Genomic DNA, 143,081 nt, shown 5'->3' with positions numbered 1-143,081 from the left:
TTTCTTTATTTTTAAAAAATGTTTATTGAAATGTAGGTGATTTAAAATGTTAGTTTCACTGTAAGTAAAACAAAATGACAACCTACAGAATGGGAGAAAATTTTTGCAAATGAAACCGACAAAGGCTTGATCTCCAGAATATATAAGCAGCTCATATGACTTAATAAGAAAAAAACAAACAACCCAATCCAAAAATGGGTAGAAGACCTAAACAAGCAATTCTCCAAGGAAGACACACAAATGATCGATAGGCACATGAAAAAATGCTCAATATCACTAATCATCAGAGAAATGCAAATCAAAACTACAATGAGGTATCACCTCACACCAGTCAGAATGGCCGTCATTCAAAAGTCCACAAATGATAAATGCTGGAGAGGCTGTGGAGAAAAGGGAACCCTCCTACACTGCTGGTGGGAATGCAGTTTGGTGCAGCCACTGTGGAAGACAGTATGGAGATTCTTCAAAAGACAAGGAGTAGACTTACCATATGACCCAGGATACCTGCTCCTGGGCATATTTCCAGAAGGAACCCTACTTCAAAATGACACCTGCACCCCGATGTTCATAGCAGCACTATTTACAATAGCCAAGACATGGAAACAGACTAAATATCCATCAACAGATGACTGGATAAAGAAGAGGTGGTATATTTATACAATGGAATACTATTCAGCCATAAAACACAGCAACATAATGCCATTTGTAGCAACATGGATGCTCCTGGAGAATATCATTCTAAGTGAAGTAAGCCAGAAAGAGAAAGAAAAATACCATATGAGGTTGCTCATATATAGAATCTTAAAAAAAAAAAAAAGAACATAAATACTAAACAGAAACAGACTCATAGATATAGAATACAAACTTGTGGTTGCCAAGGGGGAAGGGATGGGAAGGGACAGACTGGGATTTCAGAATTTGTAGATACTGACAGGCATATGCAGAATAGATAAAGAAGATTATACTGTATAGCACAAGGAAATATATACAAGATCTTGTGGTAGCTCACAGTGAAAAAAAATGTGACAATGAATACGTATGTTCATGTATAACTGAAAAGTTGTGCTCTACACTGGAATTTGACACAACATTGTAAAATGACTATAACTCAACAAAAAAATGTTAAAAATAAAAAATAAAAAAATGCTAGTTTCAGGTGTACAGCAAAATGATTCAGTTTTATATATATATATACACACACATATATATATATATATATATATACATATTTTTTCCTTTTCAGGTTCTTTTCCATTATATGTTATAACAAAAAAAAGTTGAATATGTTCCCTGTGCTGTACAGTAAGTCCTTGTTGTTGATCTGTTTTATATACAGTAATGTGTGTCTGTTAATCCCCAACCCCTAATTTATCCCTCCCAGCTCTCTCCCTTTTGGTAATCATAGTTTGTTTTCTATATCTGTTTATTTGATTTTAGTTTGTAAATATAATTTTTATCATTTTTTTAGATTCCACATATAAGTGATATCATATGATATTTGTCCTTCTCTGACTTATTTCACATAATATAACGATCTCCAGTTCTATCCATGTTGTTGCAAATGGCATTATTTCATTTTTTTATGGCATATATATATATATATATATATATATACCACATCTTCTTTATCAAGTCATTTGTCAATGGACATTTAGGTTGCTTCCATGTCTTGGCTATTGTAAACAGTGCTGCTGTGAACACTGAGGTACATGTGTCTTTTCAAATTATAGTCTTCTCTAGATAAATGCCCAGGAGTAGGATTGCTGGATCATATGGTAAATGTATTTTTAGATTTTTAAGGAACCTCCATACTGTCCTCCATAATGGAATCTTTCTCTTTCATACATCAATTTTGAAAGATAGATCTCTGTAACTGACATGATGAGGTGTGTTTTAGTTGACACTTGCGATTTAGACTGAAAGTAGGTCAATGAATTGGGTCACCTGCCACCCTAGCTTTATAAAACAAAACCAGACACTCCTCATACACTAATGAATGTTGTAACTATGCTTATAACCCAGTGTATGGCATTGACTTTTGGCCTTTGTTTTGAAGAAACTCCAAAAGTTAAAACTGTTTTTAGCAAAGTAAAGGATTTCTGCTGTGGATATGGTATTTTACAGGACTTGTAGGTTTGCTTCCTAAAGAAAGTGTCTTTTCCTGGAGAGCATGTAATTCGCTACAGATGCATCCATCTTTATTTGTTGCCTAGTTATGGCCAAAGGAAGTCACCCTATGATGAACCGAAAGTCTGTTTGTCATTACAGTTTCACACAAAATGCCTCGTAACAGCAATGTTTGGTGAAAGCATGAGAATGCTCACTTGATCCCCAACAGTTAACCTTGGGGAGGCCCTCCATTCTGAACCCCTGGCTTTCTCTGAAGTGCCTAGAACCACCAGCAAGATTTGGGTTGAGATTAGAAAGAGTCCAGTGGCTCCAATGAAGTCCTCTAGTTACCTGACATCACCTACTACAAATCTGGGTTTTTCTGAAACTCCAGGGAACTGATTATCCTGTATATTCCCTCAAAATGTCCTCACTGCTTCAGGGATCTGAACTCAATTATCCTTTAAGCTCTTTGACTCCCTTACTCTCCATGTAGCTATAACTAGTTTTCTAGGGCTACTGCAACAAGCACCACAAACTGGGTGGCTTAAAATAACAGAAATTTATTGTCACACAGTCCTGGAAGCTAGAAGTCAGAAATTGAAGTGTTGGCAGGGTTATGCTCCCTCCAAAACTTCTAAGGGATTCCTTCCTTGCCTCTTCCTAGCTTCTGGAGGGTAGCCAGCAATCTTTGACAATTCCTCAGATTGTAGATGCATCACTCCAAGCCTCTTTCTTCACATGGTGTTCTTCCTGTGTCTACATTCTGCCTTCCCTTCATACATGTCTGTCCTAGTGTCCAAATTTCCCCATTTTACAAGGACATAAAAGTCATATTGGATTAAAGCCCATACCAATGACCTCATTTTAACTGGATTACCCCTATAAAGATCTTATTTCCAGTGGGGGAGGGTATAGCTCAAGTGGTGGAGTGCATGCCTAACATGCCTGAAGCCCTGGGTTCAATCCCCAGTACCTCCATGGAAAAATCAAATAAATAAATATATAAACCTAATTACCTCTCCTCTGCAAAAAAATTTTTTAAACAGATCCGATTTCCAAATAAGATCACATTCTGAGGTACTGGAGATTAGGACTTCAGCGTATCTTTTTTTTGGAGGGGACACAATTCAACCCATAACATCCCTATTTGTTGTTGTTGTTTTGTGAAGTAAGCCAGAAGGAGAAAGAAAAATACCATATGAGATCGCTCATATGTGTTTTGGTTTGGTTTTTAATCTCACCAGATTTCAGTGCTCTGACCCTTCCATGTTCTCCTAATCAATTAACCTCTTTCTGTCTTCAATTCCTTCCCAGTCTAGAACAGACCCATCGTACATAATTCCATGAGCCCCTAATCCCTGATATTTCCACTCCACTTCCCCAGAAGAACTCCAGTCCTGGATCAATTCAACTGTACCTGCCTTCTTTCCTGTCTTCTTACCACAGAGATGCTGAGTGCTGCAGGAGGAAACCCTGCAACCATGTGGATGGGTACCAGCCACTGTAAACCCCTAGTCTCCATCCCCAGCTCAGTCCTTGATGTCATCCAGCCGTCTTTCTCTGTCTACCAAGCCAGCAGCCTCAGTCTCTGTCTGTATGAGTCAGTGTGCTCCAGAGAAACAAAACCAGTATTAAGATTTTAAAGAATTGGTTCACACGATTGTAGGAGCCTTGAAGCCTGGATTCTGCAGGGCAGCCTAACAAGCTGGGGACCCAGGGAAGAGTTGATGTTGCAGCTTGAGTCCAAAGGCTGGATTCCTCTGAGCTGCCAGCATTCCTTCTTCCTTGGGGGATCTCAGTCTTTTGCTCTTAAGGCCTTCAACTGATGAGGTCCACCCATATATGGAGGATAATCCGATTTACTCAGTCTACTGATTTAAATGTTAAAGGCATCTTTAAAAAAACCTTCACAGAAATATCTAGACTGTGTTTGACCACTTATATGGGTAGCATGGCCCAGCCAAGCTAACACATAACATTAACCATCACATTTTTTCATGTCCCACTTTCAACTCTCAGTTGTAGTGAAAGGACTTTGCTTCCTACTCCTCAGGGAAAATGGACATTTTTAAGCAGGAAGCCCCTCAGCTTTTTACCTTCAAGCCACTGAAAACCCACTCACTTCAGCAGTCATCCTTGCCTCCTCTCTTCTTGTCACAGAGGAAGAAGGGTGACTCCTTCTGAGCCCAGTCTCTCCATCTGTGCATTGGATTTTGATTACCACTGCATTTTCAGGACCTATATAGTGTGAGGGAAATGGTAGCACCTCACAATGAATCCTCTCCTGGCCCCTCCATTCCTTCCCTTTACCCTCTATTTTCAACCCCTTCTCCACTCTTTAATGTTTCTCGTCAGCATTTAAGCAAGTTCAAGCCTTTCCCTTTAAAATAACACCAACATAATCAGCACCCTTTACTTTGTCCATTTTTTAGCTAATGCCCTTTCATCTTCCTTCAAGGTCATGCTTCTCAAAAGAATGGTCTATGCTAGCTGCCTTCACATCTTACTCTCCTATTTCCTCATCAACTACTGTGATCTGGCTTCTACCCCCATCAGTCGATTGATATAGTCCTCACATCCAGAAACATCCAGCTTCCCTCTCCTCTAGGCTCTACAGCCTGGTTAAGACTGGGGCTACTCTCAAAGCTGGGACAGATCTTTTTCCCTGAGGACCCTTTCGGGGCGGGAGCTTGAAAACACCCTTCTGTCTTGTTATGTTTTCCTGCCTCCAGGTCGCCCCTCAGTGCTTCCATCCTCTGCCTGTATATAGTGTCAAAGAAACTACAGGTACAGAGATTACCCTAGACTCAGAGCTGTCTTTGAAGAATCGGGGTTGGGAGGAGTGGGGGTGAAGGAATGTCTTTCATCAGTCTGTTACTTCCAGGTCTCAATCCAGGAAACCCTTAGATCAGTGGATCTTATATTTCTTTTGGCCACAGGCCACCTTAAGAAACTGATGAAAGCAACAGACACTCTCTCAAGTTCACATCAGCACAAAATTATACCTACAATTTCAGGGCCACCAAAGACCACTTGAATCCCATCAACAGTCAACAGATAATTGTAGGAGATTCGATCACAGTGGTTACGTCCTGGTCTTAAGCAGAGATACTTTCTAATAATCATGGGGAGAATTTGAACCCTGGAGGCTAATTCCTTGTCTCAAACAAAACATGGATAATTGTTCTGTCTGGAGTGGAAGGTGGGGATTTTTTTCATGGCAGGTTTTTTTCCTAGGCTCATGCACACGGATAGCCTCTTAAAGAACTGTGGGGATGTTATCACAGTGGGCGGCTACCTAAAGCCTTCCTGCTAATGTGCCCTTTGGGCACAGGATGCCTTACTCTACACTGTCAAAACTAGTTTCAGACTCCAGGTCGGGCCTTTATTTTGGGAAGAAAAGGCTGCTTATGATTGCTTTTGGTTAGTTTTAAAGATTATAGCTGAGTTAACTCACCGTTATTTTTGCAAACAGTAGTCAAATAAGCTTGCCAGATAAAGCCCTATATCACAGTCTATCCCCGCTTGCTATGGTTACATCCCTGAAAACCATCATGGTAAGAGAATTTATAGTTGATGAACTTAGAACCTTACAGGTAAAGTAGAATCAGGAACCAAAGGTCAAATAAAAGCTCTTAGAAACATTTTTTTTTGGCTTTCACTAAAATGAATTGCTAAAGATGGCACATCAAATTAAAAGAATGCTGGTGTTTTATATAGGTTTTTCATTAGAAATAGTCATGAGTATTTCTGTACAATTCCCATCGACCACCCCTTAAATATTAAAACATTTTTAAGAACTCTCTCTTCCTCTGTTTTGTCTTTCTTACTGTTTTTAGTTTTAAAGTAACACTTTTGCATCAATTTAATTGTATAGAAGTGTTACAAAGTAAAAAGTAAAAGTCTCTCAAATCTCACTCCCCACTCATAGATAGTCACTATTAACAGAAGAACATTTGGGCTGTTTCCATTTGGGCTTTTTTTTTTTTTTTTTTTTTTTTTTTTTTTAGTTTAGTTTTCAGGTTGATGGATTTCATAGATACTGTGATTGCTAGGCTGCTGGATTTTAAGGCTCCCATGAAGTTAGGGAGAAGGGGATGGGAATAGTCCAAATTAAAATGCCATAAATCCAGCTGTTCCTACTGTTCTTAGGAGATTCAGCAGTTTTGCTTGAATTAAAGCATCTCCAGTTTTTGCAAGCCTTTGTTTAATTTCCAGAGTTCCGAACAAGTGGACTTTGACAATTTCTGCCAGCGTTTTGTTGCTTTCATGGAGAAGCAGATTTATGGAGGTCCTCACCCTGCCATTCTGGACTTCCCATCACCAACCAAGCCTTTTTTATTTCTCTCTTTTTAAGAAATTGGGAGGCTACTTGGCAAGGAACGGTGGGCAGCCTCTAGGAGCTGAGAGTGACCCCCACCTGCTGATAGCCAGTGAGAAAGTTGTAAAACCACAAGGAAAAGAATTCTGTTAACAACCAGAGATTTTGGAAGAGGACCCTGAGCCTCAGATGAAAACTGCAGCTTAGGTTAGACCCAGAGCAGAAGACCCAGCCAACCTGTGCCCAGAGTCCTGACCCTCGTCTTACTTATCCCTGGCCTGCCCCCTTCCCTGCCAGGGCCCCGGTTCCGAACTGACCCCCTTAATCCAGAACAATTAAGGGGCTTTTCACTAACGGAGTTAGTTTTCACCAATTATCTTCTAGGATTCATGGAAATCAGAAGTCATTTATTCTTGGTAGTTGTTGGAAAGTGGCTAGGTGGTGAGGAAAGAATTTACTTTGCAGAGTACTACTTATTGCCCGGTCCCCAGGTTACTAGTGGCCCCACATAAATTATAGAAGTGTGGATAACTTATTTGAGTTAAGGGAACACTGTTCCTCAGCTTCACTGAGGGGCTCAGAGATTTTGGCAGGCACTTCCATGTTATTCTACTAATCTGACACAGACATCAATGGACACAAAGAACTCTGAGCACTGCATGTCCCCAGTCACACTCTGCTTTGTGTGCCGAAATCCGGCAGGAATATCTGAGATACCTAGGATTTATCTCAAATTCTTAAAGCCTTGCTGGACAGATGAAGGCTTCTTCTGCAGCCATAGGTGGCAGTAACAACCCACCCCAGCTAATCTCACAAGCACAAAGACCACTGTCTTCTTTCTCAACAGAGTAACACATCTTGCATTCGTGGATACTATACGTGAGACAGCCTCATTCTGGCCAGGAACGGTATACCAAAAAAACAAAACAGAAATAAAAACACAAAAAATCCCATAGACATTCAAATTTTGTCAGCCTTCCTTCTTACTTCCACAATTGGACATGTTTCATGGACTTGAGCTTTGGAACTGTTCACAGCAGTTCTTTAACATAAATCAGTCATCTTCAGCAAGTCATGTCCAGAAAAGCTTTAAGTCATTTCAGAATGTTAGGGGCTCTTCCCCTGATCCAAACCCATATCCTATTCATGCTGAGAAAAATATACCCTAGTACTAGGCAGAAGGCTCCTCTCTGGCCTCTCCTACTTGGCAGGCAAAGGCATCATGACGCAGATGTTTAGACTTCATTGAATAAAGCCCAGGAGGAAGGAGGAAGGCCTGGGACTTGTTTTCTTCCCTCCTCACCTCCATCGGCTGGTAGACTGTTGCATTTCAAATGTGTCCGAAGAGTCCCATTAAATATATAGTGCTAGCCTACTCCTGGCCACAGGGTGCCAGGGCTTTGCGGAGGAAATCCATCACTGCAGTCCTGGGTCTGGACACATCACAGTCACATGAAACCCTACTCTTTGTTTTACCCAGACCAGTGTGGCCCAGGACGAGGGCTACATCAAGCTTTCCCAGCCTCAGTGGGAGTGGTTCTGGGATCAACAATCAAGAAACTAAGGCTTTCTATTTAAGTATTCTGGTGTATCCAGATGCAGAGAACAAATGAGTGGTTACCACTGGGGAGAAGGGAGGGGAGAGGGACAAGATAGGGGTATGGGATTAAGAGGTACAGACTTCTAGGTACAAAATAAATAAGCAACAAGGATATATTGTACAACACAAGGGACAGAACCAATATTTTATAGTAACTCCAAACAGAGTATAACCTATAAAATATTGAATCATTATGTTGTATATCTGAACCTAATATTGTAAATCAACAATACTTTAATTAAAAATTTAAAATAAATTTATTTTATTAGGTGTAATAAAAAGAGTATTTTGGTGTATCCATTATATTTCAAGACCTTTAGAAGGAACAGGGCTGCAGTGTTTACTGTATGTGGCAGCTGCCCTGCCTGACGGCAGAAGCAGAAGCAGTTGGTGATCACGTGTCTAAAGAAGTGGACAGCTGTCCCCACACTGTGCATCCCAGTCCTTGCCAGAAACTAGAATCCTAGCCTTGAACTCCCACCCGCTTAGGGACATCACAATGCCAAATGCCTGCCCTCCTAGACCTTTTCCCATTAGGCTGCCAGACTCAGCATTTTCCAGCAAGAAGTGGGGTGAGGACTGAGTCAGGAGAGGGGAATAGTGGGGACTAGGTTGACCCCCGTTCTAGAGCACCTTGGTGTTAGGTAAAGAAGCAAGTCATAGATTTAGATGCAAGGACATGAGACAGGGGCTTGGCTCTGGAAACAAAGCATGAGCCTGGCCTCTGGGACCAGAAGGGGATCGGCCGCAGGCTGCAACTGATAGGGATAGTGCAGAAATGCCTGAGTTGAAAGTCAGGCAACCTGGATATTAACCTTGGCTCTCCCACCCTTGTGTGGCTTTCTGCATAGCATCGCGAGCCTTCCTCAGTTCATTTGTAAAATACAGTTCACTTACGTCAACTTCTAGAGCCTCAAACTACCACGGGCTAGTGCTTCTCAAACTCTAACGTGTACTCAAGTCACCAGGCATATTCTTAAAATGCAAGTCCTGATTCAGTGGGTCTGGAGTGGAGACCTCAGAGTCACAAGCTTCCAGGTGACACTGGGGCTGCAGCTCCCTGGGTCACACTTTGAGCAGCAAGCGGGCACAGACTCCCGACGTGGCTCAAGGGCTCTCACTGCTGGTGTGTATTAAAACAGAGACTGTGAATAAAAATCAACAAATGTGAAGGCCCAGGAAAATATATCCATATTTCTGGTTTGGCTGGATTTTTGCATTTTTGTATAATAAAAACGATATTTTGAAGTAAAGATTATTCTGATTCAAATGGAATATAATGGCAAGTTAAACAAATGAATGATAATTCAGGATAGTTCTTTTTTTCAGGTTTGAAATCTGCTATAATTCAGATTTCTTGGTAAAATTGATTTTTCTCATATATGGGACAGTGTCCTTCAAAACTTTTAAGTACACTTTAACATTACTGTGTAATAAAAATGAGTTATGTCTTTGGTATTTTTTAATGCTTCTAATAAGTCAGATGTTTAAACTATTGAATGATATATATAGAATGTATCAGAGAGGACATTAAATATTTTATTGATTTAAGATTCTAAGAAGATGAGGCAAAATTCTGCAGAATAGTTATTTTCAAGCATTTACTGTGTCTGAGGCATTGGACATACACAGTTTTCACTGAATCCTCCCAACAGCCTTGTGAGATAGATTCTTATTGCCCTCTATTTCAAGTCCTGGAGCTGAGCTCTGAGTAGTTAAGTACTTGATCAGAGTCACTATTAGTATATGAGAGTTGAAATCCCAAACTAGGAGACCTAACCCCAGAGTTTATAGTGCTGGAACCCCTATGCTGTCTCTATGAAAACCCCCCAAAGCCTAAGAGTCAAGACATTTCCATTACATTATAACATAATTCTGCAGTCACTACTGAAATTTAAAATAATTTAGGTAACTGATTATTTGAGTAGAACCTCAGAAAATTCTATCCCAGGTTAAAAAAAAAAGAAGACAAAAGATGATAAGCAATACCATTGTATGTCTGAAGTCAGTTCAGGTAGTATAGACTTTAAGGAAGGATGGGAAAATGTAGAGACAAGGTTGCTAGGAGCTCATTTTAAATTCTCAAGGACAAGAAATTTTAGAAATAGGAGAGAACAATTTTATTTTTTCATTTTTTTTATTTTTTGGTGGAAGGAGGTAACTAGGTTTATTTATTAATTTTTTTAGAGGAGGTCCTGGGGATTGAACCTTGGTCCTTGTGTATGCTAAACATGTGCTCTACTGCTTGAGCTATACCCTCCCCCCTCCAAGGAGAGAACAATTTTAAAAAGAAAAAAATTCATTTAAAAAAGTTTCTCACCGTTGTTCAACACCTATTCTCTCTCCTAAAAGTGTTGGATTGGAATTTTTTTATCTGTTTAAATTCACTGCAGTTACATATCGTGTAATATTTGTGCTTTAGAGCTTGCAGTAGGCAGATCTCTGTGCACTTGCTATCACTTAAAAAATCTTTTTCTTCTTGGCTTCCTTTTCTCACAGACATAGAAAATAAACTTATGGTTACCAAAGGGGAGAGGGAGTCGGGGAGGGACAAATCAAGGGTATGAGGTTAACAGATACAAACTACTATACATAAAATAGATAAGCAACAAAAATTTACTGTACAGCACAGGGAACTATACTCAATATCTCGTAATAATCTATGATGGAGTATAATCTGCACACACACACACACACAAAAACCCGAGGCAGAAGCATTGGGGGAGCACCAGAGACCCACACGAGGATGGTATTTGCTGCGTAGTTTAAGTGTGGAGTCACAGGCAGGGAAGAAACACCATTTACGTTTTTAAAAACTCAACCTTGCTGCTGTGTATGGAATGGGGTGGGGGTGGGGCAACAGTAAAAGCAAGAAGGCTTCCAGGTGGGAGGCAGTTGCCATCATTCAGGCAAGACATGGGGACAATTTGGACTTCAGAAATGGGTGAGGAGATGGCTATAAAATGCCTCTCCCCGTCACACCTATTTCCTCCCCTGCAGCTATGGCATGTTACTAGCTTTCTGGCACAATTTTAACTCTGTTTATTCTATTGCTCTGCTTGAAGCCAGATTTTAAAGATTGGGGTAAGAAAAGCTTTCAAGATTAAAAACAACAACAAAAAAACCTGGGTGTATCGTGAGTGCCTTATGTTGATCTGACACGAGCTGCTGTTTCATCTGTACTGATGTAGAATTCAGTCCTGTAAAGCACCTAGGGCAGAACCTTGCTGCTCTTCAGTGTCCAATAAATATTATTAGTGATGCTGATGAAACCAAACTGTTTTGTTTGTTTGTTGCTTTTGTTTAAAGCAACAACAGAGAAACGTAAAGATTATCTTTGGTATCTCAAATGCTGGGATTCGAAATTCTTCCCACGATAAGCTCCAAGCCTCACCGGCTGGACTTGAAGGGACAAGAGGGGAATAAGTGGGCCAGGTATGGGGCGTTCTCAGGAAGCAGAGACAGGACACCGAGCAAAGCATTACAAGGCCTGGGTCTCCCCTGCAGGGGAAAAGTCCACGTCACAGGAAGGACGAAGTGGGAGTAGGAGTGTGGCCGGGCTCTTGTCCTTCAGTTGTCCTCCTGGACGCCCTGGAAAGGAGAGACAGCACCAAGAGGCTGCGGGAAGCCAAAGTTTCAGGCGTCCTAGGACTCTGGACGTTTCCAGGAAAGCTGGGAGCCAGCAGAGAAGGCTGTGAGCTTCAGGGAGGCTCACTGCGGATTTCAGCTGTAGTACTGCCATCAAAGTCATAGAGTGGCTTTGTCTTTTCCAAATCCAGGGAACTGCTGATGGACAGAATCCCCTCCGTCACATGTTTTCTTTTTTCTCCCTTTGGAGCTAGGCCACTCACTCTGGCCAGCTAAGGGCGAGCAGACAAGAACTGGGTGAACGAGGTGCAGACAAGGCAGAAGGAGTGCCTTGGTTTGGGGCGGGTGCGTCCCGGTGATGCCCCTGAGGCCGGGTTCCCACGGCAACCACCACCCATGCAGCAGGGCCCTTCCCCACGCTCGCTCCACTCGGGGCTGCATCTGACCCCGCGACAGGCCTCCAGGTGGGTGTTGCACACGGTAATTTGACCAGTCATGAAGCTGCAGCTCCAACAGGCCAAGTGGCATCCCACAGCCCCTGTTAAGTGGCAGAGCTTGCTGTATGGAATGACAGAGTTTGTGCCCTTGACCCTGATGCAGTGCTGCCTTCTGACGTCCCTGAGACTGAGCGGCTTGTCTGACCAGGTCTGAATAAGGCCGATCACTAACAAAGACACGAGCTTCCACGTGTCAGGCCTCGTGCTCAGTGGTCACTGACTGATACGCGTTATTTCACCAATTCCTCGCAGAACCTCAGGATTACTAATCATTTCGCAGACGAAGAAAGCGAAGCGCAGAGAACGTGAGGGACCTGGTCAAAGCCACGTGGCTCGTAACCTGAAGAGCCCGGGGTCGAACCCAGCTGGTTTCCCCCTCCCCAGCCCGCTCCAACCGCCTTGCGCCTGGTTTCAAGATGGGACTGACCATCTCCAGCACGGATGGTGCTCGGAAATGTCCCCGTGACTTACGGGGGTGCCCTGCTCCTCAGCTGTATCTGCAGCTCTTGCTGTAGCGTGCATAGAAATCGGAAGTTCGTCATCAGTTCATGAGTTCTTATTTGCGCGAGATCTTGCACCTCGTATAACTCGAAAACCTGTGTATCTCATCCTCGTGGCTTGTTCATTTGCAGAAAGCGAATTCGGCCAAAGCTGGCTGAATGCTCCACGCGCCAACGCGAGGCTGGCCGGTGCTGGTGGAGCACCGCCATCTCGTGGCGGCTTCCTTGAACTACATCAGAAAGCCCTGGTTGGGGTGTTGTGTTGCTGAGGCCTTCAGCGACAGGGACAGTCATCTGTGCACAGCCAGTTTTGATAAGGGGAAGAGAAGAGAGGTTTTGAGGCACGAGAAGGAAGTGAGAAGAGTAGGGGTCAATGTGAGGCTGTGGAGCTTCTGCTTTAGCCTTTTCTCTATGATTCCCAGGGTGATGGGGTCTGACTTTTTATTAAATTTGACCTTGGGGAAAGAACACCTAGCAGGGCATCGGTGAACTGCAGTAATTTCAGGTGGCATGTTTTATGGTTTTGTCTCTTATATGTATGTCATGATTTTGAGTTAATTTTTATATATAATGTGAGTTAAGTTTTGTTTTTAAAGATGTGCCTTTCTAATGTCTCCAGTACTATTTGTTGAAAATATTATATTTTGTCTCTTGTGTTGCTGTGATGCTTCCATCTAACTCACTTGTTTGTCCAAATAGTTGTGAGTATATTTTGAGCTCTCTGTTCTGTTCCATCGATCTCTAAATCTATCTTTATGCCTGTACCGCACGGCCTGGATTATTGTTGTGTTGTACTAACTCTTGAAATGAGGTGATATAAGTCCTGCAACTTTGTTCTTTTTCAAAATTTTTGGGCTGTCCTTAGCCTTTTGCATTTCTATAGAAATGTTGGAATGACTTTGTCAATTTCTTTAAAAAGTCCTGCTGTGACTTTGTTGGGAATGCACTGAATATATAGATCAGTTTGGTAGAGTTTCAATTTCTACAGGAAAGTCAGCTGAGATTTTGATATTGTGTTCAGTCTACAGACAAATTTGGGGAAGATTGCCATCTTGACAATATTGTATTCCAATGCATGAAATGTCTCTATTTTTTAGAGCTTCTTTAAGTAGTCTCAGAAATGTTTTATAATTTTTATATGCAGGTCTCATACATATTTTACCAGATCTATCTGTAAGTGTTTTATTCTTTTTAAGGATATTTTGAATCAAATTGTTTTCTTAATTTTATTTTTAGAATATTTGTTCCTAGTATATAGAAATCCAATTGATATTTTAAAATTGATCTTACACCAGAAATGGACACAACATTGTAAACTGACTATACTTCAATTAAAAAAAATTTGATCTTGTGTCCTGTGGCTTTGCTAAATTTGTTTATGCATCTAATAGCCTTTGTGTGTGTGTATGTGTATTTTTTGAGATTTTCTCCATATACGCTCATCTGTGAATAAAGAGAGTTTAATGTCTTCCCTTCCAATCAGGATGGTTTTATTTTGGTAGGGTGGGAGGCTTATTCCACTGGCTGGAACCTCCAGTCAAATGTTGACTAGAAATGGCAAAAGAAGACATCCTGCATTATTCCTAATGTTAGGGGAAAGTTCATTCCTTCACCATTAAGTATTATGCACACTGAGTTTTTGTAGACACTGTTTCTGTTTGAATAAGTTCCTATCTATTCCAAATTTGTTAAACGTTACTTTGATCATGAATGGGTGTTGGACTTTGTCAAATCCATTTTTTTTAATCTATTGCAATGATCAAATTTTATTTCTTTGTTCTACTAACATAAATTATAAGATTAAGTAGTTTTCAGCTGTTAAACCAAGTTTGCACTCCTCGGATAAATGCCACTTGGTCACAGTATATATCTCTAGGGTGTCCAGACCAGGGCTGGTCTCCCTACTTTCCATTCAGAGGATGTGGTCCATGAGGCAGAAAAAGAGAATTGTAGTGATGGGGGTGTGGAGCCTCCAGCTTCTTCTAGGGCTGCAGCCCTGATCAAAAAGCCACACCTTCCATGCCAGGCTGCCATCCTCTGGGGGTTCCCACAGAGGAGCCCCTCAATCCCCTGAAGCATACATAGTGCAGAGACCCGAGCCCATTTCCCTGTGGCCACCATATTGGCGCCCTCACCAATGATGGGAGGAGCCAGGACACCCTGGCCCACCTACTTTCAGTGGCCACAGGAGCCCACCTACTGCACACCCATTGGCTGGACAGCAGTGGGGCAGGCCTTGCACTTGGGGTCCACAGGGACTTGAACATGGGGCCCATGTCACCTCCTAAGGTGGCAGCAGGGTCGCATGGAGCCACAGAGGCTGAGGAATGACAGCAGGAAACCCAGACCCTGAGAGGTCGCTGTGACCAGAAGGCATCATGAGCAGCAGGTGCCCAGGCTGTGGTGACCACCCTCAGGCCTCTGACCAGGGCGGTGGCCGTCTTCAGGAGGAAGGTGAACCCCACGGAGGGGGAAGTATCTCAGGCAACCAGAGCTCCCTCCAGGTACCTTCTTGGTCGCCTTGTCCACCACACAGGACCCTCCCCAGGGGCACTCCCCCACCCCTGCTCTGGGCAGCAGAGGCAGCAACATCTTGTATGCATGGGGGGAGGTCCCCGAGTCACTGAGAGTGGGGCCTGCACTCACCCAAGACCCAACCTCTCCATTTGTCCCAAGTGGGGAAAGTGGTAGCAGAGAATTTTCATAGCAGTGGAGGCACCAGATTCCTTTCCATATTTCCATATTTCCTGCCCTAATTTGAGGGTGAATCTGATTTTGTTTCACAAACCTGCATGTATTTGAAGCCAAGTGAATGAATCCTATATCTGTCCCCAGTAGGAGGGCACGGGCCACGTTTAACTTGCCCACCTTTGTATCCTGAAAGCCTGCTCCAGAGTCTGGCACTGAGTGGATGACTCAGGGGACACTGAGAAGGCGTCATCTTGTTGGTGGGAATCCCCTAAACTGAGGTTTGCTCAGGAGAATGGCATCCTTGCTCTGACTGCATTCATTCTATCGTGTGCTGAGTACTAGTCTGTGCCCGTGGTGGGGAGTGGGGAGTGAGCACTGACTTCACCCCAGGCCACAGACAGGCTGGCCTCAGCACTGGGAGGACTCCCATGCCCCTGGGTCTAGATTCTAAAAGTAGAACCACCGTACAATCCAGCAATCCCACAACTGAGTGTATATTTAAATGAAATGAAATGAAATCAGGATATCGAAAAGATATCTGCACTCCCATGTTTATTGCAGCATTATTCACAAGAGCCAAGACATGGAAGCAACCTTATACCACTGGTACCCATCACTGGATGAATGGACAAAGACACACACACGCACGTGCACATGCACACAGACACACACAGAGGAATATTATTCAGCCATGAAAGAGAAGGAAACCCTTCCACTTGTGACAACATGGATGGACCTTGAGGGTGTTACGCTAAGTGAGATAAGAAAAACAGAGAAAGGCAAATACAGTGTGATCACACATAATGTGGAACCTAAAAAAGCCAAACTCATAAAAACAGACAGTAGAATGACAGTTAGCAGGGGCTGGGAGGTGGAGGAACTGGGGAGAGGTTATTGAAGGATATCAACTGGCAACCGGTAGACGAATAAGTTCCGGAGAGGCGTAATGCAGAGCACAGTGATGATAATCAACAATACTGCATTATAAACTTCCAAGCTGCTATGAGACTAGATCTTAATTGTTCTCACCACAAAAAGGAAATGATAATTATGCAATATGACAGAGGTGTTAGCTAACACTACGGTGGTAATCAAAGTGCAATACATAAATATATAAAACCAAGATATGTACACCTTAAACGTATACAATTTATATGTTAATTATACCTCAATATAAAATTATCCCCTGCAGTTGAAAAGAGAAGTACAAATAGCCAATGGACACATGGAACATTTTAATCTTGACGTGCATGCAAAATAAAATATCAAAATAAACTATTTGGCTTATCCAACTGAGAGATTTAAAACCTGTCATGAGATTCACTCTGGTAAAGGGGAGCAGCAAAAGAAAAGGAGCCAGGCCTGTCTTTCCCCAGGACACCTGGAGACTGGATTTACCTCTAGCCGTGAACTGGGGATGACGGGGAAGGAAGGGTTTTAGGGAGATGTTGGTTTAAATGAAAGATTACACTAATCTTGAGGGGAGAGACATGCACCCACCCTGAGGCAACGAAAAGCAGGAACAAATTTTAAAACATGTGTTGTGACCCAAAGTTGACACCCTTTTCTGAAAACACTCTCATCCTTGAGTGGAGTGAGTAGAGGATTTGGCACCAGCGTTCTGGAGGGTGTCAGACCCCTAAGGCCTGCACACACTTGGGTCCACCTGCAGGAGTACAGGGTAAGAAACCGATCGTGACTGCACCACAGCGTTTATCCATAATGACATCGGTCCCGCATCTTTGATAAAAACAAACAAACAAATTAAGGCAACAAAAGCAAACAGAACCCAACAACAGACCAAAACTCACCCCTTGAAGAAACAACAACAAAGGAAAACAACCAAAAGACACTGCGAAGTACATGATGAAACCTTCCTAAGAGCGATACCGTGCGGCTTTGGAAGCAGAAACTGACTTAACCACACAGTAAGCTAAGCAGGAAGAATTCAGGCCAGAGAGTGAAAAAAGTCATCTGCTCCTCTTTTCCCACATATAAAAGACACACAAAAGTGAAAGCTCACCCAAGCTCAGCGGTGCCCCTTGGGGTGGGTGGGCGGGGCTCATCGCGGCTTCTGTTTCTCGGGCTCTGACGCTATTGGCCCCAGCGCTCCTGGAACCGCCCTCCCGGCCGCTCTTCCGCCCTCCCCGCCAGGACTCCGCTGCCTGGAGCGCAGTCAGCCTGCAGCGGTGGGAGGTGATGGGTGGGGCCACCACGTTGAGGGCCCCCAGCTCTGCCTCCAAGCCCTCGGGTTCCTACCTGTCCCTGGCCCCTGCTCAGAAAGCCCAGGGTCATCTTCAGCCTCCGCCCTTCCATCACCCCTCCAGCCCCATTCCCCGCGTGGCAGGGGGCACAGGGGCCTCAGGAAAAGAGCTTCTGCTGGGGGTTCTAGTTCACACTGGGCTCCAAGCCTCAGTGTCTCCGAAAAATGGGGATAATGGTAGTGTTAGTTTGCAAACTGGCCCTTACACGGAGGGCAAGGGGAGACAACTCCAGACTGGGAGGCGGACCAGGTTAATAAGCAGGGAACTTACAGACAAGGCTTGTCTTGGGCGCACGAGACAAGTAGATCTCCTCACCCACCTGCCAGAGTCTCAAAAGTCTGCACAGAGACCTTCCCGGGATTCAGTCACATATTCAGGCCAGATCCTCTCTCATTCTCTCAAGGCTGCGTCTTTGAAACAGCTCCAGCTGTGGGAACAGTGGGTGGACCGTGTATCCCAAGAACAGGAGAGGGTGAGGACCCTCTGACTTCCCGGGGCCAGCTCGCGGGACAGCCTGTGGTGACATCCTCTCGGTGACCTCCTCCAACAGGTGGCCGTAGGTGGGGATTATGAAGTTAGGGAAGCAAAGCACCCAGCAGGTGCCACAGCTCCTAAGGCTTCATCACCTGTCACTTCCCTTCACGTGGTTTTCTTTCCTCATGGTGACAGGGCTGCTCCAGCTGCGACCTGAGACACGTGTGGAATAAACATCATCACTTAAGGCCCACACCACCCTGAAGGCTCCTTTCCGAGAACACACCAGTGCCCGTGGCTGGCCTGGGGCCCCACCATGGACAGCGGAGGAGCTGGGCTCAGGGCGCAGGTCTTTGGTCTCCCAGGCGCTGTTCTGGACCAGAGCGTGATGAGCCAGCCTGCCTTCCTCCCTAGTGAGGACGGGGTCCTCTCTCATCAGTCTCTCACCCTTGGGCGCTGTTTCATCCTTTCCCATCTGCTTGTTCCAGGCTACTGGTCTCTGAAGTGTGTATGGGACCAGCAGGGACTGTACAGAACCATCTGGACAATGGAGGTGGGAACTCAGGGCACTGGCTGGGACTGGGGTCCACCCCTCCTTCCTGTGGTGGCAGATGTGGAAGAGGCCCTCTTGTCAACGTGTTTTGACCCCTGGGGAGCTCTTGGTGACAGGTAAGGAGTGCCCCAGGGCCCTTTACCCTAGGCTGTACCCCAGGGTGACACCATACCCCGTGTCCTCAGGATGCCTCCTCTGTGTCCTCCCCGCCATCCTTCTGCTGCGGGGGCTGCATTCGCGTGCCGGCCCAGCTCCCCCCTGCACCCTCTCGGAGCCCTGGCCCGGCATCTGACTGGATAGCCTGGGCCTAAGGTCAGGGAAGGGAAGGCTCATCTCCAAAACTCAGCACCACCCGGTTGGCAGGGAGGGATGGGGACCTTGTCACCTGCTCCTGCAGACAGGCTTCTGGGTGACACAAAATGATCTGCAGACAGTCCATTCCACGTCACCTCCCCCAGCCCACCTCGGGGTTCAATTGAATTAAGCGCTCTCTAACACCAGGCTCTAAAATGAAGGAAAGACTTAGGTGTTAGGTGATTCAAATAAAAGCTGTGACTGGAACAAACTGGGACAACCTGCCACCTCTTGGGCCAGGCCTGTGCTGCCGACTTCTCCTGATGGGGGCAGAGGTCCAGGTCAAGCCCAGTCTCAGAGCCTCCTCTGACCAGGCCCCAGTCCCCTCTCACAGCCCTCAGGGTGCTCCCCTCCCCCAGCTCCTGGCCACCAGGGTGGGCCGCTCTCCCCACTGGCCCCTCTCTCCTCCAAGGCTGCGCCAAACTGGAAACAGGAGGCCTCCAGTGTTTATTTTATTGTATTGAACTCAAAGGACTCTTTTCTTAACTTAGACAGACAACAAGATTTGACAACACCTGAAACAAGAACATTTCTCTGCCCTGACTGTGCTGACCGGTGCCCAGTTAATCACAGAAAAGTGAAAGTCATCTTATTCAAGTCGGTGTCTCTGATTTTGTAGAAGCTTCACTGCCTGAAAAACAGACTACAAATAAATAAAGTGCATGGAGGGCCCATCAAGCAGCAAGGGCCCAGTGGGGGCACAAGGAAGAGGCGGGAAAGCAGAAGCAGCTAATGACTCAAGGCCAAACGGTAAGCAAAGCAGGGACAGGAACTCTCACCTTCCTGGGACAGTCCCTTGGAGCCCAGACAGCCCCAGCCAGGGCCCCCGCGGACCTCCCCTGCCCCTCCCACGGGGTGCAGCCGCTCTGCAGGGGTGGGGGCTCCGAGGCCAGGGGCCCCTGAGGCTCCAGCATGCTTTCTCTCTGTTGAGAAGTGGCCTCCTGGGCCCCAGGCAGCTCCGCAGGGAGGACAGGGCACTCAGCGCAGCTCACCCTGCTCAATGGCTCCATTCCCGCAGCAATGCCCAGCCACTAGTGGGTGCGCGGGCACACTCACACTCACACCCACTCTCTCACACACGGTCAGTGAAAAGCCTTTCTCATGCCATTCTCAGCCTCCTCCTCCCTGCCTGGCTGGCCCAGGAAGAGGCTGGAGCTGGGGATCGAGTCTCCCAGAGGGTGAGACCTGGGCTTAAAAGGGGCACATCTGTGTATCATTCCCAAGGTTTCTCATCCCCTGCCCCTCTCCTCCCACGTAGCCCCATGTCAGTCTCTCAGAGGCTGTCCGTGGAGATCCATGGATGGAGTCAGCTGGCTAGTGAGCTCCCAGAAGTGGTCCTGGGGGGACAGGGTTGGGGTGGAGGAGGGGACACCAGGACCAGGGGCTCCCAGGCCACTTGGCACAAGGAAGGAAGCCATCAGGACCCATCTGTGGAATCCGCAGGGGGCACGTGGTGGTCTCCAACCAGCCTCAGGCCCCAGGGAGGGGCAGGCAGAGATCTTCACCCAGGACCTGTGCTCCAGCTGGGCAGCTGAGGAGGGCAGATGGTGGGAGGATCGGCCACTCTGTCCCCAGGGCCCACCAGGCTGCCGTGATTCTCAGTCCCAGGAACACTAGGTACGTGGACCAGGAGCAAGCAGTTGCCAGAGCAGTTGTGGGACTGGGTAGGCACGAGTGAGCGTCTCTCCTGGCTCCCCTCTGCCCTGCTCCTAGTCCGCAGTCAGTCGCGCAGCCACGACCAATCCAAGCCCATCCAGAGGAGACTCTCTTGTGTGATCCTCAGCATGGGGGCTGCCCTGGGGATAGAAAGATGGGGTCACGCTTGGGTCTCAGCCCATCCCACCCAGGTTACCCTTCCTCTCCTGGTGACACCATGATCCCAGGAGCCACCCAACAGCCCCTCCCTCCCCACCCCACCACCCAAACTGAGAGGCCTGTGCCCCTCCTCACTGAGGAGCCCTTGGTCAAGCTTGGGGTGGGGTGTGGTGGGGAGGCCAGGCTCTGTGGGCGAGGACCCCAGCACCCGAAGGGGTCCTGGGACTCATCTCTCCCATGCCCACCTCAGCTCAGACTGTCCCCTGGCCTTCCCGGTGGCCTCCCGTACACCCTAATGAAAGCTAGTTCGCCACATTCTCTTCTGTGGGCCCCGCTCTCTCTGGGTCCCCTGGGATCCTTGCTCCCCTCCCCCACCCCACTTCCAGAAGACTGGTGTGTGTGGGGGGGTGCAGGCCTAGAGGCAGATGCAGCTCCCCCACTTCTTTCATGTGTCACAAGGGCAGAGCTCTTCCCTCCCAGAGCCCAGCTTCCCCAGTCAGTACGTGGGGAGAACAGAGCTGCCCAGAGTGTGTGTCACTAAGTCCCTCCTTCCTTCCCCATGCCAGGACTGGACCACTGGGCCACCCCACTCGGGGTCTCTGCCTGGAAGGCCTTTCCTCTTCTCCTGGGTCAGTCCCTTCTCTAGGCTGCTACCCAGGCAGCTCTAGGACCAGGGGTGCCCAGGGCAGGGATCTGACTCTCTTGACAAGACCAGAGAAGGGGTGGGTCACCTCCTACAAACACCAGTTCCTGAAAGAAAGAGATGGGGATTTGAGAGTTGCCTCCTCACCCAAAGAGGTCCCTGTCTCTCCAAGCGTCACCTCCTCTGCAAGCCCCTTCTCCACCTGCTCTCCCTCCGCAGACTGAGAGCTGCCCTCCACTCAGGGAGATCCCCATTTTCCCAGATCCTTGGGACAAGGGAGCTGCTGGAGGCTGTCAGGGCTGGAGGACCGCTTCTGTGGCACCCGGAGGGCACCGGCAGGAGCTGGAGGGAGCGTGGCTGAGATGGCAGAAGAGGAAGACGGTGGGAGGAACAGGGAGGAGCGTGTCTTTCCCACTCTTCCTTGTCCCTAGATGCAGAGCTTTGGAGGAAGCCCTCGGAGAGCGGGGAGGGGAGCAACAGGAACAGCAGAAGCAGAGACCCAGCAGGAGGCGGTTTTGAGAAGGGCTGAGGAGACAGACCTGGGGTTTGGCCCAGAACACAACCATCCTTCCAGGCTGCCTCCCAGGGGTGGAGGGGAAGGGTGGCAGCATCTTTTCTACTCTAGGGCCTTCCCCGGACCTAGTGTTCAAGTGACACCACTGGGGCCATGGGCAGGTGGGGACGCCAGGGCCTCCGCAGGTGAACTGCTGACCCTCCGAGATGCGGAGGCCACCGCCCCTCACCCCATCTTGGAAACCGGACAAGTGAGTCCAGAGACCTGCAGCTGCTCTGCCTCTCCAGCTCTCGGCTTGGAAGCTTTCTGGGTTGGCTTCCTCAGGTCCCTTCCACATCTCCCCCAAACCACCAAGGGGCCTGGACGTCTAGATGTCATGGCAACCACCTCCCTCCAGCCTGCAAGTCCAACCTTTGGCCTCCTACCTTTTCGGTCAGGGCCAGTCATTCACGTTCCTGCAGCAGAATTTCTTCCTTCTGCTCCCCGCCTTCGGCCAAGGTGAGGCAACAGGTCGGCTGCAATCAAATAATTTTCTGGAGCTCGACGAAACGGTCCCGTTCTTGCCAGTTTCTGTGCAGTCTGTCACCGGCCGCGACGTGGGTGACCGGAGCCGGGGCTCGGGGGCTCGAGTGCTCAGTGGCCCTGTCCTCCGCGGAGATCTTGGGCTCTGGGGCCCCGGCCGCTCCTCCTCCTTCCCGGCCGCGTCCCGCCGGCCCCGGGCCCCGCCGTTCTTCATGCCTGCAACCCTGTCGTCGCGGCCTGGAGGTGGCCGCGGGTGCTCACTCGATCCGCACCTGCAGGCGGACGTTGAGCATCACGGAGGCCACGACGTAGAAGTAGGGGAAGTTCATGCGCAGCCGCCAGGCCAAGTCGAAGAAGGTGAGCAGCGTGCGCGTGAGCCCCTTGCAGAAGGCGCCGTACGAGCCGCGGGCTGCAGCTGAGCGCGACAGCCGCACCGCCAGCCCGGACAGGGCCGCCGCCGCTGCAGCCGCAGACAGGGCCGCCGACGCCGCCATGGGCCCGGACCCGCGCAAGCCCCGCCGGCCGACCGCAGCGCAAGGGGCCGGTTAGGTGGATGCGAGGCCTCGAGCCGCCCACCCCGCCCTCGGTCTCTCCTCCGTGGCTGAGAGCTCCGCCCCCTCTCCCGCTCCCAGAGCAGCAGCCACCAGCGTAACCCCGCCCCTAGCCTGGCCACGCCCCCTTTCCGAGTGCCTCCGAGCTGCTGCCACTGGGCCAGCTCCATCCATTGGACCCAACCCGCTCGCAGGACCCACCTTCTCCCGCACTCCCTAGAAGAGAGCAAGAGGGCCACAGCGCACTGGAAGGAGGTGAGGGATCCTCTTGCAGAATGCCCTAGAGCAGGGGCGTGGAGGCCCGGAGGCTCTGGACCGCTATTTGGCCTCTGTACCGAAGGCCCACTCAGAATGCTCTGTCCCTTCGCCCACCGTCTCCACAGAAAACCGGGAGAGTCAACAATTGTACCTGTAATTTGAATTTCTCTGATAACTCTGCACTATGGAGTCTGATGAAACCCACAAGCTCATTTTTTTCCTTTCTGGTATTTTTGCTGGCCATGTGTATTTCTTTATTCGTGAATTCCTCTGTTGCCCCACTGTGTTTACTTTTCACCCCACAGTGATTTCTAAGCACTCCTCTTAGTCTATGTTTGCCGTAGATACTGCAAGTTCCTCTCAGGTATTCATTTGCCCTCATTGATGGTCTTTTTCTTGCTTTTGGGCTTAAAAGCCCTTTCGTGGTTTCATCTAATCTTTCTCTAAACCCAACCCAACCCAAATCCCATCATGTTTTCAAGACTATTGAAATGCACATGCTTCATTATGGTCATTGTTGCAGAAAAATGTGTTACAGCTCAGTTTTGACAGCAACCTGGATCCCCGCACTCGGAGAGTTGGAGAACTCAGGTTTATTACGCTACTGGGCCCAGAGGAGTTAACACTCCAAGCTCTGGACCCCATCTGTAGGTTTACACAGGCTTTTCTAGGCTGCCAGTTTACACTTTGCAACATCATATGCAAATAAGGTATAACAAAGGCTGACTGATTAGGAACAAGCTTTGTAGAAATGGACCAATCAGGAGTGAGAGAAATAACCAATCAGGAGTGAGGGAAAAGGACCAATCAGGAGTGAGAGAAGTAACCAATCAGGAGTGAGCTTCATGCAAATGAAGTACTACAAATGGACCAATGAGGAGTTAGATCAGGGAACCAATAGAATTTTAGCGGTAAGCCTAGAAGTAAGCTGTTTTAAAGGCAAAGAGTGAGATAGAGCCGCTGGGTCAGGGAACCTAATGGTGCTGGCAGGATAGTAGTGGCCCTGTCTGGGGGTCCTGCCGGTCTTTTTTATGGGGCTTCCCACCTCATCATGACTGTTTGAAAGCTGTCTGCAGGAAGTGAGTTCAGAAAACAAGTGGGTTCAGAAGAAAAGTGAGTTTCGGAGACACTAGATTATTGTGTTCATCATGATTTTATCAACGATATAACTACACATGGATATGAATGCATAAAAAACTCCATGGCACATATATATCGAACTACTGAACATTATTTACCTCTGGTTAAGGCAGTAGGAAGGTAGATATACTTTTTATTCTCTGTGTATATGTATGTATATCCATATGTATATCTTTAGTATTATTTGTTCAACACAATGAAAAAATTATTTGAAAAAGAAGAGGCCACAGAAATATAGACCTAAGCTACATATAAACCCTTTGTTCCAGACTGGATCCAGCCTCATTCATTTACTGTTCCCTCCAATCATTTCTGAAATCTCTCCTTGGCTTCATCTCATTTATTTTTACCATTTTGAAATAATTATAGACTCACGGGAAGTTGCAAAAATAGCACAAAAAATACCTTAAGCCTTTCACCCAGCCTCTGCAATGGAGACAATTTCTATAGATGCAGTATATCAAAACCAGGAAATTGACATTGGTATATTTCTCTTAACTAGACTATAGGCGCAATTCAGCTGTCACCATTTTTCTAACCTGCATTAATTTGTGTGTGTGCACATGTACAGCTCTAGCAATTTTATCTCATGTCAGGATTCATGTAACCACCACTAAAATCAAGATACAACATATTGCATCACCACAAAAGAACTCCTTTGGGCTACCTCCTTGTACTTACTCAGCAACCTTGTACATATTTTGTTAGAGTTACATCTATTTCATTTCCTTTGGAGTGGCTGTAAGTGGTACTGTGTGTTTAATTTTGGTTTCCAGATGTTCCTTATTAGTATATAGAACTGCAATTGAGTTTTAATTAAACTTTTATTTTGAGATAATTGTAGATTTACATACAGTTGCAAGACAAAATACAGAGTGATCCCATGTACATTTTACCCAATTTTCCACAGTGGTAGCATCTTTCAAAACTGCAGTACTATACAATATGAAAATCAGGATATTGACACAATCTATCCATTTTGTTCAGATTTTCATGTAGAGTGTCCACTCAACTCTTTCACTCCCTTTAAAAGATTAAGTTATTATTTATTATTGAGTTGTAAGAGATCTTTATATATTTTAGATACCAAGCCTTTTGTGGATATATATATTTTTGAAGTATAGTCGATTTACAATGTTGTGTTAATTTCTGGTGTACAGTGCACTGATTCAGATAGACAGATAGATAGATAGATAGATATATTCCTTTTCATATTTGGGGATATATGTTTTACAAGTATTCTCTCCCAGTCTGAGGCTTGCCTTTTAATTTTCACAAAGTATTTCAGAGATCAGAATTTTTAAACTTTGATGAAGTTTAATTTATCAATGTTTTCTTTATTGTTCATGGTTTTTGATCCTGTGTAAGAAATGTCACAAAGAAATGCCTGTCACAAAGTTGCCAAGACCTCCTAAGCTTTATTTCAGAGATTTTATAATTTTGGTTTTGCATTTTGATCTGTTACCCATTTCAAAGTAATTTTTGATTTTCCTCTGCCCAGCCAGAGTTGTGACTGAGCACTTCTGGCTCACAGTGCAAAAGACTGTCAAGAGAGTAGGAGGGTGGACCTGCTGGAATTGTCAGGGCACAGGAGAGAATTTGCCTGCTCAGGCCAAAAAAAAAATGTGTGTGTGTGCATGTGGCATGAGATAAGAGTCACTGTTCATTTTATTTTTTAGATACCTTTTATTGAAGTATATTTGACATACAATATATGGAGCATATTTAAAGGGTATAATTTAATATGTTTTGGCATAGGTATACACACTTGAAACCATCAGTGCAATCAGGTGAATACATCCACCCCCACCTTAAGGCCTCCTCATGCCCCTTTGTAATTTCTTCTTCCCATCCTTTCCTGCCTCCCCCACCTAAGCTACCACTGATCTACTTTCTATCATTATAGATTCATAGAGGAAGGGCCACTCACCAGGAGCTACAATTATGGAGGGACACAGCCACTGCCAGAGACACAATGCCAAGTCCAGGTTGTGGTAGGGGAGTAAGCACCTTGGCCTCTCTCCCCCTATCCTGGATCTCACGAAGTTGCTTACCATTGGTCAAACCCATCAGAGGGCAAGGGAGCTCAGGTAATACAGTCTATGAGATTCAGCCTTCTAGGACACATAGCATATAGAGATAGTCATATGTACATAGCATGGACAATAGTCACTTTTTCAGGACCTGTTGACGGAGAAAGTTCAATACTGGTCAGCCTATGGACTTGGGAAGAAAGTGGAACCAGAACTAATTGTCATGACCAACCAGATAAGTAGGGCATCTCTATGTAGTAGGCGGTGAGGGGTACTGGGCAGAGGGCAGCCCCTTTCTCCTGTCCCTTGTGCCATCATTAAAGATGGTGTTGAAACCCCTTCCCTGGGTCTCCAGAGACAGGAACTACCAGCAGTGTCAGGGTCACTCCTAGGTACTGCTGATTGCTCCATGGTTCAGAGCCAGTGTCTATAATCAATGTCTATAACTAGTCAGAGACATCTTTTTCCAGTCCTTATTTGTGTTCCTCTACCCACTGCGGGTGCCGCTGTAACAGACACATTGACTTTATTAGATGGTTCCCATTTGAAATAAACCTAATTTCAACCCTTTAAGCACCAAAAGTTTTGATTTTTATTTTTATCCTTTTTTTTTTAGAAAGCCTTGCCATAGCATGAAGAGGGACTGGGTGGAATTATAGGAGTGCTGCTCAGGTGCCTTTGTTTCAGGGGTGAGAATATGGATCTGAATGTTGTTTAAAGCCAGCTCTGTCCAGGAAGAAGGGGGAAGATGGGACCCGTGCACCTAGTGGGAAGTAGGCACTGGTGGTCTGAGAGTCTCTCCCTGCAGTGGTGCAGTAGGCATATGGTAGGGGTCCTGAAATCATAGCCCAACAATCAAAATAATATATACATCAGTATTACTCTACATCTTTACCTGTGAAACACTGTTGTCCATTCTTGCTTTACAGACATTGCTGAGACCATGGACTATGTCCATTCATGAGTCTCCATTATCTGAGTCAGAAAGACCTTTGGCTCATTCTCACTAAATCTCTTCAAGCCTGAGTTTCCTCGGCCATAAAATGGGAATCATACTTTGCTATCAGTGATGTTGTGAGGATCAAGTGTGATTATCTTTGTAAAGTGCCCAGCACAAAGGAGATACTGAAGGACCTAGTATCCCATATCCTTACACCATATTTTCGAGCAGAATATTTTGGTGCCTGGTTTAGCACTTCTTCCTTCCTGACTATCTTCCCATCTTTCATCCCCTCCCCTCCTCCATCCAAGCTTTTTAGACTTTGTCGTCATTTCCTTTCATTGTTTGTTTCCTTTCTAAGGGCAGCAAGTTTCCTCTGAGATTACATGGACTTCTCTTTGGAAACCATACTTATGTCATCTTACAGTGAAACAAAAGGCCACCCGGGACCCCAGGTTTTTCCTGCTCTGGTCAACTTGGACTCCTTACGTGGAGGCAGATGTGCCTCAGCACCTGCACCTGTGAGGACTTTCTGGCACATGAACCCTGTGCAGGCCAGAGGGTGCCTGTTAACTGGCAGCGCCAGAGAGCGTTCTGCTCTTTCACTTCCTGTATCAAGTCACTTCATTTCTGGGCAGTGATTAATGCCTTGAAGATCAGGTGAAGACTTTTGACAATTTGGAGCAAAGCCATTGACTTAAACTCTATGGTTCATCTATGTAGGAGGCCATTTTGCTAGTACTTGATGAAAAACCACAGCATACAAAAAAGGCTGGATGTGCTCAATTTTTATTCTTTTTGAAATGACTTTTTAAACTATAGATATAACATGTGCTTTTGTAGAAGGTCTATAGAGACTTCAGAAGTGTATAATGACATTTAAACTCACCCAAAATTCATCCACCTAGAATTACCCACACTGTTAGCATTTTAGTGTATTTCTTGTTATGTTTCCCTATCTCCCTGACTAGACTGGACAGAAGGTCTAGGTGTCTCTGCTGTACTGTTGCCTAAAGTGGCACATAATAGCCTAGTAACTGCTAGATTTCAAAGAGAAGAAATGTGAGCTTCTGCTAGAGCTCTTCTCCCAGAGTCAGACCTGCTTTGGATTCTTCTCTATCTGATGACTTGTTGACTGAGGTCTGGCCAAGGACTTCACTAGAGGAGGCAGGTAAGAGATGCCAGCTGGAAGCGTGATGGGCAAGGAGTGGAGAGAGAAGTAGGACCATTCCCAGTGCACAAACGAACCTGCGCAGCCTCCCACTCAGAGGGTAGCTTCGTTCCTTCTCTAAATGTACTATGGATGCAGCAGACCCAGTTCATTCTTTTCGCTGCTTCCACCTTGGCTGCTCAGTGCCTGTCAGAATCCTTGTAAAATGAGGATATGTGCAAGTAATAGAAGAGAAGCCTTATTTTGAAATTTTTATACAATTTTTAAAGGTTACACTCCATTTACAGTTATTACAAAATATGGGGTGTATTCCCCATGTGGTACAATTCATCCTTGTAGTTTATTTTATATGTAAGAGCTTGTATCTCTTAATCCCTTACCCCTGTATTCCCCCCCCTTCCCACTGGTAACTACTACTAGTTTGTTCTCTATATCTGTGAATCTGCTTCTTTTTAAATTATATTCACTAGTTGTATTTTTTAGAGTCCAGATATAAGTGATACCATACAGTATTTGTCTTTCTCTGACTTACTTCACTTAGCATAGTGCCCTCCAAGTCCATCCCTATTGCTGCAAATGGCAACATTTCGTTCTTTTTTATGGCCAAGTAGTATTCCTCTGTGTGTGTGTGTGTGTGTGTGTGTGTGTGTGTGTGTGTGTGTGTGTGTGTGTGTCACATGAGAAGCCCTAATTAAAAAAATTATGATAGGGAAAAGGTATCCTCCCTTCACCCCCTGTTGTTGAAAGCTTCAGGCCTGTCCTCCTCACCTTAAATGCCACCTTCAATCCTCCTAGTAGCTCTGTTGTTTTTCTAGAGCCTAGGTTCCAACTACAGATGGGAGACATCAGCCACTGAAGACAGTGTAGCTGTGTGTATTCTTTCCTGAGAGAAGAAGGGTTCCTCTCACACTCAGCCAGCAGAGGAACCCAGGCAGCAACAGTCATTTTGCAAGAAGCACTAACTTGCTGGAACTGACTATTATGATGGTGATGATGGCACTATTGGTGGTGATGGTCAGGGTGATGATCATAAGAAAACAGCCATAGCTACCCATGATTTAAAGCTCACTAGGACCAAGGACTGTCCTCAGCTCTTTTCATCTGTCGCTTAAACTTCTCAAAAATCCTGCAAGCACTACTTTTTATTTCCGTTTTACAGATGAAGTGATTATTCCAGCATTCATGATCATACTTGATGTTGCACCTTACTACCATCGTCATCTTCAGTTGTCATGCACTGACCCTTACCCTTCTCCAGTAGTCATCTTCTTGCTCATAGTCTCACACTGAGTCTGGAAATCGTCCCAGTAGCCATGTTCATATTTATTGAGTTCCACTGAGCCTTCACCTTATCCCAGCCTTCCTCACCAGGTTGGTTATTTGGCACTGAATCTTATCTCAGTAGTCATCAGCATGCTGGTTGTCTCACACTGATCATTATCCTTATTTAAGTGGTCAACATCATGCTTGCTGCCTCACATTGACCTGTGACCATATGCCAGGAGCCATGGTTCTTCTAGTAGTCTTCTTGTTAAGGACACTGAACTTACATGTTCTCCAGCTGTCCTCACCACACTGGTTGTCTCACACTGAAAACTTGACCTTATTGCCATGGGAATCTTCACTCTGGTCTCACGTTGCAGTGTACTCCTTTGAAGTTGTCATATTCGTGCCAGTTGCCTCACACTAAATAATTGCCTTCTGCACGCATTAATCACCAAGCCTGGGTTCATACACACACGGAAACTGAAACCTGTTCCAGTCATCATCCTCATGCTCATTATCTGACACTGAACATTAATCTTCCAGCCATCAGCATCATGCTGATTGAAACCTTATGCATCACCTGAATGTTGCTCTTATTCCAATAGGCATCTTCTTGGTAGTTGTGTCACAGTGAATCTTACCCTGTTCCATCAGTAATATTCTAGATTGCTGACACACTTCAAACCTTATGCATCTCACCTGAATGTTGCTCTTATTCCAATAGGCATCTTCTTGGTAGTTGTGTCACAGTGAATCTTACCCTGTTCCATCAGTAATATTCTAGATTGCTGACACACTTCAAATCTTAACCTGATTCCAGGGGCTATGCTAATGGTTATTGGGGCACACCGAACTTTACCCTTTTCCACCACTCACCTTGTTTGTGTTGGCTTGGTGAACCTTAACTTTCTTCCAGCAGTCAACTGAATGCTTGATAGCCCATGTAATCAAGATAGGAGTCCACTGGTCATCTTCATGCATTTTGTCTCATACTGAATCTTAACTTCATTCCAGCCATCATATCATGCTTGTGATCTCATGCTCAACCTTAACCTTATTCAAGCAATCATGTTTCTGACCATGCTTGACCCTTAACCTCATTATGCTTAACTTTAAGCTTATTCCAGTGGTCATCTTCAGGTTTGTTGACTCACACTGAACAAGAGACTAAAAGCAGCGGTCAGCTCCATGCCTGACGTTTCTCAATAAACCTTATCCATATTCCAGTGGTCTTCTTCATAATTAGTCCCACCCTGAACTGACCCTTGTTCCAGAGGTCATCTTCATTCTGTCTTCTGACACCGAACCCCACCTTCTTCCAGCACTCATCAACGTGCTTGTCAGGTCCCACTGAACCATACCTTTATTCCAGCAGTCAGCAACATGCTTGTTTTCTGCCGTTGATGATAAGTTTGTTCCAGCACTCAACTTGTAGCTTTTTGTCCCACCCTGAAGAATCACCTTCATCCAGTGGTTAGCTTTATGACTGCGTTTCACACTGGGCATTAACCTTCTCCCAGCAGTCATCTTCATGCTCTTGTCTCACTCTGATCCTTAACCATAGTTCATCCATCATTTTCTTGGTGGTTGTGTCACACTGAACATTATCCTATTGCTGCAGTGACCTTCTAGCTTGTTGTCCTGCTCTAAGCCTTTACTTGATTCCAGCAGTCATGTTCAGGGATGCTGTGGCACACAGAGTTTTAAACTTACTCCCCTAGTGATCTTCTTTCTTGTCACATGCCAGACCTACCTCATTTAGCAGTCGGCTGGATGCTTTCTGTCTCACACTGAAGAATAAATTCATGCTGGCATTCATTGTTATGCTTGTTGTGCTAAACTGAAACATGGTCTTATTTGAACAGCCATCTAATTGCTTGTGTTACCCAGTGAAACTTGACCCCAATCCAGCAGCCATCTTCAGAATTGTTTCCCACACTGAACCTTTTCCCAGTGACAATTTCCTGCTTTTGTCTCACAATGAACAAGTGGTCATCTTGGTGCTTGTGGTTTCAGCCTGAATCTTAACTTTATTCCAGTGGTCATCTTCATGTGCATTGTTTCAGGCTGAAGTATCAAAGATCTACATTCCTGTTCTCAAACACTAAGCCCTAACTTTATTCCAAGAGTCACTTATGCTTGTCTCACTCTGAACCTTAATATAATTCATGTAAGTCATTTTAAAAAGTAAACCTGACTGTAACTGTTTCGTGCTTAACATTTAATATAAAATGATCTGTCCAATTGCTATAGTTTAAAAAATAAATCAGGTTTCCATTCCCTCTTAGGAAAAAAAACTGCAGCACAAATTAACTCAGTAGAAAGTAGTGAAAACAGAATTACATTTAAAACATAATTTTGAAAAGAAGTGTACTTATTTTAGGTTAGGAAATATGATACATAATTGTTGGTACTAAAAGCCAACAAGAATGAAATACAGACATTTGTATCTTAGCATGTTTGCATGTATCATAAAGACAACATAAAGCATGTTTTGAACTTCTACAAGAGAGAGATATAAACATTAAAAAAACTGTCCCTAGGTTTTTTTTGAAGTCTAGTCAGTTTATAATGCTACATCAATTTCTGGTATACAGCATCATATTTCAGTCATACATATACATACATAGATTTGTTTTCATATTCTTTTTCATTATAGGTTACTGTAAGATATTGAATATAGTTCTCTATGCTATGCAGTATAAACTTATTGTTTATCTATTTTATATTTAGTAGTCAGTATCTGCAAATTTTGAACTCCTAATTGTCCCTAGTTTATTTTTACCCCAGACTTTGTTCTATATTCAATGATAAACTATTTTTACTTTTCAAAATATATGACAGCTATCAGTACAAAGTTTTCACCTTAACATTCACTTTTACTTTTATAATACACTGGTTAGGTATTAATGATGCCTAAGCTAACACTGTATCATACACACTGTATTGTCCTGGTCTAGTCTGATGCATGCTAGTCTGTACTGCCTTGGTAGTGAGGTTAGGGGGCATGCCTTGGTCCTCTGAATTTTATTCTTCAATTCTGGGAACACCAGACACATCAGAGAAAAGTTCACTCAGTATTTTTTTTATAAAGGGTCTTCATGAAATGATTTTGTTACTGAGTCCAAACCTGTTCTGCTTGCCGCACGACAGGCCAATACATTGGGAGACGAGGTGTTGGAGCAAGGAATAGTGACTTTATTCAGAAAGCCGGCAGACTGAGAGGATGGCAGACTAATGTCTTGGAGAACCATCCTGCTCCAGTCAGAATACAGGCTTCTTTTATACACAAAAAAACAAACAAACAAACAAAACAGGGAGGGGTGTGGTTGGTTGTTGCAAACTTCTTGGTGTAGGAATCCTTTGTTCCTGCAGCTGTCCATATAGGCCTGGTCATGATGCTCCTGCAAAACCTCCAACAAATGTTATTCTCTATTCTGAAACTTAACTTTATGTGAGTGCAGAGCTAGCAAGACTAAGCCTAGAAAACAGGGCACAGTGATTAAAGCTAAAGGAACAGATCTAATATAGAGTCAGATTTGTTCTTTTCTATTATAATTTCTCTACTTTATGAAATTTGATTACACCTTCTAATTCTGTTGCAGAAAAATGTGTTACAGCTCAGTGTTACAGCTCTGTTGTGACAACAACCTGGATCTGGGCGAGAGATCAAGCAGCACTCAGAAAGCTGGAGAACTCAGGTTTATTATGCCAGCAGGTCCAGAAGAGTTAACACTCCAAGGTCTGGACCCCGACTGTAGGTTTACACAGGCTTTTATAGGCTGCCAGTTTACACTTTGCAACATCATATGCAAATAAGGTATAACAAAAGTTGACTAATTAGGAACAAACTTTATAGAAATGGACCAATCAGGAGTGAGAGAAATAACCAATCAGGAGTGAGCTCCATGCAAATGAAGCACTACAAATGGACCAATCAGGAATGAGGGAAATGGACCAATCAGGAGTGAGCTCCATGCAAATGAAGTACTACAAATGGACCAATCAGGAATGAGGGAAATGGACCAATCAGGAGTGAGAGAAATAACCAATCAGGAGTGAGAGGAATAACCAATCAGGAGTGAGGGAAATGAACCAATCAGGAGTGAGAGAAATAACCAATTAGGAGTGAGCTCCATGCAAATAAAGTACTACAAATGGACCAATCAGGAGTTAGCTCAGGGAACCAGTAGAATTTTAGGGGTGAGTTTCACTTTCCTAGAAGTAAGCCGTTTTAAAGGCAAAGAGTGAGATAAAGCCGCTGGGCCAGGGAACTGGATGGTGCTGGCAGGAGAGTAGTGGCCTTGCCTGGGGGTCCTGCCGGTCTCTCTTTTTTTTTAAATGGGGCTTCCCACCTCAATTCTTCAGATTCATCTGTCTCTGAAATCACTGATTTGGGATTGTCTGAACAGCTGGGATTTGTAGCGACTGCATACTGATGGCTGTGGATGGTCTCAATTATTACTGCTTGGGCATATACAGTTTGGCAGGAAGGTAACTGCACTAGAGTGACAGCCAGGGAGCCTCTTCTGGTGCCTGATCCAGGTACAGAAACCTGAGCTCAAGCAGGGATTGAATTTTGACCAGTCTGAGACTGCATATGATCAGATTCACTCTCTGCTATAGTATCTGTTACACCTGTTACAGAATCTGTTACACAGAATCTGTTCCATCCTTGTGGGATTCAACTTTTTCCATGGTCATTTGACTTTTTTTTTTTTTTCTGCCACATTTGCTCATTACTAAGTTATTAGCAATCAATGTTTTGCTCCTTCCCCGGTTCCTTTTTCGTTCATCCTGCAGGGAAGTGATTTCTGCAGCAAACCTGGTCAGTGATTACAGACTGGAATGGGTGGATATGATGAGCCTGCTGCCCCTTGGGAGCTATGCCACTGCCCAGCAACTGGGCACAGGTGGCCCCTTGTCGCCTGTCCTCAGTTCTGCTGTGCAGCTGTGCCTTCTCACCAAGCCAGGACCTGCAGCAGTCATTTTTATGCTGTTGCCATGCACTAGACATCAACATTAACACCTTTGTCTTAATGTTTTTTGTCTCCTGACCAGTAATAGTTCCAGGTATCATCATCATTCTTGTCTCACAATAGACCTTAAACTTACTCCACTGAACACCCTTATACTTATTTCATTTTTAACTTAAACTTAATCTCAAAGTCAGCTTCATGCTGTCTTAAGGTGAACCTTACCCTTTTCCAGGCTGGTGAACTTTGAATCCTAATGCTGATCTACAGATGCTGGGCTTTCTCCCAGGTCAGGTCTCCAGACCAGCTGCTTAACCCTTACTGTTCCTCAATGCCTAAGAACACATAATACCTGCCGGCTGCCTCAAAGGCAGGAAAAGGTTAGGTTACAGAGATGGCACAGGCTTGCTATCAGGACAAGTACTAAATCCCTGAATCACATGATGCTCCATTCAAATATAATTGTCCCAGGAACCATTAGGCTGTGACCCAGAAGCAGACGACCCCTGTACAAGTTGATTTGATGTGGTTTCAAATCAAAAGTAAGACATTCAAATCCTACAAGTCCACTTTAAAGCGTGTATTGTCTACTCCTTGGGGGAGCAAGGTCATCACACCATAAGGTGCAGAGAAGAAGGGGAAACCTTGAATTAATTTTGTTAAGGGGAAGGCAGAGGACTGTCTGAGGCTTCCCAGATAAAGCTCTGGTAAGCCAAGCCCGTTGGAGGCAATGCAGGTACCCCTTCAAGGAGGCCAATATGACAAGTGGGTTCAGATGACCAACAGCCAAAGGCTTTTAGCAGGGACAAAAGGAGAGTGAGCCATTTTCTTGAGGGCAAATCAACTTCTCCATAGTATTGTTATTAGGCAGCTAAACCCAGCAGTGACATACACTTTTACTTTGAACAAATGACTTGTGCTAAAAGGCTTCCTGGCATCACACAGAAGAATTCAACTTTCAGTCCCACCTTTACCGATATGGGTGGCCCCTCCCCTTGTATATGGGTCTTGGGACAGCGATATTAATCCAAGAGCTGGTTGATGCTCTTCATTTCAGGGGCCTTTAGAGAGGTGAGCTGGAATGCAGTGGTGTGGCAAAGTTAAGATAATGCCCTCCAAGAGGAAAAATAGACTCCAGAGCTTGGAGATTCTATTGTTCAGAGCTCAGTGCGTGGAGAAGGAGGTCTGAATGGAACCCGAAGCTGGCCAAGGAAGAAGGACAGAGCAGCCTCAACACTCAGGGAAGGTGCTGCAGACAGAACACTGGGAGATGTATTTAACTCCTACAGGTCTTCAGCAGCAGAAGCCGTTGAAGGCTAAGCCTGGAGTTGCATGTAGAGGGGCGGTCTGGTATCTCTATTTCATGCCTTTAACTTCTCTAGATGCATGCAATCTGGGTCTGTTTATGTAGAGCTCAGAGCAGAGGCTTTGTTAAGACTGAGCAAAACGGTATTTTATTTTGAAAGGGAATATGAAGAAGCAGTAGTTGAAGGGATATAGAGTGTGGTGTGAAGTACAGAGTATTATTTGTCCTGGACGGTCTTACTTCTAGCACGAAAGCACTTCAAAATACAGGCTATGCTGAAAGGTGATGATGGCAGTAGGATATCCAGGAGACGGAAGACCGCGGATGGATGGACTCCACCACGGCCAAGTTGAAATTCTGAGCACGGCAGTAAGTGGTTGCATGCAATCAACGTGGATTACTGATATTGTTTATTTCTAATAAAAATATAGAGCGATTCTTCAGTGACTCAGTAGTTATGTATCTTTTGAATGTAAACTGGTTCTCTAATATATGAATCTGGTTTCCAGGTAATCCTTGCAGAGAAAATTGTGTTTTTGAAAATCAGTGTATCATCTGGAGAATGTGATGGCTTTCACTCACTCAGAGGAAAGATATATAATGCTTTAACACCTTCAGCTCCTTAAAAATTGTGAACTTAGGCCATGCCAGACCTCTGAGAAGTCCTGTCTGACAATGCAAGCTGGAAAAGGCTAGATAGAGACTAACTTATACATCGCTCTGGTGAGAAAAATCCCCAATCACTGTCGTTACAATTGCAGAATTGGGGGTGGGGGAGCGCTTGGGAAGCTGATTGTTAATGCTAAGGAAAGATTAAGAGATGAGCTGTCTTCCTGTCTGTTCCGTATCTGTCACAAAGGACTAGAAAAGAACAGGGGCTGCCCGAGGCGTAGTGTGAGTTTTGGTTCTTTGTAAGAATGTCCAGCCCATACACTGGGTGAGAAATGAGAGAGGGCTGCAGAAAGAAAGATCATACAGTTTCCTGGAGGTGTCCAAGACTGTTTCTCTTCAGAATGTCATGGTGACCACAGGTGCAAGAGGGCAAAGTGTCACATCTCTGCTCCCTGACCTGACAGTGAGCCACCTGGGCACTGATTCACCTGTGTGGTCCCCAGACAACCTAGTCAGCACACTAGGAAACCATCCCTGCTGATTCAGGAGGGCCACTGTTGCAAAAACCTCGAAGTGCCCATCGCGTTTTCTTGCTGCTTTCAGGACAGACCACTGTGGAATCCCAAGGGAGTGCTTTCTCAGCCTGGCTTGGAGAGGCTGGGTTTCTCGAGGTCCTTTAGTCTCCTGTTTTTACTGCCAGTCTTGATAGCTGAGCAGCTATTCACAATTGCTATATAGCATCCATAAAATGGGTCCAATAAAACTCTTACCAAGGGTATGGGGAGTACAAAATTACAGGGAGGCAGAATGGGGAACAAGGCAGTGTCTCCTCAGTTACTGCCCCTTCACAAACACCAAGGGCACTGCTAAAGATGGAAGTAACTGGGACTCGGACTGAATTATACCACCAGCTTTCCTGGTTCTCCAGTTTGCAGATGGCAGATTATGGGACATGTCAATCTTCGTAACTGTATGAGTGAATTCCTGTAATAAATCTAAATCTAATTAAATATATATATAATGTATATTTATATATATAATATATTATACATACATATAAAATATATATAATATATATATTAAATATATATTATATATTTTATATATATACACACACGCACACATCCTGTTTCTCTGGAGAATCCTGGCTAATAGAAGCATTACATATAAAAAGTATAGGGAGATGGGTATAGTCAGTGGTTGAGTGCGTGCTTAGCATGCACGAGGTCCTGGGTTCAATCCCCAGTACTTCCATTAAGAAAAAATTTTTAAAAATAGTTAATTTTTTTAAAAGTATGGAATGTGACTAGAGTAATATTTAGAGGAAAATCCATAGCCTTAAATGCTTTTATCATTAAACAATACTTAAAATACAATATGCTGGGTATTTACTGAAAGCTTACACTGTGTAGGACCTGAACAAAATATACTTCATTTCATCTTCATAGTACTTAAGAGGTGGGTACTCTTTTTTCCCCTTCATAATACTCAGGAGGTAGGTATTGTATTTTGCCCTTATCTTTTTGAAATGCTCAGAAGTATAATTAGGCACATCCACACAATGTTGTAACTATGCTATGTTTCCAAGAACTATTTCACATAATTCCTGATTCAACGTCACACATATTTATTAGTGCTTATTATATACAGGACACTATGACAAAGGAATGAATAATAGATATTCTCTACCCTGTAAAATCCAGTCACATGTGTTTATGATGTAGATGAGGGGGAGGATACAGCTCATACTATGATTGCAACTGACCCTACTAGCTCAAACTGACTGCATGAAATGCTAAAACGGATGCATAAACCGAGCACCATGGTTGCAGGGAGTCAAGCGATTCCAACTTAGATTGGGGGCAGGAGTCCACTGTGGTGCTTGTTGCCACTGCTCAGGTAAGCATCTCTAAGTTATTCCAACAATTAGTTCATGTGACTGAAGCAGGAAGAGCATAGACGTTTCCACTTTATTAAAGTATTGCATAGATACAGAGCAGTTGGGCACATCCATTCTAAGGCACTGTTCTGGTTTGAATGCAATTCCACAAGAGAGAAAAGAGAAGCCGTTACATTCGGTAGTTTTCATCTCTACATTCAGACTCTTCCCAAGTTCCATGTTTATTGCTACTGGGATCTCAGTTGTATCCCCCAACTTAAAGCAGCAGCAGACTGGGACCTGGATGACAAAAATTAAAGACACACCCTGGCTCTAGCACTTGATATGATTTGGCACTTAATTACAAACTCTCTTGCGTTGTTCTCCATTTGCTTCCCAACTCTTGTTTAACTAAGCATATGATAAACCCTTTATGAATTAATTTCTTTACTAGTTTCCATTAAGCCTTGAACAGGACTAGTTAGGCACATAGTAGATACCTCCAAAATACTCATCTTAAATATCATTTCCAAGAACTTCAATGGAATAGAAGAAAATATACTTTCCCTAACACTAGTTTAAGGAAAGGATGACTGGTATCTTCATAAAGAGAAAATACTTGAATGTCCTATTTCTTGTATTTTATAACAGGAACTAGGCTGAATGAATATTTTCATGTATTAACAGCTTTAACTGACAAAGAGAGTTCTTCCCTTGCTATAGGAACTTGAGTCATTACTGCTATTATATGAGAACATTTATATAAGTAGCAACGTTTGTGTGTGAGAGAGAGAGAGATTATAAGTAAAATTCAAAGAGGTTGAGAATCACTGAGCAACTTATAAATATCTGAATTAGTGACCCTCACCTCCTGAAATGATGTGTGTGTTAAAGAGTTTCTCATAACATCCTTGAAGCAACTGGAGATAACTAGGCTTGGGAACAACAAGACTATACGGATAGTTAGAGAAATATTTGTTAAAGGCAGTGTGGTCCAAAGAATATTTGCAGAATACTAGCTCTGTGGATTATTACTGGGTATACATGAAAAAGGGTTCTGGGGTCAAACAGGATTGTAAAACACTGAGCCAAAAGAGGTGCTTTTTCCACCTTTACCGGAGGACCTCTTGGAATTCTCATATGCTGATGAGCACTGTGAGTCTAGAAAGAGGAGACAGCCAGGAGGGACTCCCAAACTTATTGGCAGAACATCTTCTAGAACTAGATGTTCTATGACACACACTTAGGGAGACACTGAATTAAAGAATGAGTAAAATTTAAAAGCACTGAGAGACACACGGTTGAAATAGCAGTGGAGAGTAAAAGGCAATGGACGCTGGTTCCTCAGTCCATCTAAATTAAATGAGATTCTACTTGTATGACTTCAACTGTCAAATGGATTCTTCCACCAGAAGCTGACTCATTCTGGGGACAATATAAATCATCAAATACTCAGCTCTAAGTGGCATCATCCCAGACTGCCAACTGAGGAGACTAGCAAACTTTGCAAAGTTCAAGAGTAAAGATTAAAATTTACATTTCTTGAAAAATAAAATTTTCAAGGGAAAGAACCCAGTTCATACCAGGCAAATGACATCCTCTTCATCCACGTGTTCCTAACACATTTTTATTATTTGACAAAATACATTGTCTCCTTTCTTGCCACTTGGGGCACACATAAAGCTTTGGACTAATTTAATTACCTTTACTAATGACAGCAGAATTATGGTGCTGCTATAATAGATATGTCAGATAGATATGATTATCCATTATATTAATGCTACACTCCAAAGGATTGCCATCAGTTTTATGCTTCCATTTATGATATGGTTGGCTTGGTTCACAGAAATGTTCAATGTAATAAAAAAAAAGAGTTGTAGAGACAGGATAAATCAAATCTAGGAAAGTTGCAAGAGTAGATGGATAGTCTAGAACTCGTATGTCTTGGAAGATGGGTTTTTAAAGTAGGGAAAAAAAGCTGTTCTTATAAGCTCAAACAAAAAGATTCTCTGGGGATGGGTATAGCTCAGGGGTAGAGCACGTGGTTAGCATGTGCAAGGTCCTGAGTTCAATCCCCAGCACCTCCCTTAAAAAAAAAAAGGAAGAAAGATTCTTCCAAGACAAACAGGCTGCTGCAGGTTTAAGATTTTTTTTTTTGAGTTACTGTCAATTTCTGTAGGACTTGTTTACTTTAACAATTCTTAAAGAAGTCCTCTGAAGTGAGTGACTTGATGCATTATAAGACCTGCTCTCTGCCTGAAGCTTTTAGAACAATGACTACACTTGTACGGCTTCTCCCCTGTATGAATTCTTAAATGAATAACAAGACTTGGTCTCTGTCTAAAGCTTTTCCCACAATAATTACATTTAAAAGGTCTCTCTTCGGTGTGAGTTCTCTGGTGCAAAGTCAGAGCTGTCAGCCTACTGAAACTCTTCCCACAATTAGGACACCTATGAGGTTTTTCACCCGAATGAGTTTTCAGATGTCTTTTAAGACTTGATCCATGACAAAAGCTTTTCCCACACTCAAGGCATTTATATGTTTCTTCTTCAGAATGGGTTCTCTGGTGCCCTATGAGGTGTGACCGCCGAGTGAATCGCTTTTTACACACAGTGCATTCATAGGGTCTCTCCCCTGTATGGAGTCGCTGGTGTCTGTAAAGGTCTGAACTACGAAGGAATCTTTTCCCACATTCCGGGCACTTATGAGGTTCCTCTCCTGAATGAATTCTCTGGTGCCCTGTCAGCTGGGACTTCCGAGCAAAACATTTCCCACACTGGGAACATCGGTGAGGTTTGTCTCCTGGACTCTTTTTCTTCTGAGGCCTGGGGTTGAGAGGTTCTTCCAAGCTGGAGCTCTCAGGTTTCTCTTCTGCAGACGGGTTCTGCTGATCTACCAGCTTTGTTAAATCTGTCTGTAAATCCTCTGGGGGTGGTTCCCATTGATTTTCTAACTGTACATAGTCTTTTTGCAAAATAGGACCATGAAGAGCATTCCCCTCTAAAGTAACAATAAATGGATACATATCCTCCAGTTTTTTCTGTTTTTCTGAAGTATCTTCTTCATTTTCTATCCCGATCTCAAACCCTGAGAGGAGAAACAGAATACAGATGTCACTGTGTCCCGCAGAGAAAAGAACATGAGGGAAAATGAAAAGTTCTATTAAGCCACCAGCAGGAATATAGAAATTCCTAAGTTGAATTCAAAACTCTTTACCCTGATTAAGGTTGGTTTTTTGTTTTCTTTCTTCTCTGGGATCAATGAACAATTACTTACCTAACTTGGAATCGAGTAATTGTTTAATTTCTTTGGACTCTTGTAGTTCCTTCACCCAGGCCTCTTCTCTATGCTCCAATGGAAAGCTCACATCAAGTTTTGGTATCGGATATCCTGGCCATAAGAAAGATAAGAAGCATAATAGTCTGGGTCATAAAAGATGTTTCCAGAGTTCAGGCTGCTATCTTGGACATATGACCACTCAATATCTACTTCCTCCTCAATTACTATTATTTCACCTGGAATCTCTTACAAGAGTCCTTTTTTTTTTTTTGAAAGATAAGAACAAAACAAAAATGAGAGAACATCCTTTTGTGCTCAATTCAAGGCTATTCTCCTCTAATGAATGGAAGAGGAATGAATCAATTTTGTGCTGAAATCAATACACTAAATTGCTACTGTATCTATTTTGATAATAGATTTATCTAGGTTAGAGCCAAAATATGAAGTAAATCTTCATAAAGTTTTGGCATATTAAAACTGAGAAATGCTGCTATTGAGTACTATGTGAAGAGAGAAAGGTAAAGCTAGAAGTCATGAAAGTGCTTACTGGGATAATTTCCGTTGAGATTTTCAAATTATAATGGAAACTGACTAGGTTGGCAACCCACAAAAGCAGTCTTGGTTTGTTTCAGCCAAAGTCTAGAAGTGGATTCTCTTGAAATTAACCCAAATCACCATCAAAGAGTGTTTCTCACTGTCAAGCGAAGACCAAGCAGGAGAAGTGTCTACACTCGGTGTCCATCCCCCCGACCCCCGCACTCTCCTCACTGAGAGCTGCTCTGGCTCACACTCTCTTTCCACACCTCTTCCTTGTCTTCCTCCTCAGCTCTGGCCAAGTTAACCTGTTTGCAATAAAGTGTGGGTTGGAAGTGGCTCATTTGAGATTGAAATGCAGCATTAAGTTTAAATATTAGCATTATTAAAATGATGTTAGCAAGTTAATTTGATGAAAATTTAAAATTTAAAACATTCTAGGGGGGAGGGTACAGCTCAGTGGTAGAGTGCTTAGCATACACGAGGTCAACAGTTCAATCTCTAGTACCTCCATTAAATAAAAATAATAATAATAAATAAACCTAATTACTCCCCTCCCCAAAACAAACAACCGCCCCCCCAAAAAAAACAAATAAAACATTCTATCAAAACAGGGGAAGTGGACTAAAATACCTTACTTTATATTTTCACGGAAAAAAAAAGACCTTTTAAGATTAAGAAACAAAAAAGCATTTCGAGAACCTGAAAAATATATATTTATATGTATGTATATGTATAACTGAATTGCTTTGCTGTATACCTTAAATTAACATTGTAAATCGACTACACTTCAATAAAAAGCAGGAATTTTAAAAAGATGTATTTCAAATCACGTTCTGTTTAAATTCACTATTTTGCTTTTGTTTGGGTTTCAAAACTAAGAACAGGATGAGAGTGTAATGAGACCAAGGTCAAATAAAACTGGAGGTCATGGATCCAAGGAAAGCTGCCATTGAGTAAAAGTGGGAGCAAGCTGAAACTTGAAATAAGCAGAGAGCAGCAAAGGCCTAGGTGTGAAATACTGATTTATAATCTAAATGCAGGGAGGCAGACTTCTAGCACGATACCACGGGGACCTCTGCAGATCTATTTCCCAGTGAAACTGGTGAAAATTATTAAAAATAATAAAAGAAACATTTAAAGCCTCTCAAAATGGCCTTTAGGGCATACAGAAAATTAGGAAACGTCTTTTTTTTTTTTTTTTTTTTTGGTATCTTTTTCTTTTTGGAGGGGGAGGGAATTATTTATTTATTTTAAAAGAGGTGCTGGGGATTGAACCCAGGGCCTCATGCATGCTAGGCATGTGCTCTACCACTGAGCTACACCCTCCCCCAAGAAATATCTATTTTTTAAAATCTGTTAAAATTCACAGAGAACAGCGAGAGTCTTAAGTGTTTAAACCCAAACTGTTCTCTTTAGTCCCCCTCCCAGCTCCACTCGTGACTGCCAGAGTAAAGAGCCTCGGGCACTCCTTCCCGGGCCCCAGTTCAGAGGCCTATCTTCCTGGGAGGGGCAGGACCTCAGGATTTTTCCTCCTACCTTTAGCTATCTATTGTTGAGACAGAAAAGGAGGTGGGCGCTCCTTTTATTTCCCCACTCTCCACTGGTGGGATGGAGCTCTGCATTGGCTGTGGTATTGCTGAGAATACTGGGGCCCCGATTGTCCCTTTAAAGCAACTGTAGTTTTATAAGGTGACTGTGATTGTAAAGCAGTGGTTTCCAATCCTGCAGGGGCAAGCCAAGGAGGCCTGAGGCTCAGGTCTAGTGCTCAGCTCCTAAAGTGGCAATGCCACTCAGAGATAAGCACACCATCGTCCCCATCTCCATTTTCAGAGCAATGTATCAGTGATTTGGCCTGGGAGGAGAAGCAGGCCTTAAAAGAGGTAGCTCCAAGTTTTCTCAAAGAAACTGAGTTCATTTCCAATAGAGAGAGTTCAAGCCTAAGGGTACTCTCAAAAAGAGTGGGGGCTGTAATGAAAGGCAATTGGAAAGAGTGATGGATTTACTGAATATACACACTAAACTGTAGGCTGGCTAGTTTGCAGAAGAGAACTAGGAAAGAGACAGCTGGGAGGAGCCCTCCTGGGATCAGAACAAATCTGAAAAACTGACCTCAGGAACTAGCCTATCTAAGGGGACTGAATTAGACTGAATTAGTCTGCAGAGCAAATTCTGCTCCAGGGCATTGTTGAAAACAATAGAGCGATTAGCTGCAATTAATAGCCGGCTCTGATCAGGGAAAGTGGTAACCAAAGAAAGCCCTGAAAAAACTACTGTCATTCCGGGACGACTGTGTGCACAGCCAAGGCTGTGCTCCATAAGGGCAACGTCAAATGCTTAACACTGCAGGGTGGGCTAGAGTTCATTAAAATAATCCAGCCACTCACCAAACAAATCAGCAAATAACAATAACAAGCTCTGGGGAGGGGGGAGGAGGACACAGAGTTGCTACAATATATTATCTAAAATGTCCAGTTTCCAACAAAAAATGAGACATACATGTGGACAGGAAAGTATGACCCCTACACTGGAAAAAAAAAAAAAGGAGCAGGCAACAGAATCTGCCTATGAGAGTGACTAGATATCAAATTTAACAAAGACTTCAAAGTAACCATTATGAATATGTACCAAGGACTAAAGGAAATCATGATTCAAGAAGTAAATTATGATGACATCATATAACATCAAATAGAGAATATCAGTAAATAGAAATCATAAAAAAGAATTGAAACTGAGTCCCCTTAAAACTGAGTTTCTCTGCTGAATTTATGATTAACTTTTCTATTTAAAACTTTTTTCCCTTTCTTGTCCCACACCTGTTCCCTTCAGGATTGAGGAATACTAATGAAAAGGGGTGGTTGAAACTGAGCAGGACCCTCTCTGCCCTCTGTTTCTTGGTTGTAGAAAAAGGCTTTGGCCTCCTAGTCCTTCCTGGAGTTCCAAAGAGCAGATTCAAGCAGCTACTAGTTAGGGAAGTGAGGAAATGCAGAAACAAAGGAACAGCAGTCAAGAAATAATACTTCAGTGATAAGACAGTGCTCTCCTTCCTCCTCAGGGGATATACATAACAATCTGACATGCATCTGTGAGCTGTTCTGCAGGAACTAAGGCCCCCACCCAGGTGGAGGATGGTAACTACATGCTGAGACCCCCGACTGGTCAGAAGCAGAAAGTTGATGACTGAGATTCCTGAAACACCACCCAGTTACGTTACCACCAACCAATCAGAAGAAAGTCATACACTTTGCATCCCTCACTCCAAATGTTGCATTTAAAAACTCTTCCCTAAAAGCCATCAGAGAATTTGGGTCTTTTGAGCACGAGCTGCCCATTCTCCTTTCTTGTCCCTGCAATAAACCTTTGTCCACTTCGAACTCTGATGTTTCGGTTTGTTTCACCTTACTGTGCACGGGCCATACAAACTTAGGTTCATGAACAGAATCAAGTGGGAATTCTGGAATTGAAAAGCACAATGAGTGGGATGAAAAATTCACTAGAATGGCTCAAGAGTAGATCTGAACTGTTAGAAGAATTAGTGAACTTGAGGACAGATCAAGAGAGATTATGCTATCAAAAGAACAGTGAGGAAAAAAAGAATGAAGAAACAGAGAGTCTCAGAGAAAAGATATATCACGAGAAAACCAGGAGAGGAGTGAGAGAAAGGAGCAGAAAAAATATTTGAAAAAATAATGGTCCCAAAGTCCCCAAACATATTAAAAAATGTCAATATACACATCTAGGAAGCTCAGTGAACTTTGTGTACAATAAGTACAAAGAGATCTATAAATAGACATTATCAGAGTAAAAATCTTTAAAGCCAAATAAAAATAAGAAACCTCTTGAAAAACAGCAAGTGAAAAATGACTTGCCATCTACAAGAGAACCTTAACAAGATGAAAAGCTGAAAACAACAGAAGCCAGAAGACAGTGGGATAACATAGGCAAAGTGTTCAAAGAAAAATAAAAACTGTCAAGAATCTTATATCCAGAAATGCTATCTTTCAAAAATGACTATGAAATAACATTTCTGATAAACAGAAACTGAGAAAATTCACTGGTAGCAGACTTGCCTAACAAGAAATGCTAAAGGAAGTTCCTCAGTCTGAAAGCACATGATCTCAAACAGTACTTTGAATCCACATGGAAAAACAAAGGACACAAGTAAGGGTAATTATTTCATTATAAAAGACAGTATAAATACAAATTTCTTTTTCTTTTCTTAAAAGATTTTAAAAGCAATTATATAAAACAATATGTACATAGTACAGTGTTGGGTATGTAACATATAGAAATATAATATATTTGCCAGTAACAGCACAAATGAAGTGGGCAGGAGCACAGCTGTATTGGGCTAAAGAAATGACTGCAGTCAGTAATTTGAATCCTCAGGAAAAATGAAGAAAATAAGAAATAAGAAATAATATTAACATAACAAAAGCTATAACATATACTTATTTTCCTTCTCTCAGCTCCTTTAAAAGTCTTAAAATTATATAAAGCAATAGCCATAACAATGTATTGTTGAGCTTGTAACATTTTTGATATAATATGTATGATAGTAATACCCAAAAAGGGCAAAAAGGGAATAGAGTTATATAGGAGAAGTACTTCTATATCTCATTGACATTAAGTCAGTATAAATCTGACACTGATTATGATAAGATGTACATGCTAAACCTTTGAGTAACCACTAAGGAAATGACTTTAAAAATAGTGAAAATTCATTAAAGTAAGTAAAATGTTACATTCAAAATATTTACTTAGTGTAAAAGAAAGCAGTAAATGAGGGATAGAGGAACAAAAAAAGATATGAGACATATAAAAAACAAAAAGTAAAAGGGCAGATATAAATCCAACCATATCAAAAATAAGATTAAATGGTATGAATTAAACAACTCAATCAAAAGGCAGAGATTGTCAAACTGGATTTTAAAAAACCCAACTATATGCTGTCCATAGGAGACAGACTTCAGATTGAAAGACACAAATAGATTGAATATAAGGGAATGGAAAAATATGTATCATGCCAGTAGCAACCAGAAAACAGTCTGAGTAACTATATGAATATCAAACAAAGTAGACATTAAAACAAAAAAATTACTAGAGATAAAGAGAATCATTTCATAATGATAAAAGGATTGATCCATCAAGAAGATAACAACAATTATAACCATATATGCACTCTAATAATAGGGTACCAAAATACATGAAGGAAAAATTGACAGAAATAGTAAAAGAAATAGACAATTGAACAATAATAGTTGGAAACTTCAATACCTCCTGGCACTATTGGATAGGAAATTTAGGCAAAAGTTCAACAAGAGAAGACTTTAAAAATACCATAAACCAACTAAACATCACAGACATTTATAGAACACTCCACCCAAGAACAGCAGAGTATACATGCTTCTCAAATGCACAGAGAAAATTCTGCACGACAGTCGAGATGCTATACCATAAAACAAATGTTCAAAAATGTTAAAGGCTCACAATTACAAAGCATAGCCCCCTACCAAAATGGAATGAAATTAGAAATAAATAACAAAGAAAACTGGGAACTTCAGAAATATATAAAAATTGAACAACACACTCCTAAGCAATCAGTCAAAGAAGAAATCAAAAGGGAAATTAGAAATATTTTGAGATAAATGAAAATGAAAACTTAGGGATGTAAAACCTGTGCTTAGAGGGAAATTTATAGCTATGAATGCCTATATTAAAGAGGAAGAAAAATCTCAGTAACCTAACTTTGCCCCTTACACCACCCCTGGATACAGAGAACATGTGCTCAAACTTGAGCTTCTTCCTGGATGTTAACCTCATGCCCTTCTTAATTATCTACCAACCCCGCCTCCTACTCGCCTGGTCGTCCAGTGTAACATTCAGATCCTGGTGCCTCCAGTGCACTCAGCATCTACTTCCCAGACTCCCAGAGCCCTGCTCTGGACTCTCTCACCAGTTTGCATTCCCCAACCTATGCTCACAGTCCCATGTCAGCTGAGGCCACTAACCATTCCCCTTGACCCACCTCCCACCCTTTGGACCTCAGTCCCATCCTCTACTCTTATACATTCCATAGAATACCATGATGGATGCTGAATGAACTGGACACTGACTGAGAGGTTTTCACAGGTATCAGCCCTCTTTCTATTTGCTAATGTGGGGAAAACAGCCATGGCGCTCATCACAAGGCAAAGCTTAGACCATCTGAAGGCACCTGGGCTGAGTGAAGAGGAGCAGAAACCAGCACTCTCACACACTCTGGGGGGAGGGTACATTGGAACAATAATTTTAGAGGTCATTTGACCGTATCTATTAAAGTTTTAAATGCATATGCCCACTAACCAATAATTCCTATTCTGGACATTTGTTCCACCAACACATGCCCATAGAAGGATGCTCAGTGTGTGTTTTGTAGCTTGGCTCCAGGGCTTTGGGTCGTTGTTGAATGGCGATCAGAACTGCGGGCCTTAATGCCTACTTCTCCCAGGGGGCTCTTCTCTTGACCCTCAATGCAGACTAGTCTGTGTAGCTACTATTATCACTGGATGAGTGATTTTACAGCAACAGGGGAAACATCAATTGCTAGTCAGTTGGTATAAAAGGGAGGGTTCTACAAATAGAAACCGAAGCTTATTACCTTAAATTCAATCATGTCTTCTGCCTTTTAGGTTATAGTCTAAAACATTAGTTTCCAAGTGATGATAATGTGTTGTCCAGGATGGTAAATTCATCTTGTGGCTATAGCCAAGAGACTCATCATGGATATATTCTATTTGACCTAATTAACTGAAGAAATTTACTCAAGAAAAATTGACTAAAAAAGAGAAAAAAAAAAGATACAAGGATGTAATATTCAGCACAGGGAATATAGCCAATGTTTTATAATAACTTTAAATGGGTTGAATCACTATGTTGTACACCTGAAACTAATATAATATTGCAAATCAACTATACTTCAGTTTAAAAGATCAGTTTCTGACCTAAAAGACTGAAGTAAAAAGTAAAAGGCTAGTAGGGACAAGGAAGCATGGGTGCCAGTTGTTTTAAAATAGGGCCTCAAATTCTTTGATATTCTTCCCTTTAAGGGGTTTAATTTTCCTCCTCTTAAATGGGAGTTGGACTTAGTGACTCTCTTCCAATTAATAGGAAATGGTAGCAGCAAAAACATTGTAGCATCCCCCTTGCTTCGGCTTTATTCGTTTTCTCTGGGGGAAATCTGCTGCCCTGTTTTGAGGCTACTCAGGCAGCCTATGGAGAAGAGCCATTAGCAAGGAATTGAGGTCTCCTGCCAGCCCCTGCTGACATCTTGTCAGCAACTATATGAGAAGCTCTGAGCCAGAAACACTATGTCAACCACTCCCAAATTCCTGACTCTCAGAAACTGTGAAGCGGTAAATGCTTTTTCCTCTAAGCTGCTAAGCTACAGGGAGTAATTTGTTATTCAGCAATAGCTATCCAATACAAAGAGGGAAAAAGCAATTTGAGGTTAACAAAGAAGGTGCTTAATTGATGAATGTTCCCCCCACCACCCCAGGCTCAGGGAATGACTTCATTAAACCCCATTATCAAAGACTGTGTCATAAAGTCTCCACTGCACTAAGAAATATCATTACTCTGGTTAGGGCTAGATATTAGCTAATGATATTTTAGTATAATAGAATAATCTAAAGAAATTTAAGTTACAAGATTCTTTTGTTGCTTGACAGACAGCATTTTTTGCCCTACATTTTACTTTAAATTTTCATCTCTCATATCCTGCATCACCAAAATATGCGATCTTTGACATCCTGAATACAATTTCCTAGTGTAAGCTTATTAATTTAAATTAAAAACCTAAACTTTGGCAAATGAAAATTGTTCCAAATTTGGTGTACTAAGTTTGAACTCCACATTTTCAAAGATAAGCATAATATCCTTTATGTTTTTAGGATCATCACATCTGTTCTTTCTGATTGCAGACATTCTAATATATTTGCCTACCATTAGCATCTGGTGTGTCTGGCTTGAATTCAAATAAGGAATTTTTTTAAAGCTTATGTGTTTCTTAGATCACTTTACATTTTCCATTTAAATTCTTTTTTTATTTCTCTCTTATTCTCTCTTCCCAGCCCACTCTGTATCCACTTACATCAAATGAGTATCATTAGATGGATATATATGTATGTGTATATACGTGCATATTTTTCCATTTCATTCCCAACAAATTAATGTTTTGCTGACAGGGGATATATTTCAAACTTTAATGTAAAATCAATTGACCTCTTCCATTATTTTTAAATTTCTTCTTCTACTCTGTCAGCATTCTGTGCTTTCCATTCAGCCTTCAATAGGATGTACTTCATGCAATATACCTAAGGTGTTTTCATTTTAAAAAAAACAGTAAAAGTTAAGTAACCTTTATTACGGAACAATAAGTCTTGTATCATTTTGCAAAGCATAATATATCACCTTAAGAGTGATAAGAAAGGGGTAGTTTCCTCTCCTTCAAATTGGTATATTTTACTCGTTTAATTCATTCTATCTCTTCCTTGTTGAATACACTGGACATTCCTATGCTTCAGAGAATACAGTACGACAATGAAGAGCAATATTGCTGCTCAGTGTCATCTGTAATCTTTGTACCTGTGACTGTTGCTAACAGGAGCAAATTAACATGAGGCATGGGAGTGCACTTGCAGAGACGTATCACTAGCTAAGTTTTACTATCTGTTGCTGGCATACATACAAAAGTACAGATTTTTAAAACCTTTTTAACAGACTGAAAACTATAGGTAATGTAAAGATTGGAACAAAAATGACAACATTATATAGTTCTCCTTTGACCATAACATGCATACATATGTACTTGTAGGTTTCTCTTTTTTGTCACCTTTATTTCAAAATGTTCTAGAGACCCATAAACACCTCAAACTCCACATGATCAAATCTAAACTCACGTTGACCCACCAAATCTGATCCTCTTCTTGTGTTCTCTATGTCAGTGAATAATATTACCATCTTCCCAGTTCACTGGCCAGAAACCTGAATACCATCCTTAACCCCTTCCTCTTCCTCACCCAAAATCCAGTCAATCACCAAGTCCCATAATTTCTATTTCCTCCATATCTTTTGAATTGGTCCTTTTCTCTCCATCATCACCGATACAATCGTAGTCCAGAAAAGTATCCTCTGTAAGGTGGATGATTGTAGGACACCTGTTCCTAGTCTTCCCTCTCTTACTGTAGCCAGAGTGACCTTCTAAATGCAAATCCGTGTATATCACTCCCTTAAGAACATCCAGTAGTTCCCCAGTGCCCTGAGAATAAAACATGACCTCTCAACAAGGCTCACAAAGTTCTTCAAGATCTAGGACTCTGCTTCTCTCTCTAGCCATTTTAGTGCCACTCTGGCTCCTCTGCTCCTCCTCTGTGCCCTCACGCTGCAGCAAAAAGTCTTCAAGCAGGCCATGCTCTCTACCCCTCCGAGCCTTTGCACAGGCTGCCATTCTGCCCAAAGCTGGTTAGGTGGCCGTCCTATGGGCTCCCATAACATCCTACTCCCCCTCAACACATCATCTTACAGTCCTATTTACATAACTGAATTATCCACAGGAATTGAAGCTCCAGGATGCCTGGGACTGATGTTCTGTCTTGCATACTAGAGACCCCGGGGTGGCAACCGACAGAATGGGGAAAATATTTGCAAATCATATATCTGATAAAGGACTGATATCCAGAATATAGAGAGAACTCTAAAATTCAACAACAACCCCCCCCAAAAAAAACCAATTTAAAAATGTGCAAAAGACTTGACATTCTTTGACTAGACATTCTCCAAAGAAGGTTTACAAATGGTCAACAAGCACATAAAAAGATGGCCAACATCACTAATTATTTGGGAAATGCAAATCAAAACTACAATGAGATACCACCCCAAACCCATTAGGAATGCTACTATCAAAAAAAAAAAAGAAAGAAAAGAAAATAACAGGTGTTAGTGAAAATGTGGAGAAACTGGAGACCTTGTGCACTGTTGGTGGGAATGTAAAATGGCACAACCTCTGTGGAAGACAGAATGGCAGTTCCTCAAAAAATTAAAAACAGAAATACCACATGATCTAGCAATTTCACTTCTGGTTATATACCCAAAAGAAGTAAAAGCAGGGTCTTAAAATGATATTTGAACACCCATGTTCATGGAAGCATTATTCACAATAGCTGAGATGTAGAAGCAACCCAAGTATACATGTATGCAAAATGGATAAGCTAAATATGATCTATACATACAATGGATTATTATTCAGCCTTAAAAAGGATGCAAATTCTGACGCATGTTACAACATGGATGAAGGACATTATGCTAAGTGAAATAAGCCACTCACAAAAAGACAAATACTATGTGATTCCATCCATATGACGAACATAAAGTAGTCAAATTCACTGAAACAGAAAGTTGAATGGTGGTTGCCAGGAGCTGGGGTGGGGCAGGAGATGGGGAAATGGGGAGTTATTGTTTAAATAGGTATAGAATTTCAGTTTTACGAGACAAAAATAGTTATGGAGATAGATGGTGGTAATGGCTTCACAAAAATTATAAATGTATTCAATACCACTGAACTGTACACATAAGAATGGTTAAGGTGGTAAATCTTAGGTTGTGGGTATTTTACTACAATAAAAAAATGAAAAGAGAGAAATAGGCTTCTTGAGGAGGGTCAGTAGCTTAAGGGGTTTTCAATCCCATTCAGTCGAAGGTGTTTTGTATCCAGCTGTTCTCAGAGAGAGATACCTCCTCTTTCTACTCTTTATCAGAGGGCCCATTTCCATCACATAATTGGTATTCTAATGCAACCCCAACCCTGGAGAGCTCTTGAGCTCTCAAAACAAAAACCAAAGAAAGGGAATGAAACCCTTGCCTTACCAGGGTCCAGAAAGGGCTGGCCTTCCCCTGCAGCGCCAAAGCTCAGCTCCTGCGGCCCTGCCTGTGGGATCCACGCCTCTGCCACTGGGACCTCTGGGGCAGGTCCCATGACTTGGAGTGGGGGTGACTCCAGGTGGATGTTTGGTGGTATGGGTGCCATTCCCACGGGTGCCAGTTCTTCCAAGAGCATTTCCTGCCTCTCGATCTGGGGAAAGTCAGAACCATCACTCAAGTCCAGACCAGCCCTGCCCAGTAGCAATATAATGCAAGCCACCCATGTCTTTGTAAATTTTCCAGTGGCCATATGAAACGGGAAATGAAACAGGTAAAGTCAGTCTTCATAATATGTAATGTTTAACCCAATATATCTCAATTCTCATAATTTCAGAATGTAATCAATATAAACAACTGTTCATGTGATATACACCTACTCTTTTTCATACTAAGTTTTCGGCATGTGGTGTGCATTTCACACTTAACAGCATATCTCCATTTGCACTAGCCTCATTTCAACTGCTCAAGAGCCACCCTTGGCTAGTGGTTACTGTGCTGGGTGGTGTACGACTAGACCATACAAACATCAAACCTGATATGGTAAGCTAAGCCAAGAAGACAAAGAAAAGAAGGGAAACCATAAGTTCACTCTGTCCTAGGAGGGCAGGGAACCTTGGACGACTCCTGTCCAGGCAGGCTGGCCACAGAGCCCCATCACATACCAGGCTGAAGTGCCCCTAATGCCCACCCAGAAGCACTTCCTCCCTTCTCCCAGAGATTCTGTCCTGTGCTCAGCTATGAGTTTTAGTCAATGGCTCTGAACAGAGGCCAGTGCCACCACCTCCATGGGGCATTTTAGACAAGATGGCTATCAGAATGGAGTGAAGCAGAGATGGCAGTCTGCCTAATTTACAGGGCAGAATGGTTCCCCCTCCCACACAATTTAGGAATGTTCCCTCAAACACTCATGGAGTTAAAAAGAACCTTTCAAGAAACTCACCCTGTTGGTCATATAAACACAAAATATTTTCGTATATTTTAGCATGACTTGGATTTTCCAGGAAAGTGTCATTTTGGAAATCAAAGAAAGATGATATTCCTTATTGTTCAGACTGACCAGGAGCTGCTTACTACTTTGAGAAATCACATGACCAGCAGCAACACTGCTCACAGTGTTTGAGCTGTATCATATCAGTTAAAAGTTCTGGCTGTTGCCTTCCCAGTGGATCTAGGCATAAATTCAAGCAAATGACAACTGCATGAAGCTTTGGTGCAGACAAGCCCGAATATGTGCATGCTGAAATGCTTACTATAGTTCATAAGAAACCATGTTCCTTTTCCTTTATATTCCTTCTAGATTCTATTTGACTCAGGGTTGGCAAAATTTTCTTGTAATGAGACAGACAGTAAATATTTTAGGCTTTGTGGGTCATATTGTTCTGTTACTCTTCTTTTTTTTTAAATCACTCTTCAAAAAGGTAACAACCATTATTAGCTTATGGATTGTATAAAAACAGGCTTTGTGCAATATTTGGCCCACAGAGCAGTTATTATATTGATTTTTTTTAATTTTGTATATATAAGTAGATTATATTATCTATAAATTTCATTTTAGGATAGTAAAGGGGACATTGCCAAATATTTGTTAAAGAAGACAAGTTTGGTTTAAGTATTGAGAATCACTGAAACATACGCCAATTCCAGCAGAAGGGAAAAAATGCAAAGCACTGTGGAGAAATCTTGGGGTATCAGACAGAAAGTCTGAGCCAGTCCCAGCTGCCTCTGCTACTTCTTTTGATCTAATTACTAAGATCCCAAACTCTTCTCACCTGCTGCTCTGGTATCTCAAGTTCTCTCTGTAAGTCTTCTATCAGTGACACAACTCTTTCTCTGTTCTCTGGGCAATGTTCCCTCACCCAGGTCTCGATCTCGGTGGGCAGAATTGTTAGGAACTGTTCCAACACCAGCAGCTCCAAGATCTGTTCCTTAGAACGCATCTTTGGCTTCAGCCATTGACAGCAAAGCTCCCAGAGTTTGTTGAAAGCTTCATGAGGCCCGGCTGCTTCCTTGTATTGGAACTGCCGGAAGCGCTGGCGGAAGACTTCACAGTCAGTATCATACTCTTGAAACACCGAGCCCTGATTCAAGGAGGCCTGGATTGCACAACCCAGGGCCACAGCCATCGCGCCCTTCCAGCAGTGTACAATTTATCTGGGTCCAGAAGTGGCAGATTCTAATTTCTCTCTTTATGTTGTCGTCTGGGTAGAGCCACCTAAAAGCTGAGGGACAAAATGAGAAAGGAGAAACAGCAGTGGTTACCAGAGGGCATACTTACCTCCCTAAACTGCTTACTTTTCACCAAAGCCCTAAAGCAGCAGATCATGTTTTTGGTGGAGGGAGGGTTTGAGAATTGGATGAAAGCCATGGGTTCATTTCTACAAAAATATGCATCACATCCAAATCTGCATTCAATTTCAAAAAGTTGACAAAACCTTCAAGACCATCCACAGACCCTCCAGAATTCTGCTATCCACTGTGGTATTCAGTAGTCCCGTGTGGAAGTTTAAGTTTAAATTAATTAAAGATAAAAATTCTCTTTCTCATTTATACTAGTCACATTTCAAGTGCTCATAAGACATCTCAGTCAAAAGTTCTATTGGATAGCTCTGCTCTAGAATTCCACCAACCAAGGCTAAAAACCCCTCACCTTAGATAAACCCCTACAGATCTGGTGGGCTTTAACCCCACTCCCAGCATAATTCCAATTGTCTTGTGTCTCTGTATATAGCTAGGCCACAAAAGAAATGGGGGAGCAATACTTCCAGTGGTGAATAATCCTGAACGTCCATCTACCTTTGAGTAACCCTTAGTCACCTTCAACCAGAGGGGCATCTTAGCCAGGGCCATACCTTGCAAAGTCAGCAAACGATCAATCCCTCATTCCTTTCCTCTGGAGGGTATGTGTAGTTCAGGCAACATCACCGTGACCCCCGTCCTGCACTAGCATTCTAAGTGGCTTTCCCATGAGAAAAATACATGGCAACAGGGCAGGCCAGCAGGAGCTGGGGCTGCAATAATAACCAAGGACATCCGTCACATTCATCACGCCTTGTGCCCGCGGCTAGTGATCTAAGCCTCCCACATCTATTCGTTCCTTTAGCCCTCACCCCGCGTTAGGAGCCGGGCTCTAGTGCTAGGCCCTGAATGCAGATGAGGGGACGGAGGTGCGGCTTAGGAGGACTGAATAACTTGTCCCAAGACACAGAGCAAATAAATGCCAGAGGGAAATGGTGAGGACGTTAGAATTGGCACATTCCTGCAGTGCTCGTGTCTAAAAACATCCCAGTGTTCTCAATGCGACCTCTGAAGTCACAGAGGCCTTCACATAGCTGTCCCCACAAGTCTCAACACTGGTACCCGCCCGTGTTCTGCGGCTCCTCTCTCTGCATTTGCCGAGATGCAGATACCTTAGATAAACCCCTATAGATTTGGTGGCCTTTAACCCCACTCCCAGCATAATTCCAATTGTAGCTGACCTCTCCCTTGGAGTGGGACAAGGAAAAGAACACTCATGACTTCCCAGCCAGTCATGCCAAATGGACATTGTCCCCATGTCCCCCTTTATCTAGATCGTAGCCTGGACTTGAGCCACACACCCATCTAGTGATAACCTGCTAGCCGTGGGACCCTGGCGCCCAGGGCTTCTGTCTGTAACAGGAGAAGAATCACAGCATCTCCTTCATAGAGGTTCCTGCGCGGATCCCACTGCACGGAAAGGAACAGCAGCGTGCCTGGCACAGAGCAAGCGCTCAGGAAAGGTCATTTCCTAGGAAGCTTCTATTTCCCCCAACCCCGCCAAGGCACCTAACCGTCGCTGGAGGGCATCCAGGGACCGTGCTGCTTGGGCTGCGGACCCGCCTTTAATGAGCTCCAGCCTCACAGCTGGGCAGCCTTCCCCGGACCGACCCGAACCTTCCACCACGTCCACCAGGGAACTGACCCTTCGGGACTCCCCCGTCGGCCCTTTCGGATGCAAACTTCACTCCACCTCGGGGCTGATGGCTTGTCCCTAAATCCTCCTGAATGAGCCGGGCCCACAGGGCCCGTGGGTGAAGAGGGCTGTGAAGAGAGGGCACTCGGGGAAAGGCAAGGCGGGCAAGTCTACAAGCCGGTTGAAAATCGGCTGCCTGCGGGGCGGCGCGGCCCCAGCGCGCTCCTGGGGAGGATGTTCCGCCGCCCAGAGGCGCGCTCCCCGCCCGGGAGAAGCTCGGGAAGGCCCGGGCGGGTCGCAGGGAGCGGCGGCGGGGACCCGGGCCGGACAGGGACCCGCCGCCCGTCACTCCCTCGCACGCCCGCCGCCCGATCGGGGCTGGAGGCGGCCGGTTTGCGCAGCCCAAGCGGGATGGGTGCCCCGCTACCCGCGCCCGCGCCCCAGGGATGGCCACGCCCTCTGGCCGCTCCGGGACTCACCGCCTCGGCGCCCACGGCTCTCCCAGGCTCACCGGGTGCAGCTGACCAGGGCGCAGGCGCATGGCTGCGCTGCGGACTACAACTCCCGGCAGGCTCCTCGCCACTCGCCCAGAGATCTTGGCCCCTAAGGATACTGACGCTGGAGGGGCTGGGACTTTCCTTGGCCTCCACCAGGCCTGAAATCGCTTTGGAAGCGATCCCATTTCCGGTCTTAAGCGCGTCTAGATTCCAGGGGATTGGGTGGAGCGTGCCCCGGTTCCAGATCCCAGCGAGGGCTTCTCTCCCATCAGCCCTAGAGAAACCGGAGCGGCTGGGGACCTCCTTAAATCTGTTATGACTGGGTCAGTGATTCTCAAACCTCTCTGTGTAGGAATAATTTCTTGTGAGAACCTGTTAAAAATTCAGATTTCTGTGCTCTACCCGGACACCGGTACGCATTGGATCTCGCATGAGCTCGAGAATTCGCATTTTAATAACCTTTCCTGGGTATAATGACTCAGATCTTCCGCTTGCGGGTCACAGCGGTCTCGAACTTTCTTTGTATTTTCTTCGCTTAGAGGCCGGAGCTTCGACAAAGCTACCCGGTACATTACTCTGCGCTTTCGGCCGCCAGCAGAGGGCTCTTGGATCTTTGGGTGCGCCCCAATGGCCCCGCCTCATGTCTTACAATTAGTCGCTTGGTGGTCCCGCCCCTGTAGTCAAATTTTCCCTTCTGGGTGGTCAGCGGTGAGTTGTGACCAGGCCAGAGGCGATGGTTATCTTTAGGGAGGTGTAGTCCGCACATTTGTCCTGAGCTAGGTTTTATTGTTTTTTGTTTTTCTGGGTTTGTTTTTTTTTTTTTTTTTTTTTTTTTTTGGTTGTTGAACACCAAACTTTAGTGTTGTGCCAAGACAGAGAGGAAAGAGCTGCCTGCGATTGTGCCTCCCAGAGGCCCTGATGGAAACCAGACGAGGGGGCAGGGGCCCCACCGTCCCGAACCCAGAGAGGCCAAGGCACTTGAAACAGCTGCGCGTGGGCTGGAGTTGGGCTTATGGACTGGGACTTGGATCCACGGGCATGCCGAGTCCTGCGGATTCTGTATATTGTGGCCTGGGATGCTGGGCATATTCACCAGGGTTTCTGGCCAAGGTGATTGGCTTTTAGCGCCTCCCTAACCCCCGCCCCAGCTCCCAGGGGAAAAAACTGTTTATTGTGAAACCAGAGCAGTCCCTGAGCTTGGAGCCAGTAGCTCCAACCTAAGCCTAGCGTGGAGGCCTCTCATTCGTATTTTTGTGAGTTCTGCCGCAGGTCCCCAGAAACCCTCAGGCGGCTTCTGGAGCTTTGCCATGGGTAGGTGGTTTTGGCTTCAGATGCACCCCGTGGAGCAGATCCTGGAGCTGCTCCTGACCATCCTGTCCAGGAGATCCACAGCAGGGTGCAGAAGCTGCATCCCCAGAGCTTGCCAAGAAGCTGCAAGTCTTTTAAAACACACGTAGAGAGGGCTCATGAGACTGAGGGATTAGGTGAAAGAGAGGGGTAGGGGAGGTTTTATCTGTGGTTTGGTTGCCCCCAACTGGGACATCACGGTATCTGACTTCCTCACTAGGATGTTCTTGATTGCCCTGAGTAGATCTTATATGGGCAAGTGACTTTGTAGTTTAGTCTCGAATATTCATCCTGTAGGTTTTCCCCGAAGCCCACAGAGGAAACAGTGAAGAGTGCCTGTTTCCACAGGGAGGCAGCATCATTCTGCAACAGTCAGTGTCAGCTCTGGCGTTAGATCAAAGGGGTTCAGATCCTGGCTCTGCCTGCTGCCCACTAGCTGCGTGACTTGGGTAAGTTACTTTCCTGTTTCGGCCTCAATTTCTCCCTGGGTAAAAGGGCTCCTGGGATTGTTTTGAGGATTAAAGGGAGAGCAGCATGGACATTTTGATGATACTGCTGGTACTTGGTCAGTGCTGAAAACTATTAGCTGGCCGGGCGTGGTGGCACACGCTGGTGGTCCCAGCGACTCGGGAGGCTGAGGCAGGAGGATCACTTGAGCTCAGGACTTCTGGGCTGTAATGTGCCCAGATAACTAAGTTCAGCTTCCATATGGTCACCTCCCTGAAGCAGGGGGCCACCACATTGCCTATGGAGGGGTGAACCAGCCCAGGTCTGAAATGGAGCAGGCCAGAACTGCTCTGCTGATCAGAAGCCGTATCTTGCTTGCGCTGGTGCCCTCCAGCTTGGGCAACACAGCAAGACCCTGTCTCTACAAACAAAACTGTTAGCTGTTATATTAGAGTCAGCAGTCTCGTCCCCTATGCAGAGCTGGAACTCAGTTAATGGTGAACTTGGGAAAACTGCTTGGCACTGAGGCTTTGCAGTCACTGGCCCCAGGGCCCCCAGGGTTAACTCATATAGCAGGGAGGAAAGAGAGCATGAAAAAGGAAGGGGAAGGAGAGGGGGAATGAAGTACATCCGGAGATCTGCTGGGGAAAGGTGCACACTGCAGAGGACCCTCTCCCCACACCCTCCCCACCGTCACATACAGTCACATTTGTTCATGGACAGGGCATCAAACCCCCTCTAATTTAAACCATCCTTTTCTCTTGCTGGGTCCAAAGGGACACACCGTGATCTTCTATTGAGGGTTTGCCCTCACATTCCTGTAATAATCTCCCTTGCTGCTGGGCCCTGGTGTGATGACAAGTGACAGCAGTTTGGCTTCTGGGCCACAAACTAGGGGCTGGGGACAGAAGGGCTTTTGGAGGAGCCTTTGCCTCAAGACACATTGTGAAAGTCACTGAGTTTTAAGCTGGAGCCAAGGGACACTCAGGGAACCCTGGCTCTAAGCTGCATGAGACTCTAGGCCTCAGCTCCCAAGGAGACCCCCAGCCGTACAGGAGACAGAAGAGGACATTATCTGGGCAGCTGGGAGGAAGAAGGGCTTTGGAATGGCCTCACCGCCACCAGTGCGATGGGGCATAGCTGCTAACGAGAGAGAGCTTCTGAAGTCAGGGTTCTGAATGTGGAGTGAAAGACCTCCGAAATGGTGGTGGGTGTTTTCTGGAAGGGGGGAAGCTCTCAGCAGAGCCTCTCTTTTGAGTTAAGCTTTTGATTTTGACATCATTGTAGATTGACATGCAGCTGAAAGAAGTAGAGAGGTGTCCTGTCCCCTCCCCTCCCTTCCCCAGTGGTAACTTGCTGCAAAACTAGAACCACAAGGTACAAGCAGGGCCTTGACACGAATGCAGTCCAGACACAGAACAGTTAGTTCATCGCTGCCGGGACCCCTCCTGTGGCTCTCTTAGAGACCCCCCCACATCTCGTCCGCCCATCCACCGCTCTCCTACCCACCCCCAGATCCCTCACCCCCCCCAACCACGAATCGTTCTCCCTTTCTAGAATTTTGTCATTTCAAGGATGTTTTATAAATGGAATCATGTAGTCTGTAACCCTCTGAGATTGGCTTTTTTCCCCACTCAGCATAATTCCCTGGAGGTTTACCCAAGTCCTTCTGTGTAACAGCATTCGTTCTTTTTATTACTGAGGGCCAGCCCGTGGTCTGGATGTGCCAGTCTGCTGAACTAGTTGCCCACTGAAGTTACCAGCTTTTGGCTGTTACAGATAAGCTGGTATGAACATTTGATTGTTTGTTGAAATTATTTTTATGCTCGATGCTTTACAATCACTGTCAGAGAATTGGGACATCTAATTCATTTTGGAGTTAGTGTCCCTTGATTGTCTTTTCTCATTCAACTTGTGAACTTCCTGGTTCTTGGTGTGAAGGCTGACTTCCCATTGTGTCTGGAACATTCTGGGTAATATGTTAGGAGGTACTGGGTTCTGTTTAAACTTGGTGCTGTAGCAGGCAGTCCCCTGTGGAGGTTTGGTGTGCAGGTCCTGGCCTCCTTCTGGGGGCTGTGATTGTGAGGACAGCGTGATTGTCAGGGCCTCTGAGGTGCTCTCCTGGTTTGCTTGGTGTAGCGCTGGCTGCGGGAGCTCCTAGGAGCCCTGGGGGTGCTGCTGAGGGAATGGAAGGAGCTTCCCCCGGTCAGGCCACCTTGGGACTCTGGGCGGGGAGGGGTTCCTCTGGCTCAGAGGGAGGAGTGCTTGCTGTGGGCGGAGCTTCTGGAGGCGGGAGGACCCCTGCCAGTGGGGAGTGGGGATTGTTTCCTGGGCCTGGACTCCCTGTGGCCTGATTCCGCTTGCTGGTGCCTCTAGGCAGCAGTGTCTCTAGGGTAGAGGGGGGCAGGTTCAGGCCCAGGGGAGAAGCATGTGCTTCCTCGTAGGCACTTTGCTGTGGCAGAATCCCCCTTTTTGGTGTCTCTGTCTGGGAGAAGGGGGCTCAGACATGGCTGGTAGGAAAGCATTTACCAGGCTGGGTGTGGTTCCGGTGGCATGTCCTTTGCTAGAGCCCCCAGTTACAAGCATTCTCTGGGTGGGAGATGAAGCCTCAGACCCAGTGGGGAAGGGAGTCCTTTTCTCTATGGAAGGAGGGCCAGCTGGATGGAAGGAGGCTTGGGGCTCTGCATGGCAGCTGCCCCTCACTGTGGCCCAACCATTTTGGATCTCATTAAGCTCAGCTGCCTTCTCTTTGTAGAGTGTTTAGTCCCCAGGGGCAGGGACTGGGTTTGGGGAGTGGATACTATGCGGTAATAATCCAAGGGGCACCAGGGATTAGGGATGCTGATGCCATTGTGGTTTCTGTCACCATCACCATTGTCTGCCCCTGACTTTCAGCTCCCTGACATCAGCTCTGAGCTGGGCCATGAATCTCCCTCCTCCTGAGGGGACCGTGGATGATAAGGGGAGGATAGAGCCGGCTGGCAAGGCAGATGCTACCATCTCCCCTAGTGCCCTTCCTCCTCGCTGAGAGCTCCCGTTCCCAGGCCCTTCCTGCCACTTGCAGAGGGTCCTCTTCCTCTCACCCACACGTGTCAGCCCCGCCTTCCTCGTTTGCCTCTCCCATATCTCAAATGTAGGCCCCCTTCCCTTCTCCCCCATGAAACCTGTTCTCCACAGACCCGTTTTGCCCCTTCACCCCTTGGCTCTTTTCTAGAACTGTTCGTGATGTACCTGGGGCTGAAGAGGACCTTGTCCTCTTTCCATTGCCTGGGTGCTTAGGGGACATGCCTGTGTACTTCTCCCAGGAGGCGTGCGGTGTGTCAGGATTATAGCAAGAAGGTTCTCTCCAGGGACACGGGACATGGTGCGGGAGACTGATGGGAATGTGGACTCAGTGGGTCGGACTTCTTTTCCAGAGATGGAGACTGGGTCAGTTCTGACCAGGATCCTGTCCCTTAGACACTCTCCTCCCTGACATCAGCTCTGAGCTGGGCCATGAATCCTCTAGGAGGCATCCTGTGATCTGATGTCCCCTTGTCTAGGATGAGTTCAGTGGGCTGATGTCTGGTGATGACACAAAATCTGTGGGGAGGAGTAAAGTTGACACTATTACTAATCATTCTCTCTGGTTAAGATGGTAATTTATGTGGATTGTAAATCTCAGGGATGTAGCCTCTCCCTACCACCAGGACCACTGTAGTATCCCCTATGCAGATCTTATGATGTCATCAAACTAATGTAGCTCCTACTTGATGCATGGTGCATTGAGCCTCAAACAATGAGGAGTCCCAGATACTTGGCCCCAGGCACTGGAGACAAAGACTGTTGCCTGCTATTTCAGTCAACAAAGGATGTTGCAACCCTGTCAGCCCCTGCAACCACCCCCAGTGGTGTATCCTGAGGGAAACTCAGGATGAAGAAAAATGGGATACTGGCCCTAATTAAGATGAACATCAAAGGAATGTTTTCAATGAGCCCAGACTCTTGCCTCTCCCCACACATAGAAAAGCACTAAAATCATTAACTTGTTATGTCTGTTTTTCTGTGTGTGTATGTGTGTGATTTAGCAGTAATCTGTTGATGTTCAACTGTAAGGTTTTTTTTGTTTCCAAGAAAAGCTCCTATGTATCCTGGCTCCTCCCTTACCTCTTTGAAACAGTTCCTCACAGCTGTCTGAGGGGCTGCCTTCCTGGGCTATAGTCCCAGTAAGGCCACAGAATAAAACATAATTCTCAACTTTTAGGTTATGCATTGTTTTTCAGTCGACAGCACTAAAAAGGCATCCCAGGAGTCTTCACCCAGTCCCCAGTCTCGCTCCTCTTCTAGCAAACTTTACAGGCACAGCTACCCTCTTCTTTGTTTTAATGAGATGATGCTACACAAACTATTGCGTGTAAAACACTTAGTACCGTGCCTGGTACACACACGTGTTTGCACCAACTGTGGGCAGATAAAACTGGTAGATTTTCTTTCTTCTGAGTCTCTGGCACTGGGGTTGATGTAAGGCAACATTGGGAGGAATTTCAGGGAGTAAACTGCTAGAGAAGGGCAGGACTGATGACCTCTCATTCTCCTGTGGTCAGATTTCAAACAGCAGGTCCAAGCCCCTTACTGGAGGCTCCCATGAGGTCACTGCAAGGGACAGCCAAGTTCATACTTTTAGATAGTCCCCCTTTCACAGTGCATGCCTACCTTTATGTTCTAATAGTCCTATAAAAGAAACCAAAACGGATTTCAACTGGTTTTCTATAAAAGTGAGATTAATGCTGGGACAATAAGGATCCTTGGTCCCTAAGATAGAGTGGATACCAAAGGAGATCTGTGAGATGCGGAGTGACCCTCAGCAAGAGCCATACCTCCTTGTAGCAAAGGTGTGAACGTGGCAGAGGCTCCTGGGTGGGGAATCAGTACCACATTTACGTAGCAATAAAAACAAAGCAGGTAGTACCAAAGATAGGGCACGGATGGTGGAAGAAGTTGTGGTTACTTTTTTAATAAATTTAATAAATATATATATTTTATTGACGTATAGTCAGTTTACAATGTGTAAATTTTGGAAGAAGTTTTGTAGCAACAACAATAGTCACTGAATTGTTTGATTTTTTTTTAGGAAATCCCTTTAGAGATCACTTTTTCTACAAATTTTTACTACAGTAATAATGGGACATATGTGTCTGACCATCATCATCAGAAATTGGAGGTTTTAGACTGAGCAGTCTTTTAAAAAGAGTTTGGAAAGATTACTGTTCAATCACTGCCTCAACATATACATTTTTAGAATGTGCAAAATCACCACTACAGCTTTGAGAGTTATCATATATCTAAATATTTCACAAACAGTTGAAATAACTAAGTGGTAACATGTGTTACAGGAACACCTACTAGCAAATTTATTAGCAGGAGAAGGTATTCCTAACTTTTCTTTGGGTGTCAGGAGCTCAAGAATTGCAAGAACAGTTGAAGGACAAAATGCATTTATTTTTAAATATTCTGTAGCTCTCAATCTAGCTTGCGAGCACTTTTGACTCAAAATAAACTTCCATTCTTAAAAAGAAGCCTCATTCCCTCTGATAATATTTCTTACTAAGGGTGGATCATATGCATGTCTTCCACAAGAGAAAAGGCGTAAGGTTCCCCCTTGCCTGACAGTGATACACAGTAAGGAGGCAGAGAGAATGACCTAGGTAAATTCAATGATGTCACACAATGGTTGCTGATGAAAAACTGCTCACACTGCTCATAAGGAAACCTGATAAATCTTCCAGTTAACATCAGTAGCTTCAGTTCATTCCTCAACCTGGTAAAGAGCATCTATGAAAAATGTATAACTAACATCATACTTAACGGTGAAAGACTAAATGCTTTACCCCTAAGATCAAGAGTAAAGATCTCGGGGAAAGGGTGTAGCTCAGCAGTAAAGCGTGTGCTTAGCATGCCTGAGGTCCTGGGTTCAATCCCCAGTACCTCCCTCAACAATAATACAAAATAAATAAATAAATAAACCTAACTACCCCTCCCCCAAATAAAGCAATTTAAAACAAAACAAAAAGAGTAAGGATCTCTTATAGATTTTCATATCCTGGACTTTTGTATGAATGAAATCATATAAAATGTGCTCTTTTGTGTCTGGCTTCTTTCACTTAGTGTATCTACCTATTTATTTATTTTTTTATGTAATGGACGTACCGGGGATTGAACCCAGGACCTCGTGCAACCTAAGCCTGCAGTCTACCACTGAGCTATATACCCTCCTCCCCTATATGTGGAATCTTAAAAATGAAACAAACAAAAGAAGGTGAAACCAAACTCACAGATACAGAAGACAAATGGGTAGTTGCCAGAGGTCGAGGTAGGGGGAGCCAAATAGGTGAAAGGGATTAGAGGTTATAAAATAACCTCCAGTTATAAAATAAATAAATAAGTCACAGGGATGTATAGTATAAGGAATATGGTCAATAATGTAAAACTTTGTATGGGGACAGATGGTTACTAGACTATGTAGTCCACCTGAAACTGGTACGTCAACTATATTTCAATTAAAAAAGTAAAAAATAAAACAAAGCACTTCTTGCTAACTTACTTTATGTGTAACAGCACAGAACAGAAAGCAGACATGACCACAAATAGCAGGCATTTTACAGAATAATGAAGCCAGATATGTAACCAAGCAGGACCCTGGGGGGCCTTCCCAGGACAGACCCCTCCCCTATATCCTCTTCTGTAGCTCCCCTCTGAAGTACCTAGATGATAGTATCAGATGCACATGTCCTGAGTTGTTTTAGAGATGCTGAAACCCCCACCAAATGGCAGAAATGAACTACTTGACGACCATGAGCACGTAGCCCCCAGACCTACTGGCGCCTCAGGATTGATAATGTTAACCCCTGTGACACCACCCTGTGCCCTCACCATGAACCAATCAGAGAATTGTGCATGAGCTGATCACATATCCTGCGAGCCCTGCTCCCTCAGCTGGCCTTTAAAAATGCTTTGCTGAAACCCTTCCAGGAGTTCAGGGTATTTTGAGCACAAGCCACCCACACTCCTTGCATGGCCCTGCAATAAACCTTTCTCTCCTACAAACTTTGATGTTCCAGTTTGGCCTCACTGTGTGTCAGGCACACAAATTTGCCTTCAGTAACAGACACAGCATCATGTAAATAACAGATTCCTGTGGATGAACTTGTCTTTGTACACAAAGTTCAGCTACTTACCCTATTATTTAATCTGCTCCCATCTTAGATGTATGGTGCTTTTCACTAGTTTTATAAAGAAACTAAATCAAAGTACTTCCTAGAATAAAATTAAATATAATTCAAATGAAGTGTTTCTCAACTTCCCTGCAACAGCATGTCATTATGATTAATGTCCATGAAATAGTCGATGCACTGAGTTTGTCCTACTCCCCGTATTTAAAACAAATGTATAAAAGACTTCTCCCTACTTCTTACAGTTGCCCAGAATATTTAGTGTCACTGACCCACTCTTACGTCTTCTAATAGATTTCCCATGAGGAAAGGAAATTGTAATTAACATGACTTCTCCCACATGCGTCTGGAGGGTAACAGCCTCTCTGCTGTGGCATGCAATGTGGCAGAACACTTACCTGTACAGCCAGGTTTGTTTCCTGCAGCTCTGTATGGTCCTCCTTATCATGGTCCTCCTCTGAGACATGGGCCCCTGGAGGGACTGGAGAGCCCAGCTCCCTGGGGTCTGCCTTCCCATCACTCCACCTCCTGGTCCTCGGCCTGAAAGGTCACAGGGTACATCCACCCTAGTCTAGACTAAAAGAATATGTCCCTACCAGTCCTTCCCTTATTTGCCCTCTCTTTAGCAGGGAGGAGTGGACATGACAAAGCTCGTGGTTTGGGTTGGTCCTTGCATATAAGACCATTTTTAAATGTTCTTGACCTTGTGGAAGGATTTTAGTTCTGAATTTACTGTGCTCTACACATCCAGACCTACCCAACCACCACTAAAATTTGCAGTGGGAAAATATTTAGGGAGATGAAACCAAGATTTTCTTTCCCAAAGTCATTCTTGCTGCCCAAGAGCCCTCCCTCATTGAAGCTGAGGAATCCTCTTCAACAGAATAGCAGAAATCAGCATCCAATCAAGATGTAGTTTTGGGTTTCTGAAATAGGTTCTGGGAGCCCATTGCCTAGAGCTTAGTTTTGAAAGCAAACACTTTTGCTCCTAAGAGCCAAGCTTTGTTGCAAGAAAGAAGTATGTGCAGACCCCCAAGGTGCCAAACTTAGGGCTCAGAGCCTAGAGATTTGCGTTTCAAGCCACAGGTAAGCAGGATTCGGGACGGGATAAAGTGCTGATTTCTCTCCCCTGGGAGGGAAGAGGGCCCTTCTAGAGCTAGGGAAGGGGCTGGGCACAGTGCCAAAAAGTGCTGCCAAGCAAGCAGTGTGCTGCACAACTCCAGCGTGCATCACGTGTGACTGGATTCACTTAACTGCAGAGTGCACAACCCGTGTAACTGTACGCAGTGGTCCCGGAGAGAGGCTGGAAAAGGAAAGAGAGAGGACTGAGACAGGAAACGTGAAAGATTGGGGATCCCAGCGCAGAATGACACCTGGCCCCACAATCTACCTGGAGCTCTGGGAGGAAGCCATTGAGAGGACGATGGGACGAGGCAAGAGAAGGTCAGAAATGACAACCTGGGAGAGAAGAGAGGGGGAAGAGAAAGGAGGAGAAAGGGGGAGGAGTAGAGGAGAAAGAAGAGGAGGAGGGGTGAAGAGGACAAGGAGGAGGGGAGAAAAGGGGGAGGCAAGAAGGGGAGAGGAGAGAGTAGCCCTGATTCGGGATGCAGGATTTGCCACACAACTGAAATGCAGAACAAAAAAGTAATTAATTGTCGTAAAGAGATAAAGTTTAAAAACTAAAGGGGTTGAGTCACCTTAGAGTGGCAAGGTTTAATAATTTCCTCCCTCAGTATTCATGGGGTGTCATGAGCCAGGTGACATCAGTTACAGAGATATAAAGAAAGCCGGTCGCTTCTGAACAGCTAAGTTACTACTTGCAGTTACAAATCTGCTAGAAAGTGCCAGCATCCACAAAACCTCCAAGTACTATCAAAATGCTTGCACGTCCATTGGAGAGTTTCTCTTATTCAATAGCTGAACTTCATGAAACAGTTATTAGCTATTTCATGAAGCTGAGCCCTCCATGCTAAAACATAAGAAAACCTGAGTTAAATGTTAAAATATGTATCTGCAATTGCTAGCATTTTTTGGACTCTTTGGTACTGATGGACACCATCTGACTCCACCCACGGGCACAGCCCCCAGGTGGGCAGTGCCCTCCGGCTGCCCCAGCTGCTGACCTCGGTGACAATTCTAAGCTCACTGGTCTTATGCAGAAACCAGGAGAGAGAAGGGAGCACATAGCAAGAAGGGGAAGGAATGTTCTCCCAGACAGGACCTCATCATAAATGCTCCCTGTCCCAGCTGGAGTCACTGCCTGCTCCTTCCTCCACCCACGGTGCCCTCCGTCCCTCCGCGGGCCACTTGCTCTGGGTCCGGCTGCATCAGCGGTCCTTCTTACAGTAAGCTCCTTTACCGAGTCACATTCTTTTCTCAGGTTGGGAAATAAAAATGTCAAGGGCCCTTGCGGCAGTCTAGGCGAGGGGGTTTGTTGACTCAATGCGGGGTCAAAAAAGAGGTTGGGTGAAGTAGTTTCAGACTGGGTAGGGCCGTGCCGCCACTACCAAGAAAGTCAAGAGTGGCAGAGTGCAGGGGAGGTGAGGAGCTGTGTTTTGGCCCCCCAATCCTCCTGTTCATAACCATTGTCCTGGGGGTAGATGTGAGAGTAAAGAGAAAGAATTTCAGGCTTTAGACTCCTTGGCACTCAGAGGTACCAGTATTCTGTGCCCGCACGCACACGTGTAAGTATACATGATGCACAGGCAGTGTCTGCGTGTACAGTCCGCACAGCTCCGGGATTCTGCTGGAGGGTCTCTGGTCATCACCCAGAGCACAGCCATCCCCCTCCCAACACATCAGGGAGCCCCTTCCTCCTCCTTTTCCCTTCCGGCTGGCCCTATCTTGGAGTGGGGCAAGGGGAGGTGGGCAGGCAATAGAAAAGAAGAAGGGAGGGGAGGGAGGGGAGCCCGGGAGGGGGGCCCACCTCGTCCTGGTTTCATGCGCACTTCCTGTTCCTGTTCCTGTCCCCACCCCAGGAAGACCAAAGAAGGATTGGCATTGCATCTCTCTCCTGGAGCCTTTGGGAGTGACGGAGGATCTTCCCTGAATATTTGGTATTGGTCCTCCGGCACCACACGGGGGATGTTGGTCAAGAAGGACTCGTATCAGAGCAGGGCTGTGAACTCCTAGACAAACCAAAGGACAGGAGGTTTTTAAGGAGGCTGAGTGTGGACATGGCTGGTCCTGTGCAGCAGATATACCTCCCATGTATCTCCCCTCCTTCTCCCGCCTCTCCTCTCTCTCCCTCTCCCTGTCTCCCCCACCCCCACCTCACCCAGCCACTGCCCTTTTTAATTTTGTTTTTGTGGTTCTGACTTCGGGAGAGACAAACCAGGCCCTCCAAGGAGACACCTTGAGACCTCGTGCCCCCAGTGAGTGAGGGTCTTTTCCTCTGTAAGCCCCGCACACCACTGAGCCTCTGTGAGGACAGCCTCTCTGGTCTTGAACCCACCCAGACTCCCCGTGAGTCCACACCCTCCTGAGGGTGAGTGGTCACAGCTCACATGAGTGTGTGTGATGACGCCGTCACCAGCCAGTCCTCCGCGGAGGGTCAGGCCACCCCCGTGAGAGGTGGAGGGTGGGTACCAGTTGTTCTGGGGTCCGCCAAGTCTGAGACGGCGAGAGTTCCGCCTGAACATCTGACTGGTCGTCAGGCTCTCCCACCGCCAGCCCCCCTGCCCCTGGCTCTTAGCCCTCCCTGTCCGCCCTCAGCTTCCCTCTCACTCTGGATGCCATTTCCCACGTAACTCCCATTTCCAGTTTCTCCCAGTGAGCATCTGACACTCGCAGCACATCCCTTGGGGGCTCTTTCCGTGGGAGCCCTCGCACAGTCTGGTTGACCTACGGGCTGGCTTCGCTTCAGTCCAGCGAATTCTCTTCACCCGGCTGTGGCCTGAACACGTGTACTTCACGTGGCACAAATAAAGGGACCTGGGATTCCACTTCTTTGGGGGCAATGACAAGAACAACTACCTTTAGAAGGCCCTGAGGGTGTGATGTCCCCATTTTTAAATGCCTTGTGTTATGATTTTTTTAATATTAAATAGAACCAACAAAGACTATTTGATGCTGTGGAATATCTAAATGATATTCTCATGAGCATCAGAATTTAAAAAAAAAAAGAGTATCTGAAATGTCCCTCTGGCTCATGGCCTGTTCTTAAACAATGTCTTCTCACCAGAGTAAGCAACTACTAGGTTTTAGAGGGGAACACAGTGGACGTCTCTCCAAAACACCTAGGGGACAGGAGTCTTGGGTCTTCGAGTGACCTGGGACTACGTAATTATTCCCTTGCTTTTTGCTGTTGTTGTTGCTCAGATTAAAGGTGGAAGAAATCTGACCTGCAGTGTAATCTACCACCTCCTCCAAGTCTGAGAGCTCCTGTATAGACTGTTAGAATGAATAGAATTGCCTCTCCAGTGTGACCTAAGGAAACTATATTGGCATAAAAACATAAAACCAAAAAGCATGACAGGCACCTTTTATTTTAACAGGTGAAACAGTGAGGAGTTTGTTATTTTGCATTTTTTTTGCACTTTCCAAAATTATGGACAGGCATAACCAGGTAGGTTATATGACTTTTTGGCAATGGCCAGCTCCACCCTGGTGTGGCTCGTGTCAGCATCCACAGCCACTTGGACAGATCCAAGTCATTTCTGTGCCTCCCCAGTTGCCTGCCGAGTAAAAAGCTCATCACGTTTTTGGAGGTCAGGGTGGGTTTTAGGTATTTATCTGCTATCCTTTTGGTGATGGGCGTGGGTGTGCTGGGACTGACTTCAGCGGCTCCCTGATCCATGACTGACTGACACCACAGATGGCTTCAGGAAGAGAGCGCAACCGAGAAAGCCTGAAAAAGACAATGAACCCCATTTTATGTGTTTAACTTGTATCAAATCTTACCTTTTTGTAAAATATCTGGATGAATGACTTGTTATTCTAAAGAGACACCCACTTAAGAAGACAAAAGGCAATTATTCTAATTTCCTTATGTAAATAAATTATAGTATTATCAATAATACGATCAAAAATTCAGCTATTGAAAAAGATGAAGGGGTCTCTATGTACTGACCTGGCAAGGAGCTCCAAGAAATGGTAGTTGAAGAAACTTGGAAAACAGTATCTGTCTTATCATCCCATTTGTCTTTCTTCAGAGTCATCTATATTGATAAAAGTAAATACAAAATATAAGGTCTGAGAAAGTGACAACAAACTGCTAATGGCAGTTCTTCTGGTATAGGGACGGAAGATGGCAGAGTATAGGAAAGGAGTGGGGAGATGGATAATTAACTGATCTCTATGGATGTAATTCTTACGTGTATTTTCTATAGCAAAAATGTAAAAATATGAGTCAATTCTGTAAAATTATTTAAATAAAATCAGATTCCTCAGAAGCGTAGACCGGAGACACAGAGAGGTGCCAACACCCAGGCAGGGGGACCCAGACGGCAGCCTGTTTTCTCCCAGGGAAGAGCACTGGGGCTCAGAAGAAAGACATCAAAACCCCAAACCAAACAGCAAACCAAGCTGTAACTGGGTTTCAAGGAAAGAGCACAGATTGAGCCAGGGAAGACTCTCTACCCTGTCTGTGGCTTTAAGAGGTTCTCATTCCAGAGGGAAAGAGAAGGTGATGACACCCATTCTCCAGTCTCTTAGGCCCCCAAGGCCCCCCCCCATTTTACCAGGAATATGTTCATGATAAGAATAGCAACACAAACATTACCAGACTTTCGCTCAGGAAGTCTGCCTGCCAGGCACTTTGCCAAGGCCTTTACATATACTAGCTCATTTAATGTCATAACAGATCTGATGTGTGCCATTGTTATACCCATTTACCCAGGGCAGGGCCCTGAGGTACAGGAAAGGCATGTAACTGGCTCAAGGTCATATAGCCAGTATGTGACAGAGCCAGGATTTGAACCCAATTTGTCGGGTTTCAGAGTCCCGACCTTCCACCCCTTCGGGATGCCTCCTCTTGATCCTCGTGGAAGACAAATAATTCCCATCCTTCTATTCGTTTTGAGCACTGAAAACAGTATCTTAGTGCCTTTACCTGGTTGTACATGGGGTGGAGGAAACCTGGCTGATGAGCCTTCCCAGCCACTCAGGGAAGGAAGTGTGTGACCTGAGTCCTTCTCCCAGACCTCCATGCCTCAATTTCCTCAGTTGTCACGTGAGACTGAGTGGGGCAGCCAGTGTGAGGGCAAGTCACATTTCCTCATAACAGCCATCTTAGTTCCTTAAACACCACCACTATAAAAGAAACCTACAAAGCCCTGTCCTCACTGTTAATCCTTTGACATCCTATAAAAATTCATGTCCTACCTCTAAACAATATCCACATGGGTCACACACTTTAATGTTAACCATATAGTTGTTCTGTATCAGAGACTCACAAGGAAATATGGCATGAGAAGTTTGACCACTCACAACCATATTTTCTATAGTTAAACACCCCACTTATGCAAATTGGTATTTACTAAAAAACAGTTTGAGAGTTATAGCCAAAGCTGGATCCAGAGATCAAGGAAGTGTCAAGAATCCTACCTGGACTGAACTGCCTTGCAATTTTCACTGGGTAATTGGGTCTTGAGACCACAATCACTGACATTACCCAGTGGACCTGTTGAAATGCAATGAACACTGTTTTAGGACACTTTTTGTAATTCCTCCCATTGGGAGAACTTTTAATAGAGAGATTTTGTCAAGCCAAGGAAGGGCTCGGAGACAAAATAGCTGAGTGTCCAGGGAACAGGTACATAAATGGTACCCAGGTAATGGCTTCCAGTGCCTCTAATTCATCGTATTCAGCCCTGATCATGGAGTAACCCAGGTGGTGGTAGCCATTGTCAGATCTTGCCATTGCACGTGGCCACAAGGTTCTGACAGCCATTGTGAGTTACCATGACTCCTCTTGGTGCCTAACCAATCAGGTCCTGGGACTTAGAGAAAGATAGTGGGAGAAGGAGAAAAAGAAAAATTTTTCTCCCCTTCTTTGCTCTCTCTTCCAGACCAATTGTTACTCTTGTAAGAAATGTGGCTTCTCAGAATAACTCCTGTGGTCTGGGGAAAACACTCAGATACATGTAGCTAATGTAGCATCTTTATCTGCCATCACAAAATGAATTGGCTTGATGAACTCCAACCCTGCTGGGGAATAGTTATGTGAAAGGGCTAACATTTGCCCACATAAGCAACATGCTGCTGCACACACAAGTGTTAGGAGTACAAGCTCAGGAGACAGGCTGTTTAATTTCCAATCCCAGTTCTGTGTAACCTCGGGCAAGTCCCTTAAACTCTCTGATCCACAGGATCCCCCTCTGTGAAGTGGGGATGACAACACTTCCTCCCTTAGGAGTTTGTGAGGATTGACTGAGATGGTGACTCTAAAGCACTCAGAACAGTGTCTAGCACCCAGGGAGTGCTCAGATGACCTTAACATTCAGCATGGTGGTCATCTCAGCCAACCTCTCTGATTTGGCTCAGTCTCAGTTGGCTATACTGTATATTCAATCCCTTCAAAGTTGACCTCCCCAGTGGCACTGTTCCCCTCCTCTCCATCCCATTTCCAAAGAAGAGGTCTTGGAGTAATGCAAAGCTCACGATCCTCACAGTATCAGCCAGAAACTGAGCCTGGAGTTCCCATGTTAGCCTGTACCAAACCACGAATAGGATTTCATTTTCCTCCAGCCAGGAATTTTCTGGTGACCCCTGTTTGGGTTTCAACCCTGTATGGGTGACCTTGGGACTCTGGGGCCATGGGTAAATGAATTGTGATCAAAGGTTTGATATCAGATGACCCTGGATGCAGATTGTGCTTTTGCAGTTCTGGAGTCAGCAAGCAGTTTACTTTCTCAGGTTTACTCCACTGCTCTTGTTGGTGAAAAGGGAGCCCAAAACTTTCCTCACAGACAGACCATGGCCTCATGGGAAGACCTAAGTCTCGAGCAGGTCCATAATCTAATCGAGGCCTCTTCTCTAGAATAGGGCCTGTCTAAGTGCTTGGTAAGTCTTTTTCCAAATGTCCCAGGACTTTTTTCTCTTGGTTCAGCACAAACTGCAGTCCTTTGAGCAACTAGTAACACAGAATAAGGGATCAGGTTTGCTGTTGGGATTCAGCAGAGGCCACTGTAGCATGGATCTGAGGATTCTGCAGACTGTGGACGTGCCCCTGGAACTGTGGCCTTCATTCCCTTCTGGGGGCCCTCCCCACACCCTCTTTCTCAGCTGAACCAGTTCCCATGGTTCTCCTTGGAAGCCCCATGAATACCTGTTGCCAATGTGAAGCCTGCGGACTGTTACTATTATTCCTCTTGTGTGGTTATTTTGTCCATCAGACTTAATTGCTTCGCATGCATATCCTACTCAGTATTCAACTGAAGACTCTACAGGAACCCTCTACACATCCCTAAAACTACCCCCCCAAACATAGCTGTCTCCTCTCCACTGCTCTGCCCTGCCTATTCTAGTCTCTTTGGCCTCCCTAGACCCCCAGGTCTGTCTTCTCAGCCCAAAGGAAATACTGGACTCTACTTGGTTGCCCCACTTCACACTGCAGTTTGGGAATCCTCTCAAGCCAGTAATCTGGGGGCAAACCAGGGTTCACCTGGTTTATTTCCCCTCTCTCAGCGAGCACTGTCTTGCACTGTCTGATAATAAATATCTGAAAAGAATTCTTTTGTATATTTCACCTGGATTTTGTTTGTTCGTTTGTTTTGTGGAAGAGACTAACTTCAGTCCCTATGTATGACTCCAAGTTCGTCAGAAGCGGAAGTGTCAAAACTTGAAACTCTACACCCACTTGAATAAATGTTTGGTAAAGACCTTTGCCCTCCTATTGGCGGCCAGCTCCGGGAGAGCAGGACCTGTGTTTGTTCTTGTTTACTGAGTCCTAAGGCACTTATCACAGCGCCTGATTTGGGACTGGAGCTCTTCCGAGATTGGTTGAATGACCAGAGAAATAAGTGAGTAGAATTCTGTCTCCCTTGTCACCTAATATGTATTGTACCTTTACTGGAATAAGTTGTTGATTATAGTCATTCTATTTTGTTGTTGTTGTTGCCTGCATCTAATGTTTTCTCATCTCCTTTTTAATTGGCTTTTAAAAATCTTGTCATGATTTATTTTCCAGCAACATTTTGGTATAACTATATATAATTAACAAGACATAATCATAAATCATTGAATACAAAATAATACCAAAATGCCACATTTAAAATTTTCAACAAGAAACAACAAAACTAGATTATAGCCCAAAACAAACCCCAAAAGACAGAGTTCTTCAATTTGGTCAGAAATCTCCATAAAGCTAAAATGAATTATCACAGAAACAAACTAAAAGTAGAGATCTTATTGTAAAGACCATTGAGTCTTCAGTCTGCACATACTGGTCATACCTTTAGCCTTTGAATGCAATAATTTTGGGGGTTAGGCTTTTTTGTTATATTCTTTCATACCCAATTAAAAATTTGAAATATTAAAACTTCCTCATTTTTTTTCTGTTTAACATGTTTTCAATATACCTGAAAGGGTGAGAGTAACGAGTTGATAAAATTTTATATTCACAATGCGATTTTTAAAATCCAATCATTGTTCTCATTGCCTGCTTTAAATGCCCGACTCAGCAAATCTTCCTCCTGTTGTTCCTTTTTCCCCTCCTGACAATCTCAAAAAAATAGTAAAATAGTAATTAAACATGTAATTCATTAAATCAATTCTTTATAGAATTTCTTGAACATTTATCATTTAGTTTTTTTAAATTTCTTAGTTGATTCTCCTACATATTTCTCTTAAAAGGAAGGTTGGAATTAATTATTTTGATCAAATTAATTCCTTTTTTGGTAAAAGACTAAATCTTCCCATATTTAACACAAAAGGAAAAATGTTCTTTTGGTAAGTATAATCAACTATAATTTTTCCTAAAATATTAGTTATAACTTAAAATTTTAGAACAGGCTTATCTTATTTAGTATTGGAGATATGTTCTTGCAAATGGAAGCACTAACCAAATCAGTACTGTTCAGTCATTACAGCATAAATCTTTTGGAGATGCTTTCCAGGTATAGTAAATACTATGTATGATCAACATATAATTAATATGGAATTAGGAGTCTATTACCTAATGTTTTTTTCTTCTCCGCCTTCTTTAGAATTTGTCTAATGGTGGATTTCACTAGGCCTGGAATATGGCCCACCCAGATCCACCTGATGTTCACCTACTTAAAATTTGCATTTTTAACAGCCTTTAGTCATCAAAGTAATTCCTTCTTTGACCATGCAAATTATTTGCTGAGAAGCAGAATACCACAATGAGAAAATAGAATGTTAGTGGCAAAAGACCTCCACAGAGTAAACAAAACAAACTTGTTATGGACTGAATGTTTGTGTTCCCCCACCCCAAATTTGTATATTGAAATTCTAACCCCTCAGTGTGATGGTACTGGGATGTGGGGCCCTTGGGGTGTGATTAGGTCATGATACAGCTCTCATGAGTGGCTTTAGTGCCCTTATAAGGAGCTGAAGTGTCTGCAGACCCCTGTGTAAAACCAGGAAGCAGGCATTTACCAGACAAATCTGTCGGCACCTTGATCTTGGACTTCCCAGCCTCCAGAACTATGAGTAATAAATTTCTGTTGTTTATAAGCCACACAGTTTATGATATTTTATTAGTGCAGCCTGAACAGACTAAAACAAAACCTACCAGCAAGTGCCTCTCGAAATGGGCAAAGTGACTGTTTCTGTGGGTTTGCGTTCACAGAGACTTGTTTCTTTCTGTGCCCACGTATCCTTGCACACCTGCTGTCCATTGCATTTCAAATGTATTTATAAGAATAATTCAAGACCTAGAATTTGAGCATCTTAGTCCAGAAAGGATTTTCATTTGTTTCTGCCAGATGCCTGGGGTCATTTTAGATGAGGTCCAAGAAAACCAAGTGCAAAACTTGAGGTCCCCTACATAACCTAGGGTATTTGAAACTAACCTGTAATTCCACCCAGTATTAAGTCCACTTCTTGTTCTTACAAACCATTGAGTCTAACAACTTGGGGGCCCAGATCATTTCCGGCAGAGTTAGAAGCCCCGTGTTGTGTGATTCTGGTTTCTTTCACCTTGTTAGATAAGGATGTCGAACTTCACTAGGCTGACAGTTTCCCATAGGGAAGTAGTAACTTCCATGTCCCTTCACACGATTATATTCCTATTTTCCTTTTGATTTTTAAATTCAAAATGATATGTAAATTTTTAAATATACAGAGATATGGAAAGAATAGTGTCATGAATGCCCAAATATTCAGCATCTAAACTCAGTGATCATTAACATATTGCCATGAATATTGTGCACATAGGGAGCAAAAATTTCCCACCCCCAAATGTCTCTGGCATGCAGATTATTTTGAGCTGAAAACAAATCAAGGCCTAGAAGACTCAGGAAGAACCTGTGACTTTCCCCTAACTGCCTAAAGAATTTAGATATAGAGCCTAAGGAAAGACAAGGGAAAACTTCCTTGGCATTTCCTCGCCTTCCTCTCCACTTCCTCCCCAAATCCCAACCTGGAGCCTGGCGCCCTCCCTGCCTCCTTCCCCTGGGCTGTCCCCGAGATCTGAGAATGTCCTGGTGGGCACCACTGCTCCCCTCACCTTGGCTCCTGCCCTCCCCCCATATCCTCACGATGGTTGACCCGGGAGAGCCTCCCCGACTCGCTTGACACCCACTAGGCCCCATTCCTGGGCACCTCTTCCTCTCCTGTTCTGTGGGAACAGAATTGGCAAAGTGGCAGGAGCAGGGGTGGCCTGGTGCAGAGGGAGCCAGGCGGCGAAAGAGGAAGAAGCTGTCTGGGGTAGAGGAAGGGCTGGGAGGGACCCAGACAGGCTCGTGGGCAGCAGCCATGCCATTGTTTTCTGGGAAGGAGAAGATGAAGACCTGGTCCTGCACACAGAGGCATGGACAGGCCCACCGTGCTCTGGTGTCTCCTCCCCAGCAAGCAGCCACACTCCCTTGACCTCCAAGCTCAAGAATCACAAATGCAGACCCGAATGCAAACGGACTGCTGCCCTCTGCTTTCTCGCCTCCTCCTCCTTCTCCGATCTCCTCCTCTTTGCTCAGCCCATCTTCTCCCTAAATGTCCCTCACTCACTGAGGGCAGGAGCCCCGGGTCGGGGATATGAGCCCACACCCCTCACACCTGGCTCGGTTCAGCTTTCGTTTCCTCGGAGCTGTCTCCACCTGTGGGATCTGAAGTTGGAGCTTTCTGCCTCTTCATTCTGTCCCCTGAATGAATATTCCAGCTGCTTCTCTGGTCCTCGGGCTTTTGTATGATGTGTTCCTGCTGGTCCTCACAGGAGCATTGCGTTCCATATGCTGAGGAGGGAGTGGGCAAGGACGCAGCAGAATGATATCTTTCCCCTTTATTCCGTTCTGCTATTTCTTTCCTTAGTGCCCACATCTCTCCTTTTTCTGAGCTCGTGAGGGCTGATATGAGTGGTCAGGCTGCATGGGGAATGGGGCCTCTAGAGGCTGCATGAGGGTTGAAAGGGAAGACTAGGTACTAATGAGTCAGCCAGGAGCCCTGACATCTCCATCCTTTCCCACAACAGTGGGGGCAAAAACGCCCTTTCTTCCTGGAGCCCTTGTATTCAAAGGGAAGCAGAGTATCTGAACTTGGAACCAGGAATCCTCAGTTCTCTTCCTGTTTCTGCCCATTCACATCTAAAGGTCTTCCTGCCACTTGCCTTAAAAAAACTGACCTCTGAAATAGGACCCATGTTCCCTGTTTTTGACCTCTCCTGGCAAGGTCAGTATAGACGAGGACCTGCAAGATGGGCTTTGAAGCTCACAGGTGTTGTAACTGGGGATGGCAGCTTGGGGAAAACCGAGTGCCCTTTGGCTGACCTGTTTCCAGAAACTTCGCTGAATCTCCTGAATGGGCAGTGACTGCTGGCTCCATTGATGCAGTACCTCCTTCAATTTTTGAGTCAATCTTTTCTTCCTAAATGCTACACAAATAAAATGTCCTTTGGTAGCATGATGGGTGCTACAAAACATGGATTCACACAGAGTGCCCTCTGTAGAAAGTTGCATTTCCCTTTAATTCCAAGGGCACAATCCCAGATAGTTAGGAATATAATGGGCTCCTTTTCTTCCAGATCACTTCCTCCCGTGAGCTAGCTCTTTCATTCTTTTTAGTGGCTGTTCTACAGTCACCTCTCTCGTGAGTTTGAGGATATACCTAATGACATAAATACTGTCCACAAAAATTCCACCCCTAGCCATCACTTGTCCTTTTTTCAAGCATCCCAAGTTCAGGGGATCTTGTATATCGTGGTTCTGTTACTCATTAGCAGTGTACCTGGCGGAATGGGGACACTGGCTTATTGTTTAACACTGACTAGAGAGTAGCATCTCTAGAAAGGAATGTCAGACCGGAAGGCTACCCTTCTGACCATCATTAGCCAGCTTAAAAAAACAGCTGGAAATTATGAAAAACTCATTATGGATGCTTAAAAGCTGGACAAGTAGACAAACTGATTTTTTAAAATAATCAGCGGAAAGATGAAGAATGTTCCACATGTTTATGGACCATCTTCTGTGGCCAGTCAGTGTTAGGCATGCTCACGTGTCTCACGTAATCCTCCCAGCAGTCCTGAGAGGAAGGAATAGTAATTCTCCATTCTACAAGCATGAAAACAAACTTAGACAGGACTCGATGGAAAAACTATCTGATGACATCTATTCTAAAAGAGTGAATGTTGGTCATCTCGGGGTAATTTGGTAACAGTGGAGTTTTGTTTAATGTTTAATATGAAACAACTTATGAAACAGTAAGTATACAGAAGGCTTGGACAACATCTTAAACTAGGATCTGACATAGATATAGACCCATGTATTCCAACTTCCTTGCCATTCCCTTAACATCAGATTGTCTTCTCAGGAGATACAGCTAGGACACCCCTCGCCCCCCTGCAGATACCAAAATCTGACACTCAAGTCCCTTATACAAAATGGTGTAGTATTTACATATAACCTATGTGCATCCTCCCATATACTTTAAATCACCTCCAGATTACCTGTAATAGCTAATACAATGTAAATGCTACATAAATAGTTGCCAGTGTGCAGCAAATTGATGTTTTACTTTTTGTACCTTTCTGGAACTTTTTTTGGAGTATTTTTGACCCACAGTTGGTTGAATCCATGGATATGGAACCTGTGGATATGGAGGGCTGACTGCACTCACTGAGGCCAGTGGGGAAGGAAGAGGAACCACCAACATGAAAAAATGTCTGTCTGACCTCGCTCTCGCTGAGCCAGGACTCTAAGCCACAGGCCTCACTCTGCTCTGACTGGACGTCCGCTCCTGGCATCCAATGTTCACCGAGGCTATGAGGCCTTGAGGCCACAGGGCTCTCCTCTCTGTTCTCAATAAATCAGTTTCCAAACTGCAGGCCTTCCTGCAAAGCCTCCAAGTGTATGGAGCTGTGGCTGAACAGCCATAAAACGGGTCTCCCTTTAGGTCCCAGAGCAGTATGACATCAACTTGAAAGCCTTCCAGTCCACATAATGGTCAAAAAAGGCCATTCACCACTGCCCTGTGCCTTTTACAGGGACAGATACTTGGATGAAGGTATCCTCCTTCATCATTTCACTCTAAATACCTCAGAATTGAGATCAGCAGGAAGAAAGGTCCCTAGTGCTTTCACGGTCCCTAGGTCTGTGTGGGCATTCAGGCCTCTGCTTGCTGCTCGGAATTCCTTGACGGAAAACAATGCAATAGTGAGTGCTCAGGGGAGAGGCAACTAGAATGGAAGTACTTCTCCTGGGACAAACATTCAACCCTCTCTTCTTGTTCCAGAATAAAGTTCACTGAACTCTGGGCTTGGTTGTTCATGTAGATAGGATGACATAGAAACTGCCTGTAACTTAGTAAGTAGCTGTCTCTGCGCTCCCTTCTGAGGAGCTGTATACTCTTATTTTCCATCTCTCCTGAGAAAGAATGAGGAGGACCTGTGGCCATCATATATTTGCTGAGCACCTGATACCTGAAAAATTTAGATCCCGGAGGGTAGGGAGGCTGAGTAACCAGGCAGATACAGATAGATAGCTGACTACAGATACATGAGAGCTATTTTATTCTTTTATTTATAAAGCACTCATTATGTATCAGTCTAGTGCTGGGCACTGAAGATACAATGCTGAATAAAAGAGAGAGTTTAGATTCCTTTCGGTGAAGTGTGACATGTGCCCCTCCCAAATGTGGCTGATGACAGAGCCCTAGGATCGGGGGCCCCAGCACTCTGTACTCTTTTGTCACCTCAAGGGGCAAGCTTGAGATGGTGACTTTCTTCAGACTGGAGACACTGGACATGATTCCCTTCTCCTGTGGAGTTTCTGGTGTCTAAGAAGGCTTGAGCGCCTGCTGAAGTTTCTCCTGCATATGCTACAAGTATAAGGCTGCTCACCTGTGTGGGTTCTCTGGTGTTTAATAAGGTGGGAGTTCTGAATGAATCTTTTTCCACATTCATAGCATTTAAAGGGCTTCTCTCCTGTGTGAATTCTGAGGTGTGTGTGTAGATTTGTGTTATGACTGAAGCTTTTCCCACACCATGAGCATCTATATGGTTTAATTCCTTGGTGTGCCAGTAAGTGCTTATTAAGATCTGAACTCCATCTAAACCTCTTATCGCATTCTTGACATTTATAAGGTTTCTCTTCAGTATGAATTCTCTGGTGCTTAATCAGGTCAGAGCTAACCCTGAAGCTTTTTCCACATTCCTGACATTTAAAAGGTTTCTCTCCTGCATGGCCTTTCCCATGAAGATCCATACGCTTTGGAAGCTCTTGTTTACAAGTTGAAAGTTTCCTTCTCTTCTTCCCTGGAAAAGCCCGATGCCGCTTCCGAACCCTGCGTGTACCACCATGATTTTCTTTGCCCGGTGTTTTCTGGGCAACTTTCACTCTGGCCTTTCTTAATACTTTGCATCCTGATCCTTGTATTTCTAATGTAGAAAGAGATATAGGTTGGTCATTTCCAGTGTCATTTTTCAGCTTTAACCCTGTTGGAATAAACAGAAGAATCAGCCATCTGTGTACCAGAACAAGAAAATTATAGGAATGAAGACAAAAATCAATGACTCTTTTAAAAATACAGGAACAAGCGATTTCTGGTCCAATCTGGACAAAATTGCATAGACCCATTTCTTCCTGATGCTCCTTGATAGGCCCAACAAATCCATTAAAGAATGCAAGACACAACCAACAGAGAATTCTAAGTGGTAAGAAGGCAAAATGGTTTGGGATCCTAGGCCTAGTAAAGTAACACAGCAGGTGTCTTACACCCCCACAGCCAAGAAAGAAGGCAACCCAGATCTACTGTTTTCCAAACCTCAACCTAGCCATAGAAGGCTGCCTGGAGAGGCCGATTCCTTCCCCAATCTGAGTGGGAAGTTTTCTGACAACATCAGAACCCCAGTTAGGAGACACCAAAGTGGGCACGCAGCACTAGCAAGAGGGACCTCACCACGAGTGGCCGGGCCCAGGAAGCCTCTTCACCCCTATGGGTCAGAGTCCCAGTGAGAGACACTCTGGCCTGGGTAAGTATCTTCCTCCCCCTCAGGCAGTACCAGCAGGGATACATGGGGATCCTAGCAGCACCATACAAGCCAAGGAGACCAAAATAACACCATAAAGGCTCTGAAAATTAAACTGTCACTGGACACATACTCCACTAAAGTAGGAAAGAACCTATGTGTTAAACTAAACCAGAGTGACTGATTATTAAAATAAAATATTTAAGTAGGACCCAGACTCTCCTAACATAACAGACAAAATGATCAGGGTACAATAAAAATCACCCATCAGATCTAGAACCAAAAAAAAAAAAAAAAAATCACAACTTGAGCGAGAAAAGGCAATCTGACAAAAATAGACTCAAACTAGTAATCAAAACCAGAAAGACAACAGAAAAATCTAAAAATATGTGGAAAAGAAACAGTATACTTCTAAGTAATCCATGATTCAAAGAGAAAGTCTCAAAGGAAATTAAAAAATGCACAGTTAAATGAAAATGAAATTACAATATATCAAAAAAATGTGGCATGCAGCTAAGGGAATGCTCAGAGGAAAAGGCACAGCCCTAAATGCTTACAATAGAAAAGAGGAAAGGTCTCAAAAAAAAAATCTAAGTTTCTACCTCAAGAAACTAGAAAGAAGAAAAATAAAATTAAAACAAGTTGAAGAAAGGAATAATAAAGATCAGAGCAGAAATCATAATCAAACAAAAAGCCTGTTCTTTAAAAAAATTAATAAAATCGATACACCTGTACCAATACTAACAAAAATAAAAGGAGAGAAGACACAAACCACCAGTATCAGGAAGGAAACTGAGTATATCACTACACATTCTGCAGCGATTAAAAAAGGTAATAAGGGACTACTATAAATAACTTATGTTCGTGAATTTTAAAAGTTAGGAAAGATGGGCCAGTTCCTCAAAATCTACAAAGTACAAATTCAGCCAATATGAAATAGATAATCTGAATAGCATTCTGACCATTAAAGAAATCAAATTCATAATTAAAAAGCTGCCCCCAAAAATGACATCTCCATGTTCATATAATGTTACTGGAGGATTCTATCAAATATTTATAGAATTAACACCACTTTTATAAAATCTCTTCCTGAAAAGAGAAGAGGAAGAAATACTACCCTAATCATTTTGTAAGGCCAGTAATTACCCTGATAGCTAAGTCATACACAGACAGTATTAAAAAAGAAAACTACAAACTAACATCTCTCATGAACTTAAATACACAAATCCTCAACAAATACTGGCAAACTGAATGTAACAATATGTAAGAATCATATAGCGTGATCAAGCAGGATTTACTGAGGTATGCAAAGCTGGTTCAACATTTGAAATCAATCAACATAACCCACCATATCAACAAGCTTTGAAAGATCATAATTCTATTAACTGACACAAAAAAAGTATCATGAGTGGTTGTGACAAACCTCACAACCATTCGTGATAAAAAACATTCAGAAAGTTAGGAATTATATTGACTTGATGGAGTAGCAACAAAAAACCCTGTACTAACATCATACGTAATAGCGAAAGACTTAACGTTTCCACAATAAAACTGGGAACAAGGCAAAGATGTCTGCTCTCACCACTTTTTAACACAGTACCAGAAGCTGGAGCTATTGCAACAAGGTAAGAAAAAGAAAGAAAAGGCATTGCAGATGATGTGACTTTCTATGTATAAAAATCCCAATAAGTCTACAAAAATAAACTTCTTAGAACTAATAAGCAAGTTCAATAAGGTCACAGGATAAAAGAACAAAACATAAAATTAGTGGCATACCTATATGAAAACAATGAACATACAGAAACCAAAATTTAAAAAAATACCATGTACAATTGCTCCTATGAAAAGTAAATGCTTCCATGTATATTTAACAAACGTGTAGAGGACCTGTACACTGAAAATTATAAAAAGTTGATGAAAGAAATCAAAGAAGACCTGAATAAATAGACATTGTGTTCACTGATCGAAAAAAATCAACATACTAAAGATATTAATCCTCTTCAAACTAATATATAGGTTTTAATGTGATTTCTAGCAAAATTCCAACAAAGTTTCCTATAGATATAGGTAAGCTTATTCTAAACTTTATGTGGAAAGGAACAGGCCCTAGAATAGCTAAAATAAAATTTTATCTTAACAAAGAAGAATAAAGTGGGAAGAACCACTCAACCTGATAAATACTACGGCTAACTATATTATATCGCTACAGGGCAATATTGGCAGAGGGACAGACACACAACTCAGTACAACAAGACAGGTGTACACAAATATGCCCAACCGATCTTTGACAAAAAGTGCAAAAGCAATTCAATGGAGGAAGGCCAGCCTTTTCAAAAAATGAGGCTGAAGCAATTGGACCTCCTTAGGCAAAAAAAAAAACCCCAAACCTAAGCTTCATATCTTACGTTAACAATCAACTCAATATGAATCATGGACTTAAATGTAAAATTATAAAACTTTTAGGAAAAACAGAAAATTTTAAGGATCTATGGCTGGTAAGACTGCTAGCCTTGATATCAAAAATACAATCTATAAAAGGAAAAATGAAAAATTGGTCATCAAGTTTAAAAATTTAAAACTTTTACTCTGTGGAAACCCATGGAAAGTGGATAAAAAGAATAATACACAGACTTTGGGAAACTACTTGCAAACCACATATCCAAGCAAGCACTAGAAGCTAGGATCTATAAAGAACTCTCAAAACTCAACAGTTAAAAAACAACCTAATCAAAATACAGGCGAAAGATATTTCACTGAAGAGAATATAATAAGCACATGGAAAGCAATAAAACATCACTAGCCATTAGAAAAATGCAAATCTAAACCACACTGAGATAACACTACACACTTAACAGAAAGGCAAAAAAAAAAATCTCTTAAATGGTGATACTACTAAACAATGGCAAGAATGTGGGGAAACTGGATCACACACATTGCTGGTGGGAACGTGAAATGGTACAGCCACTGGGAAAAGCAGTTTGGCGTTAAATGTGTATTTACCATATGAATCAGCAATTGTACTCTTAAGGCATTTATCCCAGAGAAATGAAAACTTATCTCTACACAAAATCCTGTACATGAATGTTCATGGCAACTCTATCCTCAATAAGCCAAACACTGAAGACAGCAAAGATATCTTTCAATGGGTGAATGATTAAACAAATTGTGGTATGTCAATATCATGGAATACTTCTCAGCAGTAAAAAGGAATGAACTATTGATACACACAATAACTTAGATGAATTTACAGGGAATTATTCTGAATGAGAAGTTAATCCCCCAAAGCTATATACTTGATGACTCTATTCATATAACATTTTTGAAATGGCAAAATTTTAAAAATGCTGACCAGATCAGTGGTTGGCCTAGGCTGGTGATGGGGTCGGGTGTGGGAGGGAAGTGGGTGCGGTTACAAAAGGGCAACAGGAGGGATCCTTGTGGTAATGTGACTGGCCGGTATCTTGATTATGGTGATGAATACACAAACTTCCACATGTGATCACACTTAACAGAACTAAATATACACACACACACACACACACCCAAACCCACACACAAGTGAATAAAGGGAAAACAGAAATATGAATAAGGTCAGTGGACTGTATCAGTATCAGTATCCTGGTTGTGATGTTATATACTCTTGCAAAAGTTATCATTGAGGGAAAATGGGTAAAATGCACATGCTTTTTCTTTGTACTACATTTTAAATATGCAAGTGAATCTACAATTATCTTAATAAAAAGTTTAATTTAAAAAATTCAGGAACAAAACCTTAAAATGGTAATCCCCTGTAAAGGTTCCTATCAAGGAATTTTCTCCTCTTCTGATGTATAAACTTACCCCAAGATTGTCCTAGAACTCTTGGGGGCCTTGAGTCTGGGGTTCTTCCCCTTGTTCTAAACAGATCACTTTAAGTTTAGGGTGCAACAATAATGCTCTGAGAATAAAACTTTGAGGCCCTGGACTGCCATCTTAATTCCAGGCTAATTTCAGGAAGAGTGAATGACTCTTTTATACTTTTATCTACTCCAGATGTTTAAATGGCAGAATCTTAGATTCAGTATCTTCTTCATAGTCTACTGTGCTTGGAGGTGGATGTGCAATGAGGAAGCTAAGAAATACACCTAAGGCGGAGAGATGGAAACCATGTGAGAAGTGGGAGCTCAGTGGGATTTCAGTAGACCTGGTTAGAGATGAGGTGGCTTAGGCTAGGATGGTGAGAGTGGAAGAGGTTGAGGCGTGGTTGTGTTTAGGCTCTATTTTGAAGACAGAGCTAAGAGGACTTGCTGATGGAGCAGTTGTGGGATGTAACAAAAAGACTGGAATAAAGGAGCACTGACAGGTTTTTAGCCTGAGCAACTGGGTAAACCATGGTGCCTTTGAGATGGAAAAGATATGGGAAGAGGAGGTTTGCAGGGTGAGGCAGGAGCATGACAGGTCAAGAATTCTATTTAAGAAAATGAAAACAAATATATGTATTTATATGCTGTACGCCAGAAATGGACACATTGTAACTGATGGTACTTCAATTTAAAAAAGCTCTACTTAGAATAAAGAAGTGAGATGTGTATTTGTAAAAAGCCCAGGCGATCTGGATGTGACTTTCCTTTCCTGCACACCATCCAGTTGAAAACCAACCAGCTACTGGAACATTAGGACTCCCTCAAAGGAGTGCATCTTCCATAAACTGAGGATGCAACAGATTACTCAACTTTGACACAAAGGAAAGAATCTTTACCTAGAGAGATGACAGTCTCGTAGTTTTCCTGCATTACATCATTGTAGAGGATCTTCTGAGTAGGGTCCAGTAATTGCCATTCTTCCTCGGTAAAAGACAAGGCCACATCTTCAAATGTCAACAAACTCTAAAAAAAGAGAGAGCGAGTTTTTGTTCAGTACCTGCTACTACAGAAGCCATCCTATCACTCATCTCTGAATTACACGGCAGGCCAGTCACTGAAGAAGTTAAGAGTGTAAGACTTAGGGGAAAAAAGTGAGATGGCAGAAAAGGAAGGCGCCAAGGAGGTCAGTGCACAGCTTGGCAGGTGCCCAGTTCCCACTGTTCCCAAGTCTAGTTGCCTAGAGAACAGCTGGGGCCAATATGCCTCCGAGCCCCTGCCAGGTACTGTGGGTCACAGGCAGCAGAGAAAAGCAGACAAGGCCACGTTCAGGCTGCCTGAAAAAGCTGGAAAGTACAGCTCACCTGGGACTCAGGCAAGATGAGCTCAGATGCCATCTTCCAGCTTGGGGTGCTTTTCTGCTCAGACAAGGCTACAATCTGTTGAGCAGGCACAGCTGTGGGGGGAAAAGAGCCAGAAGAAAAAATTTCTCTCTTTTCTGTTTATGAATATTCTGAGCTGATTTCTAAAATACAGAACATCAGGACTACTCCAGTAAAGATAGTTCACAAGTGTGTGTGTGTGTGGGGGGGGGTCAGAAGTGGCCTTCTCCTTGTCAATAAGAACCAAATATCCACCACTCCATAAAAGCAGTGTTTCCCCAGGTGACTGTTTCCCCTGATTTCATGACGGAAATTAATAAAGAGAAATCCATTCTTTTTCTCCTTTCCTAAAATAAACTGTTCACTGAGCTGGGCAAGAATTAGAGGTGTCTGAAAACAAAAGACTCAGGTCCTCCAGGGTATGATAGGAAATGTGGGAGATTTCTGTCTTTCTTTACCTTTTTCCTGGTGTGCACTCCTCTTCCTGTTCTGCCACTGACAGCCCATTTCTGATCCCAATTTCTCCTCTAACTTATAAGGGTGAGATGACCCCACCTGTCCCCATTCCATCTTCTTCTCTCCTCTCAAATTTCTAAGGGGCAAGGTCCACGCTGCCAAGTACCAGGGTAGTGTGGTCTGGGTATTTCTGGACCCCAGAATGACCCTCACCTTCACCCACCACTGGCCGACCTACTGTACTTCCCCCTGAGACATCCTCACTGCTGGCACAGCTGGGCACCTGGAAAATTCCCATGACGTTTCTAGCTGAACCAAGGGCTACCACAGCTCCCAGGAGAAGAGAATTATTATGAAGCTCCTCACCTCTTTCATACACAGGCTGGCTTTCTTTGCGAGTATTCCAGCCCAGCTGTTCTTGCAGTACCTGGTATGTATTCCAACAGTCTTTCTGGAACACACCCATTGGTTGGGGCTCTGCTGGCTTCCACTTAAAGCCTGGGGCCAGTGCTGTTTCTCCCAAGAGCACTGCCTCCTTTCCCAGCTCCTGAGCTGTGACCTAGAAATAATCCCCAGCCTTATTAGCAAAGAACTCTTGGTTTAGGGGTGGTGGTGGAGGAACAAACAAGAGCAGAGCCCTGACTTGGGGAGTGTGTAACATTAAAGGAAGTAATAAGAAAAAAAAAAACTGAAGAGATCTTGTGCCACAGTTTTCTCACAGGAACTACACACAAGATCTGGAAACTGAGGATGAAATGAAAAAAGCTGTGACTGTTGCCAGCCTCCGCCCATGCACCTGTGGCCACAGCTCAGCCCGCGAGCAGGGTGGGGGCAGCCTCGCTGCCTCCGCTGCCTGCTTTCTTGACTTGGATCCTTGACTTAGTAGATTTTTATCTTCTAGTTTTCGCTAAAAAATCAGGAAGTGAATAAAAAAGGTTCTCCTGCCAATCAGACTTCCCAACCCTCCCATGTCCCAAGAAGGTTTTCATGGAGAAAGGGGATATAGTGCAGGAAAAAATGGGGGAAGAGTGGGCCTCTAATCTTCTTCTACATGATTCAGTTATAATAAAGACACCTGTGCTCTTCAAGGTGGGCTCTGGAGGGAAGGAAGCACGCTGCCATCTCCCGAGGGTGGCTCCCCGCTCACCAGTGAGGCCGGGACAGAGCACGGAGGGAGGGCAGCGGAGGCTCTGCTTCTGGCGCAGAGATGTGCGTCCCCACAACACAGGGCACCACCTTCAGCATTTCAATTCTCTCCACTTTCTGTTGGCACTTTTCTTCCTTCCATATCTTTGTTTCCCTTTTTTCTTGCCATTTCTTCTCTTCCTTTGCAGTCTCCCCAGAGATATTTAATTTAGACTCTGGTTTGCTACCCTCTCTCTCCTTTGACCTTTAAGTGCTGTCCAGGTTTTTTTCTCCTTTCTCTTTCTTGCTTTTGATTTCTCTAAGTCTTGTCTCCTTGGCCATGCCAGACTAGGCCCACCACCCTCAATTCACCCCCCAACGTAAAGAGGGAAAAATGCATGTCTGTGTTCTAAGGCCATGGAAGACTACTAGGAACTCTGAAACCTAGAGGCTGACTGTTGCTTCAAGTCTGTGATTTCTGATTCCACTTAGCTATTCTAAAGGAACAATACAAGAGTGATCCAATCCATCTCATTCTTCAGTTACCCCTCCCCCACCCAGAAGCATCCACCTTTACCCTATTTCATTGTACATGTAAGGAATCTTTCTTCTCACCTCATTTCTCATTCCACCAGGTTCTCTCTGAAAGCGTTCTACCAGGGCCACAGCCTCTTTGATGCTCTGTGGATGATACTTCTGCACCCAGTTCTGGGTCTCCCTGGGCAGAATGGTCAGGAACTGCTCTAGCACCAGCAGTTCCAAAATCTGCTCTTTTGAGTGGATCTCTGGCCTGAGCCACTGATGGCATAATTCCTGAAGTTGGCTGACAGCCTCGAGCGGTCCAGGTGCTTCATGATAATAGAAGCTCCGGAAGTGCTGGCGAGCGCTCTCAGGACCAAGACTGTCCAGTTGTGGGCTGGATTCCTTACTCTGACTGGAGCTCTCTTTCACAGACCCCTTAGTCTCCCACAAAGCCTCCATGTGTGGGTACAAGCATGCATTCACCTTCAGATGTCTCATCATCATTTGCTCTAGGAACAGTTTTACTCCTATGTGTGACATCCTCCTGGTGCCACCTTTGACAACAGAGGCCTTGTCAGGCTGGGTACAAAACCAGTGAGTGGATCTTCTCCCCAAGGGCACTGAGGGAGGGGAGAAAAAAAGCACATGTCAAGAAGAAAGCCATATGACACATATTTACTTGCTATTTATAATTATTAGAGAAGAATGAACAGAAAAGGTCCTGTTCTGCCTCCCCTTTCAAGTCAACTGCCAAGTATTAGGACACTCATGATTACTCAAGATTACTTCAGGACATGCCTCTCCCCTTTCCTTTGTTACCCAACTTTGAAGCAAAGCACAGTTCATGGAAGACAAATGTCAACTTACCACTTTCTCTCTTTTTTTTAAGGTTGATAGATGAAAAAAATGGCACCCGTTCGCTAAGAGAAGCTTTGATATCATCCAGTACTTAATCTGCATGCTTCCTGTCCCACTTTTACAAATGGGGCATATTTAACTTTCTCTAAATTTTAATAGATCCTTCCAGTATTTTGTCTTTAGTCAGGGGGGAAACAACCTCTGTGCCCCTTCATCCTGTTATGAAGACTGACGCCTTTGCTTCATGGGACATTTGACACTCTCTTTTCCACTGTGTTAATATTGGAAAGAAAACTAAGATAACCAGATCAGAAAAGAAGTAATCAGAGAAAACGTAACCTTATTCCTCTCAGCAAATATCCCCCGCTGGGCAATCAGGTGGTGTCAATTTTGGGGTACCTTTTAGGAAGACTTATAAAGGGCACTGTGCAGCTTTATACCTGTGTATGAAAATTTTGCTTACTTAACTGGAGAAACTTAGTTGGCTTTGTTTACAAAATATCCAAATGTCAGATTGTGAAAAAGGAAAGAAGAAAAAGTGATGATTAACGTTCTTCAGAGACAGGAAGGGTCCTAGCAGAGGTAACCTTTCTCTAGAGTTTACATTTCCTCAGGGTCATACAGACCTTTAAGCAAGGCTGAGAATGACCTTGAGGATCTGGTTTTCTTTGAGGCGATCCAGAAGAAACAAAACAAAGTTTTTTCAAGGATGTCACGGGTATTCAAAGTAATAGTTGGTTCCTTGCTGCCTGTCCGGGCTCAGGCGGTACAGGGATACCTCCTGTATTTCTTTGTCAGCAGAAACGAATGTTTTTGAAGCTGAAACGACCCTTTCTCCAGTGACACAATCAGAAGCCAGCGAAAACGGGAGAGTTTCGCTGGGTGCAGCGGAAGGCATTACTGTCCCATCCCCCACCTACACCTTCTAGATCGACCGCAAGGGCGCCCACAAGCACTCAAGACGCGGGCAACCTCGCAGCGTGCTTCAGCAACATTCCTGGGTTCTATCTGCGCATAGGGTACAAAGAGGTTGCTTCGGGAGGTTAGATGTGGCCGCAGGAGCCTGAGTACTGGCCTTGCTGAGAACAGATCCCGCCGGTTCTCAGGCCGACCCGCCGCCCGCCAAGGATGCCACCGCAAAACAGAAAATGCTTCGCCCCTACTGGACCCCCATATCCCCGCTCATCGCCACGCAGCTGGCACGGGCGGCCGGTATCTCTCGGGGGCTCTCCTGACCAAATCCTGAGGGAAAAATCAGCTTCTCGATTACCTCCACACAGCTCTGGCTTCCGTGGACGCCACTTCCCTCTTTCTGGGCTCGACGATGAAGCCGCCACGCCTCCCGCTGCCGCGGGGAGGAAGGAAGGTCCGGGTTCCCGCGCCCCCGGGGGCGGTGTCGGGAAAGCGCGAGGCCCGGCGAGTAGAGCGCCGAGTCGCCGGGATCGGGGAGCGCAGGCGCCTTGGAAGCTCCGATCCCGCTAGCGCCCAGGGGCCGTACCCCGACTCGCCATTTTGGGGTCGCGGGCTGTGGACCGGGCCCCAACCGGAAAAGGAAGAATGCGTTTCCGGTGGCTCCGTGACAGCCACGCCCAGCCAGCTCCCTCCCTCTACCTGCGGAGTCGCAACCCCGCGAGTCCGGAACCGTCCCACGGGTCCTGCCCATCTCGGGTTCAGCTCAGGATGCAAAAAAGTTCAGGCCACCGAGTCTTGGGCCCTCGGGAGGCCTAGAGGCGCCCCGAATGCGGCTTGCAGCCTGGGAGCGATGCAGCCCGCTGATGCCGGGTGCCTCGGTCTCAGACTCGCGACTTGCTGAGTGTCGTGCGTCCACATTATTCCTGCGCCGCGTACCGGCAGGCGGTGGCCCTTTCCACCCGGAATTTCTCCTGGTAAGGGCCGCCGCCCCGAAAGTCATCGCTAGGCTTGTCCGGGGATTCCTTGAGTAAAAGGACTTTGGTCTTGGTCAGGCTCCTCTCTAGATCAGGAACAGCAGTCCCTTTTATTTTTAAAACCCTTTTCTGGTTCGCTGGTACATCCTTCCCAACTTATTATTGTTTTATTCTTGTTAGATGGGTTTTAACCTCATGGTGTAGGTTCCATTTATATTTCTCTCTGACATATAAAGACATTGAGATGTAGGACGCGACTTCCGCAGGATCACATGGATTACCGGTGGCAGATTTTAGACCAATTTAGGTCTCCTATTGTCATCCCGGGCTTTTCCTACTATATTTTGCTTCCCAGAAGGACAGGAACCTTATTTCATCTTATATCTCCTGTAATGCTTAGCATAGCCCTCTGGATAAGACATCTTTCTAAGTACCTGAATATCTAGGGTTGTCAGTGTCTCCAGATTATCAGGGTTTACCCAATATTGAGCCATTTGGGCAAAATTTATCCATACGAATCAAAGGGAAGAAACTGCCTAGCTCGGTTGGACAGTGGGGATAAAACTGACATCTTTTGAAAGTCACTGTGAGAAACCAATCAAAGCAGACAATATATCTCCTTGCCCAGGAGGAAAGTAAACAAAGAGCACAAGTCTGACTTTTTACACGCAAATGCAGATGACACTTGGAAGATAAGGTTCTTTGCAAAGCAAAGCTGCCCCAAAATGTGCCAGAGGACTCTGCGTTATCGGTGATGGTAAACCTACTAGCGATGTTTGCTTCACTAGAGAATCGTTTTCAGAACGATTCTTTAAAAAGCTATGTTCTGAGGCCGGGCATTTTCAGCTGAATGTTTTATGACAATGAAGAAGTCAGGGCGCTGTTGCTTCTGGACAGTTCCTAGGCTTACCTTTCAGTTGAATCACAAACCAATGAAGATGGTCCGATAAAGTCATTTTCTTTTTCTTTTGTTTTTCCTTTTTTTTTTTTTGAAATAGTAAGGTTTTTAAGCCATATTGAGTTTAATATTAATCTACACAAAGTTATTCCTTGTAATCATCTTCAATGGAAATTATCTATAGATTATACAGTTAGCCATTTAGGATGAAAATGGAAATAAGTATAAAGCCCTCTTCAATTTTTCTTATAACCTAGTAGTAAAAGCATACAGTGAGCCATGTTTTCTTTTATAAAACTCTACAAAATTAAAGTTTTCTCATCTAAACCCCTAATACCCTGATGCCATCTGTAGTTACATTTCGGCTCATATGTTTGAAACACTAAGTAAAAAGAGAAACTATATAAAATCTAAAAGACATTTTCTTTACCCTAAACGTTTCAACCTTGATTCACTCAAGGAATCAAGGTGTGATCCTGAGCAGCCAACGACTTGATGGGTGGAAGCAACTTGAAGAAAATCTTATAATTTTGAATAAGGTCATGATGAGCAAGACTAAGAAGGAAAAGGAATTTCTAAAATTAAAACCTACAACCCCAAAATGTAATTTCCAACTGGACCAAGAGTTAGGATAGAGGAAAACAAATAACTATAGCAACTGCATAGGAAATCTTTGCAGAAAAGGTTTCCCGGGACCAGCGGCCTCCTGGAAGCAGAACCCCCCGAAGGGAAAGAGTTCCTGCACTTTCACCACCCGAAGGCCTCTCCTCTTGGGAGCTCTAATACTGAAAAGCAACCGTGCCAGTCTGTAAAGGCGCCCGGGGCCCCTTGCAAGGATGGGTGGCATTGCAGGAGCCGGCGAGCCGGAGAGCCTAGTCCAGAATCAGGAGCCCAACTCGCCCCAGCGGAACCAGCTGGGGCGCCGTGGCCTCGGTGGGCCTCAGAGCTGCGGGCCTCAGCGCGGCCCCGTACCTGCGCCCTGGTCAGCTGCACCCGGTGAGCCTGGGAGAGCCGTGGGCGCCGAGGCGGTGAGTCCCGGAGCGGCCAGAGGGCGTGGCCATCCCTGGGGCGCGGGCGCGGGTAGCGGGGCACCCATCCCGCTCGGGCTGCGCAAACCGGCCGCCTCCAGCCCCGATCGGGCGGCGGGCGTGCGAGGGAGTGACGGGCGGCGGGTCCCTGTCCGGCCCGGGTCCCCGCCGCCGCTCCCTGCGACCTGCCCGGGCCTTCCCGAGCTTCTCCCGGGCGGGGAGCGCGCCTCTGGGCGGCGGAACATCCTCCCCAGGAGCGCGCTGGGGCCGCGCCGCCCCGCAGGCAGCCGATTTTCAACCGGCTTGTAGACTTGCCCGCCTTGCCTTTCCCCGAGTGCCCTCTCTTCACAGCCCTCTTCACCCACGGGCCCTGTGGGCCCGGCTCATTCAGGAGGATTTAGGGACAAGCCATCAGCCCCGAGGTGGAGTGAAGTTTGCATCCGAAAGGGCCGACGTGGGAAGTCCCGAAGGGTCAGTTCCCTGGTGGACGTGGTGGAAGGTTCGGGTCGGTCCGGGGAAGGCTGCCCAGCTGTGAGGCTGGAGCTCATTAAAGGCGGGTCCGCAGCCCAAGCAGCAAGGTCCCTGGATGCCCTCCAGCGACGGTTAGGTGCCTTGGCGGAGTTGGGGGAAATAGAAGCTTCCTAGGAAATGACCTTTCCTGAGCGCTTGCTCTGTGCCAGGCACGCTGCTGTTCCTTTCCGTGCAGTGGGATCCGCGCAGGAACCTCTATGAAGGAGATGCTGTGATTCTTCTCCTGTTACAGACAGAAGCCCTGGGCGCCAGGGTCCCACGGCTAGCAGGTTATCACTAGATGGGTGTGTGGCTCAAGTCCAGGCTACGATCTAGATAAAGGGGGACATGGGGACAGTGTCCATTTGTCATGACTGGCTGGGAAGTCATGAGTGTTCTTTTCCTTGTCCTACTCCAAGGGAGAGGTCAGCTACAATTGGAATTATGCTGGGAGTGGGGTTAAAGGCCACCAAATCTATAGGGGTTTATCTAAGGTATCTGCATCTCGGCAAATGCAGAGAGAGGAACCGCAGAACACGGGTGGGTACCAGTGTTGAGACTTGTGGGGACAGCTATGTGAAGGCCTCTGTGACTTCAGAGGTCGCATTGAGAACACTGGGATGTTTTTAGACACGAGCACTGCAGGAATGTGCCAATTCTAACGTCCTCACCATTTCCCTCTGGCATTTATTTGCTCTGTGTCTTGGGACAAGTTATTCAGTCCTCCTAAGCCGCACCTCCGTCCCCTCATCTGCATTCAGGGCCTAGCACTAGAGCCCGGCTCCTAACGCGGGGTGAGGGCTAAAGGAACGAATAGATGTGGGAGGCTTAGATCACTAGCCGCGGGCACAAGGCGTGATGAATGTGACGGATGTCCTTGGTTATTATTGCAGCCCCAGCTCCTGCTGGCCTGCCCTGTTGCCATGTATTTTTCTCATGGGAAAGCCACTTAGAATGCTAGTGCAGGACGGGGGTCACGGTGATGTTGCCTGAACTACACATACCCTCCAGAGGAAAGGAATGAGGGATTGATCGTTTGCTGACTTGCAAGGTATGGCCCTGGCTAAGATGCCCCTCTGGTTGAAGGTGACTAAGGGTTACTCAAAGGTAGATGGACGTTCAGGATTATTCACCACTGGAAGTATTGCTCCCCCATTTCTTTTGTGGCCTAGCTATATACAGAGACACAAGACAATTGGAATTATGCTGGGAGTGGGGTTAAAGCCCACCAGATCTGTAGGGGTTTATCTAAGGCGAGGGGTTTTAGCCTTGGTTGGTAGACTTCTACAGCAGAGCTGTCCAACAGAACTCTCTGCTCTGATGACTGTCAAGTAGTTGGAATGTGGCTAGGAGCTGAATTTTTTATTTTAATCAATTTTGACTTAAGTATCCCCATGGGTCTAGTGACTAGCATGTTGACCAGCACAGATCTAGAAGGTCTGTGGATGGGGTTGGACATTTTATAAACCTTTTGGAAACTGGATGTGATGTGTATTTTTCTAAAAGTGAATCCATGGCTTTCATCATATTCAAAACCACCAAAAAGATTGCTTTAGGACTTTGGAGAAAAGTAAGCAAGTTAAGGGAGGTACATATGCCCCCTACTGTTCCTCATTTCTCATTTTGTCTTGTCCTCAGCTGTAGGTGGATTTTCCTGGCAAGCCCCTGTGTTGTTAACTTCTTCACAGCAGGCTGGAACCATCACCCTAAAGCCCTCTGGTGCCAAACTCAAACTCTTATACATCCAAGTCCTTTAAATATAGTACAAAAACTTATTTTAAGCCACTTAGAGCCCACCTACTTTACATGTGCCTCAAAACGTCACCCAACATCTGCTAACCATAGATCAGTCAAATCCTGGGGCTGTAAAAGACCCAAAGTGCTGATGTCTGACCCAGAGACTCCCGACTAAGCTGCGGCGTGACATTGCCTAGACTCTGAAGCCCTGTCTCTGATTTCCCTTTCTTCCCTGGAATTTCCCTCGCCCTGTTCTGCATCTGAGTGATGGCCCTTGCTTCTGTCTCTGGAAAATCTCTTGCTGGGAGGGACTTCCCCTCTCATTCAACCCTGTCCAAGTGCCGCCCAAAGAAAGTTTGTGTGCCCCTGCCTCTCGTGGTCCTGTCTCATCCTGGTCACCCCCCAATCCCTGAACTCACCACAAGTCTTTATCAGAGACAGGAAGAGCAGAGCAAGTAGTAGGAGATAGTACTATGGAAGCAAGAAGTTGGTGTGATGCCAGGAAGGGGTTATGACCCAAGAAGGCAGATGGCCTCTGGAAGCTGAAAAAGGCAAGGAAATGGATTCTTGCCTAAAGCTTCTAGAAAGAAAGGAGAAGTGCTGAGAGACTTGGAAAGGAAGGGAAGAATATCAGGACAGGAAGCATGAACAGGGTGGGAATCCCAGGGCAGAATGGCACCTGGCCACACATCCTGCCTGGAGCTTGCAGAGGGAGACATCCTATCAGTGACCCCCACCAGCAAGATGAGGCCATAAGAGGTCAGAGATGACAGCCTGACATTTAAGAGAGGCCCTAAGATGCTGCCCTGGGGGCCCCTGTGGCTTATTTGTAGCATGAATGAGTTCCAGCTGCAGGCTTCAGGAAGAGACTCCAAAGAAATGCGAAGAGTCTTGGTCGACAAGAAGAATCATGGGATAGAGAGGAGGATGGCCAAGGTGTGTATCTCTATGGGAGCCCATGATTCGGTTAACAAAATGTAACAGACCCCAGCCGCTTATCTCCTTAAAGAAGATGTGTTTAGTAACCGCCTTGCTTGCATAGTTGAGGTTTTAGCAATGACCCAGGCCCTCGGCTATAAACACTGGGCGGACCTGCTGTTAGATAGTCTTCTATCCCCAAAACAGCCTTGGGCTGGAATGGTAAACAAGTTATAAAAAGCTGCAGACTCAGAGGTGAGAAGGCTGGTGAGCCAATGACGGGGAAGGTCCCCTGAGAGGGCAACCTAAGGCAGGCACAGCCGCCTGAGTCCAAGTTGTTATGCAGCTGATTCTCAAACATTCCTCCCTGATAAGCTGAAAGGCTCAACACGAACATGATTCACCAAAAAGGGTCTTCTGACCTTGAGCCAAACACCAACAATAAGCAAAGCCTTTGTACTCATTGTGATCCCACCCTGTCCCTCCCTAAATTCCTGCATTCCTCCTTTGACTGTACTCAATAAACATGAGAGAGTTGAGAGGCTCGTGGAGTTGGCTCCCGACTCCCTCTCGCTCTCTTGACTTTTCCACAGTCTTGAGTAATTCATTCCGTGTCGGTGGGACTTCTGCTGGCCAGAACCCACAACTGGTGACGAACCCACAACTAGTGACCCCGACGTCATTGACTACGCAGAGACGGAATGGCACGTTTCAGTTTGAGAGAGAAACTGCATCCAGATCCCCATAAATCTCATCCCGGTAAGGGAACAGCAATGCCCACTCGGGATAGTTGCCAACGTGCCCAGATTTCAGCGAGAGCCTTGTTTTCCTTTCTCTTTCTTACTGTGGGTCAACAAATATCTAAGAAATAGATGATTTACCTCCGCACGTTGCAGCAGCTGCTGAAAGAAAGCAGCTCACTGCACCGTGTCGGGAGAGCAACTTGTTAAATTGTTACGAATGGTACAGGAGACTTGTCCCTGGTTTCCAGACCATGGAACAGTCGATTTAGAACTCTGGGAACAGGTTGGTAAGAATTTAAAACTTAGACATCAGCAAGGGGAAAAAAATCCCCACGTCCATTTTAACTACTTGGAGTTTGATACGCACTGCTTTATGTCCCTTGTATTTTTCCTCGCAGAATAATTATGCTGAACCTGAATCCCGTTCTCCCCTTCCTCTCCTCCTACTTCTTCTCCCCCAGTCCTTCCTACGCCCGTCTGCCTCTCTTTCACAGGAGATCAATCTGCCAGTTGCCACCGCCTCCCCCTACCTCTCCTGAGGAGTATGATTGTAAACAAACTGCTACGAAACAATGTTTTAAAGAAGCCTTACATTTGGGAGAGCTATGCTTACCCAGTGATTGCAGGGCGTGGGCAAGGTGTAAAGTATGAGGCTGTCCCTTTCTTGGTTTTCAAGGAACTAAAAACTAGTATTATTGAAAATGGGACTCAAAGTTCATTTACTAAAGGTATTCTTGATACGGTTGGAAATGCATATGTTATGACTCCATGGGATTGGAGAGCTCTTGTAAAAACTGTCTTAACTCCTGCTCAATTTGCTGTTTGGTCTTCTGAATATCATGAAGGTTGTCTCTTACAAGCTGCTCGTAATGCTAATGCTAGTATTGATATATCTGTAGAAATGCTTGAAGGAACAGGTCACTATGCCAACACTCAGCAGCAGATCCATATGGATAGGCTGGCTTTTAGGCAGTGTACTGATATTTCCCTAGCGGCGTGGTGTAAGGTTCCCGATACTAAAGCTCCTACTGGCTCCTTCATTACCATCCGACAAGGCACCACAGAACCTTATGTTGATTTTATTAATCGCTTAGAACAGAGCATCTCTCGCCAAGTAGAGAATCAGGAGGCAGCAAAAGTGCTCTTACAACAGATGGCCTATGAAAATGCTAATGCAGATTGCCAGGCAGCTCTTGCCAGTATTCAAACTCAAAACAAAACTATAGCCGACTATAAAGAGCTTGCCAGAATGTGGGAACTGAAACCCATCATGCTCAGGTCCTTGCAGCTTTAATGAAATCCCCTTCTGCTGTGACCTGCTTTAAGTGTGGTAAACCTGGCTGATCCATCATTATATGGATGGCATTCTTTTAGCAGCTCCTTCGCAGACACAACTAATCTCTGCTTATAAATTTCTACAGTCCTCTTTGGCTTCTTTTGGGTTACAGATCGCTCCAGATAAAGTGCAAATTGAACAACCTTGGAAATATCTAGGTTACATTGTTTTCCACCGAACTGTCCGGCCTCAACCTATTCACTTACAGACAGAAAATCTACAAACTCTTAATGATTTTCAAAAAATTTATCGGGGCCATTAACTGGATTCGTCCAGTTCTTGGCATCCCTACAGGTCAATTGTCTCATTTGTTTAATACCTTAAAAGGGGACCCTGCTTTAGACTCCCCACGAACACTAACTCTGGAAGCTTTACAGGAAGTCGCTCTTGTGGAGCAAGCCTTGTCGCAAAAGCAGCTTTCCATCGACAAATTGGAAATCCTGTTTATCTATTTCTTTTTCCAACCCTTTACTCTCCCACAGGCCTCTTAGGACAGCTGATTAATGGATTAAGGTGCCTTGAATGGATTTTCCTACCTCATTCCTTTAAAAAAAACTTTAACAAACTTTAACAGCTTATACTCAACAGCTTACAAATTTGCTCTTCAAAGGTCGACTTCGCTGTCAACAGCTAACTGGTTATGACCCTGATGTTATCGTCCCTGGAATTTCACTGGAAAACTTTAAGGATCTGCCACACCCTGGATAGCAGCCTCCACCCAGGAAGCAAGTAACATCTCTTGGGGCCAGATAAAGAAATTAGATTCTCAGGCCACTAATGTCATGAGGGAGGCAAAAGTGCCTCCCACTCCAAAATACAGGTTTCTGGCATATCTAGCAGTAATTTCTCATGCATCAGCTCAGGTATTGTTGCTTCTTTTACTCTTTATAATCTGTCTCTTGGGTCCCTTGCAGGGCACCCAGTCCCCGTGGAGCCCCACTTTTTAACTATACAGTCTATGATTGGGGCCCACAAAGATATCTTTCTGCTAATCATACTCATATTGGTTTTGGCCTTCTGGCCACCTCTCAAGTAACCTGGACAGATGGGGGACTCTCCGGGCCTATTTTACGCCTCTCTAACTCTCATGCCCATAGTCCCTGGCACATTAATCTCTGGTGCATTGCTTTGCCTTTCTTTCCCAGGACTCTATCACATGGTACGTATGTTACTAACACAGTTGTTAATACTCAGTTTTATCGTATTGATGTAGACTCATGTATCCGATCATGTATTATCGTGTACTACTCACCCTTATGTTTTTCTTATGACATCTTCTATCCTTAATGTTACATTAGAAGATGGATTTTATACTACCCATGTCCGGCCTCCGGCCTGGTACACTTCCTGTATTAGCCCAATGAACATTACTTCTCAGTATCTCACAGGTACTCATTCTAAAGTGACAACCTCAGGTTTGACTACCTGTTAATTTAACCCGCCCCTGGGAGGGCAAAATTGGTTTTGTTAAATGAACTCATGCAATTTCAAAGTGGAGACCAAAACGCTTTATTGGTTAGCTGATTGCTTTTATCATCTCAGCTTTTACTCTTGCCACTGCTTCAGTAGCAACGGTGTCCCTTACTAAATCAATCCATACCGCTCAGGTTGTTAATCATGTTATGACTAATGTTACTCAGGCTATGATAACTCAGACTCAAATTGATGATTGAATTATGTGTTGGCTTCAGGCCTTGGAAGCTGCTTTGGAATGGCTTGGTGACCAACAACAAGCCATTGTCGATCGCCAGCCCCTGCAGTGTGATTGGCAACATGATAAGATACTTGTTACTCCTCTTAAATATAACCACTCCCAGTATTCTTGGGACGTTATTGAAAAACAACTGCAAGGAGTCTTTTCTTCTGATTTACAAAATAATGTTGATACTCTTTTTGCCCAGCTGCATCAGCAACTCATTTACATTCAAAAGGAGACTCAAACAAATATGGGACAGGAATTACATAATATAAAATGGCTTAACCCTACCAACTGGTTTAATGGCCTCAACCTCTGCATCTGGGTTATTGTTGGATTTTGTAAAGTAATCGCTTGTGTTTTTCTTACAGTCTGCAAGGTAATTTACTCCCTCCGTGCCTCTTCAAATCAGGAGTGCCAGGTGATGATGTCCCTTCTGAAATCAAGAATGATCCCTTTTAATCAAAACAAAAAAGGGGGATATGTGGGAGCCAATGATTGGGTTAACAAATTGTAACAGACCCCAGCCACTTATCTCCTTAAAGAAGATGTGTTTAGTAACCGCCTTGCTTGCATAGTTGAGGTTTTAGCAATGACCCAGGCCCTCGGCTATAAACACTGGGCGGACCTGCTGTTAGATAGTCTTCTACCCCCAAAACAGCCTTGGGCTGGAATGGTAAACAAGTTATAAAAAGCTGCAGACTCAGAGGTGAGAAGGCTGGTGAGCCAATGACGGGGAAGGTCCCCTGAGAGGGCAACCTAAGGCAGGCACAGCCGCCTGAGTCCAAGTTGTTATGCAGCTGATTCTCAAACATTCCTCCCTGATAAGCTGAAAGGCTCAACATGAACATGATTCACCAAAAAGGGTCTTCTGACCTTGAGCCAAACACCAACAATAAGCAAAGCCTTTGTACTCATTGTGATCCCACCCTGTCCCTCCCTAAATTCCTGCATTCCTCCTTTGACTGTACTCAATAAACATGAGAGATTTGAGAGGCTCGTGGAGTTGGCTCCCGACTCCCTCTCGCTCTCTTGACTTTTCCACAGAGTCTTGAGTAATTCATTCCGTGTCGGTGGGACTTCTGCTGGCCAGAACCCACAACTGGTGACGAACTCACATATCTCCTTACTGGAAGCCACATCAGCAAGTACAGACACCAGCATGGCTGGTGTGTGCCTACAGTCAGCCCAGGTTAGTTATGGAATGGCCAACGTCCGAAGTCCAAAGACCATGAGAGAGCAAAGGGACAGGTGCGTCCTTTCTCTGCAAACATCTTATATAAATTCCCTCTGTATCCAGATACCTTGTTGGGGAAGGAGAGGAGGATGAAGAAGAGGGAGGGGAGAAGAGGGGAAGGGAAGGAGGTCCCTAAAGGACAGGCAGTGAGGCTCTAAAGATATGTTCCCTTCTTCTCAAATTTGCTCTGACTGACCTTGGGCAGGACTCATGTCCTGCATCCCTTGCTTGGGTTTTCTCTCTGAGGGTAGTGCCCCATGTAAGCAAAGCTGTTTCCAAGCTCCCTTAACCTGTCTTGTTGCTTAAACAGAAATTAGGCTGGGTCTAAACCATCTCTTTGAAAGTTAATCCAGATGGCAAGCAGCTGTGTTCCCCGTCAAGCAACTAGTGTCCCCAGTCATGTACATGATGCCCCCAAACTGCAGTCTGAAGTTGTCATAGCTCTTAGGCATTGTGACGATAATGGATGACTGATGGAACTGGAGCTGGGAAACCGTCTGGGCATTGGAAGCCTCCTCTGAACTGTGACAGACCTCCATCGCTGGGTTCCCATCAAAGCTTGAGAATGCCTTCTGTGGCCACCAGTGACTGTTGGTGTTGAAATGGAGTCACCACCTGAAACAGCATTTCTGAGGATCCCTGGTGACAGGGGCACATGTTATGAAGACATTATACTGGGCACAGGTGTGGATGAGCATAGGTGGATGGGAGCAGCTTAATGGGCTACCCGTCCTGGAACATAGAGGGCAGGAGCCAGTATGGAAATCAATTCCAGCTGCGATAGAACACAAGCGCTTCTCTGACCTCTGCATCCTGGGGAAGCCCTCAGGCAGGATGAGAGACTTTGCAGCTTAGGGTCTCTAGACTGATTAGCATGAATAGAGCAGCCCAAGAGCTTAATGAAATCCCAGGGAGAAACCCGTGACAACCGACCCACTGGGCACATCTTCAGTCAGGACAGACTATGACAGTCTTCCCCTCCTTTCCTGGGCAGATGCTTCACAGCCACAAGAATAAGGGATTTGATGAATGTTTAAGCCATGGTAAGCTGTACTGAAGACTTGGAATTTTGGTTAATTGGAAATTTTATACAAGTGATGGAAAATATATTGATATTTTTAAGGGACAATGTCACAAATACCCTTTCACTGACCTGCATTTCTGGATTCTGCCTTTACTAAGATTTGATAAAACAAGGTAGTGTGGGACAGTGAGAAACACTTCAGAAGCAACAGAATTGCATTCCAAAGAGATAGCACCAGGAGTTAAAACTGTGTGCTCACTGCTCCCAGGTTCGCGCCTCAGGACTTCGGGGCTGATGTTCTGCAGAAGCGTACCGGCCACCCCACCTACGCCTCACCCTGAGCAGGACCAGGAGGTGCCCCCCACGCCCACAGCCTCCAGGCACGTACTTGTGCTTCTCACCTGGTGGCCAAAAGGATCACTTCGCAAAGGAAGGTGCCAGATCACCTACTCCCTTTCTTACCTTAGCAAGGGGAGAACTTCAGCCTTGGCCTGGAGACCCAGCCCCCCTGCCACCAACCCCCTGCCACCAACCCCCTGCCACCAATGCCCCAGACCACAGAGCTCAGAGCCCCGCCCCGGCACACGCTTTCAGGCACACACAGAGACGCGTCTTCACCCATCACGCTCGCAGTCACTGCGAATAACAAAATCTACGAGTGGGAAGTTTTCCAACACACACATTTTATTGGAGAAACAGAAGTGTTCTACAAATTCCTCAGCCACGTGGGAGGATTTATTTCCTCCAGGACACTCAGGAGAGGGAGGACATGAGAGGAAGAGTGCAGTTCCAACTGGCAAGACTGGACACATCAGTGTATCGACTGAAACCATCGGAAAACAAGGCTTGTGGCTGTATTCCTCCCTCGGACTGATCACAGAGAACTCGCCATCAGGGCACAGACACTGACAAACGCATAAGCAAGCCGGAGGGGGAACACTCGCTCCTACTTGTCCCTTTTCCTCAAGGTACCCTTGGCACGACTTCCACTTAAAGAAGTTCTCTGCACAGGCCGGACTCTGGCCAGGACTCGGGAAGCCCCACTTGTGGGGAGGGGGCAGATGCCAAGGGGACCTGGTGTGTCACGGTAGGATGCGGAGCCCAAACACAGAGCAGGAGGAGAAACCAAGGTTTCCTTAATCCCTGTCGGAAAAAGAGAGGAGGCTTTCATCCCTCCCTTTTCTGGGAGGGTTTCCTTTGGAAAACTTGTCAGCTCTTTCTCTGCCTCTTTGCAATGTATGCAAATCTTTTCGAAAAGCTAAAGAAGCCTCCTGCCAATTTTACAAGCCAGGAATGTTCCCTCAAGGAACTGGCAGCAAAGGATGCCTGTCCAGGGCGAGAGGTAAGTAAACAGGGAACAACTTGAGCAGCTGAAGCCAGAAACTCTGCTACACCCTCCTGAAAATCAGAGAGAGAGATGGCCATCAAAGCCAGTGCCCAAGAGCCAACAAAGCTGCAGGAGAAGATCAAGGAAGATGGAACGCTGAGGGGCTGTGCGGGAGACAGTGTCTCAGGAGGGTTCCAGCAACGGCTGTTCCTCCTCAGAGCTCCCTCAGATTCTGTTATTACGCAACAGTAGGAAATTCAATAAACAACATAAAACAGCACACAGAGAGAGGCAGACACAGCAAAGCCTTCCCCTGGCGGAGAGGCCCACGAGTCACTAGGAAAATGACGTATAAGGACCTGCTCCCAATTTTAATGTCTCACCTTTGCAAGAGGCCCACATTTTCTCACTGCACACCCATCAGTGGGCCGTGCTATCTTCTCCATCACAGCCGGGGACACCCAGAGGTAGTGGGAGGAACAGGGTAAGGGGACAGGAGACATATCCCTGACTTCACCAACACCCACCACAACTTTCACACCAAAGCCCCTTGTCCTCCCCACGGTCTCTCTCATACCCGCAGAGCCTCCTCAGATCCCTGGGGACCACTTACATGCCGGCCCCAGATTTCTCAAATCGAGAGACATCAAAAGCCCGAAACGGGGAAATCACAGCACCCCTCCCTCCTCAAAGTGCAACCCCCATCCCCTGCCACCCCTCCGGTAGCGCAGTGTCACGCACAATGCACGAATTCTCATTGCTGCTGAGCACTGCCTCTTCCTTGACAGTGCAGACAAGGTCCCCTTGAGGGAGGGTCAGCTACCCCAACAGGGAGACCAAAATGGCAGAGGGGCCAGACCACCAAGCAGCAATGCTTCTCAGCACATAAACCAGGGACGGGACAGCCACGGCCTGGGGGGGGGGGTGCCCTCTTCAGCAAGAAGCATAGGAGGGCTCCCTCCTCCAGCCCGGACACCTGACCCGGGAGGTCCCTGGACATCCAGGCTCATCCGCACCTGTCCCCGAGGATCCCAACGCCCCGGCTTCATGCACTGTCCACTGACGGGACCCCCCCCCCCGGGGGGCCTGTCTTCCAACCCACGTGCAGAGTGTCTCAGCGGAAGCGGGCAGACAGCGAACACGGACACGCTCCAACCGCGTCCACACACATGCAAGTGGAAATCTTAAGGACCCCCAACTCGCCACTGCCCTGCAGCCTGGGACTGGTTCTGTTCAGCTCCTTCAGATCAGCACCGAAGCCCGACAACCGGCCACGGCCAACTTCTTCCCCCGGACCCAACACGTCCCACGCCCCCCACGCAGCCGTGGCCGGTGTGTGCCCTGGGCAGGACTTCAACAAGGCATCCGAGCCACGGGAGTGTCGACAGGAGAGCTGTCTGGCCAGAGTATCAGAACACACCAGCAACAGCAGCTCACTCTCATTAGCCTCTCTGAGGAGCACAGCTCAGTACAACATGAGACGCTGGGCGGTCAGCTCGCCCACGTGGGATCATTCACCACGTTCAACATCAGCGTCAGCAGCTGCCTCTCAGGAGACTCCCTCGGAGGACCGTGCTAGGCCCCAGCGTAGGAGGGCGAAGGCCCACCTTTCCTGAGCCACTTTCCCCAGCCTAAGGCAGGGCACAGCATGAGGCACAAGCACAAGAACTTCCCTAGCAGCAAAGTCCAAAAGCCTCAGGGATGCTAGAAAATCAGGAGCAGCCCCCCAGCACGAAAGTCTCCTCTTTGCCACAAGGCCGTGCCTTCTCGTGGCGCACTCAGCCACGTGCACTGACACCCTGGTCCCCGTGCTGTGCCGGTCCCAGGCAGTACCAGGGATGCGGAAGGGGCACAAGACACTTATTTGAACGCCGATGCTTCTCATAACTTTCACACCCCAGCCCCTTGCCCTCGATCTCTACGAGCAGCTCTTTGCAGTGCTGCTGTCCCCGGTCCTCTCCCCACCTGCAGGCTGCAGGCCTCTGAAGGAAGGACCTATCCTCTAGGTATTCCATCTTTCCTGATCAGGACGCTCCGGCCCTTGTCTGGCCCTCTACCCTCTGTCATTTTCTCTCAAAAAGAACCGACAATCATGGTGGCCGGCAACTCAGCCATGAAAGCCATTTGGTTCAAAATGTATTCTCCCAACTTTTATGACATTATCACGACCACTTGTGGCTCCTACTGCAAAAACACACTGTGTGACCTCGGGATAACCACGCTCAGCAGAAAGGGGGAGCACACGGAGGTGTGGGTAACCGCTGGTTTCTCACGCAAGAAAATGTTACGTAAGAAGGCTTCTCGCAGCTTAGTGATTAATACCACAAGATACAGGACCCGTTAAACCTGGCTGTGATGCCCCCTATACAGTTTTGCTGGCTCTGTTACCAAGGCAAAATCCATTCTGCACACCATGACTGTTCTCTGGGAAACAGAGACCCTACCAGTCCTTAAACCACAGGCTTTGAGACGATTCGGTAATAAACCAATGAAAAGAACTAAGGACAGTTCTCCATTCTATTCAGCTTTCTACCAGTGACAGCTGTGGCTTTTTTTCTTAATCAGCACCCTCACCGCCACAGCCACCATCATGGCTACCACCACCACCACCACCATTTCCAGTGGGCTAACGAGCCTCTCAAAATGCCTGCTGCTGTCGCAAGTCAACTACTGTCTGCATGTAACAGGGAATCAGTACAACAGGGAAGACACCTCATTTCAAAAGGCCTTGCCTTCGAGTGTCCACTATTACCCATTCTGTTCCTGTCACCCACAGAAACAAGGGGCATGAAGGAATAGTTAAGACAAACATGAGCCTGACGGGGGAGACCGCACTTAAAAACTCAACAGTACGTTACCATTCCCACACGCGCGGAAACGCTGATGGAGCACACGCCTCAGGACAAGGCAGGCCTAGGAATGCGCTCCCGGGCAAAGAACTAAGCAGCCAGCTTCCATCCAGCTCAAGTCTCAGTAGTATCACCTCCTCCCTCCTCAAGGGTCCCAATTCCTGAGGTTGCCACCAATCAGAAAAAGCCTGTTAGGGATGCCCTGCCTTGTGACCGCTTCCTACAGCGCTAGTACTCAGCAGAATCGCCCACCAAACAGTTCATTTCTGGTGGATACATCTTGCAAGACCCATCGCATTGTACACTTGAAATACGTGCACTTTACTGTACAGGAACCGCACCACAATAGAGGTGCTACAAAATGCAAATGAAAATGAAAATGAAAAAAATGCATTTAGGCCCTCCAATGAGAAGACTCAGGAAGACTGCAGACGGCAGCGGGCACAAATCTGTGTGGAAGGAAGTGGAGGCGCCATGGTTACTGGTAAGTTTCACAACTGCTTTGACTAGCAAATGAGCCAGGTGTGGTCACCGTCATGTCTCCTGGTGAAGGAACACTGGTCAGGATAAAGCCTCTCCTGAAGAGCATATGTTTCAGTTTTTCACTGAGTGAGAAATGAACCATGACCCCCATCTTCCAAGGATTTAAAGTAATTTAACCCATTACAGGGATAAACCAAAAGAGCAGGAGATGCCCATGTGCTGGGAAGAGGCTAGGCACTCTCACTTCTCCTCAATAAACAGACGTGCACTTTGAACTCGGGTGGCTGAACTTCAGCTTCTATGATGCCAGGTTCTGGCTGAAACTGGTACCAATAGGCAAGCAGAGGAAGTAGAGGAACCAGAGTTAGCTGCTGAGCCTGAGGGTTACGAGCCTCTTTGAGAACACTTCAGAACAGTGCGTGTTTCTGTTTAACGCCCACCCCCTGCTACAAGCGCCCCTTCGAATGACCAAATGTCTTCACCGGAATTCGATAAATTCAACACCACACAGAAAAGAAGTGATTTATACAGAAAAGGAAAGAAGTGAAGACCTTTCTGGCACTGCCAGCCTACAGGCACCCTCTGCCTGCAAGGGTTCACGCGCTACAAAGTCCTCACAGGTGCAGGTGTTGAGCCACAGCCGCCTCCACGTAAGGTGTCGAGTTGATCAGAGCAGAACGTTGCTGAGAGGAAGGAAAAGCCTGGCGTCCTGGGCGTCCCTGTTGCTTCACAGTTGGATTAAAGAGGTGTGCTTTCCGAGGAGATCCTTGAGTAACTTCTAAGGTAGCCTGCTGGCCCTGAGAAAGGGAACAACCATTTCAATGATAAGATGCCAAAGGCTAAAGAGCTTGGACAAGAGTGGGAAGCAGTGGTAAGAAGGAGAGTTGAACCAAACACCAGCGTGTTCGGCTCCAATATGTGGACTCCGGAAATGGGGTCGGGATTCCTTGAGCACCACCTGTGGGCTAAGCCCTTAACCGAGGTCATCACACTTGATTCTCACAACATCCATGACACCATGGTATGAATCCTGCTGTGCGAAACAGGAAACTGAAGCTCAAAGAAGATAGTGAGAAAGAGCTATGAAACTTTTAGACTCAGATACTGCAGACTGTGGATCAAACAGGATGTGCGGTCCCAGCCAAGTCTGCAAGCAAAGACATGGCCAAGAACGCATGGCAGGGTGAACATCCGAAGGAGGACTGACCTTTGCATTACTTTCATTGTATCCTGTGTTTCCAGGATCCCTCCCAGATAAATGTCCACCCTGCAGCTGTGGGCGTGCTCTGGCAGGCCACCATTTCCCACCACCCATGTGGTCCACAGGTCCCATCTTTACCCTTTTTCATAGATAGAAATGCTTTAAATTACCTTCCGATCCATGTTGCCATTCTAGGGGAAGACGTATCTGAGCCGCTGAGTGTCCACAGCCTGGAAGTCTATTTCCCACAGTCCCATCCAGGCCACCTTGCTGCTGCCTGCCGCTGCAAGAGTTTCCAACCACAACAAAAAGTCAGATCCAAACTTCGATGGGAAACTGTCAAGATCACGTTATTCTGAAAGCTGACATTGTAACAAAGTCAACGTGTCTGTAACCGCAGCACCCGCAGGGAACCGAGGAACAGGATTAAGGACCAGGCCACCTGTTTACTCATTTTCACCTTGAAATTCTCATCATTTTTTTCTTTTTCAGGCAACACATGAAGACGACCATTCCGAAATTCAACCAACAGATGTTATTAACCTTAAAGCCGTGTGGTTAAATGAAACACAAAACCGCGCTCAAAGGCAGCCTGTCACTGGTAAGCAATCTCGCGAAAACGGCCAAGACCAAGACGCAAACAAATCCCCGGCGACGCCATCCACCCAACGACCCCAGACAGCGAAAGGCAAAAGCGGCTCGCGGCGCCCAACGGCCACCGCGCTGGGCCGGACCCACACCCACCCCGACCCGGCCAGCCGCGCCAGCCCTCTCCACCCTTTACGCCGCAAACACCGCAAAGCGTTAAGCCCACGACCTGGGGGAGGGGGCGGTCCAAGACCCGCGTTTAAACAGAGAACACGTCCTGAACGTTTCACCACGTTGGCACAGAAAGCCCAGCACTGCGGCCGAACGCGGCCAGGAGGCCTTCTCCGCCAACCGCCCAGGAGCCCGGGACGCACGTCTGTCAAAGTGTACCCGGACACACCAGCTACCCGATTCTCTCCGAATCACACGGCGGACAGCCCACTACGAAGTGAAATCAATGAAACTTACACTTTTGAGGTCACTGGAAAGGGAGCCGCCATGTCCCCTCATCACGCGGAGGAACGGTCCACGGAAGCCGCGCTGTACAATCCAGGGTCGCGAGCGCGGTTACGTGGTAAGGCGTCGTGGACGTCCTACGGCCCCGCCCCCGACATCGTCATTGGTGGGCCTGCAATGATTGACGGCGAGGTTGTCCGTTCCCCCCAGGTGTCCTGCAGGAACGTGCCCATTTCTCAAGGCCCAGCGAAATCGCTGAAATCATTGCTCTTACTGTTATGTCTTTCTACATCTGTGTCCATTCTTCAACGCCTGGGTCTACTTCTGAAGCCTTGGCACGTATCTTTTCCTTTGTTTCCTGTCATCTCAGACTTTGGAAATCTTGCTTATCCACTTTACCCAGCCCTAGATCAATGGTCTCCTCCTCCAGGAAACCTTCCATGCTCTACCCTTTCCACCCTGACAGGTAAGTGTGAGTTCTTCACTATTAGATACGGACATGAAGAAACATCAGGGCAGAGATGCAGGGGAATCGTGCGAGCTCTGGGATCGGATAGTACAGGGCTGGGCAGTGTGTGAAGGACCCAAGGTTTGTACTTGGAATTTTGGCAAGTCAGTTCAGGTTGCAGACACTAGGGGGAGGTCAGGGAATACCGAGGACAAAGTAATGCATGGCAGCCTCCCAGGATTGGTCCTAGCGATGGATCCAAAGAACTGCCAGCCACCTTTTTCAGGATTTTTATATCGTTTCCCACCTTTCTGTCTGTGGAACTCTTGCCCTCCCTTCAAGACCCAGGCATAATCAGTTCTCTAGCTCTTTCCCACTCCTAGCCCAAAAAGAGTTATTCCTCCTGTTGCTATAGAAGAAAGATACGGGGACTTCATGTCTCTGCAGCAAAGGTCCCTAAGCTCCATGATCATGCAAAGTGAGATGAAGCCCCTTCTTTCCAGGAGGCCGTCTGCTGAGAGATTTCTGCAGCTGCCTTCCATTGGTGAATCTTGCAGACAAGAAGCTGCCACTCCCCTAGGGCTGACTACCTTGGGTGCTTAACTCATCTCCACTCCAGTGAGGTGGGTAGACCACACAGCCACCGGGTCATGTCAGTTGGCCTGCACAGTCACAGTGCCCAGGGCTCGTCGGAAGGATGATCAAATGCCAGCACTGTCCTGCCCACGGGAAAGGTCATATGTGGGGGTGGGGGGGGCGGGTTGTGAGGCGTCGTTGTGTGCACATGGTCACGCAGTAGTCCATGACATTGCCCTGCCCACCGTGATGGTTGTTTTTTTGTGTGTCAACTTGACTGGTCATGGGATGCCCAGATTAAACATTATTTCTGGTTGTATCTGTGAGCCTGTTTCTGGATGAGATTAGCATTTGCATTGGTGACTCAGTAAAGTAGAGGGCCTTCCCCAGTGTGGGTGGGCAGGCATCATCCAACCCACTGAGGGCCTGAACAGAACAAGAGAGAGAGGAAGGAAGATTTGGCCCCTTTCCGCCTGTGTCACTGCTTGAGGTGGAACATTTCTCCTCATCCTCTCCTGCTCTCGGACTGGGAGTCACCCCATCAGCGCCCCTGGTTCTCAGGACTTCAGACTTGGACTGCATTACCCCTCTGGCTTTCTTGACATTACCGCTTGCAGACAGGAGATCGTGGCACGTAGCCTCCGTAAATCTATGAACCAATTTCCTCAGGATAAATCTCCTTTATATGTATATATGTATGTGTCTATGTATATGTGTGTGTATATACATATACACACTCACACACACATATGTATATAGAAAACATCTCTTATTGGCTCTGTTTGTTTGAATACCTCTGACTAATACGCGGGAAACATCACACTCAGCCGCAGCTGTCAGAGATAGCGTCATAGTCTTCAAACAGAACTTGGAAGAAAGAGCAAAATCAAATAAATTAAAAGTAGTTCCAACCTATGGGTGAGGAAACTAACATAGTGGAAACAGGCAGCCAGACATTGGGCAGTGCTAAGGACACAGCCATTGGCCCAGACGGGTGTCTTCTCCATTAGAGTCTGGCTGCTCATTTGCAAGTTCCGAGATAGCTCCTGGGTGAGCTCTTCCAGAGCTGCGGTTGTGGGATAAGACTCTGACGAGGATCCAGAGGGCAGGAGAGTTGTTGCAGGCCTGGTCCAGCAATCAGTGAAGTGGCGCATCAGGCAACTTAGTCCCTATGGGGAGGGGAGAGAAGGAAAACTGGGGCTTTTGATGTGAATCCTGTCCCAGGATGTGCCAGGTCCTTGAAGCTTGTCCCTCTGACTGGCCTCAGCAGATGGATACGTGCTCAACCCTCTTAATACCCGGCATACGATGACCAACATCACACGGGTCCTGCCTTGGATCACCAGTGTCTCCTCGATCAGTGGTCACAGCTCATTCTGGACTCATCCATACTTCATTCCACAACCGTGGCCTGTCTGCAGAAAATAATCACTTACCCCTTACCTACCGTGCACTGTGGATAGCGGTTAAGCGTAGGGCTTGAGGTGTGCTGCTTGGTCCGTATCACAGCTATTCCTCTCACCAGCTGAATATCCTTCATTGCTTTCTGTGTCTCCGTTTCCTAATCAGCAGAGTGAGGATACCAGTAAGAACCATGTCACCAGGCTGCCGTGACGCTCAGTGAGTTACTGCAAAGGATTTACACTAGGGACTGGCACACACGAAGCTTTCAAGTCAAGTCTGACATCTTATTATCATCATGCGTCCGTCTGGTCAAATGTCACCTCCTTTCTGGAGACGTCCCCATGCTGTCCCAGCTGACACTAATTTGCTTTCTCGAATTCCTTTCCTGCTGACCATTCATATCACATAATCCACGTCTTACAACACATTGTCCAGTTTGCCAATTCTTTATTCCACACTTTGTTACTGTCCTCTATGCTAACATCTCTGCTCATGGATGGATGAAGTCTTGCACAACTTATTTGAGTCTATGTCTCATTCTCAAACGTTTGCCGCTAGTTTCCAATTCATCAGCTGACTAGTTTATTTTTTCCTGGTGCAACCTAGCTCAGTATACAGCACAACACATACGAAGATTCAATAAGCACACAAGGAGATCCTGAAATAGTACTTTTCACTGGGAGATTCCCCAGAAATACTTCCCCTTGCGGATTCCGTAAACTCTCCTGTCCACTCACTGGTTTTGCCAGAAAGCACAGTGAGGGCGATGCTCTGACAGAGGAACTGGCAAGCGGTCCTGAAGATTTGGTTGACTACCCCAGGCCAGTCTGTCAGGAAAGCATGCAGCAGGCTGAAATGCGGGTCTCAGGAGAGCTGCTGTGCCCGCCCCCCCCCCGGGGGGAGAGAGGAGGCGGTTTAAAGGATCGGGAAGAGCACAGGAGCAGAAGTGTTCAAGATCACGGCTGTGGCCGAATCGGGAGAATGCATACTCTGACTTGACTGGAGAAGAGAGGTGACGATGTAAGTGGCCAAAGATGAGGGGACACGAGGCCCAAAGCAAGGAACCCTGGGTTGGTAGACTCCAGACATGCCATGCGCTTTTCAGGCCTATCATTTGGGTGTCAGTGTGCGGAGCAGAACAGAACAGAGGGTCATCAGGGAAAGGGAGGCTATTTAGTCATAAGAAGGTGTTGCTGGAATCCAGGAGGGTGGTAATGAATGCTGGAGCTCCGAAGACTGAGTGAAAAACATGGGTGAGGTGGCAAGGAGTGTACGTGCAGTGGCCGCTAGGTGAAGAACGGGCGCTCAGAGAGTCAGGGGCTACTGCAAGTTTGATGGTGCCATTGCCTGTTTGGATGGTGGTGCCATCAAGTGAGAAGAGACACAAGGGCAGAACAGCTTGGGGGGAGAAAGAAGGAAAGATGAGCAGTGCACGTTGCCAGAAGTCTGAGGTGTCGATAAGATTGGAAATAAAGATGAATAGTAGTTCAGTGGAAATGAGGTCTGGAAGTGAGAGAAGAAGAGACCCAGAGCTGGCAGTCCTTGCAGGAGGTTTGATGTGGGAGTCCTGCAGTGGCTGGGATCTCCTGATACAGGATACAGAATGGGCTGAGAAGAGGGCCAGCAGAACCCCAAGGAAGGCTCAGAGTTTGCGGGCGTGCTTACCGATCGACAGCAAGAAGGGAGACGGAAGGCAGGAGTCCGGGGTACAGAAGGTAAGATGCAGCAGGTCATGGCTTGATTCTTTGTGTCTCTGCAGTGCCAGGATGATTACGGAACCCTGGTGCCAGTGGTCTCATCACCTGCCCCTTCTACACCTAAAGGCATCTCTGTGGCTCATTTACCTGTTTGCTCAGAGATGTCATTCTGGTCAGAAGAAGGAGAGTTCCTAATGCATCAACAGTCCAAAGACCTCACTAGACAATTCACCACTGGCTGTAGAGTCAGGACCCAGTAACAGACCTCTGGCTCTGTCCCCTCCTCCATATATTCTCATCTCCTTAGCACTTCCTGTCTCCTTGCCTCCCAGTGGCCCTCAGAACCCACTCTTGGTCCCTCTCCTCCCGTATCCTTCTAGAGCATCATGCCAGCTGCTTTCAGTGCTGGGCCCACGGGGAGACTGGTGAGTTTCAGGGCCACAGACTCGTTGCTGAACTTGCTTCCCCGTGAAGTGTGTTCCTGGCACGGTCAGCATGCTGGGGCATGTTTTCCATCCACAGTACAAACTTCTGGAAGTGGATCCTCTGGGACAAAAAGTGTTAGACAATTCTAATACTTTGATATTCATTGTTGAAATGTCTTCCAGAAACTTGTAACTATTTTTATTACCCTTTAAAAATCTGAGAGTTGTGACAAGAATAGATATAATTTATTGCAACAGACAAACAACAAGTTTATACTGTGTAGCGTACGGAACTGCATCCAATATCTTGTAGTAACTTATGGTGAAAGAAAATATGAAAACGAATATATGTATGTTCCTATATGACTGAAGTATTGTGCTATACCCTAGACATTGACACAACATGGTAAACTGACTATACTTCAATAAAAACATATTTTAAAAATCAAAAAATGTAATCCATTGGAACAAAATTCAGTTAAGTGATAGTCGCAGCAGGAGGAATTGGGAAGAAAAGTCTGATGTGTCATACACTTCTTGTTCCCTAACTGATCTCAAATCCCGAAGAGTGCCACACCAGAACTTAGAGCTGTATCGGTGAGCACAGACTACCTCCCAGCTGCAGCCCGCATTAAATTTAGCGTCTCCAGGAACCGCTGCCCACAAGACAGACCTGGTAGGAAGCTCTAGCGAACCTTCGTTCAACTAAATCTCTGTTTCAGCAGCACAAAAGCATTACGCAAGCCTTAGATAACCTTTCATTGTCTTCCTTTTCCCATTCCTGTACTGTGAATAATCAACTGCAAAGAACGTGGCCTTTGGAGTTAAAATCTACATTCCCCCACTTCTCAGCCTTATGCCCTTAAGCAAGTGTGTGAAACGAGACTCCTGGGAAGCCCCTGGCAGGCCTGTTGTAGGAGCAGAGTCAACAGTGAACAGGGCAGAGCCAGACACCTAGCACTGAGCAGGAGTTCAGTGAGTGACAGCAAATGTTCCGCACAACAATGCAGGGCCAAGACCCCGCGCTCAAGGAGGTGTTCGCTGAGTGTGATAAAGTGATTCTCCCAAGGTCATGGTCATAATAATAAAGCTGAACCCACAGTTCAGTGTCTTTCAGATCCCAGTGGAAGTGTTTTGCGAATATTAACTCATTTAATCCTTGTCAGAGCCTTTGAAGGTAGATACTGCTGCCCCTGTTTTACAGATGAGGAAAGAGAGATTCAGAGACATTCTGTACGTTTTCTGAAGCCGTGTGGCTAGGTGGTACCAAAGCCAGGATTCAAATGCTAGCAAATTGGCCTCACACACCCAGCTCTTATCTGGTGAGCTACATGCTGTCTCCGCACTCAGAGTGTAGACAGAGATCTCAGCCTGAAATGCAAAGCTATTTTTGTCAGTTGCCTAGAAAACATCTGAGAGAACATCCACTTCTTCAGGACCTTATCAAAATGGGATGCTCAGAACTCTCTTTAAATTTTAAGATCTACTAGAGAAAAGCTAATACCTCGCAAATGTACTTCATAATTTTTCCCCCAAAATAGAGAAATAGTTTTATTTATTTATTTATTTATTTACACTCCAAACGGTTTTAAAATTTCATTTAATAAATGAATTAACTTATTTTTAAACCTTTTTTTTTGTAGTGGAGGGACCAGGGACTGAACCCAAGACCTTGTGCACGCCTAGCACATGCCTAGCGTGCACCCCACCACTGAGCTGTACCCGACCCCTGGTTCCTAAAGGGTTTGCTTAATACTGTGAATGCATTATGTCAAAAAGGGTCATTCACATTCTGCATTTATACAATATTTACAAACCTCCTACCAAAGACTTCTACCATTCTTCACCCACTCATGAATGGAATCAGAGTGCCTGTTTTCCTGTATTCTGAATATTAGAGTTGTCAGCCTTCACTGTAAATCTTCTCAGGAAAACTAGTGTTGTAGTTTCCTTTGTCTGAATGGGTTTGAAGAACATTGCATGCAAGTGATCTGGAATGCTCACTGGGCATCTGTAACTTTCCTCTGTCGACTGCCTGGTCAAGACCTTGGCCCATCTGTCGGCCGGTCAGTGTGAGGGTGTCCCTGGGAACCTGTGACGGGTGCCTGCTTCCTGGAGGGAGGGCAGTCTGGCGTAGGACGGTGCAGTTCGGCCTACCTGTGGATGGTTAGTGTCAGGGTTGCCCCTCCTCCTTCCCCTCATGAGGAGGGCTCCGTGCTGCCCCACCACAGGGCTGGGCCAGGGCCTGGGAACGGTCTTGGGTCTTGTTCTGGGACTTGGGACAGTCACCAAGAGTAGACCTTCATTTGGAAGAGCCATGGTGGCCCAACGCTGACCCAGACTACTTGACTGGATCAGTAGAGAAACTTAGAGCCCTCACAGTAGGGACCAGACCTTCACGTCTGTGCCTCTCTGGCTGGAGACCAGGCCTGAAGCACACTCTGTGTCCATGGGAAACAGACAGATGGACACAGAGACAGAGTGATAGATAGACAGAGAAAAAGAATGGGAAGGAAGGAGGAAGGCAGAGAGGACCAGCCCTGCTGTCCGTCTCCCTGTGTCTGGAGGAGACTTTTGCCCCGGGGGCTTCCTGGACAAGCACAGCCCTCCCAGCCTGAGTCTGCCCTTGCTCGGGGCCTCACCAAAATCCCTGCAGTGCCTGGAGGACCATCGGGAACGTCAGGGGGTGATCATCAGTCTCTCCCAAAGTCTTGGCAGAAAGGAGCTCCATGCCTTTCAGGTCTTGGCCTCCCTGGGGTGGGGGAAGGAATCAGAGAAAAAAGCAGAAAAGGACCTCAGAGTGGGCGGGCCCCTGGCCGTCCCTCCTTCCTCCAGGCTGCCTGAGTCCTGCCAGCTCATCTCCAAGTTGATGCCACTTTCAAGGAAAAGGGAGAGAGCAGAAGGGGGAAGGGACCCCCTGAGGTGTGTGGAGAGGCCTGAGCCTTAGACCCTTGACCACTGGAATAACGAAGCTCTCTATGTGCACACGTGGGCTGGGCATCATGGATACAGCTCCATCCACGTGCCTGTGCACCAAGATCCCTAACTCTGAGTGTCAGAGTGTCCAGTGCTTGAAACACACTTCCTTTCATCAGCACATTTATCCCCACAACAATGGTTATGAGAGGGATACACACAGCCTGGCCCATCCAAAGCCCTCAAAAAATGGAAGAAATTACTCACACAGCCCTCAGGACTTCCCCAGAGCCCAAACTCCCAGTTCTCATGGAAAACACACAGCCTGCCCGCTCATTAGTTACTTAATACTTGCCGCTCCTACATTAAGAGTACACGTGAGGGGTAACCCCCAAATCTCACCTGGCTGTCGGCATGGATCTGCATAGCTGAGTGCGAGGAGCTCAGAGCCTGAAGGGCATCTGGTTCTTTAACACGGGAGTGGGTAGTACTAGTGACAGAAAGAAGTCAATGCCAGCTGCAGCGGGAGAGCAGGAGGGCTTCTCTGACCTCCAGATGCGGGGGAAGCCCTCAGGCAGGAGGCCCTCTAGGCTGGGTGGCAAGATCTGAGTTCCTGACACCTGCAGCCCAACAGCTTCATGAAATCCCAGGGAGAGACCCGAGCCCACTCACCCAGCGGGCACGTCTTCGGTCAGAACACACCACCACAGTCTTGCCCTCTCTTCCCCAGGGAGAAGATTTTAATGACCACAAGGCCAAAGGGTCATTAGGCAGATGAAAATGGACCTTAACGTTCTCCTGGCATGAGGATTCCAGCATCAAATGGCCAACTAAAAGGCTGACGGATAAAATGTTTAATCCATGCTCACCTATACGGATGAAATGTAAGTTTAATATTGGAAATTTTACAGAGAGTGGGTAGAGTTTTGATATGGTTAAGCAATGAACGACAGCAAAAAGGATCTACTATTGAGTTATCTTTTGATTCTGTCCTTTCAAAGACAGGCAATGAGTGTGCCACAGTGAAGAAGTCCTAAGACTCAGGGGATTTGGGTTCTGATGCAGACTGGACCAGGAGTTCACGGTGTTGTGTGCTCGCTGCTCCCAGGTTCGCGCCTCAGGACTTCGGGGCTGATGTTCTGCAGAAGCGTACCGGCCACCCCACCTACGCCTCACCCTGAGCAGGACCAGGAGGTACCCCCCACGCCCACAGCCTCCAGGCACGTACTTGTGCTTCTCACCTGGTGGCCAAAAGGATCACTTCGCAAAGGAAGGTGCCAGATCTCCTACTCCCTTTCTTACCTTAGCAAGGGGAGAACTTCAGCCTTGGCCTGGAGACCCCGCCCCCTGCCACCAACCCCCTGCCACCAATGCCCCAGACCACAGAGCTCAGAGCCCCGCCCCGGCACACGCTTTCATGCACACACAGAGACGCGTCTTCACCCATCACGCTCGCAGTCACTGCGAATAACAAAATCTACGAGTGGGAAGTTTTCCAACACACACATTTTATTGGAGAAACAGAAGTGTTCTACAAATTCCTCAGCCACGTGGGAGGATTTATTTCCTCCAGGACACTCAGGAGAGGGAGGACATGAGAGGAAGAGTGCAGTTCCAAATGGCAAGACTGGACACATCAGTGTATCGACTGAAACCATCGGAAAACAAGGCTTGTGGCTGTATTCCTCCCTCGGACTGATCACAGAGAACTCGCCATCAGGGCACAGACATTGACAAATGCATAAGCAAGCCGGAGGGGGAACACTCGCTCCTACTTGTCCCTTTTCCTCAAGGTACCCTTGGCACGACTTCCACTTAAAGAAGTTCTCTGCACAGGCCGGACTCTGGCCAGGACTCGGGAAGCCCCACTTGTGGGGAGGGGGCAGATGCCAAGGGGACCTGGTGTGTCACGGTAGGATGCGGAGCCCAAACACAGAGCAGGAGGAGAAACCAAGGTTTCCTTAATCCCTGTCGGAAAAAGAGAGGAGGCTTTCATCCCTCCCTTTTCTGGGAGGGTTTCCTTTGGAAAACTTGTCAGCTCTTTCTCTGCCTCTTTGCAATGTATGCAAATCTTTTCGAAAAGCTAAAGAAGCCTCCTGCCAATTTTACAAGCCAGGAATGTTCCCTCAAGGACCTGGCAGCAAAGGATGCCTGTCCAGGGCGAGAGGTAAGTAAACAGGGAACAACTTGAGCAGCTGAAGCCAGAAACTCTGCTACACCCTCCTGAAAATCAGAGAGAGAGATGGCCATCAAAGCCAGTGCCCAAGAGCCAACAAAGCTGCAGGAGAAGATCAAGGAAGATGGAACACTGAGGGGCTGTGCGGGAGACAGTGTCTCAGGAGGGTTTCAGCAACGGCTGTTCCTCCTCAGAGCTCCCTCAGATTCTGTTATTACGCAACAGTAGGAAATTCAATAAACAACATAAAACAGCACACAGAGAGAGGCAGACACAGCAAAGCCTTCCCCTGGCGGAGAGGCCCACGAGTCACTAGGAAAATGACGTATAAGGACCTGCTCCCAATTTTAATGTCTCACCTTTGCAAGAGGCCCACATTTTCTCACTGCACACCCATCAGTGGGCCGTGCTATCTTCTCCATCACAGCCGGGGACACCCAGAGGTAGTGGGAGGAACGGGGTAACGGGACAGGAGACACATCCCTGACTCCACCAACCCCCACCACAACTTTCACACCAAAGCCCCTTGTCCTCCCCACAGTCACTCTCATACCCGCAGAGCCTCCTCAGATCCCTGGGGGCCACTTACAAGCCGGCCCCAGATTTCACTAATCGAGAGAAATGAAGAGCCCGAAACGGGGAAATCACAGCACCCCTCCCTCCTCAAAGTGCAACCCCCATCCCCTGCCACCCCTCCGGTAGCGCAGTGTCATGCACAATGCACGAATTCTCATTGCTGCTGAGCACTGCCTCTTCCTTGACAGTGCAGACAAGGTCCCCTTGAGGGAGGGTCAGCTACCCCAACAGGGAGACCAAAATGGCAGAGGGGCCAGACTACCAAGCAGCAATGCTTCCCAGCACATAAACCGGGGACGGGACAGCCACGGCCTGGGGGGGGGTGCCCTCTTCAGCAAGAAGCATAGGAGGGCTCCCTCCTCCAGCCCGGACACCTGACCCGGGAGGTCCCTGGACGTCCAGGCTCATCCGCACCTGTCCCCGAGGATCCCAACGCCCCGGCTTCATGCACTGTCCACTGACGGGACCCTCCCCCGGGGCCTGTCTTCCAACCCACGTGCAGAGTGTCTCAGCGGAAGCGGGCAGACAGCGAACACGGACACGCTCCAACCGCATCCACACACATGCAAGTGGAAATCTTAAGGACCCCCAACTCGCCACTGCCCTGCAGCCTGGGACTGGTTCTGTTCAGCTCCTTCGGATCAGCACCGAGGCCCGACAACCGGCCACGGCCAACTTCCTCCCCCGGACCCAACACGTCCCACGCCCCCCACGCAGCCGTGGCCGGTGTGTGCCCTGGGCAGGACTTCAATAAGGCATCCGAGCCACGGGAGTGTCGACAGGAGAGCTGTCTGGCCAGAGTATCAGAACACACCAGCAACAGCAGCTCACTCTCATTAGCCTCTCTGAGGAGCACAGCTCAGTACAACATGAGACGCTGGGCGGTCAGCTCACCCACGTGGGATCATTCACCACGTTCAACATCAGCGTCAGCAGGTGCCTCTCAGGAGACTCCCTCGGAGGACCGTGCTAGGCCCCAGCGTAGGAGGGCGAAGGCCCACCTTTCCTGAGCCACTTTCCCCAGCCTAAGGCAGGGCACAGCATGAGGCACAAGCACAAGAACTTCCCTAGCAGCAAAGTCCAAAAGCCTCAGGGATGCTAGAAAATCAGGAGCAGCCCCCCAGCACGAAAGTCTCCTCTTTGCCACAAGGCCGTGCCTTCTCGTGGCGCACTCAGCCACGTGCACTGACACCCTGGTCCCCGTGCTGTGCCGGTCCCAGGCAGTACCAGGGATGCGGAAGGGGCACAAGACACTTATTTGAACGCCGATGCTTCTCATAACTTTCACACCCCAGCCCCTTGCCCTCGATCTCTACGAGCAGCTCTTTGCAGTGCTGCTGTCCCCGGTCCTCTCCCCACCTGCAGGCTGCAGGCCTCTGAAGGAAGGACCTATCCTCTAGGTATTCCATCTTTCCTGATCAGGACGCTCCGGCCCTTGTCTGGCCCTCTACCCTCTGTCATTTTCTCTCAAAAAGAACCGACAATCATGGTGGCCGGCAACTCAGCCATGAAAGCCATTTGGTTCAAAATGTATTCTCCCAACTTTTATGACATTATCACGACCACTTGTGGCTCCTACTGCAAAAACACACTGTGTGACCTCGGGATAACCACGCTCAGCAGAAAGGGGGAGCACACGGAGGTGTGGGTAACCGCTGGTTTCTCACGCAAGAAAATGTTACGTAAGAAGGCTTCTCGCAGCTTAGTGATTAATACCACAAGATACAGGACCCGTTAAACCTGGCTATGATGCCCCCTATACAGTTTTGCTGGCTCTGTTACCAAGGCAAAATCCATTCTGCACACCATGACTGTTCTCTGGGAAACAGAGACCCTACCAGTCTTTAAACCACAGGGTTTGAGACGATTCGGTAATAAACCAATGAAAAGAACTAAGGACAGTTCTCCATTCTATTCAGCTTTCTACCAGTGACAGCTGTGGCTTTTTTTCTTAATCAGCACCCTCACCGCCACAGCCACCATCATGGCTACCACCACCACCACCACCATTTCCAGTGGGCTAACGAGCCTCTCAAAATGCCTGCTGCTGTCGCAAGTCAACTACTGTCTGCATGTAACAGGGAATCAGTACAACAGGGAAGACACCTCATTTCAAAAGGCCTTGCCTTCGAGTGTCCACTATTACCCATTCTGTTCCTGTCACCCACAGAAACAAGGGGCATGAAGGAATAGTTAAGACAAACATGAGCCTGACGGGGGAGACCGCACTTAAAAACTCAACAGTACATTACCATTCCCACACGCGCGGAAATGCTGATGGAGCACACGCCTCAGGACAAGGCAGGCCTAGGAATGCGCTCCCGGGCAAAGAACTAAGCAGCCAGCTTCCATCCAGCTCGAGTCTCAGTAGTATCACCTCCTCCCTCCTCAAGGGTCCCAATTCCTGAGGTTGCCACCAATCAGAAAAAGCCTGTTAGGGATGCCCTGCCTTGTGACCGCTTCCTACAGCGCTAGTACTCAGCAGAATCGCCCACCAAACAGTTCATTTCTGGTGGATACATCTTGCAAGACCCATCGCATTGTACATTTGAAATACATGCACTTTACTGTACAGGAACCGCACCACAATAGAGGTGCTACAAAATGCAAATGCAAATGAAAATGAAAAAAAATGCATTTAGGCCCTCCAATGAGAAGACTCAGGAAGACTGCAGACGGCAGCGGGCACAAATCTGTGTGGAAGGAAGTGGAGGCGCCATGGTTACTGGTAAGTTTCACAACTGCTTTGACTAGCAAATGAGCCAGGTGTGGTCACCGTCATGTCTCCTGGTGAAAGAACACTGGTCAGGATAAAGCCTCTCCTGAAGAGCATATGTTTCAGTTTTTCACTGAGTGAGAAATGAACCATGACCCCCATCTTCCAAGGATTTAAAGTAATTTAACCCATTACAGGGATAAACCAAAAGAGCAGGAGATGCCCATGTGCTGGGAAGAGGCTAGGCACTCTCACTTCTCCTCAATTAACAGACGTGCACTTTGAACTCGGGTGGCTGAACTTCAGCTTCTATGATGCCAGGTTCTGGCTGAAACTGGTACCAATAGGCAAGCAGAGGAAGTAGAGGAACCAGAGTTAGCTGCTGAGCCTGAGGGTTACGAGCCTCTTTGAGAACACTTCAGAACAGTGCGTGTTTCTGTTTAACGCCCACCCCCTGCTACAAGCGCCCCTTCGAATGACCAAATGTCTTCACCGGAATTCGATAAATTCAACACCACACAGAAAAGAAGTGATTTATACAGAAAAGGAAAGAAGTGAAGACCTTTCTGGCACTGCCAGGCTACAGGCACCCTCTGCCTGCAAGGGTTCACGCGCTACAAAGTCCTCACAGGTGCAGGTGTTGAGCCACAGCCGCCTCCACGTAAGGTGTCGAGTTGATCAGAGCAGAACGTTGCTGAGAGGAAGGAAAAGCCTGGCGTCCTGGGCGTCCCTGTTGCTTCACAGTTGGATTAAAGAGGTGTGCTTTCCGAGGAGATCCTTGAGTAACTTCTAAGGTAGCCTGCTGGCCCTGAGAAAGGGAACAACCATTTCAATGATAAGATGCCAAAGGCTAAAGAGCTTGGACAAGAGTGGGAAGCAGTGGTAAGAAGGAGAGTTGAACCAAACACCAGCGTGTTCGGCTCCAATATGTGGACTCCGGAAATGGGGTCGGGATTCCTTGAGCACCACCTGTGGGCTAAGCCCTTAACCGAGGTCATCACACTTGATTCTCACAACATCCATGACACCATGGTATGAATCCTGCTGTGCGAAACAGGAAACTGAAGCTCAAAGAAGATAGTGAGAAAGAGCTATGAAACTTTTAGACTCAGATACTGCAGACTGTGGATCAAACAGGATGTGCGGTCCCAGCCAAGTCTGCAAGCAAAAACATGGCCAAGAACGCATGGCAGGGTGAACATCCGAAGGAGGACTGACCTTTGCATTACTTTCATTGTATCCTGTGTTTCCAGGATCCCTCCCAGATAAATGTCCACCCTGCAGCTGTGGGCGTGCTCTGGCAGGCCACCATTTCCCACCACCCATGTGGTCCACAGGTCCCATCTTTACCCTTTTTCATAGATAGAAATGCTTTAAATTACCTTCCGATCCATGTTGCCATTCTAGGGGAAGACGTATCTGAGCCGCTGAGTGTCCACAGCCTGGAAGTCTATTTCCCACAGTCCCATCCAGGCCACCTTGCTGCTGCCTGCCGCTGCAAGAGTTTCCAACCACAACAAAAAGTCAGATCCAAACTTTGATGGGAAACTGTCAAGATCACGTTATTCTGAAAGCTGACATTGTAACAAAGTCAACGTGTCTGTAACCGCAGCACCCGCAGGGAACCGAGGAACAGGATTAAGGACCAGGCCACCTGTTTACTCATTTTCACCTTGAAATTCTCATCATTTTTTTCTTTTTCAGGCAACACATGAAGACGACCATTCCGAAATTCAACCAACAGATGTTATTAACCTTAAAGCCGTGTGGTTAAATGAAACACAAAACCGCGCTCAAAGGCAGCCTGTCGCTGGTAAGCAATCTCGCGAAAACGGCCAAGACCAAGACGCAAACAAATCCCCGGCGACGCCATCCACCCAACGACCCCGGACAGCGAAAGGCAAAAGCGGCTCGCGGCGCCCAACGGCCACCGCGCTGGGCCGGACCCACACCCACCCCGACCCGGCCAGCCGCGCCAGCCCTCTCCACCCTTTACGCCGCAAACACCGCAAAGCGTTAAGCCCACGACCTGGGGGAGGGGGCGGTCCAAGACCCGCGTTTAAACAGAGAACACGTCCTGAACGTTTCACCACGTTGGCACAGAAAGCCCAGCACTGCGGCCGAACGCGGCCAGGAGGCCTTCTCCGCCAACCGCCCAGGAGCCCGGGACGCACGTCTGTCAAAGTGTACCCGGACACACCAGCTACCCGATTCTCTCCGAATCACACGGCGGACAGCCCACTACGAAGTGAAATCAATGAAACTTACACTTTTGAGGTCACTGGAAAGGGAGCCGCCATGTCCCCTCATCACGCGGAGGAACGGTCCACGGAAGCCGCGCTGTACAATCCAGGGTCGCGAGCTTAGTGACGTGTTAGGGCGCCGCGGACGTCCTACGGCCCCGCCCCCCGCCATCGTGATTGGTGGGCCTGCAATGATTGACGGCGAGGTTGTCCGTTCCCCCCAGGTGTCCTGCTGGAACGTGCCCATTTCTCAAGGCCCAGCGAAATCGCTGAAATCATTGCTCTTACTGTTATGTCTTTCTACATCTGTGTCCATTCTTCAACGCCTGGCTCTACTTCTGAAGCCTTCGCACGTATCTTTTCCTTTGTTTCCTGTCATCTCAGACTTTGGAAATCTTGCTTATCCACTTTACCCAGCCATAGATCAATGGTCTCCTCCTCCAGGAAGCCTTCCATGCTCTACCCTTCCCACCCTGACAGGTAAGTGTGAGTTCTTCACTATTAGATACGGACATGAAGAAACATCAGGGCAGAGATGCAGGGGAATCGTGTGAGCTCTGGGATCGGATAGTACACGGCTGGGCAGTGTGTGAAGGACCCAAGGTTTGTACTTGGAATTTTGGCAAGTCAGTTCAGGTTGCAGACACTAGGGGGAGGTCAGGGAATACCGAGGACAAAGTAATGCATGGTAGCCTCCCTGGATTCGTACCAGCAGTGAATTCAAACAGCTCCCAGCCACATTTTTCAGAATTTTCAGATTCTTTTGTTTCTTCTCTTTATGTGTTAATCCCACCACTCCACTTCTCTATTTTCATGACTCAGGCATAAGGAACCTCTTCTCTTATTCCCTGCCCCATTTCTTGTTCCCACCCTCATCTGCAGGGTTATGTTTTCTTCTCTTTTTCTAGGGGAAGGATAACCCACTTCAGCTGTTGTGTGGAAAGGGCACCAAGCTTCATTATTATTCAGTCTGAGGCTAGAAGTCTTCCCCTTTTCAGGCGGCCATCTGCTAAATGACTTTTACAGCTGTTCAATCAGGGATGTGCAGATTTCAGAGGGAAAACTACCTTGTGTGTTGAACTCTACTGGTCCCAACTGTGGTAGGTGAACCACATAGTCACTGGGTTATGTTTTGCAATAATTCATGATGTTGCCCTACTCACCCTGGAATATCATCTGCAGCCAACAGTAGCTGAAAGAGATGGCCTCATAATTCTCCAAGAGGAAATCTGAAGGAACAGCAAAATGAAATTGGTGAAATTAATTTCCACAGGGACATCTTAGTAACACATGGGGCAAGACTTGGCAAATTCTGGGACAGGATTCACATCAACAATTCTTCTTTATCTACCCTCCCCATGTGAATTAAGCTCCCATATGCATCACTTCACTGATTGCTGGACAAGGCCCCCAATAATATCCTGCCCTCTGGATCTTTGACGGCATCTTTCCCCAAAAGTCCAACTCTGAAAGAACTCACTTCTAAGTTTTGACTTACAAAGAAGCAGCCAGACTCTAATGGGTAAGTCATCCATGTGGGCCAGTGTCTGTGTTCTTAGGACTGCACAGTAATCTGGCTCTATGTCTCTGATGCTAGTGCTCTCCTCACTCAGGCTCTCACACCTGCTACTCTCACACCTACAGACATCTCTGTGGCCCAGGTACCTGTTTGGTCAGAGATGCGTGTCCTGCCATTCTAGTCAGAAGAAAATAAGTTCCCAATGGATCAACAGTCAAAAGACCTCATTAGACAATTCACCAATGGCTGTAGAGTCAGGACCCAGTAACAGACCTCTGGCTCTGTCCCCTCCTCCATATATTCTCATCTCCTTAGCACTTCCTGTCTCCTTGCCTCCCAGTGGCCCTCAGAACCCACTCTTGGTCCCTCTCCTCCCGTATCCTTCTAGAGCATCATGCCAGCTGCTTTCAGTGCTGGGCCCACGGGGAGACTGGTGAATTTCAGGGCCACAGACCCGTTGCTGTACTTGCTTCCCCGTGAAGTGTGTTCCTGGCACAGTCAGCATGCTGGGGCATGTTTTCCATCCACAGGACAAACTTCTGGAAGTGGATCCTCTGGGAAAAAATGCATTAGACATGTATAAGGTTTTGACGTGCATAATCACAGTGTTTGAAATATTGTTTAAAAATCTGAGAGAATATTCATTTCCTCATGACCTTGACCAAACTTGTGTTAAAAGCTTTCTTTAAATTTTAAAATCTACCAGAAAAAAATAAAGTAAATAAACCTAATTACCCCCTCCCCCCAAAATAAAATAAAATCTCCCAGAGAAAACATAATAGCTCATGAAAGCTCTGATTGGTTTTTTTTTTTTTTTTTTTTTTTTTTTTTGGTAACTTGACTGAGCCACAGGGTTGCTCCTATATTTGGTCAAACATCATTTTACGTGTGCTGTGAGGATGTTTCTAGGTGGGATTAACATATATATTTGCAGACTGAGTAAAGCAGGTTTCCCTCCCTAATGTAGATGGGCCCCATTCAATTAGTTGAAAGCCTGAATGGAACAAAAAGGCTGGTATTCTCTCAAGTGGTAAGGAAACCTCCTGCCTGCCTGCCTTGTGCTGGGACATCAGTTTTTTTTTCCCTGCCTTTGGATTTGAACTGAAAAATTAGCTTTCCTGAGTCTCCCGTTTACAAACTGCAGGTCTTGGGTCTTGTCAGTCTCCACAATTGTGTGCCAGTTCTTTATAATAAATCAATTAATCTCTCCCCCACCCGCCACACACATGACTAATACAAATGTTGTATTTTATATTTGGCAATTTATTTCCCCGTCTGAGAAAAGAATGCATGTGAGTAATTGAGCTTATTGTGTTTAAGAAACAAGCGGGCAGAATGGCTGGAGGAGTGAGGAGTGTGGTTGGAGTTTAGGAGGAGGTGGGTAGGGAGAAGTAGGCTGGGTAAGGTTGTCATGGGATCTTGTCATGTCTGGCACAGTTGGGGATTTTCCTCCAAGTGCGATGGGGAGCACTGAACCCCCTCCTTTCTCTGTTCCCGTGCACAATGGGGAGCTCCTCCCAGGGCTGCCAAGTCTCTGAGCAGCACTTGGCTCTAGTGCAATCACCAGGACTTATCTAATACCTTCCTTAAGTCTCCCTCTAACTCTGCAGTTTCCCCTCTGGCTAATTTAGCCTCCTGGGCACCCTCCCTATTTCGGGGCTACAGCATAGAATTGACTTTCTGAGGCAGTTCCAGGGAAATGGTAAAACCATTTACCTCCCTTGGTAGGATGGGTGAGCTGTGTTCTGAGTGCTGGCAGAAGTGAGCAGATCAAAGGCTGACCCTGTGCTTCACTCATCCCAGGATGATACAGAAAGACAAGTCTACGTACACGTGCACACACTCTGATACAATTGTGACATTGTGATGTATATATCAGGACCTCACAAATATGCACAATTCAATGATTTATCACAAAGAAAACCTGGAACTACCAATCACAAAAAGAAATATAATTTGCCAGCAACCTTGAAACCTCACACCTGGCTCCTCTTCATCGCGATATTCCTCCCTCTCAAAGGTTACCATTATCCTGACTTTCATAGTAATCACCTCCTTACTTTTCTTTTTAGTTTCACTGAGTAAGCTTGCATCCCTAAATAGTAAGCTTTGCCTGTTTAAAAAAATTATTCCCCCCCACCATTTTTGGGACACCATTTTTGACTCACAGGGAAGTGTTCAAAAGAAAATGGGACGATCCATTCACTCAGGTCAAGAAAGAAAACATTTCCATCACTCCAGAAGCCCCCCCGCCCCCTTCAAAAGAATGTGCAATCCTCAGTTATTCTTAGCAGTGTTCTGTGCAGCTGCACTAGGTCATAAAAAATCTTTGATTTCCTTACTGATTCTTTTTCTGCTTGTTCTATCAGTTACTGAGAAAACTGTATCAGATATCTTCCACTATGATGAAGGATTTGTAATTATATTTCTCCTGGAGTTTCTGTACAATTACCATCAAATATTTTAAATTTATGTTAGTAGGCACATAAAAATGATAAGTTACATATTCCTAGTGAATTGACCTTCTGATCATTATCATACTTGCCATGAAGTGTTCCTCCTTATTCCTCATACTTTTTGTCTTTAAGTCTATTTGGCTGCTATTAATTTAGTTGCAACAGCTTGTTTTTATTACTTTCATAGTACAGATTCCCCCACCCTTTCAATTCCAACGTCTATGCAAACTTAAATTTAGGATTTCTCTTGTAAACAGAATATTTTCAAATTTCGCATTTTTATATAGTCTGACCATCCTCATATACTAATTGTCATACATAGTCTATTTACATTTAATGTCATTGCTGATACATTTGGAATTAAACCCATCATCTTAAGGTGATTTCTATTTGTCCTGCCCTGCTGGTCTGTATTCCCTCTTCTCTCCTTTCTTGCCTTATTTTTAATTCATTATTTTGTTTTTCCATTTCCTACCCTTCCTTCATTCTCTTGGAAGTTTTATGTGTGTTTGCTATTCTTTGTGGTTTCATTAGAGATTACAGCATTCTTCCTTGATTTATCAAATCCTGATCTTATGTGGTACTTTTAAAATCTCCCCAGGCAAAGCAAGAACTTAGGCAACTTTATCTCCATATATTCCCCTACTGATTTCTAGGCATTATTTTTGTGTATTTTAAGTCTCTCTCCACATTTTAAACCCTATAAGGCAGTATTTGCTCAGATCTGCCCTCATATTTTTCCAGTTTATTACTTTTCACTCATTTAAAATTTTCTCTTCTGCCTGAGGAATGTGTTAGTACTTCTTTTAAGTACTATTCTGCTGGTGACAAGTTCTCTCAGGTTTTTCTTTTACTTTTTTGGGGGCGTGGGGGAGGGTTAATTATGTTTGTTTGTTTGTTTATCTATTTAACGGAGGTACTGGCAATTGAACCCAGGACCTCATGCATGCTAAGCATGTACTCTACCACTGAGCTATACCCACTTCCCTTCTTTTTCTTTTTTGCATAATAATATCTTCATTCTTGAAGTATATTTTGTCTGGCTAATTATTGCTACTATGAAGGTAATTTGGTTTTAACCCCTGAAAGCTTTAGAATTTTTCTATTTGCCTTTGGTTTTCAATAGTTTTTCTAACCTGTGCTTAGCTGTATATTTCTTTCATTTTTCTCTGCTGGCTATTTGTTCTCAGGTAATATCTGTTCAGATATTGCTTTTGTTTTATTTTCTTTCTTCTCTTCTTCTGAAACTCCAACTAAGTATAATCCAGTCCTTTTCACACTCTCCTCTATGTGTCTTACCTTATCTATATTTTTCATCTGTTTATCTTTCTGTGCTTCATTCTGGATATTTTCTTATGACATATCTTTCAGTCTACTATTTAACACAAGCTGTGTCTGGCCTATTAAACACACCTGCCTGCCTGTAAGGCCAAGGCAGAGAGGGTGGCTGAAGCCTGGGGTAGAGGAAAGGATGCTAATCCTGGTTATGTGGGGTGATTCTCAAGGCCCTGGGCAAGAGGATGGTGATAAGGCCATGAGGTAGGCAGGCTGAGGTCTGATGAGCAGAATTCCCAGGCAGGCAGGCTTTAGTGAAGGAAAGCAGTCTCTCAGTGCAAACATGTGGATGTGGTAGATCTGACTGAAAAGTCCCAACCTAGTGCACTATTTGACCTGTTGTCACTCCCTGAAAAAGTCCCATTCTCAGGACAGTGTTTATTTCACCAGACTGGGACCTGGCTATGGGAAAGCCCTATCCCCAAGGCATTTACTGGAAAAAAATATCAGAAGGAATTGTTTAAGATCATGGATACCTGAGGTTGCCAGCATCTTGGATTTTAGTCAGGAGGAAAAGACAATAAAAATAACCAATAAATAATAACAGATTTGTGAACATCTGTTGAAGCAAGTCATCCCTCATTACCTTTACCTTTCAAAAATTTTCATAGTATTTTTGCTTGTGTATTCTTCCATATGGACCTTAAAATCAGCATGTCTAATCAAAACAAAAACCTCTTGGTGTTTTGGTAGGATTATGTTGGAGGAAAAAATAATGCATATAATTTGATTAAGCACAATATTGTCTCATGACAAAACTCCATCACTGGAAATGTGTTGGAAGTATAATTTAACTTAGGAAAATTTAACAACTTTATGATATTGCATCAACCTATCCCAGATCTGGGGATATCATTCCATTTGTTTGAGTATTCTTTTGTACCCTTCTTTAGCATTTAAAACATTTCTTCATGTGGTTTTTACAATTTAAAAAATACATTCCTAGGCACTATTTCCTTTGAATTGCTTTTCTGAATAGGGTCTTCTACCATTATATATTTTAACTGGTTATTTTCCATATATATGAAAACTGGTGATAAATTTATATTAATTTTATACTCAGTCATAAAACTGAATTCAGATATAACAGGTAATGGCTAATCCCCCCCCCGCCTTTCCAATTTGTTAGAACTCTTACTTATTCCTCTTATTTATTCTTACATATGAAAATGTATAAAGTTTCATTTGGAAAGCATCCATCTATTCTTATATTTCTTTCTTGATTATACTCTTTTGGTCTTTAATATAGTAAGTTCAGAGATTTCTTAACATTAAACCTTCCTTACATTCTCCGATCATGGTTCATCATTCTTTGAATATGCTGCTCTGAATTATGTTGGCTAATATTTGGGGCTTTCCCATTAATGTTGCAGGCAACCACATCTGCAGTCTGAGTGCCAATAATCTCTGGCTGAGAGATGCATAAATAAGAAAATATGTTCACAACAGAACCTCACGCAAGGGGCATCCAGAGGCCGAGTGTCCTCCAATGAACTCGGAAGTGCAAGTGAATGGCCAACAAGGGAGGGTGGGCACCAGGCCTGCTTCTCTACTCCAGAGCACTTAGCCCTTCTCTCTCCAAGGGCAGCAGGTTTCGCCCTCACCACTGAACACTAGGTATTCTGGGCTCCTTCGGTGACCCCAGCCCCTTGCCCCGAATCCCGCCTTCGGAAACCTCGGCCCCGCCCCTCAGGCTGTGACCCCGCCTCCCTGAGCGGGTGTTAGCCTCACTCCCTTCCCCTACTCCCCCTTCTACCTCCGCCCCAGTATCGCGCCTGCGCACTAGAGAACGCCCAGCCTGCGGGCGGAGCCACGCCGGCGCCGGGTACCGCCCATGGCCCCGCCCGCACGAACCCCGCGCCCGCCTCCGCACACACGCACTTCCCGCCACGCCTCCTCGCGGACCTCCACCGAGCCCCGCGGAGCCCAGCAAAGCGAGCCAGGAGCGATGGACGGCCGAGTGCAGCTGATCAAGGCCCTCCTGGCCCTGCCCCTCCGGCCCCAGGCGCGTCGGTGGAGGAACCCCATTCCCTTCCCCGAGACGTTTGACGGCGACACCGACCGGCTCCCGGAGTTCATCGTGCAGACGGGCGCCTACATGTTAGTGGACGAGACCCTGTTCTCCAGCGATGCCCTGAAGGTGACGTTCCTCATCACCCGCCTCACCGGGCCGGCCCTGCAGTGGGTGATCCCCTACATCAGGAAGCAGAGCCCCCTCCTCAACGATTACCGGGGCTTCCTGGCCGAGATGAAGCGGGTCTTTGGCTGGGTGGAGGACGAGGACTTCTAGGCCGGGAGCCCCTCGGGCCTGGGGGCGGGTGCTCGGGGGAGGGTCCGCTGCGCCAGTCGCCGCCGCCCAGATGGCCACGGGCGTCCTCCCGCCGCGCCTCCTCCCTCCCTCACCTTCGAGTCGCCGCGATCTCCCCCGCGCTCGCGTCCCCTCCCGCGTAGTGCTTGCCTTTGTTCCAGGAATAGCGCTCCAGGTTCCCGCTGCCGCCGCCGCTGCCGCCGCCGCCGCCGGGCCTGGCTCTGAGGCGGCCGCCGCCCTCTCCGGCCAGCCCGGCCCCTCCCATGCACACTTGGACTCGGTCCTGCGCTCCAGCTGCAAGCCGGGCTCCCGTTACACACGGGACAGACCACCCACGGCCCGGCCGCTGCCAGCCGCCCGCCCCCTGCCCGACTGCCAGGCCCGCATCCAGGTGCCCAGAGACCTTCGCTGCCACTGCCGCTGCCATCCCGGTCCACCGCGTCCCGCCGACACACTACAGCCTTCAGCGGTCCGGACTCACCGGGAGGTATCTGAGCTGGCCACAGCCCCTGGACAATGACTCCAGCAGCTCGCCACCCAGCCTGGAGGGGCCGGCCAGCCCTTCGCCTTCAGCGGGACCCATTCCCTCCCTACTCCCAGAGACATCTTCTGCTCCTGCCAGGTGGCCGCCAGGTCCCAGGGGTGCCTGGCAGCCGAATCGAGTCGCTCATTGTCTCCTGTGGACCTGTTAGTTTCGCCCAGAATCCGGTTCTCTTCTGAATTTGCAGTATTTTCTTAGTTACGTGTTTGTTGATCAACAATATAACTCTTATATTCTACCCAGCTCTTCTACACTACCTGGACAAATGTCTTTTCCTTATTTTCAATAAATGTCAGACACTATTTAAAAAGAAACTGAGTCTCAGTGAATATGGCACCTCTCCCTCCCTGTTCATGTAAGAGGGGTCCAGAAGATATATCCCTCTCCCTTCCGTGGGTGCCGTTAGAGACACCGTCATCTCCATTGACTCTTGCATGTAAAATACCAAGGTCAAAATTCTTAAATGTTCTTGGGGATGGAGACCCCACTGGCGACTGTTCAATCCCAGATGATAAATCCTCTAAACCAGTTAGGATTGTTCCAAGCCTCCTAAGAAATGGATGTTTATTTTGGCCGAGGTGATGTGAGAAGTCAGCCAGAAGGCTTCTCTGAAAAGTTTTCCTCGTTTCCAAAAGCCATTTGAAAGCACCCAAATTGTCACAAACCATTAATCCCACACAAATGGTGAACAATGTCAGAGTTTTATTTAACCCATGATTCAGGAAGCCAGCAGAAATATGCAGGTGCTTTTGAAAAACATTTCTAGAACCTTCACTATGTAGGTAGTGGGGGTGGGAAAAAGCATGCAGAGATGATATTGTTTGCATACAAACCTGGTTGAAGACCTGTGAGACAATAGAAGGCTAAACTTCCCTAGTGAGGAGAAAAAGTCATTCCTCCTTGCTTATCTGCAGTTTAACCTTTTATATTTATACTATTGTCAAAAGCCTGTGCTCCCTTACCAACTGTTGGTCAACAAAGTTAAATATCCTGAGTCAGATGATCCACAGGTGGGCATATAGACTATTCTCTGGTGTAATGTTCAAAGATTATACAATCTAATGCTTTGTCTCATTTCTAACTTTTGACTATTTTTCCAGAACATGGGATAGAGGAATAAATCACACTAGTGTTTTCTTTCACGTTTATTTTTTCTCTTTTTCATTTGAACCAGTAAGCTTTTGCCATTCATGTGTTGTAGTTTGCAAGCCTACACTGAGTGGAGGTACGTTACTTGCCCTGTCTTGGTTATGTTTTTGTTCCTCCAAATGCTGAAACCACCATTAACTTGCAATTTGGCATGTAAGAGTTCAAAGTCTTGAAGTCAGAGGAAAAATCTGAATTGCTTAATGAAATTAAATTTTATGATTCACACGTTCTTAAAATAATTGAAAGCAGGCTGATTATGAGGTTCCAATTCAAGGTACTGGCAGTCAGCCTTCCTGGATGGGTATGAAAGACGATTGTGATAAGCATATTCACTGGTTTTAAACATAGATTCTGCTGAAGTGGTTTGAGAGCTGTTTGGAAGCAGTTTACTTTATGGAGTAGATCCAGCATATTCCCTGCTATCTGTGTCTGCCCGGCTCTCGAGATAGGTGGAATGGGCAGGGACTGCGGGGGATCCTTTGAATAGTGCTGATAACCCCCTACCTCCCTCAACAAAAATTCCCTGCAGTTTTCTTCCTCCTGCCACAATGGTTCTGTTGGGGACTGTTCCTTTGTTTACACTAGTTGTATCATCCCAAGTCCTTTTTGTGATACAGATGTCTAGGGAAGCGTTGATATTTTGCAAGAATTAATCATGAGCATTATTGAAAGATTCTATAAAGCGACAGAAGGAAAAATGGCATTTGTAAGTAGAGAAGGGAGGTTATTTTTCATTAGCATCTCAGTTCAGGCTGCTATAATAAAATAACATAGACTTGGTGTCTTAAACAACAGAACATTTATTTTTTCTCAGTTCTAGAGGCTAGGAAGTCCAAACTCAAGGTGCTGGCACATCAGGTGTCTTGTGAGGGCCCCTTTTGCTGCCTTTTTACTGTATCGTTACATGGTGGAGAGTGAGAGAGTGAGTGAGAGAGAGAGAGAGAGAGAGAGAGAGATCCTATCTCCTCTCTTATAAGGACACTAAGCGTATCTTGAGCGCTCCAACTCATGACCTCATCTAAGCCTAATAACCTCGCCAAATGCCCTACCTTCAAATACCACCACACTGGGGATTAGGGCTTCAACATACGGATTCAGGACGAGGGACACAAACATTCAGTTCATAGCAATTACTTTGTCATCTCACCCACAACAGTTGTCATTTGTGGGTTTTTTCCCTAACTTCCTTCTCAGCAATTTAGTCTGTCCCCCACCATTAAGCCCCACTTCAGAAGTGAATATCAAAGGAGGGAGAAACATGAAGACTGATAAAAAGTAGAATATAAATATAAGAGGCATGAAAGAAAATGCAATTAACCTTTTTTTTTTTGATGGTCTGTTGAGGCCAATATGGACTTGAACTCTAAAAGTTAAGGTAAAATTACACAAATTTTGTGACACACATGTACAAAAAATTTCATATCGGAAATATAGACACAGAAGGGACATAGTGGCCTTTGAGTGATATAGTGTCTTGAATTCTTAGGTTCCAGAACAATCTGGGTGGAAAGAACTTGTGTAATAAGTGGTTTGAAAGTACAACTCTCAGATTGTTACAACCATAATCCTCACACAGCTTGTTGATGAACACCTATTACAATTTTATTTAATGCATTATTTAGGAAACCAGCAGAATGACAGAGCTAGTTAAAAATCATTTATAGGTTGTGGGGAAAAGAATGCAGTAATAAGATTGTTAATTTATGTATAAACCTGGCTGATGTCCAGAAAAATCTCACTTCTTACTATATTTCTGCAAAATAATTCCTTAGATCTATAGTATTTCTTTTTTGCAATTTTTAGAAGGCTCACTTTATTTCATTTAAAGGATGTCCTTGAATTAGAGATGAAGACCTATATCACACAAAGTGGCTGGAGATTTTTGAGCCTCCCTAGGTCCCAAGAACCTTACACAGATGTTCTTGTCTGATCTTCAACACCCTCATGAAGTAAGCACCATTTATAGTTGAGGCAACTGAGGCTTAGCAAAGGCTGTCTAATTTGCCTGAGGTCCTACAGCTAAAAAGTAGCAGAACTGGGACTCACATCAAAGATACCAGAAGCCCTGTACTCTTGACCAATATACTGTCTGTCCTGGGACCATTTTTATTCTTAACAGCTTTATTGAGATATAATTGGCATATCTTAAAAGTCACCTATTTAAAGTGTACATGTCAGTGGCTTTTTGTTTATTTACAGAGTTATGCAAAGTACTCAACGTCACTAATCATCAGGGCAATGCAAATCAAAACCACAATGAGATGTCTGTCACCTCACACCTGTTAAGATGGTTATTGTTGAAAACAACAACAACAAAAGATAAAGTGTTGGTAAGGATGTAGAGCTCCTCCTACAACAGCTGGTGCACTATTGGTGGGAATGTAAATTGGTGCAGCCACTATGGAAAATAGTATGGAGGTCCCCCCCCCCAAAATTAAAAACACAACTACCATGTTAAAAAAAAAGAAAAAAAAAGAAAATAAAAAAACACAACTACCATATGATCCAGCAATTCCACTTCTGGATATTTATCCAAAGGAATTGAAATCAAGATCTCGAAGAGAGACCTGCACTCCCACGCTCATTGCAGCATTATTCACAATAGCCAAGATATGAAAACAACCTAAACGTCCATCAATGAGTGAATTGATAAAGAAAATGGAGTATATACATGCAATGGAATATTCTTCAGCCTTAAAAAAAGAAGGAAACAAACTCTAGTTGGCTTGGACCCAGGTGATTCACTTGGCACCTCCTGATACTCCCTTGTTCAGTTTTAACTGTGAATTGCTGCACATTTGCAGCAACCCTGGGCTGAAAGGGATATGGTTGCCAAGGGCTCAAGCCCTTATGACCAGATAAGCCACCAAGACCTGCAAGATTAAATCTGAAAATGATGGAATTTTAGGCTGGATAGTGGAGGAGGTGGAGAGTGAGTCACAACTGTGACCGGGAGACCAATTACAGCAACAGGGCCTGTAGCTAATCTACATCTTCTGAGTTTCCCCTCAGGAAGAGAGGCCATGGGAACCATGAAGGATGCGCCCTTAACCTGCACGGAGATGTGTATCTGTGCTGAACGAGGGGTGCATGGAGGTACCTGTGGAAGTGTCCCTTCAAGACAAGCTTCTATAAGGATAAGATTGAGAGCCACATTCCAGCTGCTGTACTTTTGGATCTAATGTAGTCTTCGCACTGAGGTCAAGCTCTCTTTAGGTTGCTACTAGCCAATGACTGAGCAGAGCAGGGGTACGAGAAGTAGGCCATTCCTGTCTGACACAGGACTCCAATAACGATCTTTGTTCTGACTCCCCCATTGGCCCAAATGAGATTTTTTTCAGACATGAACTGTGGGCTAAGGCTTGTTCTTTCTTCTCTCTTTCCTGGCATTATGGACTGAAGCCTCTTCTCACCTGCCCTTCTTCTCCTCTTCTTTATCCTCCTCAGATGTTTTCCCCAATAAACTACTTGAATGCCTAATTCCATCTGGGCATCTGCTTTTTGGAGGACCTCAAATCACAAAAGACAAAAATTATAAATTGGACTTCATATAAAGTATGAAAAACATACTTCAAAAGATAACTTTCAGAGAATTGAAAAACAAGGTACAGACCTAGAAAAAAACATTTGAAATACATATATCTGACAAAGGACTATTATCTGGACTATATAAAGAACAACTATCACTCAGTAATAAGGAGAAAAATGACAATTAAAACTGGCCCAGGTATTTTTCTTTCTCTTTCTGGCTTACTTCACCTAGAATGACATTCTCCAGGAGCCATATGAGATCACTCATATGTGGAATCTAAAAAACAAAAACAAAAACAAACAAACAAAAACAAAGCGTAAATACAGGACAGAAATAGACTCACAGACAGAGAATACAGACTTGTGGTTACCAGGGGGGTGGAGGGTGGGAAGGGATAGACTTGGATTTCAAAAATGTAGAATAGATAAACAAGATTACACTGTATAGCACAGGGAAATATACACAAAATGTTATGATAACTCACAGAGAAAAAAATGTGACAATGAGTGTGTATATGTCGATGAATGACTGAAAAATTGTGCTGAACACTGGAATTTGACACAACATTGTAAAATGATTATAAATCAATAAAAAAAGTTAAAAAAAATGGCCCAGGGACTTGAACAGATCCTTCATAAAGAAGATATATAAATGGGCAATAAAGATATGAGTAATATGCTTAATATTACTGTTCATCAGGGAAATGAAAATAAAAATACAATGAGGTAAGACTCATCCACACTAGAATGTGTAAAATTAAAAATAATAAATTAAAAATACATTAAAATAATGACAACAGCAAGTGCTGGTGAGGAAGTAGAGAAACTGGAACTTTCATATATTGCTGGTGGGAGTGCGTAATTGAAAACCCATGTTGGAAAACAGTTTGGCAATTTCTTATAAACTTAAATATACACCAGCCATATAACTTAGAAATTCCACTCCTGGGTATTTTCCCTAGAAAGAAAAACATATGCCCAAATAAAGACTTGCATAATAATTTTCATAAAAGCTTTATTCACAATAGCCTAAAAGTAGAAACTACACACATTTTCATCAAGCGGATTTCTAAATAAAACAAATTTGGTATATCCTACATTGGACTACTACCTACCAATAAAAAGGATGAAGTACTGAGACATGCTACAACATGGATGAATACTGAAGCATTATGCTGAGGTGAAGAAAGCCAGACATAAAATAGTACATACTGGATAATTCCATTTACAGTTCTGGAATAGGAAAAACTAATCTATAGGGCTGGATTGCTTGGACTAGGGGGTGACTCGCTGCAAAGTGGCACAAGCAAACGTTTTCGAGTGACAGAAATGCTCTGTATCCTGATTGTGGTGGTGTTCACACTCACATATACATCTGTACATACGTATTTACATACCCTGGTGTAAGACCTAAAATTAAGGCCCAATATTGTGTGCTGCCTTCACATCTGGGGAAACTTGGAAGACCTCAAGTGCTCTAACTACAAGTTCCCCTCCCCACTCTGCTCCCACGGATAGGGTTCCCCAGACAAACAACTCAGACCAGGCACAGTTCTTGCTTATCCCTGAGGAGAGGGTTTCAGTTTCTTGCCAGCATGAGCGATTATTCAAACCAGCCAATTACATCCTCCCTCCAGGAAGCAGGGGCACCACATCCTCCCTATACTACACAGCCTGCCTCCCATAGCCCCTGCTTTGCTCACTCTGTTCCCAAGTGCAACCCTCCACGTGGCATACGGTGTCCTCCTCTGAGTTGTGAGTGTATATGGCCAATAAACTGTTGTTGGTCTTGTCTGCCCAGTGTCAGGTGTCATGTGTTCAGGCATTCCCATAATCCTAGGGCAGGAAACTCTTCCTCACCAATGGGGTGCATAGAAGACAGTTAAAACACACTCATACACTCACACACATATACACGTATACACGTATACGTGTATATGTGTGTGAGTGTATGAGGCATATGTTCTAAGACCCCCCCCGGTGGATTCCTAAAGCCACAGATAAAGTTTAGGTACAGTAGGAGATTAACAACAACAACAACAATAAAATAGAACAATTATAACAATATACAGGAATAAAAGTTATATGAATGTGGTCTCTCTCTCTGTCTCTCTTAAAATATCTCATTGTACTACTTTCACCCTTCTTTTTGTGATGATGTGAGATGATAAAATGCTTACACGATGAGATGAAGTGAGGAATGATGTAGGCATTGTAACCTAGTGTTAGGCTATTATTGACCTTCTGATGATTATGTCGGGAGAATCATCTGCTCCAGGTGATCCTGGATCATCAAGCCATGGCGATGTGGATGGCTGGATATCAGGAGCAGATGACATCATGGTTGGAGATCCCGGGCAGTCGGGATGGGCAGGGAGGGCCGTGATAGTGAGAGATTTCATCAGGCTGCTCCAATGGCATGAAATTTAAAACTTATGATTGTTTATTTCTGGGATTCTCCATTTAATATCTTCAAACCACAGTTGACTAAGGGTAACTGATCGCACAGAAAGAGAAACTAAGGATAAGGTGGGGAAATCAGTATGTATATATATATATATATATATATGTATATATATATATATATGTATTATTTCAAAATGCATTGAAATGTACACTTAAAATGGGTGATTTTATTGCATGTAAATGGTAACTCAATCTACAGTTGATTTTTAAACCTGTTAAAAAGTGAGGCGAATATCCACAATTTAATGAGATTCATTCTATTTCAATATGGTGCTATACAAAAGTTTGAGGACCTATGAGATGACCATTAAAGGAACTACTAAAATAGACTTGGTGGCTCAGAAAGAACCTCTGAATGAAGTGAACAGATCCAATGAGTAAGAGTTGGTTTGTTGAAAGTTATGGGAAAGAAAAGAGGAAACACAAAATATTCCAGGCAAAGGAATCAAAGAGGTAAAGAGAGCCTGGCTAGTGTCAGATCCAAGAATGGTCCAATTCCTAAGCCAGAAACTTGGTCTCATCCCAGATCCGTATCTCTCCCCAATCTCCTTTTCTAACTAATCACCAAGTTCTAACGAATCTGAATGTCACTTTTATCTGCTCATCTTCTTCGTCTTTAAGCCCTGGATAACTATCACCTGCAGAATACTCATTACTGGACGTGGCCCACATTCCATCTTTCCACCGTCTATCTTCAACATCAGCCCCAGAGTGAACATTAAATCACAAACCTAATCATATCAGTTACTCATTCACTATCTTTCCATGGTTCCCAGTGAATACAGAATAACTGATATATGCCTTAGCATGACACATGAGCTTTTTCATGATGTAGCTTTCTACCTGTGTCATCTCAACTCCTACCATGTCCTCTTCCTGACTTGTATATACTAACCATATTCTCTCATTCTTCTCAACCTCACATAGAGCTGGCCCTGATTGTAATCAAGTCTCAACGCATTTCCTACTTCCTCTATTGAGATGGTCCCTGATTCACCTAGGGAAGATTGAAATATTCTTTATCTTATGCCTCCACTGTGTTATATACAAGCCCCAAGTCATTATCATACCCTGTAACTTAAGTTATTGGTTTTATTATAGTTACAGCAAGTCCCATTTATTGAGTGCTCAGACTTTA

The 143,081-nt window shown here is 45.5% G+C and overlaps 3 protein-coding genes and 4 long non-coding RNA genes across 15 annotated transcripts; 2 read left to right on the top strand and 5 right to left on the bottom strand.

The window, feature by feature from the left end:
* Positions 1-16,068: 16,068 nt before the first annotated feature.
* SMIM10L2A (small integral membrane protein 10 like 2A) lies at positions 16,069-23,045 on the bottom strand. 4 transcript variants are annotated; one of them, XR_004318009.1, is made up of 3 exons: positions 22,352-22,706; positions 17,333-20,750; positions 16,069-17,049 (listed from the first exon to the last, which is right to left on the bottom strand). XR_004318009.1 is itself a non-coding variant. In XM_032475177.1 (2 exons), the coding sequence occupies exon 1, from the start codon at positions 22,940-22,942 to the stop codon at positions 22,706-22,708; it is 237 nt and encodes a 78-aa protein (XP_032331068.1). In that variant the 5' UTR covers positions 22,943-23,045; the 3' UTR covers positions 19,391-20,750; positions 22,352-22,705. The 4 variants fall into 4 exon arrangements, 1 of the variants encoding a protein (XP_032331068.1); XR_004318011.1 differs by having other exon boundaries at positions 17,893-20,750; XR_004318010.1 differs by lacking the exon at positions 16,069-17,049 and having other exon boundaries at positions 17,152-17,490; positions 17,893-20,750.
* Positions 23,046-38,652: 15,607 nt separating this feature from the next.
* On the bottom strand, positions 38,653-57,882 carry ZNF449 (zinc finger protein 449). Of its 3 annotated transcripts, XM_032474760.1 has the most exons (6): positions 56,962-57,265; positions 56,200-56,358; positions 55,120-55,569; positions 53,297-53,501; positions 41,858-41,971; positions 38,653-41,668 (listed from the first exon to the last, which is right to left on the bottom strand). In XM_032474760.1, exons 3-6 carry the CDS (start codon positions 55,471-55,473, stop codon positions 40,782-40,784), a joined length of 1,560 nt encoding a protein of 519 aa, XP_032330651.1. In that variant the 5' UTR covers positions 55,474-55,569; positions 56,200-56,358; positions 56,962-57,265; the 3' UTR covers positions 38,653-40,781. The 3 variants fall into 3 exon arrangements, with proteins under 3 accessions (XP_032330651.1, XP_032330649.1, XP_032330650.1); XM_032474758.1 differs by lacking the exons at positions 56,200-56,358; positions 56,962-57,265 and adding an exon at positions 57,761-57,882; XM_032474759.1 differs by lacking the exons at positions 56,200-56,358; positions 56,962-57,265 and adding an exon at positions 57,291-57,724.
* A 107-nt stretch (positions 57,883-57,989) lies between these two features.
* LOC116661918 lies at positions 57,990-69,746 on the top strand. The gene is made up of 3 exons (XR_004317858.1): positions 57,990-58,101; positions 59,423-59,574; positions 68,040-69,746. It is a non-coding gene; the product is annotated as an uncharacterized LOC116661918 (long non-coding RNA).
* A 12,141-nt stretch (positions 69,747-81,887) lies between these two features.
* ZNF75D (zinc finger protein 75D) lies at positions 81,888-95,320 on the bottom strand. Of its 3 annotated transcripts, XM_006191201.3 has the most exons (6): positions 92,815-93,147; positions 90,780-91,306; positions 89,406-89,598; positions 88,566-88,657; positions 88,101-88,227; positions 81,890-82,828 (listed from the first exon to the last, which is right to left on the bottom strand). In XM_006191201.3, exons 2-6 carry the CDS (start codon positions 91,224-91,226, stop codon positions 82,119-82,121), a joined length of 1,569 nt encoding a protein of 522 aa, XP_006191263.2. In that variant the 5' UTR covers positions 91,227-91,306; positions 92,815-93,147; the 3' UTR covers positions 81,890-82,118. The 3 variants fall into 3 exon arrangements, with proteins under 3 accessions (XP_032330893.1, XP_006191263.2, XP_032330894.1); XM_032475003.1 differs by lacking the exon at positions 92,815-93,147 and having other exon boundaries at positions 91,170-91,306; XM_032475002.1 differs by lacking the exons at positions 88,566-88,657; positions 89,406-89,598; positions 92,815-93,147 and adding an exon at positions 95,301-95,320 and having other exon boundaries at positions 81,888-82,828.
* Positions 95,321-105,220: 9,900 nt separating this feature from the next.
* LOC116661970 lies at positions 105,221-111,587 on the bottom strand. The gene is made up of 3 exons (XR_004317932.1): positions 111,474-111,587; positions 110,588-110,700; positions 105,221-110,013 (listed from the first exon to the last, which is right to left on the bottom strand). It is a non-coding gene; the product is annotated as an uncharacterized LOC116661970 (long non-coding RNA).
* Positions 111,588-111,593: 6 nt separating this feature from the next.
* LOC116661969 lies at positions 111,594-120,327 on the top strand. The gene is made up of 3 exons (XR_004317931.1): positions 111,594-111,927; positions 119,658-119,811; positions 119,929-120,327. It is a non-coding gene; the product is annotated as an uncharacterized LOC116661969 (long non-coding RNA).
* A 91-nt stretch (positions 120,328-120,418) lies between these two features.
* Positions 120,419-128,626, bottom strand: LOC106730980. 2 transcript variants are annotated; one of them, XR_004317929.1, is made up of 5 exons: positions 128,612-128,626; positions 127,802-127,867; positions 126,664-126,824; positions 125,778-125,890; positions 120,419-125,203 (listed from the first exon to the last, which is right to left on the bottom strand). It is a non-coding gene; the product is annotated as an uncharacterized LOC106730980 (long non-coding RNA). The 2 variants fall into 2 exon arrangements; XR_004317930.1 differs by having other exon boundaries at positions 126,664-126,735.
* Between the last annotated feature and the right edge of the window lie 14,455 nt (positions 128,627-143,081).

This window comes from Camelus ferus, chromosome X (genome assembly GCF_009834535.1).
Source record: "Camelus ferus isolate YT-003-E chromosome X, BCGSAC_Cfer_1.0, whole genome shotgun sequence".
NCBI lineage: Eukaryota > Metazoa > Chordata > Mammalia > Artiodactyla > Camelidae > Camelus > Camelus ferus.
Note: the sequence above shows the minus strand (reverse complement) of the source record. Positions and strands in the feature narration are given on the sequence as shown.

Bases quoted from the DNA above. Each gene is read 5' to 3' on its own strand.
- SMIM10L2A (XM_032475177.1), bottom strand. From the start codon at position 22,942: ATGGCGGCGTCGGCGGCCCTGTCTGCGGCTGCAGCGGCGGCGGCCCTG.
- ZNF449 (XM_032474758.1), bottom strand. From the start codon at position 55,473: ATGGCTGTGGCCCTGGGTTGTGCAATCCAGGCCTCCTTGAATCAGGGC. The intron at 41,972-53,296 runs GTAAGGCAAGGG...TCTTATGGCCAG, and splicing joins CCAGCCCTTTCTGGACCCTG to GATATCCGATACCAAAACTT. The intron at 41,669-41,857 runs GTAAGTAATTGT...TTCTCCTCTCAG, and splicing joins ATTACTCGATTCCAAGTTAG to GGTTTGAGATCGGGATAGAA.
- ZNF75D (XM_006191201.3), bottom strand. From the start codon at position 91,226: ATGTCACACATAGGAGTAAAACTGTTCCTAGAGCAAATGATGATGAGA. The intron at 88,658-89,405 runs GTGAGGAGCTTC...TTCCCCCCACAG, and splicing joins CCAGCCTGTGTATGAAAGAG to CTGTGCCTGCTCAACAGATT. The intron at 82,829-88,100 runs GTAAAGATTCTT...TTATTCCAACAG, and splicing joins CGAGACTGTCATCTCTCTAG to GGTTAAAGCTGAAAAATGAC.